The following is a 140000-nucleotide window of genomic DNA, read 5'->3' on the forward strand; positions in this document are numbered from 1 at the left end:
GGAAGGACATCCAGTGAACTGGTGACAGGCCTAGTCTGATGAATCATATTTTTTTACTTCATGAAGATGGCAGAGTGTGTGTGTATGTGTGTGTGTGTGTGTGTGTGTGTGTGTGTGTGTGTGTGTGTGTGTGTGTGTGTGTGTGTGTGTTGCTTACCTGGGGAAGAGATGGCACCAGGATGCACTATGGGAAGAAGGCAAGCCAGCGGAGGGAGTGTGATGCTCTGGGCAATGTTCTGCTGGGAATCCTTGGATACTAGCATTGATGTGGATGTTAATTTTGACACGTACCACCTACCTAAACATTGTTGCAAACCAAGTACACCCCTTCATGGCAACAGTACTCCCTAATGTCACTGGCCTCTTTCAGCAGGATAATGCACCATGCTACACTGCAAACATTGTTTAGGAATGCTTTGAGCAACATGACAAAGAGTTCAAGGTGTTGACCCGGCCTCCAAATTCCCCAGATCTCAATCCGATCGAGCATCTGTAGTATGTTCTGGACAAACAAGGCGGATCCATGGAGGCCCCACCTCGCAACTTAGATTTGCAAGATCAGAATGGAGATGCAATGTTAGCAAAGCAAATGATTCATCCACCAGGGCTCCTCCAGCTTGGTAAAAGTATACTAATAATAAAGGAATGTGCAAGCTTTTTATCAGTTATTAAATGTAAAGTAGTCGATGTTTACAAACGTCGCCGTTTCTTGCCTGATGAGTCACTCAGGTGCTGCACTGTTCATAGACAGGTCAAAAACAGAAGGTGTGTGTGACGAGTGTTTGGTGCTGCAGATAATTCTTAGTCATAGAGCAGCTGTGGTGCGAGCTCCGGATCTAAAATCCACCCAAATCACATGAGCATTCTTTCATGCGCTCATACCAGCACCACTCTCTCTCTCTCTCTCTCTCTCTCTCTCTCTAGCATGATGCCACTGCTGTGCTGAGATATAGCCGATAAAAAAAATCTACTCTGTAGTCATCTGTGTGGTAGGTGAATCTGAAAAAAAAATGACTAATGAGTGTGTGAATACATATTTCATACACATAAACACAGACCAGGAACATTAAACAATAATGTACTTGTAGAAGAAAACAAGCTTCAGAATACTACTTTTATCCCTCTCTATATTCAGCTTTATTGAGTACGTCTCGGGTTTTCATGTTAAAGCTGTAGTGCTGGATGACAGCGAGTGTGTGAGGAGAAAGGATTTCAGAAGGTAAAACACAGAGGGAGTGTGAAGCCTTTGTCTAATACACACACACACACACACACACACACACACACACACACACAGACGTAATGCTTGCGGTTGGGGAGCAGCCGAGTGAAGAAAGCTAATTACAAGCTCTAAATTTCAGTGCACTCAATTTCACACACACACACACACACACACACACACACACACACACACACACACACACACACACACACACACACACACACACACACAAAATGATCTCAGGTGATGTCATCAGCAATCTCGGTTGTGTGTCTCCCTTTGGGAGGTAGGTATGTGCAAATGTGAGTGTGAGAAATGAGGCTACACATTTACAGAGTAATATCATAGGTACCTGTTTGACCTTATCCCAGTGGAGAGAGAGAGAGAGAGAGAGAGAGAGAGAGAGAGAGAGAGAGAGAGAGAGAGAGAGAGAGAGAGAGAGAGAGAGAGAGAGAACAAAAGAGAGAGGCAGAGATATAGAGACAGACAGAAAGAGAATGAGAGACGGAGAGACACAGAAAGAAAGAGATGTATACAGAAACAGAAAGACAGAGACATAAATAGAGAGAGAAGGAGAGAGAAAGAACAGAAAGAGAGAAAAGGGGACACCAAGAGAAAGAGAGAGACAGACACCGGCAGAAAGACAGAACGAGAGAGCAAGAGAGAGAGAGAAGAAAGAAAGTGATAAAGATGCAGACAGAAAGACAGACAGAAATAGAGAGAGACAGCAAGACAGATAGAAAGACAGAGAGGCAGACAGACAGAAAGAGAGAGAGAGAGAGTTTGGAGAAGAAAAGGAGTTTTTCACAGGGTGAAGCAATATGGCAATGTACAGTAACATCTGCAATTTTGTCATTATTTCTACTGCAAATTAATAATAATAATAATAATAATAATAATAATAATAATACAATTTTGAACTTCTGCACTTGTGACATTGTAAATATTTACACTTCCCAAAAGTGTCATTGGTAGCTGTCATGGGATAGGGGGAGAGGTCGAGGGTAGACGTGACTTGGCAGTTGACCAAGTTGGGGAGGAGTGGAGGGAAAATAAACAATAAAATATAGAAGGTAAAAACAAGGTATTTGTGATTAGAACAAGGTAGTATTAAATTTATTTGCTGAATTCTGTTAATTGTCTTGCAAGGGTACTATGAGCACCAAACAGGGAAATGTTGGTGGAACTAGACATAGTGACCACTGATTGGTCAAATGTAATCTGCTGTATCATCATGAGTCATCACTAGCTAGCTAGAATGATTTTCCCTCTGTAGTGTCTGATAACGTTCCCACTAAATGTAATGGAAAGCCCAGAAAGGTCTGTTTGGTCAGCTGCTAAGGTATGAGTCCTCATCAGTGTGTGGTTGATGGACGGGATCTGACCAGTTCTGTAGATACAAAAAAATGTTGTCATTTCAGTGTTCCTGTAATAATAATAATAATAATAATAATAATAATAATAATAATAAAGAACCTGAAACAAGATTACTACTCCACAGGGTTTCCCAAACTAAGGGTTGTGACCTCAAATGGGGTCAGTTGATTTCCAAATTGACTCATGAGAGAAATCTCTCTCATGATTTTACTAATATTTTGTAAAAGATACTTCAAAATGTTACTTTTTTTAGACTGTTACTGAGTACTAACACTAGCCAGTTTTTCTTTTACAGACATTTTAAAAACCTCTCATGTTGCCTATGATCTGTTTTGCGTACCAGTCTTCTAGACTTTCGAGATGAGTAAATACTTTTGAATGTAAGGTCAGAGTTCTTGATTTGAGCCACAGCTCATGACAACAATCATGATGACAGCAGAAAGCTATAAGAGAGACAGAGCTCAACGGTGTGTTTAACATCGCTGTACATGAAATCACTAAACATTTTATAGTTCGATTTGGAAATCTGACGGACAGGGATGTTTTGGCTCTCATGTACCATTTAGTAATACCACTTTTAATTCTTCAGGATGTAAGTAAGTGAATGTATAAACAATGCCACTCTTTTTGCCACTGTTTTCTTTTTTTTTCTTCTTTTTTTTTGCCACAGCCACAAAATCATGTAACAAGTATAAACCAGGCTCCTCTGCTTCACATCTCACGACCCTGGCATGGATTATTTTCCTATAACAACAGAGCAGACCATCAGTGCAAGGAATATTATTTTGGTTTTAGTCACTTACGTTACACTTACAGTATATATGTTCCGAACATTACACGACACACACACACACACACACTATCACTCACTCATTCACACCTAGAGACAATTTATTATAGACAATCAACCTATTGGCATGTTTCTGGGAGGTGGGAGGAAACCAGAGAACCCTGAGGAAATCCACACAAATTTGGGAAGTATACACCACACAGACAGTAACCTGAGCTCAGGATTGAACCAGGGACCCTGGAGATGTCCATGATCATTTAAAAGAATGTGTGCATTTTGCTACTTCGTTGTTTTGCTTTGATTTTACAGGTCCCTGTGTATCATGTATGTTTGCCAGAAAGAATCGGATATTTGATGTTAAAACTTAACATCTGGCCACCATCCAATTTGTAATGAATTAAATCAAGCCTTTAGGACAGAAACAGATGAAAAATGTAAAACTATGTGTCACATTCGTAGCTGGTACAAAAGTGCAATGAAATTATATGTGGCATCGCTGAAGACTCTGTGTTTGTGTGTGCACGCATAAATGTAAGGAGCTAGACAGAGTTGGTGGTTATGAGGTCAGAGTTCTGATGGTTTGGGAGAAGAAGCTCCTCCTTGGCCTTTTAGTCCTGGCCATGTGGTTGCAGCCACCAGAACAGTCCGTACTGTACGGGATCCTTGATGATCTTTGTTGTTCCTGCCCTGCTTGGTGTATGAAGGAGTCATATGATTCATTCAGCAGACCTCAGCAGCCTCTGCAGCGCTTTGTGGTCCTCAGCACTGCAGTTCCCGTACCAGGTGGTGATATTTCCAGTGAGGATGCTCTGTAGAGTGGCAGTATAAAATGTTTTTTGAATAGCTGACAAGATGTGCAATTTCTTCCTCAGCTGTTGGAGATGGTACAGTCTCGCCTTTCACATTGCAGCTGAAGTGTGGCGTCCATGACAGGTCCTTGTTGATGTGTACACCGAGGTACCGGAAGATGTTCATGCTCTCCACCAGTGTCCCATTGATTGTGAGAGCTGTGCATGTCCTTTGCTGTTACCCTCTGAAGTAAACAACCAGTTCCTTTGTCTTGCTGATGTTTAGGAATAGGTTGTTGGCCTGGCATCACTGGGACTGACTCCACCAGCCTTTCCATTTCAACCACGTAGGCCATAATCATTCTGGTGACCAGTCAGCTAAAATTTCATGATAGTGTTGGATTCATGTTTGGATACACAGTGGTGTGTGTACAGAGAGTACAATAGAGGACTTAAAACACAGCCTTGGAATGTTCCAGTCTTGAGAGTGAAGGTGATGATTGTGAGCCACCTACTTGCTCCATCTGTGGCCAACCAGTTAAAGTCCAGAACTCAAGAGGCCAAGGCACAGCTTCCTGAGCTTACCAAACAGATGAGATATAGTGGAATGTGTAGGTCATGGGTTATGGCATCATCCATAGAGCTGTTAGATCAGTAAGTGAACTGGACTGATCTAGCGTGCTGGGTAGAGAGGAGCAAATGACGTCTTTGATAAGTCTATCAAAGCACTTCCACACCACAGAGGCCACTGAAATCTGATCTAAATCCCAAATTTTGCTATTTTTTGAAATGACAAAATATAATATAGCAGCACAAGTCATTTCACATCACAGAAAACATAATAGATCTTGGAACCTTTAAACCAAACAAAATATCTGTGTCCCATTTGAACTACAGAGTCACAGGGTATAAATGGAATTTGTTGTCACTGTATCTCTCATTTTTCTCCATAGATTTTCAACTTTTACTATGCAAATGACCGAGCCGTGGCATGTTTTTTTTTTCCAAGTGTGACTTGTGAATTCAGAAAGATCTGGCTTTCATTAATATCAACTCAAAGACATATTTTCACAGGATCGGCAACATTCCAAGAGGAATATTCACACGTTTTGTCATCGCAGTTAGATACAGGAAATTTAACAGCTTTATCAAAAAATAACTCCAGCGGATATTAGCCATGGCACGTCTCTCGCGTTTTCAGATAATCTCACACTCATTATGTTTGTATAATATAATTTCTTTATGTGGTGCTGAATCACATTTCAGTGATATTAATATTAAAAGCTCTTTATAATAGCACAAGAATCGTACCGTTCCCACATCCTTCAACTATAGCTGCCACTCCAAAACTTCTCATTCCTCCTGCTCTCACACGTATCATTATGAGATGGGAGAGAGAGAGAGAGAGAGAGAGAGAGAGAGAGAGAGAGAGAGAGAGAGAGAGAGAGAGAGAGAGAGAGATGGATGGAACAAGGAGCAGAGAAAGAGAGACTGAAGTGTAAGAAGTACAAGAAGAGAGACAGAACATGAATTAAGAGGAGCAGAGAGACAGACAGAGAGAGAAAGAAGGGGTAGACAGAGAAAAAAAAGAAAGGAAAGGGGGCTGAGAGGGGAAAAGAAAGGTGGAGGGGCTGAGAGAGAGAAAAAGAAAGAAAGGAGAAGGGGCTGAGAGAGAGAAAAAGAAAGAAAGGAGAAGGGGCTGAGAGAGAGAAAAAGAAAGAAAGAAGAAAGGGCTGAGAGAGAGAAAAAGAAAGGTGAAGGGGCTGAGAGAGAAAAAAGAAAGAAAGAAGAAGGGGCTGAGAGAGACAAAAAGAAAGAAAGAAGAAGGGGCTGAGAGAGAGAAAAAGAAAGAAAGAAGAAAGGGCTGAGAGAGAGAGAAAAGGAAAGGTGAAGGGGCTGCAAGAGAGAGAAGAAATGGAAAAGGGGCAGAGAGAAAGGAAAAGAAGCAGAAGCAAAGCGAGATAGAAAGAAAAGGGGAGCGAGAGACAGAAAATGAAAGAAAAGGGGAGACAGAGAGCGAGCGAGAGAGATACGTAGCAGGTGGAGAAGAAGAAGAGATGAACAGATAGAGATGCTCTTAGCAGGATTGTTATGTTAGATTAATGTGCTGAATAAATAAAGTGGCCTCATTCCTCTCTCTCTGTCTGACCGATGAGTGTTATCAATCTGTCCCCGCAGCCTAATGAAATAACCTCACTCTCATCATATTTCTGTCTCTCTCTCTTACACACACACACACACACACACACACACACACACACACACACACACACACACACACACACACACACACACACACTCATTCTCTCTCTCTCTCTCTCTCTCTCTCTCTCTCTCTCTCACAAACACACACACACACACTATCTGGTGTGTAAAGTGTGTGGGGGAAGTGTTGAGAGTGAATTTAAGTTTATGAGGGAAATCTATTAGAGGGCAGAAGGGATAGGGTCCATCACAAGTCAAATGATGCATACACACACACACACACACACACGTACATAGAAAATTCACTCCAGGCTTCCGAGATACAAGAAAGCACACACTAATGATCTCCATCCGTTTCATCCTCATAAACAAGAATATCATAATGAGGAAGTGACTTCCCTTAAGAGGAATATCATTTACTGTAAAACTTAAACTTATTTTCAAAATGAGATTAACATCAACAGGATGATGAAGCATAAACCAACAAACTGTTTGAGGAAATAATCTGGAACAGTGTGCAGTTTCTTTATTATAGCACAAAAATAAAAACACCCTAAATGACCATCTTGAACCAGTAGCTGTTTTAGCAGTTGCTCACAGAAAGTACAATTTATTAAAATGTCTCATAAAATCATTTCCAGTAGATGCTTATCGTATCGTTTCCGTCGATACAAGGCTCTTGCTTCGTATCGTCTGCGTATCAAACAATACATTCAACAAGCTGCATAATAAAGCAGTCTATTCATCATAAAATAGCACTTATATTACGTGAGGTGTAATAAATATTTTAACTTAATCATGCTCACACTCTTAGGTTTCTCTGAGTCTCTAATCAGGAGAGGCTGCAAGGATTTTAAAAATAACATGCTTCTCTTAAGCATGCTGTTTTTCACAAGACAAATACTACATTACTATATTATACATATACGATACTACAATACTAAAATCAGTAGCAAGCAGGAGCTGGACTTCGCTTAAATATACACAGATCATCCATAACATTAAAGGTGAAATGAATAACATTGATTATCTCATTATAGTGGCACCTGACAAGGGGTGGAATTATACTAGGCAGCAAGTGGACAGTCAGATCTCGACGTGTTGTTTTGAAAACAGGAAAAACGGGCCAAACTGTGATTGTTAGATGACTGGGTCAGAGCATCTCCAAAATGGCAGGTTTTGTGGATAGTTTCTGATATGCAGTGGTTAGTACCTATCAAAAGTGGTCTAAGGAAGTAAACCAGTGAAGTGGCAACAGGGTCATGGAGGCCCAAGGCTCTATGATGTGCGTGGGGAGCAAAGACTAGCCCACCCAGTCCGATCCAACAGAAGAGCTACCGTAGCACACATTGTTGTAAAAGTTAATGCTGGCTATGATAAACATGTGTCAGAACACACAGTGCATAACAGCCTGCTGTGTATGGGGCTGCGTAGTCACAGACGGGTCAGAGTGTCCATGCTGACCCGTGTCCACCGCTGAAAGCACCTACAATGGAGCAATGGAAGAAGGTGGCTTGGTCTGATGAATCATGTTTCTTTTACATCATGTGGTGAGCTGGGTGCATGTGCATTGCTTATCTGGGGAAGAGTTGGTACCAGGATGCACTATGAGAAGAAGGCAAGCCGACAGGGGCAGTGTGTTGCTCAGGGCAATGTTCTTCTGCGAAACTTTGTGTCCTGGTATTCATGTGGATGTTACTTTGACACATACCACCTACCTAAACATTGTTGCAGGGCAAAAACACCTGTTCATGGCAACAACAGTGGCCTCTTTCAACAGGATAATGCGCCCTGCCACACCGCAAAAATTGTTCAGGAGTGATTTGAGGAATATGACGAAGAGTTCACGGTGTTCACTTGGCCTCCAGATTCCCCAGATCTCAATCCAATCGAGCATCTGAAGAGCCATCTCTGCTCTTCAGGATTGTTTTGAGGACACTGACTGGCACATGTTCAGGCAGGCTGCACCCGACAGCAACTCCACCAACTTGGAGGAATACATGGCATCAGTTACCAGCTACATCAGCAAGTGCATTGATGACGTCAGGGTCTCCAAGACCATCACCACACACTCCAGAGAGCCAACTACAGGACAACACCATCCACCTGTGACAGTAATACCTCCTTTCCAGATGTGCTGAACAACCTCTACACACAGTTTGAGGCACAGAATGACATGATGCGAGGAAGACCTTCGTTGATATGAGGAAAACTCAGAGATGCAGAGGCAATCCACAGAAAGCTGCTGGACAACATTCCTGGCAGAGTGCTCAGAGGATGTGCAGACCAGCTTGCAGATCTTCTCACTGACATCTTCAACATGTCCCCGAGCAGCGCTGTCATACTTCAAAGCCACCTCCATTGCCCCCATGCCGAAGAAGTCTTCAGTGTCCTGCCTCAACGACTACCATCCCGTTGCACTCACAGTGATCATCATGAAGTGCCTCGAGAGGCTCATAATGAGGCACATCAAGACCCTGCTGCTTCCCTCACTGGACCCCCTGAAATTCACATATCGTCCCAACAGCTCAACAGACAATGCCATCACCACCACCCTACATCTGACCCTTACCCACCGGGAAAAAAAGGACACCTACATTTGAATGCTGTTCATAGACTTCAGCTCAGCATTGAACACAATCATTCCTCAGCACCTGATTGGAAAACTGAACCTGCTAGGCTTGAACACCTCCCTCTGCAATTGGATCCTGGACTTCCTGACTGGGAGACCTCAGTCAGTCCGGATCGGGAAAAGCATCTCCAACACTACCACACTGAGTACCTGGGCCTCCCAGGGATGTGTGCTCAGTCCACTGCTGTTCACTCTGCTCAGTCACAACTGTGCAGCAATACAGAGCTCCAATCATATCAAGTTCGGTGATGACACCACTGTGGTGGGTCTCATCAGCAAGAACGACGAATCAGCATAAAGAGTGAAAGTGCAGCAGCTCATGGACTGTTGCAGAGCCAACAAGTTGCCTCTGAATGTGGGAAAACAAAACAGATGGTTGTTGACTACAGAAGAGCACGGTGCAACCACCCTCCGCTGAACATCAATGGCTCCATGGAGATCATCAAGAGTTAACATCAAATTCCTTGATGTTCATCTGGCGGAGAACCTCACTTGGTACCTCAACGCCAGCTCAAAAACCAAGAAAGCCCAGCAGAATCTGTATTTTCTGAAAAGGCTGAAAAAACCCATCTACCACCCCTCATCCTCACAACATACTACAGAGGGTCTATTGAGGGCATCCTGAGCACCGTATCAGATCGCAATAGTGAGGACAGCTGAGAAGATCATCGGGGACTCTCTTCCCTCCATCACAGACTTCTACACCACACGCTGCCACCAGCATTGTGGATGACCGCACATACCCCTCAAACAAAATCTTCACCCTCCTGCCATTTGGCAAAAGGTACCGAAGCATTCGGGCCCGCGCAGCCAGACTGCTTAACAGCTTCTTTCCCCAAGCCATCAGACGCCACAATACTCAGAGACTGGACTGACAAGCACAAACACACAGACACAGACACACATATACACACACACACACACACACACACACACACACACACACACACACACACACACACACACTTATACTGATCTAAACTAAACACCATCCCAATCCCATTGCAAATTTTACTGACTAGTTGAATTTTTTATGTTAATGTACTTGTTTAATTTAAATTTTAAAAAATGATATTTAATTTCTTGTCATCACTATCCTCTTTACCTGGCTGCTACTGCAATAACTGCTATGTCCACATGTGGTATAAGCGTATCTGGTGAATACTATGTCATAGTTTGTTATGGCTATATTCACAGCATTTTTATTATCTTTTTGCACTACCTGTTATATCTGACACTTCCACACTAGAACTGTGTACTGCACTGTGTACTGCACAGTCGGCACTACACTGTCACTTACCCTGCTGTTGTCCTGTTTTAGTAGTTACTGTACTGTCTTGTGGTGTTTGCACACAATTGCATGAGTGCTTTATGTAGAAATACGTGGGTCTTACTTAGTTATGTGTCATCTCATGTGGTTAGTGTGTTGTTTTATGTGGCACCGTGGTCCTGGAGGAACGTCATTTCATTTTACTGTGAACTGTGCCAGCTGAATATGGTTGAAATGACAAAAAAAGCAACTTGACTTGACTTGATCTGTGGGATGTGCTAGACAAACAAGTCCAATCCACAAAGGCCCCACCTTGCAACTTACACGACTTAAAGGATCTGCTGCTAATGTCTTGGTGCCAGATACCACAGCACTCCTTTAGAGGTATTGTGGTCTATACTCAATGAGTCAGAGCTGTTTTTGTGGCGCAAAGGGGACCTACACAATATTAGTCAGGTGGTTTTAATGTTATGGCTGATGAGAGAACGTCTTCAGACAAATCCCCATCTCCATCATTACATTTTATAAAACTGTGAAATTACAATGTAATATTCACTAAGTAGATTGTTTTAAAGGGACAAAACATATCTCAAACTGTTCCTGGCAAATAAACTCTCAGTAATACTATCAGATGACATTTCGAAATTGGCCAGTGAAATATGCTGAGATTAGGATTGATGTCATCAAAAAAGACAGGATAAGGGGTGCCTTTCACCCATCTCTCTTTGCATTGTGTACTAATTTTTAGGCACTGCTTAATATTATAGACAATGATCAGTCGCTAATCACATTACCTACAGGACCGCCTGACTCACACTACATATGAATAAAGTGTGACATTTCTTCATTACTCACCAGCTGACATCATGTCCTCAGTTCTCAGTGTACTCCAGCAGACTCATTGGCACACACCCCATTTCGCCATAATAAAATGAATTACACTGCTGTAATGACAGATATTTTATACTCTGAAAAGTGCAATTTTCATGTGGACCAGTAGCAGAGAGTTGTGCAAACATTGATCTCCAGCAATACTGCATTACTAAATAGGTTTTAGTGACTCCACAATCATTTAAATGCTCCTGTAATTGACACGATATGATTTAAAGCTCATCATCATTAAACATATCAATCACGTTGGGCTTTCAATCACAGCAGATGCCTTGGAGTGGTTTTTATTTGGTCTTAGTGCCTTAGGAATACATTGGACAGCCTGTTTGATTTTGCAGGTTTTGGCCCAGCTTTTAGTTCTAAAATGCTTTGTGTTAGCTTTTAACAGAAAATATTAGGACTTTTAATATTACAATTAACACACCCATTTTGAGTTTTTTGGGTAGGAGCTATTTTGGGGATAGGACTCTTTGAGAATATGGTTCCAACTTGTAATGTTGGTGCATTAATTAAACCAAAACCACTTCCTCGTGGTGGATCTGGAGCCTATCCCATGAACACCAGGCAGAGATACACTGTAAATGGGGCACCAGTCACTTTTTGTACCTTAAGAGTCGCCAGTTCACCTACTAGGATGAGAAGGAAACTGGAGAACCCAGAGGAAACGCAAATGGACAGTAACCTAGCAGATAAATAAATACAAGGACTGGTGGCATCTTTGTCTCAACATCCACTATCAATTGAAACACCTACACCTTGGAGGGTTGTCATAAACGAGAGACAAATTAAAGCACCAGAAGATCACCCCTTGTGCTTGGGATCACCATAATGTCCCATATTGTGACTTTTTTAGAAGCAGTATTCACCTGTGTGTTCGACATTGGAAGCAGGTTGCATATACAGTATTATTGCATATGACCAGATGGTCTTTAATGTTCTGGTGCTGCTTTGCCGCTGGTGGTCCTGAGAGCCTTATGAAGATCAATGGCATTAATGAATTTATGAATCTCAAAAGCACTGGGATATTTTGGCCACAAAATATGTTCTTGCTGCCAAGCCCTGTCTTGGCTGGAAATGTATCTTTCAGCATGACAATAATCCAAAACAACTAAATATGATTGCCTAAAAGAAGGAAATGTCAGTGTTCTGACATGAGCAATATTGAGAGTCAGCGCTGCTGAGGTTTGTATATAATCACACACCTATAAACATCGAAGATATGGAAATGTTCTGGATGGTGAAATGGTCCAAAAATCCATCTTTACCACCAACCTGAAGTATTAAAGGAAACGACAAACTGCTTCATGCATGAAAATGGAGTTTCTGCCAATAACCAGAGGGATGATACACTGCCAATAACTGTCTTTCCTTCTGTGCTTAATGAACTTGATATTTGTTGTTCTTTATATTTAGGAATGGGCAGAAATCGTCCCGTGGTCAGCTGCATATGCTGATACAGATGGGTAACTAGTTGAAAGGGAAAACAGTATATAGTGTCTTAGGAAAGTGTTGGGCTGTAACAACCCACTAAAACAGTTTCACTGCACGTTGGCATGAATTCTACATGTTTCTGGAATTGTTCTGGTGGATGAACACTGTTCTTCCAAAAGATATTCCTTTGGTTGGTGTTTTGATGTTGATGGTGTCTAATCCATCACTCCAAAAAACCTGCCATAGGTGAACAGGGTTGAGATCTGGTGACTGCCAAGGCCATAACATAAGATTCATATAATTCTCATCAAATCATTCAGCCCTTGTGCCCTGTGGATGGGGGCAGAGTCATCCTTGAAGAGACCACTCACATCAGGATAGAAATGTTTCATCATAGGATAAAGGTGATCAATCAGAAGAACTTTCTAGGGATTTGCAGTGATTCTGGGCATATCTGGGGATGGGGCTCTTAATAATGAGTCTTTATTGGTCACATATACGGTAGAGCACAATGAAATTGTTTTCTTCACATACCCCTACCTGTCAGGAAGCTGGGGTCAGAGCGCAGGGTCAGCCATGATAGGGCACCCCTGGAGCAGAGAGAGTTAAGGGCCCAACAGTGGCAGCTTGGCAGCACTGGGGTTTGAACCCCCAACCTTCTGATCAGAACCCCAGCGCCTTAACCGCCAAGCCACCACTACCCCCGTTAATGGTTTGCTTTCACATTGAAGAATTCCTTCTGAACTGTGGATCAATTGCGCAATTCCATACATCACTTGTGCGCATGCATTTTTTAAAATGGTAGGCACAGGGTTCATCCGTTTGCAGTTAATTTGATTGTTGTAGTTCCAACACTCAGATAGTCAAGACCAGTGCTTTTTTGATGCATGGCATGTCATCACGCAGGAATACCTGCAAATAAGGAGCCATTCCTGTATAAAAAATGTTTTATCCATGTAGGTCAGCATGAGACGTGTTTGCTCTCACGTTGCACCCGCTTGAACCACAAAGGTGAGCTAATTACAGAGCTCCAGTGCGACGAAAGTATATATCAATAGCCATAATAACCCTTTATCCCTTATCACAACAGTAGAAGCAGGTAGTAATGTGAAAAGTTAAACCAATCAAGCTACTCAGGAAACAGCATCGAGTGTGAATAGCTTCCACACATGATGTTCAGTTGAAGTGATGTCCAGACAACCACTTTAAAGAGGACCAGGGATTTGTTTGTTGGGCTGCTTTTGGCCTCAGAAACCGTGTTCACACTTCACCAAACATTCCGAATTCTGGGCTCAACTGCCCCCAGTCTGAAACACAAGCGCTAATATGAAAAAGGACCTAAATGCCCTCACAGAATAACAGAGCCACTGCTTTTTGTTCTTTCATTAATACCTTTGTTTAAATGGAAATTCATTATTGTCACATGCGTTTACATAATGCCTGCGGAAGAATATCTGTAAATGTCAGTAAAACATGTCTATCCTTTTGCATAAATAAATGTCTGTCAGCAACTATGCCTTTAAGTAAAACCATAAATATATATGCTATATATATTTATATTCCTGAAGTGTGTCTGCAAATCATTGTTTCTGCGAATACTTTTATATGGCACCTTGCTGTTCTCCCTGCCTCTGTTTTTCTCCCCTAAAGTATTGGCAGTGGAGTAGTAATGACTCATCTGTATGAAGCTGTCTGGGCTGCTCTAGCAGCAGCAGTTTACCCAAGTTGTCTATTACAAAAGACAGAACAGGGAGGAAAAAACTTCTCGCAGGTCCACAGCTCAGCTCTCCCTGCCTCTCTTTGTAGTAAAGAAGACTCCTTCTGCAGCAAGTTTTTGTTCAGAGCCCAGGAATGGGCACACTCTGCTGAGCTTCACCCAGCCAAGTCTGAATCTAGCATAAAGCAAATGGTTTGGAATAAAAGTGTTTTGTTCTACATTGGAACTGTCTAACCCTTGTTCATGGGAACCAATAACCCTGCAGAGTCAAGCTTCAACACACCTGGCTCTGATATTCAAATGCTACTGAAGGCCTTCTGGCGTGTCAGAGTTTGTTCAGCGTGAAATGTGTTTTTTTTTCGGGGGTATCCAGCAATGAATAAGAAAAAATGACAAAACAGTGCAATCTGGCTTTTTCTTACTGGATTTAAAATCTAGTGGCTTATGGTGGATTTCTGCACATGCAAATCCTTTTGACCGCTCAACTCGGATTTTGTCCAGCTTGGACTGACCAGCTGTCAAAACACAGGTCGAGCTGGTCAAGCTGGTACCCATCAGTGCTGCTAGAAAGGAAACAGTTTCTGAACTACAGTGCCATTATTAATGCTACAGCATAGACAAGATATTTTTTACACAATATTAAACAGGAAATTAGAAAGTCTCAAACATTTATTGATCAGCTGGGAAAGGAAGTCTACAAGTTTGACCAGCTTGGCCTGTGTTTTGGAAGTTGGTACCTGTTTAGACCAAGCTGAATTTTTCTTGACATCAGAAAATGGTGACAAATATAAATGACAAGGACCAAACCCAATGCAAACTTTGGGGGGAAAAGTGGGCTTGTTTGATAGTTGTTGTTTAAAAGCTCTTTAGTTTTTATTGCTATTGTCTGAAAAAAAAAAAAAAAAAAAAAAAACCTTGTACCTGATTTATAAGGTTATCCACAACCAAATCTCCATGCTGTTAGCTGGTTCTTAGCTTAACTTTTGTTTCCATCATTACTACAACAACCAAAGTTGTGCAAGCAAAGTGCTTTCGAAGTAAGCATTTTAGCTAATGTGGTGGCTAATGCCAAATACACACTGCACCATTTTAGTCCCAATGTTGTTAATCTGCAACAAATCAGTGCATACCACCGTACCAACCACCTGTGTAGCATCTTTCTGCCTGTGAGCTGTCACGGATGCGCCGATATTTTCAAGCGTGTTTGATATCCTCAAAAATGGATCGTGTGATGTGAGTCAAAGCAAGTAAAGCAATTAACAACAGCTATGAGAGTCAACAGAACAACAGAATTCTATTCTGTCATCCATCTATTCATGTGTAACGGTGAGGACACAATTTATACACAATAGTAATGTTTCTATAAGAAATGATTAATGGTTGTGAGAAAAAAAAAAACATGATATGATTCTAGGCAATCGTAGGCAATGCGCAAAATAAACATATATGCATTTGCACTATACCTCCAGTTCTCTTTTCTGCCCATGTCTCCTTGACTAATCTTTCCGCCATATTTCCTCTTATTTCTTTATTTCTTTTTTTTCTTGTTTCTGTACAAAATTGTGTAGAAACAGCCACCACACTTAGTGGTTATCACATTTGCCTCGCACCTCCAGAGTTGGGGGTTCAATTTCACCCTGCATATGTAGAGTTTGAATGGTCTCCGGATGCTTTGGGGGTTTCCTCTGGGTACTCCAAGTACTCTGGGTACTCTGGGTTTCCCCCAGTCCAAAAACATGTGTTGTAGGCTGATTGGTAGTGTTGGGTCTGAGTCCACCTTTGGCGGGTTCGAGTTGAGACCAAGTCAGAGTACGAGTCTGAGTCAAAAAGGGGCCGAGTTGGACTCAAGTCCGAGTCCTTAATGGTCAAGTCCGAGTCCAGAAAGTAATTAAATTGAAAAAAAAATGTTTTAATTGCAATTGTAAACTCAACACTGAGCTGTTAATTAATATTTTAACCTTCACAAACCAATGGCAACATAAATGTAACAAAAAATACCACTATTACATCTTGCCATTGCCATATAATCAGCACCTCAGCTAGTTTCCTACCAAAAAATGGTTTCAAAGAAAAAAAAGTGATACAGAGGTATATGTAGAACATTTATTATATTACAAGTGTATGAAAATACAAATTAATCTGTATTGTTTTTTGTATCACACTATAGTGTGTCCTCCAGTTCGAGTTGACGTTTCAATTATTTGATGCCTCTCCCCCACAGTTATATAGTCTGAGAGAGAGAGTACAGAGTAGAGTTACATTCAGCAGCATGTCATAACGACAAGCTTCATGCTTTATTACTGCTTTTAATCTGTCTATAAATGTCTAACTCATTTCTGAACGCAGCTCTGTTCTTGTAACTTTTTTTTCCATTTTAATTCCTAAAATAAATGTTAAAAATCCCTATCAACAGAGTTTATAATATTTACTACATTAAGAAGTACATTTCATATTTTACGTCAAAAATTCAAGACCGGAATCACCAAATGCTAATGTTTAGAGGTAGGTGATATGACTACAGTCTTATTTCACAATAACGATCCTTTTTTTAGGTAGGTCTATCGGTAGTGTTCAAGTAAGAAAGACTGTGGAAACTGAATAAAGCAATAGAATGTGAAATAAAATAGACTCCACTAAATGACAGTGATTCTTACTAAACTTACTGAAGTTATTCAGTCAAATGAGTGAGTGAGTGACTTTCTCATTGTCGTTTGTTGTTTGATGAACATTAATGACACAGACAGCAGCAGGTTTATTAGACTGCTGTCACTTTAAGACCTAATGCACAGATCCGATATACTGTATTGACACACCTCCGATTTTTTCCCCGAACTGTTTACATTCACTGAAGACATAACTGACTGTGTTTGCATGAATACTCAGCCACGCCTGCATTTTGACATGACGTGTGTGTATTTATTTGACCGTCAAATCGTAATAAGCCTCTAAAGAGAACAGCTCTAAACATGGGGCAGCTTTCTATGCGCACAGAAAGCCCCTGGTCAGGCAAGGAGACATTCATTTATTTCTTGTTATCTTAATTTTATGTTGTTATTTATTTTTTATCTTTCTTTTCATGTTACACATGACACGGACTCGACTGTACTCTGAAAAATTGAAAAGTCCAAAATGTCCAAGTCCGTGTCAAATCTGTGTACAAATTTACCCGAGTGCGTGACAAGTCCGTGTTCATAATTGTACCCCAACTCTACTGATTGGCGTATCCAAATTGTCCTAAGAGCGTGAATGGGTGTGTGAATGTGTGTGCCACTGTGCGCTGCGATGGGGTGGCACCTCATCCAGGGTGTTCCCCTCCTTGTGCCCCTAGTCCCCTGGGGTAGGCTCCAGGCTCCTTGCGACCATGTGTAAGATAAGTGCTACAGAAAATGAATGGATGGACAGCCACCACATCCAGTTGCTCTTGACAAAGTCACACGATAGAGTGCTCTCAAATTAATTTTTTATTAGAAAGCCGGATTTAGGCATGATGAGATGTGCTTCATCTGGTATCTCTCCCAGTGAAGGATCATACAGTGTACACACAGCTACATTCACAAAAAAACAGAACACCTAATCACCATGTTGACAATTAACTACATTTTGCTTGTATGCATGCCTGCATTGTTACTCCAACAACCACTGTGAACAATCACGCATACACAACTACAGTTCAAAGAACTTAAACTTTTAGTTAGACACTAAGAAATAAATCTGATTTTCCCTACTCAGTGAACAAAGACTTAGATTAGGAATGATTAAGACTTTACAGGGCTGTAGAGCTCCAGGATGGGAGCTGAGCAGTCATGTTCTTGACTTGCACAGATTTGGGCTTGAGATAAGATAGGTTATTTAGGTATGCTAACTAACCTATCTTCACTCATAATCCAGCTATTTGTCTAGAACTGGATCAGGTGTGTTTGGAGCAGGGAAAGGCCAGTGGGTTCTCAGGACTGGAGTTGAGACATTTTTATCTGGAACACACTGGCTCTGCTCAAATATGCAGGTCCTGGACGTCATCGAGATGAGCCTGGAAGAGACTCCTGTACCTAGAGAGTGTGCTGTGTTAGGACAGCAGTAATTAGTTTTCAAATAGTGTCCAGGGTTTAACTTTAACTTTTTAATACTAGGGAAATTCCAGGAAGTAAACTTCAGTGCACTTCAGGAAAGGGCTAAATTTATAGGCTGGGAAAAATTCTGGAGTGGTGTGCAAAGTTTCATGAGATACAGAATGTTTCAGACATTGCTACAGTTTCTCACTGCAGCTTTCAAAGTACTTTGAGATGAAACAAGCTGATATTCAGGAATTGTCCAACTGTAGCATTTTAGCTAATGCATTGGCTAAGACTACTGGCGCTGGCTCAGTTGTGGAAAGCTTATTAAAATGGCAGTAAAACACAAATCAAAAGCAGAGCAGCATTAGACAATTGAGCACCATTAGTCAGCTTTTCAGAGAGAACACAAACAACCACAAAGCTGGATTCCTGGTGTTGGCAGGTGTAAGTTACGATAATAGTAGTCAGGTATTCGTACAATAATTTTGTCTATGTTTGATGTATATTCAATAGTCAAATAAAATGATTGTCTAACATTGTCAGGGGGAAAAAACTGTGCTGAGTAGCACCCTAGTGGTAAGCAGTTGTAATCCAGTTTAGCATTTATTTCTGATCAGTGATGTGGAATAGACAGAAAATTTCTTAATTGTTATAATTATTAGTCATGAACAAATTGTTCTATTGAATCAATTCATTCAAATGATTCAGGCGAATCGGTTCAGACCATATGGATTGAACTTCCTATGGCATCTTTGTGTTCTTAATTAGTTTTACTGCTGTAAGAATTCTAATACAATTCTAACAACTGATACACGTGATAAGCTGAAGGTCATTTTAATCAGCCATCTTCATATAATGGACCCCAAACCCACCAACTAAACGTACCAATTGCAAGATTGTTTGCAACAGTTGCTTGTGAACACGTCATGCCTTTAAACTCACTCACTAACCAGTGTGAACAGTTTAGTGAATTGGTCAATGTTCAACTCTAAATCACTGAGCCTGTAAACCACTGCAATGCTGGCCTAGTAGGGGAGGTTGTGTATAGAAGTGCTAGACTAACAGGATATAGCAGCTTACCATACCTACCAGCGTATACAGTATATCACTCCCTCCAGGATTTTGCGATCGAAGAAATTAAGTAGACTCTGCAATATTCTTAGGAGCTTGCATTTTTTTCATAGTTACCGTAGATTTGAGCCAAGACACATCATGTGATGTAATCACAACATGCCATGTGTGTCAACACAATGCGTATTCAGCCAAATCGATGATCGATTCGTACATGAGTACAGTTAAAAGGTTTCATTTTCCAACAAACATCACTACGAAAAACAAAACAATTTTGTGCAATCGCTATTTCGCCAATCGAAGTAGTTTCCCACAAAAAGACACAAAAAATTTGACAAATTGCAACACAGTTTTTTAAAACAGCCGCAGCAAAATCAAGCACTTTCGGCCGCAACAATCACACACACACACACACACACACAAACACACAAAAAAAAACCTCTGCAAAATCGCGTACGGACTGATGATGGGCATCAGAGTGAAAACGTTTAAGAGATATCACGCCCAATGTGTACGTGTGACTCTGAGTCGGCATGAGCTTGTTTTTCTCTGAGACAGAGAAAAAGAAAAAGCAAACAGGAAAGAGTGAGAGAAGGAAAGTGGTGTGATATGAGCAATGGTGGCCCTGCAGAGAAATTCACACGATCAATGGGCATGTTCACATAAAGTCAGGCACAGTCCTACAGTGAAAGATCTGTAATTACTTATAAAAAAATAAAAATAAAAATAAAAAAACGAGATACAGATCGCTTTCCAATACACTGATCGTCTTCCTTCTTCCACCGGGCTTTGACTATTGATTGCTCAGATTATTAGCTCGACATTTTTGGAAAAACATTGGCTTTATTTTCTCAGGCTGTCTGACCCTCAATCATATATTACATTTACTGCAGTATTAGTGAGCTGTGAGTAATGTACTGTGTGTGTGCATATGTGTGTGTGTGTGTGTGTGTTTAAATGGGGGTGCTGCTGTATCGCCAGGGGGTGTGAGTGAGAACAGGCCGCAGTAATTGAATCCCTTTCCCTGTCTATGTCTCAAATCTAGTCATTATACAAGCGCCTCTTTCTCTCTCCTGGACACACGCGTACAGAAATAAAGTAAAAGAGTGAGGAAGACAGATTCCGCCTAATTAAATTTTTACCACACACCAGTTGGTTTGGTTTCTTTTTTTCCCTCTTCAAACATTATTTTCCCTGGAGATGATAAAATAAGCATTAAATGCGGCTAAAGCTGGCAAAATCGCTGCTCTTTTCTGAGGGCCGTTTTGGGCTCGCTTGCAGAAGGAAATAAACACGGCAGGAGGGAAAAACAGATGAAGAGACAGACACAGCGGAGCGGAAGGTGCAGTGCGACATTTTTGATACTGAAAATTAAAAAAAAAGAAAGAGCGAAAAGATAAAGTACCATGTTGAGACGGAAACACACTTCGGTCTGAACTGGCACAGTTTTAAACCAACTTCTGTAAAGTTAGCATTTTTGGCTACCAAAGTAGTAGCAGTTTTGGCCACTCTTTTCAGTAGCCAAGGTATGCTTAAAAGAGTCCGTATAGGAGTTTGCTGAGTTTTTCTTGTGATGTTGCGTTTTTTTCTTCTCATCGATGAGGAGTTTATGAATCGAAGAGGGCTTTGGCTGAATGTGTGTTGTGATGACGTCACATGATGCGTCTTGGCCCAAATCTGCGGGAAATCTGCGCTAATTTCGAAAAATTGTAAGCTCCTCTGAATATTGAGGAGTTTCCTTGATTTTGCGTTTGCAAAATCGCAAAATCCTGGAGAGACTGCATCATGCTATGCATCTGGCTCTGTCTTTCTTTCTCTCTCTCTAGCTCTCTTTCATCTTTCCTATAACCTTTAACTTTACTGGCTTTTCCACATATTTTATTCACTCATAACTTCCATTGCATGTTCTATACAAGGGAACAACACCTTGAGAAATGAGAGTCTATTAGCTCCCACTTAGGCACACACACACACACACACACATACACACACCATTTAACCTCGTCCATCGGATGCAGTTTATCAATAACCATCCAGCTTGTCTGACAGCTCATCACACGGTCGTCTGTCAACCTGCTACTGCCCCTGATCACCCTCGCTGTGACTCACACACACACACACACACATGCACACACACACACACACACAAAGACTCACAAAGGGAGAGAGAGGCAGGTTGGGAACTCTTTCAAACCAAAGGTCAGCCTTGCCATTATTCTTGTTGCGGTGTCATTATCTGTCATTGTCACAATATTACTAATTCCTGTTCAGACTGAGTGTGTCTGCTCAGTTTGCCCTACACATTTTAAATGTGCTAAATACAGATGTGATGGTGGAAAGGAAATGGGAAAGAATCAGACCGAGCAAACAGTGTGACAACCAGATGGGAAAGAAAGTGAATGAGGAAAGCAGGAGAGAATAAAGCAATAAAAGATTAATATTGTTGCCACTTTATCAGCTATATCTCCCAGAAAGGTCATTTTGGAGTTATAAAATGGGCCCTTTTCATCAAAACCCAGAAGGAAGTAGATGCAGGGGGTAAAAAAAAAAGTTTCTGGTGAGCCTTACAGCTGATTTACCACAGAAACCTTCTCTAACAATGGAAAGATTGTTTGCTTTATCTTTGTCAGTGCTGCTGAGACTTTGAAGATGCGTCCAGAATTTTTGGAGAACTGATAGATAGATAGATAGATAGATAGATAGATAGATAGATAGATAGATAGATAGATAGATTCTTCATGGAAGAATTCATTCACAGCTCTCAGGGTAAGGCAACATTAATGGACACTGATGATGAGTAGCTAGATAACTTGTGAACTGATTTTTTCCATGTCCATCCATCCATCCATTTTCCATTCCATTTATCCTACACAAGGTTGCAGGGAGCCTATCCCAGGGAACTTGTAGCACAAAGTAGGGATACCCTGGAGAAGGTGCAACTGCCAACTGATCACAGGGCACAATCGCACACACATTCACACACTACAGACAATTTGGAAATGTCAGTCAGCCTACATTGCATGTCTTTGGACTGGGGGAGGAAACCAGTACCCAGATGAAACCCCTGAAGCATGGGGAGAAAATGCAAACTCGGTCCACATACAAACCCCCAACCCCAGAGGTGGGAGTCAAATGTGCTAACAACTAAGCCACCATGCCCCCATATTGTCCATGTATTATTGTCCATTTGTCAACCCCCATCCATCAGTGGAAATAAGACTACAATAAGACTAGTGATAACACTGACATGGTGGTGTGTGAGGTGCTGGTATGAATGAATCAGGGGTGGGTTTTTTTTTTTTTTTTTTTTTTTACACATTAGCACCACTGGTGAGTTCAGGATCAATCCACCAATCCAAAATCTCCAGCAAAAAGTGGTGCTGTGAGAAGAAACTGGCACTGATAAATTCTTGGACAATAATGCAATCCTGAAAGACAATGCTTAATAGATTTAAGTTTCTCAACAAGTGGATTCCAGCTGTCATGGACTTCAACAAGAACCCTCCAAGGTTGGTATCATTAATAAAGTGGTTAGTAAGTTTACCCAGCGGTTGAAATATATAAGAGTGGTCCACTAACGAGGAGTTTGCATGTTCTCCCCATGCTGCGGGGGTTTCCTCTGGGTGCTCCGGTTTCCTCCTCCTGTCCAAGGACATGCATGGTAGGCTGCTTGGCGTGTCTAAAGTGTCCATAATGTATGAATGCGTGTGTGAGTGTGTATGTGATTGTGGCCTGCGATGGACTGGCACCCTGTCCAGGGTGTACCCCGCCTTGTGCCCGATGCTTCCTGGGATAGGCTCCAGGTTCCCTGAGACCCTGAAAAGGAGTAAGCGGTTGAAGATGGATGGATGGATGGATGGTCCACTAACAAAAATAGATTTGGTGAGAAATGGTCCCTTGGACAGGGTAGAGGGGGGACAATCCTTACGTAGCAACAGAGGTACGGTTGTGTGTTTTCAATTGAACCTAAATAAAGTGGTGTCCCCTGTCTTGTGCCCCGAGTCCCCTGGGATAGGCTCCAGGCTCCCCTGTAACCCTATGTAGGATAAGCGATACAGAAGATGGATGGATTGTATAGATAAAGTGCTCCTAAAAGAAACAGATACAAATTGGAGGCGCACTATTATTATTTTTTTTTCTTTTGCCGAATTTGTCCACTGGTTGACAATTGACACGGAGTTCCAGACACAAAGCTTGAGCAGTGGATTTCTCCCAGCCTTGATCTTCCATATATGATGTGAGAGAAGTGGTGGCGAAGTGCATAAGCCTTTGAGCTGCAGATCAAATCTCAGCATTGCCAAGCTGCCATGGATTTTGTCCTTGAGCAAGACCCTTAACCTTCAACTTCTCGGTTGTATCCTGCCTCAATTGTAAGTCGCATTGGCTAAAAGCCTCAGCCAAATGCACAAATGCAAATGCGTGTCTGCTGGCTGTGGACCGAGTGCAGCATCATGTCTGTTGCTTTCGTCAAAGCCAGGGATAGTTTGTTCTGCTGTACTTCTCTAACTCTGTTCTGTCTGATGCCGCTGTTCCAATTGTTCTCGGAGCAGCCTGACCTTCTGTGTCACGATGTGCTTGTGCTCACGTTGTATGGCACTTGTGCAAATCCAATTTCAGTTTAAAATTTATTTTTTGAAAACATCGCTCTATCACTAGCCCATACCGACCACTCAATGTGCACAGGGCAGGATATCTTTGATAGGGTATTAAAAAAAATAAAGATATTTTAAGAACATTAAATCAGGTACATGTTCATCATTCTTCACTGTAAATTCAGAGGGCATGGGGTACAGCATGTAGTGGAAGCCTTGCAGCTCTTGAGCTTGATCCTGAGCTTGGTACAGAGTTCTTGTACATTCTGTCTGTAATGGTTTTCTCTGGGTTCTCTAGTTGCCTCCCAATTTCCCAAAACACAATGGTATGTGGATTGCCACTAGTTATGTAATTCCCCGCCATGAACTGACGTCTCAAATGGTGTTTTCATTCCTTGCACCCATTGTTCCTGGGATAGGCACTGGATCCACCACAACACTGACCAGGGCAAAGCGGTTACTAAAGATGAATGATGATGGTGTCCATGATTGATGTGATTGTCTATGAAGAGTTTAGAGGAGTCTGGACTAGATTAGAGTTTTCTGAGTTTCAGAAGGAATTTAGGCATTGAAATGAAATGATTGAGGAAAATGGAGAACCGTTTGAGCTGGGACTTGTTGAGAGAAAGAGCACTAGAAAGAGACAGAGAGAAAGAAATATTTAAGAGATAAACAAACTGAGACATTAAGTAAAGAGAAAGGCATGAGGTGTGCTTGAGGTTGGTGGTAAGGTCTAAACGAGGTAAAATCGTTCCTTATCTTGTTTGAGGTAGAAATAAGGGACAGATGCAAAATAAAATGAGTTTGGCTGCATTTGAAGAAGGTGAGAATTCAAACGGAGAGAAAGTCTGTAAGGAGGGTGAGATTTGATGTAGCAAACCCCATGAAGCAGGAGCCTGCTGGACATACAGAGACAAAACGAGGAGAGATAAAACAGAGTGATGTCCTTGAGTGAGAGGCCTTTATGAATTATTCACCAGAATTTGCTGTACGTCAGCTGGTATCGACTTCTTAATCCCCTATAACCCCGCACTATGCTCTCACAACTCAAACGCATTTGGAAAGTGTGTAGTGTTATGCCAGTGTAGTATTGTGTGTGTACGAGAGCGAGTGGATGATTGTTAGTGTATGTTAATGTGCCGTGACAGAGAGCTGAGAGTTCTGAGAGTGAGTGAATGATGTACTGTATGCGAGCACTAAAGTTGTGCAAGACCACTGACGTTTCAGATCAGGAGATGAGAAAGAGTCAGATGGAAGTAAAAAGAGAAAGTTATAGAGTATATAAGATCAGACAGACATGCACAGACAGATTGATGGGGCATATGAGGCCATGTGAGATATGGGATATGTAAGACATTTTATTCCAGCCTGTCTGATTGACACTCTGTTTTCTTCTGAAAGTGCTTCAGAGCGGTTTGTGTCTCCCACCGGCTCCTCCGAGAGCAGGTATGAGAGGAGAGCAGTGTTTCTCCAGTCACTCCACTAAATCATTTCCTTGTGCATGTCCTCCATCGCTGACTGAGAAAAACCCTGATGAAACTTGGCCTCCGCTCTGTTATTACCGTTAGCTGCGACGCAAGTCTAGGCAGCATGTTCGTCTTCGGAAGACATTTTTATTTTCAGTTTGGAAAATAGTCTACGTGAACCAAAAGCCCCCGTCCAAGCTGCATACTCCTCCATCATTTTCAGCAGATGGGTTAAGTCATTGTAAAGTAATAAATACAGCATGTCAGTATTATTTATATGACAAATACAATTGTATATGTTGTATATGATTCTAATTCTGACAATTGTGTAATAACTTGTGGAAATAAATATTCAATAATTTAAACATTATGAAGGCTACGTTTACTCTCTTACCCCCCCCCCCCCCCCCAGTTCAGTTCATATAATAATAATAATAATAATAATAATAATAATAATAATAATAATAATAATAATAAGTAGAAGAAGAAGAATTTGTATTCATGCATCATACACCAGATCAAATATTTCCAACGTCACCACAAGACAACTTTAGGCACAAAATAAGTCAGACTTTGCAGTGACAGGCAAAAGCTGACAGCCACTCAAGGCAGAGAGAGAGTGTGAGAGAGTATGCAGCCTTGAAATCTTTCTGAATGTGTAGTGACTGTTTATTCTCTCAGTGATTCTAATCACAGGTTTATACTACTGCACTCATTCTAATATGTTATTGGGTCTATAGCGAACAGTATATTCATGGACACAGGAGACATCTATTCATCATATATGGTATGAGTTGGTATGGTGAATATGTTTTCTACCAAGGGAGAGTCTTCAGGACAGAGGGCTTTACTAATAATAATAAGAAGAGGAAGAAGAAGAAGAGGCAGAAGAAGAAGTATTCATGAATCATACACCAGCTCAAATGTGTCCAGCATCATCACAACCCAACCTTAGGCACAAAATCAGTCAGACTTTGGAGTGACAGGCAAAAGCTGACAGCCACTCAGGGCAGAAAGAGAGTTAAAGAGAACGTGTGCAGCCTTGAATTCTTGTATACCTGAATGTGTACTGATTATGTATTCCATTAGTGATTCAAAGCACAGATTTATATTAATGCACTTATTCTAATATGTTATTGGTTCTATAGCAACAATATATTCACAGGCACAGGAGATGTCCATTTATCATTTATGGTAGGAGTCTTGTGTGTTGGAACAGTCAATATGTTTTCTGCCAAGAGAAAGTCTTCAGAACAATGGGCTTTTCTCACCAGTTTCTCCAGTACCAAGCTGCGCTTTTGTATTATTAAGTTCGAGAGAGCTAAAAAGAAAACAACTGCTTACAGTATGCTATGACATAAGGAACTAACTTGTCTGACCTTCACTGACATGTCACAACAACAAAAAATGGATAAAATTTTATCATGTTCTTCTTTAATAGCTTAAAGAAAAACATGTAATAAATAATAATAATAGTAATAATAATAATAAACTTATAATTGCTGACAAACTGCTGTAACACATGACCCCAATTGTTTTATTCTTTACTTTATTAACATTCTATATTGTATCTTTAATAACTCTCTGCTATATTATAGGCACAGTCCTGAAAAGGCTGAATTAGTCCGTTTTCTTCTTATTTCTCTTACTGATGTTATTGTTTTGCTACTATTCTTTCTTCAGAACTCTTCCACCTTTCATTTAGCGAACCCTGTGCAGCATCTGTCAGACAATAGCTCCTGTGGCTCGCTTCTGTCATCATCATTAAACGAGGTGTTATATCATAATTAATATTTCTCAAGTGCTAGCCTTAAAGTAGTTAATGCCTTTGTGAACATAGTTTTAGTGTAACTAGTTACTTTTTTCCTCTCCTTGTTTTTCTCTGTGCCTTAATTACCTTCAGCTGAATGGGTTCAGGAGCTCAGTTAAGTAGCTTTTTGGCTTGGCTTCCCCAACACTGATCACTTCTTATCAGTCATCACCCTTCGCTTGCAGGAAGAAGCATTCTGTAATTAGTTTGAAGTTGGGCTGTGTAAGATGATACCAGATGTATTAGGGTAACTGCAAAGAAGAGATACCAAATAACTCCAAGCACATTTGAGACTTGTTTAGCTAAACAGGAAATTTAACACTACTTTCATGTTAACTGAAAACGACCAAGAAATATTTTGCATCTGATGCTTGGAGCTACCATTTAAGCAGACTTTGTGCAGACTGGATGACTAAATCATCACACACTCATTTCAAAGTGCATTGTCACTCTCAGTGGAATACCATTTGTACATAAACAAATCAAATTGGACCTACATTTCCAATCAAAAGTTTTAAACAATTTAAGGTTTCATAATCTTTCGCTATAATTTTAATCACTACTATAAAATATGAAGTACAGAATGTAAATTAAATGAGGGAAAACAATTAAACACGTTCCACCAAAGACCTAAATCTTTGTATTTAAGGATTTATTAGCCGGCCGTCATAATTGGGCTCTAAATAAGTGTCATATTACAGGTAGGTGTACTTGGAGGGAAAAGTAATTTAGCTCAAATATATTCATTCATCTCCAGTGTCCGCGTTATCTGTTTTAAATGCATACATGTATAAACACAATTATACATTTATTTACAGCTAAAGCGATTTAGTATAGCCAACAGACCTGGGGTTGTATGAACAGTTAGATCTGAAATGTGTCATGAAATGAAATGGAAAAAAAAAAAAGAGAAAGAAATATGTTTCATCAAAGTGAAATGAATGAGGAAAAAAAAAGAAAAAAAAACAGTGTCAGAAACAATATAAATAAGACTCTCTGAGATGGTCTGACGTGAGTGTGTGTTGATTTAGACATGTAGTTTGTATGATGCTAAACTGGAGGTTGTAAACATTGCTAAACACCACTGACCTGAAAGATGCAAATTTCAGGGGATATTCAGAATAATTACATAAATGTATACAATTTAATTTTCAGTTCATTTGTAATCCAACAGTTTGCTCTTCACACTTGATTGCAGTTTTTGTTCTGATCGACACAGCTGGCTGCATGTGATACAGATGATATGAAATTAACTGATGCCCAAAACTATGCAACAAAACTCTGTTTGGATGTGTTGTTAAGAAGTCAACAGCACTGCCTGAGCCTAATCTTGAGAAATCCCACATTTGGCTGAAGGAGACAGGGCTGTTTTGGCATTCTCTCTCTCTCTCACAGCCTCAAGAGAACAACCCCCCCTCCCATCTTCCTGGCCCTGAGCTTAACGGCCTGTTCCCATCTCTCCGCAGTATGTATTCAGCCCCTTACCCTGCGCAAACGAGTGTAGGGTTGCATCCCGGCACCTGTCGTGGGATAAAAACATGTGGCGTGAGGCTGCTTTCAGCACCAGGCAAGAAGTCAAGGACTCCTTAACTGGAGAGAGACTTCTCACGCTTGGCACCATAGAGAGGGATAGACAAGGAGATGGAGAGAGCAACAAACGAATGGAACCTTGACAGAGGTGACCCCTCTGAGGAGAAAAAAGGGAACGAGGGTGGCGAGAAAGACAGCGCAATAGATAGGATGTCATACTGAATTAATGCTAAAAGAAGGTGAGAGCCGATAGAGAGGGGAAGAGCACAAACAAATGTGATGGATGGAAAAGAAAGGCCGATAAAAAGGCCGATATCCACATGATAGCGATAGAGGGTGGGTTGGTAGAGAAGAAAAAGATGAAATTAAACAGAGTGGGGAAAAACAGAGAAGGAGAAATGAATTTAGTGCCCCAGGCATGAGCATGAGTAAGTGCGAGAGAGGTAGATCGAGCGAGATATAGCGAGAGATAGAGAGAGGGAGGAGGAGGAGGAGTGACCAGGCTAGCGTGACCGTACGGCAGGTGTATTAAACATGCTGATGCCTTTAAAACAGACAACAGACCATAAATTACTGCAGCTTCTGTTATTAGTGCGGCACAGGAGCACTGGAGTATAGAGACACTTCAGTTACCAGCCCACTCTCATACTAATGCAAGGAGAGTGAAAGAGAGAAGGAGGGAGAGATAAGGTGAGTGTGTGTAGATATAGATACAGGAGAAAGAGAGAGAGAGAGAGAGCAGTAAAATGAGTGGTAAAACAAGTAATTAAAGTACCAAATGGAAAGAATGGTTGAAATCATAGAGACAAAATAGATGTAATGAAATGACTTGATGGATAGAGTGGAGAAAAAGCAAGAGAGAGAGAGTGAGAGTGCGAGAGAGAGAAGGATTAGGAGGAGTGATAAAGGGGTAATGAGGGGGACCGAATATGAGGCTGTGCAACCGGGAAGAGCTCGCTGCTCACCATTAAAAACACAGGCCCCATTAGACAGTAAACTACCCGTTTGTGTGAGAACAGAGTCTGAACTATTGCACACGTACGGAAAAAGCAGTCAGAAGTATATCTCCCTCACTCACAGACGGAGATAGAGAGAGGGGGGGGAGAAAATACAGCATGCGAAAAGTGCACATTCCATAGGCTTAGTGAGACACAAAGAAAAGACTAAAGTTGCCTACGCTGGGTCAAACACAAACACATGAGGAGAGAGAAAGAAAAATAAAGCACACACACACACACACACACACACACACACACACACACACACACACACACACACACACACACACACACACACACACACACACACACACACACACACACACACACACACACACAGAGACTTGAATAAAGAGGATAAGAAAGATAGAGACAGGCAGTGAGACGGACAGTGAGACAAAGAGAGAGGAAGACAACAAGCCATGAGGCTGGCCGGTAATTAGATGGACGCCGAGCAACAGAGACGGATGCAAGGACAACCAGAGCGATGGCAGTATCTGATGAGCACTGGCTACACACAGATGTAATGAAATAATGATGTGCTGGAATGATGCACAGACCTGTTCTGATACAACCACACACACACACACACACACACACACACACACACACAGAGAGAGAGAGACAATACATAAAAATAAGAATAAAAACTTAGGAGAATGCTTTTATAGGAAAATAATCAACAACATAGTGGGGTGATCCACCATTTCTGTCAGCACCCTTATATTTTTGCCAGAACACATCCTCAACAGAGTGAGCCAAGGGTTAGATGCATGATGAGGAATTATTACACTATCTTACAGTATGTAATATATTTCACTGAGCTTTCCTACTGTAAGTTGATTTGTTGACTGATTCACTAATCTGCCAACATTAACATTTTTTAATTTATTAAAGAATTACATACTTTCCATCTACTTGGCGGCTGTGGCTCACTTGGTAGAGTGGGTTGTCCCCTAATCCACTAATCGTAGGGTTGGCGGTTTGATTCCTGGCCCGCATGACTCCACATGCCGAAGTGTCCTTGAGCAAGACACTGAACCCCAAGTTGCTCCTGATGGCAAGTTAGTGCCTTGCATGGCAGCTCTGCTACCATTGGAGTGTGTGTGTGAATGGGTGAATGAGACACAGTGTAAAGCGCTTTGGATAAAAGCGCTATATAAGTGCGCCATTTACTTGAGGTAACACTTAATGTGGAACAAGTTCTTGTATTATAGCGGTTATAAATAATCATTCTCTCACCAATCTTTCTGTTCTTTCTCTCTCTTTAAGTTAATAAGACAAAAAAATATATATACATAGCTGAGATGTTACTCAGAAAAAGCAAAGCCCTCCTTTATGGAAGCTTATTTAAGCTATAGCTTTACCTCTGGTTTATTGCACAGTGCTGACACTTGAGACTCCTTCCAAAAATATTACATAAATATCTTCTCACAGAAAGTGTCACCATATCAACACATGCATGCGTCATATACAAAGATCAGCCATAACATTATGACATTAACACTGACGGGCGAAGTGGTTCGTACCAACCAAAAGTGGTCCAAGGAAGGACAACCAGTGAACTGGCGACAGGGTCATGGGTCATCTTGATGCCAGATACCACAGCACACCTTCTGAGGTCTTGTGGAGTCCATGTCTCGAAGGGTTCAGAACTGTTTGAGCGGTGCAAGAGGGACCTACATGATATTAGTCAGGTGGTTTTAATGTTATGGCTGATCCCTGTAAGGGTCTGTGTAAGTTGTTACTATTGAAACGGTAATGTAGTACAATGAGTATATTAGTATAAACCTGTGATTTGAATTACATCCGGAACTACAGTCAGAGCTGCAGTAAAGAAAATGAATGTGACTAGAGATTAGATTAGATTAGATTAGACATTTCAACATGGCATAAATAACATTATTCCATTTGATATCCTAGCTTTCTGAGAAAATGTTATCGTTCTAAGCCTTTAGATTTACATTGATGTGACCATAAAAGCCATTTGTTGTTTTCTTACTTGCCAGTGTATTTTGAGGGGATGTGATATGTGATGTTGGCTCCTACCCAAGTGACATAAAACAGACATCTTTGCTGCTGCAAATGGACAAAAGCAAAGGTTGTGCTTGTTTTGTGAAGCGTCATTATTTCTCTATCGACTGATCACAGTTATCTCAGCAAAGCTTGGGGATCTGAACTGTGCTCATCGTTTCTGTCGAGTGATACTTGCATTCTGATGAACACAAGAACAACGGTGCACATCATGACCCAGCTCTTTTCCAGGACGTTGAGAGGGTATTATAAAGAGAAGTAATTACAAAATGTCTCTTGCTTTTCCCGTTTACTTCCTCCCTCTCCCTCTCTCTCTCTCTCTCTCTCTCTGCAGTGCAGTAGTCAGCGACAGCCTTGCCTATCAGTGCACGCAGATCTATGAGCCATGGAAAGTGCTAGCACCAACCTAGTTTTAAAACAGTATGAGTGGTCCATATTCCCTTCCACTTGCCAGAGCACATCCTCGACTGGAAAGATAAACAGCTCAGAGGGAGCCAAGGGTTACGGAAATAAACTCATACGGTGCATGCTTTAGACCAAATGCAATGATGCTGAATTCTTACAGTAAGCAATATAGTTTACTGAACTTTCTTACAGTAAGCAAACAGGTAAGTTTGGCTGAATCTGAAGGTCGCCAGGAGGCATTTTTGCGCCCATTTTTGACCCCAATGAATTTGGGAGAATGCAGAACTAATTGAAGTAATTTTCTTGTAACAGCCTGATTCGGCTGGTTCATGGCTCAGCCTATTTACAGTCTGACCGTCCTGGATTCAGCTCATTCTATATATAATGCAGCAATTTGTAGACAAGGCCGTGAAGGTCATGCCTCAGGAAGCGAAACTGCATATTCAAGAAAAAAAAAAAAATGATGAGATCCAGGGTTACGCTTGTTATAAGCTCAAGTGGGCATTTAAATAGGCACAATGTGCTTATGACATGGCTATAGGTGTTGAGTGCCAGTCAGAGTTCTTTATGCTTGGGAAAAGATTGAATCCTTTAGAAAATACAGAAGAGTAATTATATATATATATATATATATATATATATATATATATATATATATATATATATATATATATAAAATCAGCTAGTCGAATAACACAGGTGGCACTTGGTGAATTTGTCAATAAATAACACACCTAGGATTGGGTGCGTTATTGGTCATTCCTTTGTGCATTCATAAAGTAAGCGACTGCATGGTGCTAAACTGACAAATCAATTGACAAATCAAGTTTGTGCCCATAAAGTAATATAATTCGTCAGCAAAAACTGACATCAGCAACATAAATGTTTAATAAGGGTACGAGCACTGGCTGTTCTTAAATGCTTAAACGAGACTTACTATCTCTCCATTAACAGATTAAAAGCTTTAAAATGTCTGTCCTTCTCTCCCCCCACTTCTCCAGCTCCATCTCCTTCAGTTGCTCTCCCTCACTAAGTGAGCATGAACAGAAAGGCAGTAAGCAGCTCCTGCAGGGACCCGGCAGGAAGGGGCGTCTTAAAACTAAACCTCTCCAGGGAGCAGATGAAGACAGAGCATGAGAGAGAGTGAGGGAGAGAGAGAGGGAGAGAGAGAGAGAGAGAGAGAGAGAGATGGGGAGGGGGGACTTCTGTTTTATATGACCTCTTTATTAAACGATAAAGCCGACGGACCTGCCTCCTGAGTAAGAAACGGAGACGCCTGGCAATTATGAAGAGATTGAAGAACAACAGAAGAAGAGAAAAGAGAGATCAGATTGAGAAAACAATAGACACGGGAGAAAGACAGACACACACACACACACACATACACGCACACATAAAGAATATAAATTTGAGAGTGAATTTTCTGTGTGTGTGTGTGTGTGCGTGTGTGTAAAATTCTTTCTAACTGCATTACCATTTGAAAAGGTGAGTCGTCTCAAAATGAGAGCAGCGTTCGTTTTCACCTCCAGCCCGAGGTGTGTTCAGTTGAACTCCACTAACTTTGCGTGGTCTTGCAGGAGAGAAGGTGGGGGTAGTAAGAAGAAGAAGATGGGGGGAGGGGGTAGTCACTCTGCGAGAGAGGAGAGGCCTGTAATCTCATCAGCCGTGTTGTGATTGAACACGGTGGGACAGAGAGCAATCTGATTAATAAATAAATGGGCTCTGTGTGGCTCCCATATGTCAGAGAGCGAGCGTGTGCGAGAGAGAGAGAGAGAGAGAGCAGGAGACTCCTCTGGCGTTGCCCTCATCAGAACTGATGCTTTGATTGGGCACGATGCAATTACAAACGCAGATACACCCTGGGGAATCGACAGTGCTCTCATGCCACACACACACTTGCTCGAACTTGCACAATGTCGAAGAGTTACTCTAACTTGCTTAGGGTGCATATACTTTCGAATTAAGGTGTTTACAAATGGAGGAAACCATCCGAACTGGAGAAAAACGATTAGAATATCAATTAAACCCACACACAATCACATGCATACAATGTTACTCTACAGTCGTAGCCTTGACATTACACTAGCTACGGGCGTATGTGCTTACTCAGACAGTGTATATGCTTAGAATATAAAGCAAACACACTCACACACACACACATACCATGTACTCTCTCAGAAAAACAAAACCAAACACCCAGACAGTCAAACTCAGACCGATCGTTTCTTCCTTTATTTCAGATGGAACATTGTTAATGGTACACAGCAACAGTGATTTCATCCTTTTAAAGTTTTTTTTTCTTTTCTTTTCTTAATACACTTGATAGGAAACAGGACACAGCGCAGAACCTGAATACCAAAAGGAGTGTGAAGCTGAGAAATGAGTTCCAGAGCCCATAAGGAACTCCCAGGCTGTGACTACTTGTGCTAATGTGACTAATTGTGAATTAGCGCTGATTGCCAGGCAACACCGCTGCATGGTCTGGATAAAGAGTCACAGCTCTGGGATCTGATCCATTTGGGGAAGAGGGCGTGTTTTGTGGCACCCATGACAGCTGAAAGTTGTCCAAACTGACTGTGAACTAAAGCCAGAGTTGCTGCTTAACCTTGGCAACATGAAACTTTAGTCCTCAGTTGCATTGTCGGCTTAAACTAGTCGCTTTGAAGAATCGTCAAAGGAGCCGATCTCAGAGGAACAGCTGAGAGTGTGTACACCAGGGATAAGGGGAGGACGAGGGGTGAGTTGGGGTATGGGGCGTGTTTAGAGCAGGGATGGTAGCCATATATATTTGTAAATAGGCATAAGGAGTGATTACAGTGAGCACAGTAAGGGTGTAGGGTGGGTTTGGAGCAAGACAAAAGAGGCATCAGATGCATGGGGCAGCACTTGAGCGACTAAAACTATTCCTCCATCTATTCAGAGTTTGCTCTCCAACATGAAAGTAAATATCAGCTAAGAAAGGAGACATCGAGCGTGTTTAGAGCGGTACAATAAAGGATACATGGTGATTTTAGGATTTAAGAGGGGATTCAGTAGGAGTGTATGTGAAGGGTTTAGAGTTGAGACCTTGTTTCTGCGAATGAAAAACCTCAAACTTTTTGCTCATTATTAGGTATCTAGGTAGATATCTCAGACATCGAGGTTGTGACTTCAGGAGCTGGACCAAATTACAAGTAACTACCAACTGGATTAGATATTGAGAGCGGAATTAACCAGTCAGGTAATAGGGACCGTTTTTTCCTGGTCAGAGTTGCAGTGGAGTCACTGGGAATGAAGTGGGAATACACCCTGGATGGGATGCCAGGCACCATACACACATACACACACACATTTGCACATTTATGCACAACTAGGGGTGATTTGGAGTAGCCCATCTGCCTACGAGCAACCATCCGTCAATTTTCTGTACCGCTTATCCTACACAGGGTCGCAGGGAACCTGGAGCTAATCCCAGGGGACTTGGAGCACAAGGTGGGGGATGCCCTGGATGGGGAGCCAACCCACCGCAGGGCACAATCACACCTACACACACTCACGCACCCATTCACACACTACAGACGATTTAGAGATGCCAATTAGCCTGTCAGAGCATGCCTTTGGACTTGGGGAGGAAACCCACATAGACAAGAGAAACTCCACACATTTAATAACCTGATGCTGGAGCCCTGATCATTTCACCAACATGATTTAACAACAAGGAGCAGCATTCAGGCTTTTTAATATTTTTGGTCTACCTGCTGACTTGGATTGTGCCCGCTCTCTCTCTCTCTCTCTTTTTTTTTTTTTTTTTTTATTTTGATTATGTTTGTGCATTAAGGCCTTGTAATACCGTATATGATGATCACTATGCAATCTACTGCAATTACAATTTTATAATTAGCACCATAAATTGTACGCAAGGATCTAAATGGATAGATCTCCAATGAGCAGCGTGGTTAGAGCGAGTACGGGACGGGTACAGTGTGTGGATGAGGCAACTTTGGCATGGATCACAGCAGCATCCTCACTTCCAAAATATTTCCTGTGCTATTATGGTTCTGTATTTTTCATTCTGTCTTGATGGAACATCTGCTGCCACACCATGACCTGATCGCGGTGAGTGATGATGTGCTGTGAACGGCCCTGTTCTGTAGCGTACATCTGTCCATGGTCTGCGGATGTGTGCACAGTCAACAGTGGAGCGTGAACTCTAAGGTCCAGTGTCAATACAGATACAGAAAGACAAACAACATAAAGAAATTCAGGAAAACACAGCACTAGTGTCATGCTGCTTTAAAGTCGCATACTAATGTGGAATTCAATGACCCAAAAAAATGGCGGCGTAAAGCCGTGAGGCGTCAATTAGTACAAAATAAAGCTTTCGTGTTCTGAATAAGTATTACACACGCTCGGCCAGCTTAAATACGGCCTTAGTGTTTTTGGTGATTTTTTTTTTCTTTTTCTTTTGAGAATGTTCTTCATTAGGAAAACATTAGCGGTGTTAATTATGGTCATGTAATTGGGGTTGGAGTGTAGGGTGGAACAGAGAGCGATACAGTCCACTGAGCACATGACTCCGCTGCAGGACAAAGACAGAGAGAGAGAAGAGAGAAAGAAAAAACAAGGGGAGGAAAAGACATAAGTGTTCGAAAGTGTCTATGAGAGCAATAGCAAAGCAAATGGAAAGCTCGATGTCTGAAAGCTGAAAGTAGTGTCTAAACGAGGTATAGTGTGTGTGTGTGTGTGTGTGTGTGTGTGTGTGTGTGTGTGTGTGTGTGTGAGAGGCAGGGAGAACCTGGTGTTAGTATTAATGATGTAGTCAGATGCTCCTGTTTCATTCACAGCATATAGCACTGACTAGTGAAGCTCATTTCAGTCCTGCTGCTATTCTCTCTCTCTCTCTCTCACACACTCTCTCTCTCTCTCTCTCTCTCTCTCTCTCTCTCTCCCTGACTTTCTCTCAATCTTCCATCCTCATGCAATCTTTCCCATTCTGAGAACTCCTAATCCTCTCACAAGCTTTCTGCCTCTACTCTGTTTATACCCTATATCTTTTTCACTCTCTTGCGCACTCATTCTGTTTTTCTTCTTCACCTTCTCTCTCTCTCTCTCTCTCTCTCTCTCTCTCTCTCTCTCTCTCTCTCTCTCTCCGTTATTGTTCTTAATCTCTTTCACTCTCCACAGTATCTCTATCCGTCTCACTCACACCAGCTTATATAGGCTCTCTTTTTATCTGTCTATTTTTCTGGCTGTTTGTCTCTGTGTCTCTTCCTCTCTCTCTCTTTCTCTCTGTCTGTCTGTCTCTCTCTCTCTCTCTCTCTCTCTCTCTCTCTCTCTCTCTCTCTCTCTTCCTGTCTGTCTGTTTCTCACTCTTTGTCTCTGCCTATCTGTCTGGTTTTTTTTCTGTCTATCTGTCTGTCTCTCTCTTGCTATCTGTCTACCTGTCTCTGTCTCTCTGGGTCGTTTTCTGTTTGCTTCTCTCACTCTCTCTGTCACGCTCTGTCTGTCTGTCTGTCTGTCTGTCACTGTCTCTCTTTCTGTCTATATCTCTGCTAATCTGTCTGTTTCTCACTCTGTTTATCTTGCTTTCTTTCAGTCTGTCTGTCTCTCTCTGCCTTTCTTTCTGACTGTCTATCTATCTATCTATCTATCTCTTTCTGTCACTCAGTCTTTCTTTCACTGTGTCTCTTGTTCTTTCTCTCTGTCTGTTTCTCTCACACTTTCTGTCTCTCTCGTTCTGTTTGTCTCTGTCTCTGCGTATCTCTGTTTCTCTCTCTGTCTATCTGTCTCTTTCTGTTACTCTGTCCTTCTTTCACTTTGTCTCTCTCATTCTTTCTCTGTCTCTCATTCTTTATCTGTTTCTCTTTCTCTCACACTCAGTCTGTATCTCTCTCGCTCACCCTCTCTCTCTGAGTCTCTCTCTCTCTCTCTCTCTCTTTCTCTCTCTCTCTGAATCTGTATATTAAAGCATTAAAGCTTGATGTGTTTACACTGTATAGTAATGGCTCACACGCACATAAACACAAAAAGGTCTAAAAATTCAGCCTACAATCACCTCTCTGCCTCAGTGCGTCTGATATCCTGCTATCTGCAGTCATTTAACGCATGGCTTGTTTGTTTGTTTCAGTAAAAAAAAAAAAACGTATTACTATAAGGCAGAGACATCACTCGTGCTGCCTCATGTCTTTATGCCATGGTATGATCTTTGCTCAGTGACAGCAATTAAAAAATTACACCGGCCATCACACGAGCTGAGTGGCTTCTGGACACACACGTCAATCTTCCCGTCTGAAATGTGCATGTTTGTAATTAAGGCCTCTGATTGGATGAGCGCTGTCTGCGTCAGTAGTGATATCCATGTCTCCATCCGAATATCCAATTCAATTTAAGAGATAAATTAAGTTGGTGCAAAAATATATAGGTAATAAATAGGCTTCGTGTTTCAGATCACATCACGTCTCTGGTCCTTCCGCAAAAATACTTTAATACCGGAGGCATGGACAGAGTCAATTAATAATATTGTGTCATTTTTTTTTTGTTTCACTGAATGTTCGTCGATGAAAGACACATCAACACTGTATTAGAAGGCTCTCTCTCTCTCTCTCTCTCTGACAATTCTGGGATTTAAACTCCCAAAGCAGATACAACTTTTCAAATGCATATACTTTTTTATACTTCTAAGCAATATTGAAGTGTAAAACTCACCAGCATTCAGTCGCAAATAAATAATATAATCCCAAGTAAACTCAGCCCTAGCACTCAATATATAGAGTTTATAATACAGTATATTTTATATATTTTTGCAATACGTAGAGATAAAGTGAAAAATAAAGTGTTTTATTAATTATATGCTTTGTAGAAATGGTAAATACCGAATAGATTATACTAAATTTATTAGTAGCCATTACTGTAAATACATTTAGGCTAGTAGATGAACCTGCTCCATCATTGATTCTGAACATTTTTCAGAACATTCAGTATAGCTTTTTTTAAAAAAAAGTACAGTATTTTACTTTTATACAATTGTGTAAAGTTTCCATTTCTGTTGATACCTGTCTAATATCTAATATCTAATATTGTTGGAGCAGCGTTGACCAATCCAATGATATAATATTAATAAGGTGTTTAATTATTATTCCCGGAAGGGAGGGGGGGGGGGGGGGGGGGTGCGCTTTTCCTGAGATACTGCAATGACCATCTCCATTGTTACTTAAAGAAATTGGCAAATAACTGACTGAATGTTAACTTTGCTATTTTTTTAATGTTATTTTTGTATCAGTTGTTTTCATTTCTGTGTTAAATCATTTATTTCCGGTGACACTGCATAAGTAAGGGATAATTCATGTCTAGGTGTGCGTTACAAAGAACATCCTGATTATCCCGCTTATACCATGGTCACTTGCCAGCATTGACAATTAAAGCGGTCATTGATGTTTGCAGTGCAAAATTATGAAAAAAAATAATAAATAACGGTTAATTTTCATTAGCAATTTTATATACGGGATCTAGAATTCTGTCTGCTCTAAATCATACACAGAGATAAAGTAATGCGATACGATTACGTTTATTTGAATGAATTATAGTAAATAGTAGAGAGAGAGAGAGAGAGAGAGAAGAGAAAGGGATTTGAATTGTGTGTGTCTGAATTACCTGCATCTGTGCTGCATCTTTACTAATAATGAAGCTACTGTATACAAATGTAACTGTATGTTACTATGATTCCGGTTGTGTATAGGCAGCGCATTCATTTAGCAAAGACCTGACCGGAACTACCTGTGTTGTAACACAGCTTTAACCTTCCAGCCAATCAGAATCGAGCATTCGGACAGACCATGGTATAAAAATATCATACTGCACCCCACATACCACATCTGTGATCCATATTTAAATATCATGTGACTTTTTTTTTACATATCATCCATCCCTGATTTGGAGTGTAAAAATAATAATATTAATAATAATAATAATAACATTTTAAAGGAGTCTTTCTGATACATAAGCAAAGACAAAACAGGAGACAAGACGAGATAAGCTCATGAACTCAATTTTTTTTTATATACCACCAGAAATCTGACTCTTATCTTTTCAGTCACTGAAAATTTGGTTCTGGATCAAAGAATGTATGTTAATTCATCTCTGCAATGGCCTTTTGCAGAGCCTATATCCTTTGCAGGCCATTTGTTTTCTTCATCTACAGACGACAAAAAGAAATGGCTGAATCATGACAGAAATGATTACTGGCCCAATATTATTAACTTGTCTCTATGTCCTGTAGCACTTTTTTTTTTTTTTTTTTTTTAATACAGAAGTAACGTGGAGACGTGATGGGTTTATTCACCTTAACTCCTCAACACCATTACATTTTTTTTCATTCGCTGACAATTTAATTTGTCGCTTAAATCGAATTCAATATTTTGAAATAAAAAACATAAAAGCACACACACACACACACACACACACACACACACACACAAGTGCTGACCTTTGCCTGGATGGCGGAACAGCAGTTCGATCAGTGCCCTGCCTATTCCATTCCTGCCGTATAATAGACCAATTTGGGGAGGTCGTTGTTAAGACATGTACGTGGTGTAATGTGAGGAGCTTTCTCTTATTAGGATAGCATACAAAGAAACAGAGCGACAGAGAGACATAGCAGCGTCCGACCTCTTTGCCTTGCGTTAGATCCCTGTGAACCGGCACAATGGAGGGGGTAAGACCAAAGCGGGGGCCTTTAATAACATTAAAGCCCCTCTGGAAGAGAAGGAAAGATTCTCTAGCGTGCTCAGACATACACGAGGAAAATGAAGGAGGGGGAACAAAGAAAAAAAACAAACAAACAAACATTAGTGTCAGCAATAGATTTATACGACAAAAAGAGCTGGAGGTGTTTGACTGTATGTTTGTGCTGGAGGGTCTCTCTTATTTCTTTTCTCTCTCCCCTATCGCTTTTTTTTCTTCATGCTCTATCAAAAGCAATTCTTCCCCCCACCAACACACAACAAGATAAACAGTTTGCGTTATAACCCATTATCTCCGGCTGGCAAATAACTTCCTCCCGGAGGTTCCAAACCCAGACTGGACCCCCAACACCTGCTGTGCACTCACGTCTTCACGCACTGATTTATTTATTTATTTACACGCTTATTTATTTCTTTAGATTTTATTAGTCGTATTGTTCCAAGATGTGTGTGTGTGTGTGTGTGTGTGGGTGTGTGTGTGTTTATTATTTATGCCCCTGGTTAGAGTCCACAGCCTGTGCTGACTCTAAAAATTAAAGCACAGTGCAGATAGAGCAATAAAGGAAAAGCGCTTGCATCTGCACCGATGGAGGGTCACGCCGTACGGATGTGTGAGTGTGTGTGTGTGTGTGTGTGTGTGTATGAGTAAGGGTATGAGTGTGTGTAAGTATGCCTGGAACTTCACTTAATACAAAAACCTCAGAATTTATACTCTAACAATACATATCTACTTGCATCTTCTGTCACCGCGTCTACCGTTTCTGTGCTCGTTGTCATGGCAATCAAGCAAATGTAAACAAACCTGACGAAATTTTACAAAACTGTCTTTAGAGTAGTTAAGCAATTAATTCAGTGTTATCTAGTTTTGTGTGTTTTATTTATTTCTCTCTTTTTTGTATTTAGTATCAAATTTTACACCGATAAAGAACAAACTGTAGATTTTTATTTATTTATTATTTTTCTTAGTTATCTTAGCATGCATTAGCTGTCCACTTTGCTAGCAAGGTTAATCCTCCAACTTCGTTTTTTATGTCTGTTTTTATTTTGTCCAACATCTACCCACGTAAAAACAGCTAAACACTGGTGTGGTCCAATCCTCCATCCAAATTCCGGTTTTATGCTAGCTAGATGTTCTCAAGTTATAAACGTAACATTTACACGCAAGCGCAGTCATGCCTCTTAGTCATTTTCTTTTATTCGGTGATACTAAGTAACTACCAAGCCGGCTATTAGCTAATTACATGTTTATTTAAATCACAGTGTAACCAGAAGTTAGCCAGCTAGTTATACTCATTATCTTTATTTATTTGGCTAGCTGTTTATGTTTAACTAACCTTGCATAATGACTAACCCCTTTTAACATTAAAAGCTTGTATAAAAGTAAACCAAGGCTAATTAGCTAGCTAGCAAACAGTTAATTACTTAATTGAAGAATTTGTTTACATCTTGCAAATACTCTCACCTGAGCAAAATCTGTAACCAGCTCTACTGTAACAGGTCAGAGTTACATTAGCCTTGTTAGATTTTCATGTTTAGCTAGTCATTTGCAAAGTTAGCTTACATATTAGACTAACTGGCTAGTTTTAGTGAATAGTTTCCCGTGTTTTTATTTAAAACGTTTGCAGTTTCTTTCAGTCTGGCACATCCCTGCTGAAAACAAACAAACAAAGCAGACAAAAACAATAGAAACCCTCATAGAATTTGAAATGAATTTAATGCTTAGAATGGGAATTGTATTGCTTTTAATGGAAACTGTAATGGTCCCTGTGGGTCTCTACTGGTAATATGTTGCCTTCTATTGGTGGTATGTTATGTCTAGTGGATACACTTAAGCACCAATAATGGTAATGTTTTTAATGGTTATCTAATGATTTGTAATGGTATTTGTAGTGGAAACCATTAGAATTTCTGTGATGGCTTCTATTGTTTTGTTTTTTCAGCACTTTTAGTGTAACCAGAGACGAGCAACATTAGCATTCCTTTATGGCACTATTAGCTAGCTAGATTCTAATGTGTAGTTAATGTAGTCCAATGACAGACTCCCTGTTAGCTTCATGCTAATCGATAGCCAGCTTTAGCAACGAGTATTCCATTTAAATTCATTCAAATACTTAGAAATAATTATAATTTGGCATGTACGTGAGATTAAACCGTATTCTAGCAAGAAGGACAATCATAGTCACCACACCATCGGAGCTGTTCACTGAAATAAATAGGATGCAGCCGGTGAACTTGCGAGTGGACACGTATTGTAAGAGGTTTTTTTCTGATGTTGACAAAGTGCAAACATTTTGTACACACACACACCCACACACACAAACACACACACACACACACACACACACACACACACACACACACACACACACACACACACACACACTGTTACAAAGCTTCAGAATGAGAAAACGCACAAGGTGTCTAAATGCAAAGTACAAAACTCATATGTAGCTGTGTCATTGGACGGAAGCAATATAGCAATTCCCAAACAGCGGCACAAGTTGACTGATGGTTAGCCAACATCAGCAAAGCAAAGGAGAATTATACAACAGATACATCACATTACTGATTCACTGATTCACTGATTCACTCAATGACAGTCAGGCGTTAAATATATCCGATTCGATTCAGTCCAATGAGTCATGAATCATGATTCCTGACAATTTTCCAAACAATTGGCACAGAATCAGATTCAGAGAGTGACTCCCTGGGGGACGAGCTGCGATCGGCAAGCTACACACAGCCCTCTTGTTGAGAAGGAGAAACAGAGTGAAAGGAAAGGTCAGTAGCGGGTAGGAGAGGACTTTCCTGTCCTCTGTCCTCTTCTTCTCTTTTCATTTCATTTCATTTCATCTTGCATTCTCTCCATCCCTCAGAATAAAGTCTTTGAGTCTTTAGAGTGGGTGTGAGTGATTATTTTGAGGAGGGTGTGTGCAGATGTAAGTGTATGTGTGTGAGTGTGGATGAGTGTGAATGGCGGTGGTTTCTACCCCCAGCTGAGGGTAGCGAGCAGCAGCAGAAGAATAAGATAAAGCGAGGCTGAAAAGGATGAAGCCCGGCCCTGAACTCTGCCTGTCTCTGAACCCAAATCAGTGACAGTGGCCTTCTCTGGGAATGGGGGGATGACGTTGAACTCATCCACCGGATCTATCTCTTCTTCGTGCTCGTTCTTTTCCTCCTCGCTCTCCTCCACCTGACACGAAAGAAAATGAAAACAATAAATAAATGACTGCATGTCTTAATAGAAAAAGAGACAGAGAGGAGGGAAAAGGGGCGTTAGGGATGACATGAAAGGAGTAACCTCTCCGACACCAACCTGTGCAATGTGAGGAAGCCTGAAGACAGAGAGAGAGAGAGAGAGAGACCATGAGAGTGTTACAGAGACAGGGATTAAGAAATAGCGATAACAGGGGAGAGTGAGAGAGCGAGAGTGACAGATGGGCATGAATAAATTAATACTAATAAAGTCTGATTGATGCACTGCCTCCCGCAAACACCTCTGACTAATCCTTTCACAGAGCGAGAGGGAGCGAAAGAGACGAACACGTGAAGAAGAATGGGGAAGACGGCGCGAGAGAGATCAAGAAAAGACGTTCAGTGAAGAGAGTGCAGTTTGGCTGAGAAAGAGAGGTAGAAGTGACAGCGGAAACAGAAATGAATCCTTTTTGTCTGGAAAGCCAGATTATCTCTAAGCCCCTGCACTCTGTGTATGCGCGCACGCACACACACACACGCACACCACTGAGGATGAACACGTGGTCCAGTGTGTAAACATATACACCCACATACCCACACAACAAAAGCGCTGCAAGTGCTCACCAATAAACAGTCTGTGAAGATGGATATGGATATATAGCAATAGACTTCCATTTAAAAAAAAAAAAAAGAAAAGAGACGAAAAGGAAAATAACTTATTCATATAACCAGCCATGCAGAAAAATCCATAATGTCATAAGAAGACAAATAAAATGGCAACTGCCTTTTAAATGTGTCTTGGCCTCCGACCTTTTATTGACCACTGTTTGAAAAAAAAAAAAAAATGACATGGTATGATTCTTAATTCAAATTCTAGGGTAATGTCCCATTCACAACACCTGACCCTTGTGGCCATGGAGATGATAAAAACAGTCCAAGAAAGACACAGGAGCAGTAAAGAGAAAAATTTGTCACAGCATCAGACACTCCACCAACACATAATCTTTTGTACACTTTTCTGTTCAACAGAAGGTTATAATCTGGATCTTTTCATTATTACAGTATATACCAGTTTCCAATGAGAAAGCTAACTTTTGAACACCATGAAAGAAAGTGTTTTTTTTGAAGAAATAGCTAATCACTGGATTTAAAAAAAAAAATCCAAAGTCTTTTTTTTTAGTGATGAGTAAATATAGTTTACAATTTTGCAATAATAACATCCTCTTCCTGTTCTTGGTCACTGTGCCTTTTCACAAAGGAGACCAGACGCTCTACTGAAAGTTAGATTCACTCTGAATCACGACATTAATGGGATGTCGGCCAGAATGAACATTTTTAATGTGTTTTCGAAAACTTAGAAAAGAGGACTATTGTGATCACAGACTTTTTATAGACCAAAAATGTTTATCTACTGGTTCAGTCAGGGTGGAGCAACAAAAATAAACACACTAGCCATGTCTTTTTATGGGCCATTTTAAATCAAGTTGGATTGTCCCAGTGATATAGATATACAAAGTCATGTGTTCATGGAAACCCGTGTTAATGTTCCTGCAATGAAAAGCACTATGTAAAAACATCTCTGACGAATTGAACGATCTAGGAACTAACGTTTCCTAAAGCATCCAAAAATTGTTCTTATAAATTTAGAGCTGATTTCCAATCAGTTTAGTAGCTTTCATAAAGAAAGGGGTTTTTGTTTACCTGCTTCCTAAACAGTAGTTCCTTAGTTTTAATTGAATTAAAATTAACTTAATAAATTAATATCGTGTTACCAAAAAAATTAATAAAAATTCATCTAAAAAGATTAAAAACACATCTAAAAGATGTGTTTTAAGCAAAAAAGTCAACATAAACGGAAATGAATTGTTTCAGTATAGGGTGAATTAAAATAAATAAACTTACATTGAGTTCAGACTTGATCTATCTCATAGTTGATTGGTTATGTGCATACCATAGTGCTGTATTTATGTAAAATGCCATAAATAATATATTTAAAAATATATATATAAAATCCCTACCCTCTGACCAAAAGACAAAAAATGTCAATAAAAAATAAGAGCACATATGTTTTATGGAGTATTTAAAATTAATGAAGAAAAAAAACAACAAAAAAAAACAGAATAAACTCTATTTTGATCCCCCAGCTGTAAACACTAATAAAGATGCAGGTCCATGAGCTGAGCCGTGCCCATGGACAGATGTTTGGTCACTCTACTCACACGAGTCAGTCTGTAAATTAAAACATTAGGCTGAGACACGAGTAAAGAGTCGACTGAAATGGATACAGATTGAGATTCTGAGGCAGTAAATGTTGCCACCGTGCTTTCGTCGCATTGATGAAACATTCGCATTTGGCCCTTATTCTGAGCCTCAATATAATCTGAGAACACAGCAAAGAGCGCACCAGATCAATATTGATTTAATTTCTTACAAGAGTCATTAGCTTGAGGGATGGAGTCCTTGGTAATTGGACGTGGCAGCGTAAGCTGTTTGAATGTGCGGTCCTACCTACCATGATCACAGTGCTGACTAAAAATGCGTTTCACTCAGACTCGCTGTCTTGTTTTTTAGGGCTTTATATCAATTACCATGAATTATAAACAGCAGCTCCGTTGAAAAATGAAACTACGGTAAGGCTAAAATGGATCACTTCAGCTACCTAAGGACGTTATCAGAATGTAATGTGTTCGACGGGTTATAAGAAGGTCAGGTTGTAACATTTGCTCGCAGTTCGCACTTAATCTAATGTTTAAAATCCTTACCATAGTATTTTAAATACGTGGAAAATATGTTTATTATAGTCACTTAGAAACATTAGACTCATTATGAACAACAATAACAAAAATTCACTACTTTAATCAGGCTTTGCTGGCCCAATGCTAGATTTCTATGGACATATTTGGTAAGGTGTTCATTGGGAACATTATAGAAACACATGGTCCAACAATGAGACATGTTGGCACAACTTTAGGAGAGTAAAATTGTTTAAAACGTTAGAACAAAAAAAAAAAAAAAAAACATTATTGAAAGCTTTAGGAAACAACATTTTCAAAAACATTTTGAAACCATTCTGCTAATCTAACAAGCTTTTAGATGTCTAGCTATAGCTAGAGTGTCTGACAGTTTCATTATTTGACATGACATGTTTACTCACCACTATCTGATTCATGCAATCATTTATTGAAAAACTAGACTGAGGCCAACTAAAAATACCATCCTGTTAACTTCATCCTGAAATTGATAAAGGCTCTGAGAATATTCTGTCTATTGTGGGCCTGCTAAAAACACAGATTTTATAGGTGTATTTTGTGTAGTGGTTTATGTAGTTGTATTATGTGTAGTGGTTTGTGTAGTTGTATTATGTATAGTGGTTTACTGTATTATGTGTAGTGGTTTGTGTAGTTGTTTTATTTGTAGTAGTTTTTATAATTGCATTATGTGAAGTAGTTTGTGTAGTTGTTTTATTTGTAGCAGTTTTTATAGTTGTATTATATGTAGTGGTTTGTGTAGTTGTATTATGTGTAGTAGATTGTGCTGTTGTATTATGTACTGGTTTAAATAGTTGTATAATGTGTAATAGTTTGTGTAGTTATATATTGTGTAGTGGTTTGTATAGCTGTATGATGTGTACTAGGTTGTGTAGTTGTATCATGTGTAGTAGTTTGTGTTGTATTATGTGTAGTGGTTTGTGTAGTTGTATTATGTGTAGTGGTTTGTATAGTTGTATGATTTGTACTAGTTTGTGTAGTTGTATCATGTGTAGTAGTTTGTATAGTCGTATTATGTATAGTAGTTTGTGTTGTATAATCTGTAGTAGTTTGTGTAGTTGTTTTATTTGTAACAGTTTTTATAGTTGTATTATATGTAGTGGTTTGTGTAGTTGTATTATGTGTAGTAGATTGTGCTGTTGTATTATGTGTAGTGGTTTGTATAGTTGTATTATGTGTAATGGTTTGTGTAGTTGTATGATGTGTAGTAGTTTCTATAGTTGTATAATGTGTAGTGGTTTGTGTAGTTGTATAATGTGTACTAATTTGTGTAGTTGTATTATGTGTAGTTGTGTTATGTGTAGCAGTTTGTGTAGTTATTTTATCTGTAGCAGTTTTTATAGTTGTGTATATGTGGTACTCATCACTATAACTTGTCTAAGAAGATGCCCCGGAAGGCTAACATTTCTGAATCTGAAGAAGTGATATCATTATAGCTTTGTTAATGAAGATCACATTTATGTTCCTAAGATGGAGCTTTCACTGTAACCATGTTAGCATTAATTGAAGTATACTCTTAAATCTATACTGTATAATAATGAAGCTGCTCTTGTCGTGTCTTCTATTGTATAGGATATTCAATTAACGCGGTCTGGTTCACACATAAAGCTCTTCCTGTTGGAGGTTTTCAGAGCACTGGGCTGTGACTTTGTCTTGGCTGTGCTCCTGATCAGCCATGCGTTCTGTAAAACACCCCATTCCAAAGCCAAAATTACTGCATTTAGATGAGCTGGCCCACAGTGGGGTTCTGCGTGTAAGCTGACAGTCACACTCTGCTGTGTGTTATTGTGTCAGCTAATAAGTCACGCGCGTGTTTAAAAACGTAAATTATGTACATTGGCTCGAGTATTCACTAGGATTTAATGTGTGCACAGTTCTGTTGTAAATTTTTGGTAAAATAATGTGTTCTATGGTACATTTTTTAAGTAATCAAATCAGTAGTGTGGTGTGCTCGGTGTTTTAGTTTTCAGTATGTAGGATATTGTGCACAATAGTTCAGTTTAGCAGTATAGTAAGTAGCTTAATTTCATAGTTCATTGTGTAGTGTGTTAGGTAGCATAGTTTTATAGTTTGATGAGTACTGTGTTCAATAGTATAGTCAGAGTAGTGGATTCAGGTGTGTTGAGAGTGTTAGTTTTTCAGAAGGTTTTGTACAGTAGTTTATAGTTCCAAAATACTGTGTTCAGTAGTTTCCTTTAATAGTTTGTTGAGTAGTGTGTTAAATAGTATCGTTTCAAAATAGTGAATACAGTAGTGTGTTCAAAGTTTTTTTTTTTCAGTAGCTTTTGTGTGTTATTCAGTAGTTTACTTCATAGTTCAATGAGTACTGTGTTCAGTAGTTTAGTTTTAGACTAATGAAATCAGTAGTGTGTTCTGTAGTATAGTTTTAGCGTAGTGAATTCAGTAGTGTGTTCAGGGTTAGTTTTTTAGTATGTTATGTATTTTGTACAGTAGTTCAGTTTAGCAGTATTGTATATTCAGTAGTTTAATTTAATAGTTTTTTGAGTGGTGTGTTCAGTAGTATAGTTTTAAAGCTCACTGTGTAGTGTGTTCAGTAGTATAGTTTTATAGTTTGTTGAGTATTGCGCTCAGTAGTATAGTTTTATAGTTTTTTGAGTCATGTGTTCAGTAGTAGAGTTTTAAAGCTCATTGTTTAGTGTGTTCAGTAGTATAGTTTTATAGTTCATTGAGTGTCATGTAGTCTTGTTTGCTGTGTCAGTGTAATTACCTACCAAGTTGAGGTCTTCGAACAAGTTGACGTTTAGCTCGTCATGTTGAATGTGGGGCGAGGGATGAGGGGGAGGGAGCAGCCTATCCTCCACAGGCCGAGGATTGGCACTCCCCATGTTCTCTATGGCATTACCTGTGACAACCAAAGAAACAAACCATTTTAATTCAGCTTTATTCAACTTAATAAAACAAATCAAATGCTAGATTTAATTCCACAATCTTACTAGAATGTCATTTGCTTCCATCAGTGTAAGAATCTGATAGGCCACGCATTGTTTTTGTTAACTAACTAGGTGATTGGCTCTTTATACTGGAGAGGTGGGATTTAAGTTATAGCCACCATGTTGAGTATTTTGTACTGACTCATTCATATTTTTTAAGGAATAGCCTGTCTCTGCTCATACTAGTTGCTGCTATTACCCATAATCCACTACTATTTTGACAGTTAGATTTGGGCGGCTGTGGCTCAGGTGGTAGAGCGGGTTGTCCACTAATCGTAGGGTTGGCGATTTGATTCCTGGCCCATATGACTCCACATGCCGAAGTGTCCTTGGGCAAGACACTGAACCCCAAGTTGCTCCTGATGGCAAGCTAGTGCCTGGCATCGCAGCTCTACTACCATTGGTGTGAATGGGTGAATGAGAAACACTGCAGACCATTTACCATTTAAATCCTTATTCCAGTATGACTGCATTAATGTAGGTTGCATAAGTCAATAATATTCTAAAACAGGAATAAACAGATCAATGTATTGTGGATTTGAATGACACTTAGCTTTATTGGAAGTTTTCTCTCCAGTCAACATCAGTAAATTCAACCATCATGGCCATTTGCCACTAATCTCGGCTGTACACTCTCATGCATTAATAAGTAAGACCATTTAAAGCAGTACATATTTCTCAAAGTTGACTGCTGCCAAATCTGTGAAATTAATATTGCACAATACTCGACATCATTGCCACAAACAGAATATTCACTTCGGCATTTAGGTGAGAATAATAATGGCTTGTTTGTTTTATGGACCATATAATAAGTGGATTCAAATATATAGATATAACCTAGGAGAAGTACACAAGCATGTATTAAAGTACCAAGTAATATGGTGTGAGATGTTGAAAAGTTCTGGATTATATCAAACTTGAGTGTCATATAAAACAAGGTTTGAATGGAAGACCAAGATAATAACATACAGTACTGCTATGTTTGCTTGAGCTTGTTAGGTTGAATTTCCCTTGCTAGGTTGCTCAGACTCAAGTCTGTTCAAGCGTGTAAATATTGGCATGTTGTACCTTCTCAGACTTTGTACTGCATATTGTGCCCAAGGCCAACTTTAACATCCACAGTGTTACAAATAAATTTGATCAGACACCAAAAATAGTTTAATGGAGGACAGATCAATCTTTTATATGGATTTTTATATGGAAGAAATAAAAATATATCTAGGATATATTAAAGAGTGGCCAAAATAATCCAGACAATAATTTTTTTTACCTACAATTTAAAAAATTTCCAAATTATTTTGCCAATTCCATTGTCACATACCCCCTATTGCATTTCACTTACCAATCTGTGATAGTGCAGACTAACACATGCATTCTTCTAGACATTGTGTCTCGGATTTCCCCTCGCGCTGAGTACTGGAGCATTCAGCATGCATTAACAGCATGCACTTCTGAGTTTTCACTAACTGTGTTTACTAGTGATGTGTGTTTGTTTAGTTTCTGTCCTGTCTCCGCCCCTGTTATTTTATTGGTTCTTTCCTTATGTCTCAGCTGTTCTGTGTTATGCCCTTTGATTAGTCTGATATTTAAACCCCCGTGTGTCTTTGTTCCATGCGAAGTATTGAGCTTAAGTATTTGCTGCCTGAGCCGTACCGAGCCTTTGTCCATTGTCCTGGTTTCTCATCTATGCCCTGTTTATGCCCATTTGTAGATCGCCTGACCCATGCCTGTTTTTGGATATTGATATTGCCTCACGATTTGGATTTGTCTGTCTGCAATCTCATTAAAGCTTTTAACTGTACTTGCATCCGTCTCCACCTTGTTTACATGACACATTGCATCTTTTCAAATTCTGCTCACAACATCAATATGCAGCTGAACGCATTTACAGGAGAGTGCTAATTGCTCCATTTTATCTACATGAGTCAACCAAAGCTGTGACTAGCTAGTCTCACACTAATAAACAAAGAGGAAAACAAAGCCATCCTTCCCACGCATAAAGTAGGTGCAAAGTGACAGCATCAGTATTTAAATGGACCAAAAATCTCCCCAAATCGGGGCAAAATTTTAAATCTATAGTCTGTTGTACATACACTGATTCTTTATGTATAGCACATTTTAAAAGGCTGATACTTTGGATTGTGTAGCTCTTTTAAACACACTCTTGGCTATGTGAACAAGTGGCGCAATAACACTCACGCAGGCATGTGTTGCTGTTGAACATGTGCAGGATACGCAGGCACTCCTGCAGCTGATTCCCGCTGCCTTCACAGTTACACCACTGAGACACCTCCATACTGCTATTACTCACATAGTTCGGTGTCATGATCGTACCTGCCAGCAAGGAGAGAGAGAGATATGAATGAGAAAGGTGAAATAAAGAAGGTATAGAATTTTTAAAAAAGACTAAAAAAAGACATTTGAAATGAAACACAGTGAGGGAAATGATGGGCTCATCAGTCAGACCTCCATCTGGGAGAATCTGCAGCTTGCTCAGCCCTCGACTTTAATCATGTTAACACATGCAGCCACATCGTCTCTCGTTTATGTGACACATCTCAGACTAATTTCGTTAAAATGCCTGATGTCCTGATAGTTCAGGTCCATGTCACACTGGGGATTCAGCACAAACCCTCGAGGCTGCTGGGACATTTTCCTAATTACTGAACCTGTGTAATGGCATCTTGTCCCAGAGGAAATGTATTCAGTAATCAGATATATTTCAGCTCAAGACAAACATATTCATTTCACTGAAATGAAATGTAGTGTACGGGAAATACTAGAGCTGGCAATAATTAAATATTTTATAGATGAACCAAAATTTTATCCACAGAAAATCTTTTGACATAAATCATGGGCAAAACTTTCAGATTATGGACAAAAGATTACAAATGCTGAAAATTTGCCCAAAGTTTCACCCCTGGATTTTTCCATCTCAGGTTTGAAAGATGCCTAAAAGCAAGGCATCTCTGTGAATATGAAGGGCATAAACAACAGTTTTATTTTCATTCATTTTCAGAACGTGCTTTGTACTGATCAGGCTTGTGATGGATCCAGAGTCCAGGGTCCTGGCAACACTCAATTGTTTTGCATGCATCAGACATTCACTTTTGTTATAAGGTTGCAGCTTCCTTTCTGATGACTCTGCCATGCAGATAATGTTTGTGCAAACAAGTAGAATGGTGCAATCAGCTAAAACTTACTGCATGTCCTTACTCTCTTTAGGGATTTGGTTTTGCCTTTGTGGCCAACATATTGGCAGTTTTATCTTAACATTTTCTTGGTCTTCCAGATCTTGCCTTGACTTACACACCCAGATTCAGAGTGGAATACACCCTGAATGTGATGCCAAGCCAACACAGGGCACTGTGCACACATACATCCACACCTAAAGACAATTTGGAGTAACCAGTGTACCTTGTGGAATGTTTTTAGGAGGTGAGAGGAAAATGGAGAACATGTGAAGCTCCACATAAACAGAGCACAGGGTTCAACCTGGGGATCCTGGAGCTGTGAGGTGGCAACACTACCTGCTTCACCAACATATTGCCCAACAGCTTACATTTTTATATAATTTTCCCTTGTTTATTGTCAGCTCAGTTTTGTAAAGTAATTGTCTATTAAAAAGGTCAAACTTGCCTTTTCATTGCCTTGTACTTTTTCAATTATGTTTTAATGAATAAGTTGAAATGTTTTTCAGTTTTCAAAATAAATCATTACAATTATTGCAGCAGAACATAAAGCTTTGTTCTGGGCTGGGTTGGTTTCATTTTTTCAGTCAATTCTTGGCTGAAATTCAGGGCCACTCTGGACTGGAAAATAAAACTGAAAACCATCTGGCTTTCCCTTAGATAAAATCAAGAAGAAAAAAAAACAATTATTTAAGAGCACTTGGATTCATTTATCTCGGTTCTGCTCTCCTCATGCTGTTATATCCTACAGCTGTATTGTGTACACCGTTGGCCCTGACTAAATCAGTGTTTGTATTTGTCATTTCTTTTATTTTATGTTGTTTTGGTTTAGTTCCGTGCAACCATCTAAAGGTGCACATAATCCAGGTGAAATTTGAATCCCTCCTATCTGTTTGTTTCTTTGATGTGAGCTTATTTAAAAGAGACTCAGGCAGGATTGTTGCATTTGAAGTTTGATTCCCTATGCTGAGTTTTGGTCAAATTTGACTTACAGTCTTGCAGTGTGTTATTGTCAGAACACACCTTGAGGAAGGATGGAAGGCTCACAGACATGATTACAGGAGCACCTATAAATAACACAATGTGCGTATGTTTCCTCTGCCAGGTATCACTACTGAATTTACATACTGGATTAACATATTTTTATGCAAATTTTTTTTACATATTTCTTTTAAATCTGTACTTCTAAAATTAATACATGTACACAAACCTCTTCACCAGGACAAATACCCTTACATGAGAATTTGATAAGTAAGCTTGGAGTCAATAAACATATTTAGCTGAATGCATAATCACATACTTTAAATGTTAGCGATATTTTCCTTAAATATTTTCTCTTCATATCACCCAACCTGAGAGAACACTGAGTGAAAGCTCATTTACAGTCCACTTCCTCCAATTCCTGTGTGCTCTGAAGTTTTAACTGTAATAAACATCTGCACACATACATGTCCACGTCAAACTGCTTTACTTGGAGCACAGTGACGCGGATCATCTGTGTTCAGTTCGTGTAAATGGGCATGGACCTGGGGCTGCGGTCTTCCAGTGGGCCGTCACAGGGCATTTATCAGCACATGATTGCTCACCGATCAGTCCAGCGTACGCCTTCAGGCAGACGGCTCCGCTCTCACGCAGACAGCCTGAAGGGGAGTAAGAGGACGGCTGGCAGTTCTGCTGGAAATCAGCCAGTCTGGACCTGAGAGAGAGCGAGAGATAAAGAGAGGGAGAGAGAGGGAGAGAGAGAGAGAGAGAGAGAGAGAGAGAGAGAGAGAGAGAGAGAGAGAAAGAAATACAGAATTTTGAAGTTTAAATATTAAAACATTGAAACCATCAAGTCATAAAATAATACAAAATAAACCCCCCAAAAAACGTAAGTCACTCTTAGAAAAATTAACTTAAACATAAAAAAAAAAATGGAAAAGGGACTCAATTTCTAGATAGAACAGTGGCAGGGCAGAGAAAGAGAGAGCGGAGGAGGGGGGTGGATCTGAAAGCTGCATTTTTGTTTTAAAATGCTCTCCGTCTACACTGGTGTTTTTAAACTTTAGCGTTTTCCCAAAAAACTCTATGAGGTGTTCCCTTTCAAAGGGAACGCCATGTTGCGTGAGCTTCATGCTGTGGGATGATGCACCCTCGTGCACGACCGATATCTGAAGCTTGTGTAACATCATGCCTAAGCATGTCATGTGATATGAAAATGGCACCTGTGAACAGTGCCATCAGCCTTATTATGTTCAGTGAGACTGCATGTTGGTCATTTGTGTAACGCTCACAAAAAGAATCTTCATTTCCTCAATTTCTTTTTTTTTTAAAAAAAGAAAGAAAATCTCTTTAATTTTCTGTCCCTTTAAAAAAGAGAGAAAACAGTATGAATGAGAGAGAATTCAGGAAGTGTGTCATGCCTTGCTCCCGTTTCATCACTGAGGGGGACAGACACACTTTCTACATGAAGTGTTTAGGGGTGGAGCATGCCAGGGCAGCCTTCAAGAGGTCTGACTGTGCTCATTGTGAATGCCTTACAAATAGGCAGCTCCGCTCGCGGCTCACCCTCTTCTTGGCCGAAGGTAGCTGGGTTTCAAAGCCTTGTGGATCAGATCCTGGCCATATTGTATGGATCTGGAAGAGGAGCCGGAGAAGAGCGCTGCTTTATCTCTTGCTGTGTCTTCCGGGACCGTCTTTCGGGCAGATTTTGGAGATCGTGTCGTGACTCCTTCTGCTATGCCAAGCCAAAAAAAAAAAACCTCTCTGACTCCAAGGAGCCAGAAGGGGGTGTCATTGCACGAAAAATGGAGAGCAACAGTATATACAGAGCTGCTTGAAGTGATTACTAAGGTAGTTGAAAAACTAAATCTGGGGATTTGAAAAACTAAATCTGGCCTGGTGAAGAGGAAGTGGCTTGTAGCAGGCTGGACAAGCGCTTGCTCCCCAGTGAAAATAAATCTCCCTCACACTGCAGAAAACTCCCCCTTTTTCCAGAAGTGCATGATGAAATATATCACGGTTCTGGGGAAAACTACACACTAGCCATATTTATAACCCTACGATGTCAGATTATTTGGCCATTGTGGGGAATGAACAGCATGCCTATTTAGCTATGCTGAAGGTGGAGGAGGCGCTTGCGAGCTACCTCTTTAGATCGATGGAAGGTAATTTAGGGGGTCGACTTTGCCATTCAAGCCACCTCGGCATTGGTGGGCAAGGCCTATGCAGCAGTGTGTCTCGCTTGTGGGTCACCGCATACAATGACAGTGTTTCAGGCCTACCAAGCATATCTGCAGCGTGAGCTCAACATACGGCGGCATTCAGCCAGTTCCTTCCCCATCGTGTTGAGTTCACCTAGTGCTAGTGTGAGGGAGGCACAGAAGGCAAGTGTGGTGGCCAGTCTCCCCCTGCGGAGAGCCAACGGACTGGGTGGCCACAGTCACAGCCTGCTAATAGGCTTGATCTGAGAATGATCATAAAGGCCAAGCAGACACAGAAGGAGGGGTCCTATGTGCCCATGGAGAGACGTATCAGGGGACAGGAAGTTCCTGAGGTTCACAGGAAGTTCCAGAGGTTTGCAATTGGGTAAGGGTTAGGGTCAGGGATTACCAATATCAGGTTCTTCCCTTTGGGCTAGCTTTATCCCCTCGCACATTCAAAAAGTGCATGTACTAAACAACCTGGATGACCTGTTAATTCTAGCACGATCAAAGGAACTGGTGATTCATCATTGAGATGGTGTTCTCGCCCACATGAAGGGCTTGGGCTCAGGTTGAACCTCAAGAAAAGTCTGCTTTCTTCAGTGCGGAGGACAACTTTTCTAGGGGTATATGGGATTCTATTATGATAAGGCGTTTCTATCCCCAACATGCGTAGGGTTAATCCTATCAACATTGAGCAAGATAAAGCTGGATCTGGGCATCCCCTCCAGTCTCTATGAGAGACTGTTGGGGCTTATGGCAGCAGCCAATGTCATACCATTGGGCCTATTGCACAAGTCCGTTGCCGTGGTGGCTGAATAGTCAAGGGTTTCATCCGAGGACGAAACATCTGAGAGTAATCAGTGTCATGCGGCTATGCCTACATGCGCTGAGAATTTGGAGGTGTCCCCAGTTTCTAGCCTCGGGTCACACTTTAGGGCCATCTCCTTATCGCAAGACGGTAATGACAGAAGCCTCCCTCACAGGCTGGGGTGTGGTCTTAGATGGCTGTCTAGCTCATGGTCTCTGGAGCTTCAGATGAGATCTGGAGTGGCATATAAATTGCCTAGAAATGTGGGCCATATTTCTAGCACTGAAATTCTTTCTACCTCAATTGAGAGATCACCATGTGTTAGTTGTGACAGACAAGACAGCGGTGGGCTCATATATCAACCACCGGGGAGGGTTACATTCATGCCCCCTGTTCAGGCAGGCGCAACTAATTCTTCTCTGGGCAGAGGGAAAGTTCTTGTCACTGAGTGCAATGTACATTCCGGGCAAGCAGAATGTGGGGGCAGACATCATATCAAGGCAGGTGTGAGGCCCAGGGATTAGAGGCGCCATCCACAAGTGGTGGAGTCCATATGGCAGAGGTTTGGCCAAGGAGACAACACACTGCCTGCTGTGGTTCGCACTCATTCCTCCCACACCATTGGGGCCAAACGCCATGGTCCACACGTAGCCAAGGTCACATCTGTACACTTTTCCCCTGATTGCTCTGCTCCCACAAGTTCTAGCGAGAGTTTGTCAGCACCGTCTACGTCTGCTGTTAGTAGCACCTTATTGGCCAGTAAGAATATGGTTCTCAGAGATAATATCCGATATCTATTGTCTCAAGCCGGTGGGCTGATTTATCACCCTTGGCCAGAACTAAGAAAACTGTGAGTCTGGCCCCTGAGGGGCACATGCTCATAGATTCTGGTCTCACAACTGAAGTTGTAAAGAACATGAAGGCTAGAGCAACATCCATGAGGAAATTGTATGTGCTTAAGTGGTGACTTTTTGTCTTGTGGTGTGAGGAACATCAGCTAGACCCAGTAAACTGCACAATAGCTACAGTCCTGGAGTTCTTACAAGGATGTTTCTCAGCAGGGTTGGCTCCTTCTACGATCAGGGTCTACGTGGCCATCATTTCAGCCAGCTACACCGCTATTGATGGAGACTCTCTGGGGCAATATTCTCTAACCTCAATGTTTATGCGTGGTGTCAGGCAGCTGAGGCCCATCTGCAAGCCATGCATACCTCCCTGGGACCTTTCTGTGGTCCTGGAAGGTCTATCAGGTCTATCAGGTCCCCATTTGAGCCCTTAGAGTCAGCCACAGAGAAGCTTCTGACTTTAATAGTTCTTCTGCTGGCCCTGACATCTCTCAAGCAAGTAGGAGATCTAGAAGCTCTCTCTGTTGCCCCTTCCTGCCTTGACTTTGCCCTTGGATTAGCCAGGGCCTTCCTATATCCTAGGCTGGATTATATTCCTAAAGTGCCTATGTCTGCTGCCCAGCTGGTAGTGTTGCAGGCTTTCTGCCCTCCTCCATTCCTTACACTGGAACAAGAGAAATTGCATCTATTGTGTCTAGTAAGGGCTCTCTGTACTTATGTCCACCACTCGGGTCAGTGGCATAAGTTGGCGCAGCTGCTGGTATGCTTTGGCGACGACAGTAGAGGTGATGCTTTGTTGAAGGAGTGCATCTCTAATTGGATAGTGGAAACAATCTCTCGCTACGCCTCTGGGCATAAGGGTTCATTCCACTAGGTGGGTCCCTCCTCGAAGGCTTTCTCCAAAGGGGTACCCATACAGGATGTGTGTGCTGCAGGGTTTGATCTATGCTGCACACATTCACTTGCAGTGACCCTCAGGCTCTGATCTTTTGAACAGGCCATGATGACATAGTGGGTATTCTCATTCCCACAGTGTGAAGTTATGAACTTTGAGTTCCTTTTGAAAGGGAACATCTGGGTTACGCATGTAGCCTTGTTCCCTGAGACGGGAACAAAACGTTGCGTAGCTGTGTTATACTGGGGCATGCCTGTGAATTGCATCTTCACTTCATGTAAAAGAGGCTGACAGCATGGTTCACAGGTGCCGTTTTTAAATCACAACATGCTTAATTGCCACATCACCTATAAATAGGCATGATGTTACACAAGCTTCAGATACTGGCCACACGTGAAAATGCTTCCCACAGCGTGAAGCACACGAACCACCTTGTTCCCTTCTCAGGGAACAGGGTTACATATGTAACCCATACGTTTTTATTTTGCTTTCCGTCTCTTTGAATTGATGTGTTACACCGACAAATAGGAATCACGAGTTAAACATTCTGTCCACGTCGAAAAAACGTAATATGTAGGTTGTACAAATTGACATTAATCTTAACAACACAATCAAACTTGATTTCAGGCACAACAATTGCAGTACAACGTTGTCCACCATCATGTTTGTTTTGTCTAAGGATATGTCTTTGTTTTTGAATATCTCTGTTTTCTCAATCCACACTAAACTGCAAAATCTGCATTTTCAAATTCATCCACTTGGGAGAGCGTTTTTGAAAAGCACCGTTTTCGCTGGACAAAAACACTGTCTCAGTGTGGACAGAAGGCCAAAATGTAGAGAAAAAGATGCATTCAAATTTATCCACATTAATGTGGACCCAGCCAATGAGGCGTGATGTGGAAGAAATGTGCCAATGTGGAAGAAATGGAAACATGATGTCTAATATAAAATGGAAGTGTGTGTGTGTGTGTCTGTGTGTGTGTGTGTGTGTGTGTGTGTGTGTGTGTGTGTGTGTGTGTGTGTGTGTGAGATAATAATAATCCATCCATCTTCTACCGCTTACTCCTTTTCAGGGTCACGGGGAACCTGGAGCCTATCCCAGGGAGCATTGGGCACAAGGCAGGGTACACCCTGGACAGGGTGCCAGTCCATCGCAGGGCAAAATCACATACACACTCACACACCCATTCATACACCACGGACACTTTAGACACGCCAATCAGCCTACTATGCATGTCTTTGGACTGGGGGAGGAAATCAGAGTACCCGGAGGAAACCCCCGCAGCACGGGGAGAACATGCAAACTCCGCACACACAGGGCCACGGTGGGAATCAAACCCCGGACCCTGGAGGTGTGAGGCGGACGAGCTATAATAATAATGAATCTAGCAAAACTGATCATCAGCATAGAAGTTAAAGCTTAGATGCTGTATATAAAGGATAACTAAAACAGAACCTTGTGGGACACCAGTTTATATAGGATTTCTGTATAATATACTCTATTTGTAAAAAATAATGAAATAGTAGGAAAATGTGTGTGCATTACTGTGTGAGTCCCTGTGTTTGTGTAGGTACACCCACCTGCACAGGTCATCACGGAGGCAATAGCTCTCCAGGTGCAGGCAGTTAGGTTGTGCATCTTTCTCCTCATAGGAACAGGAAGGGACAATGGTCTTCCTTCTTCTCTCTCCACATAATGGCTCAGTGCAGGAGCAGAAAAGCACACCAAAGCTGTACTCTTCAGGCACACGCTCCAGAAACCTGCGCAGTGCCCGGTGGCACTTCTGTCTGTTGCAGCGATCTGAGCCTGCCACTCGCTTGGTGCACGCCAGCACATACTCTGCACGTAGGGCACCACATTTCTCGAACAGCCCACAGTCCTGCGCTGCCTTTAAACACTGGTTCTGTCCATCTACTGGAAATGAGGACACTGAGAGAGGTAGAGAGGGAGAGATGAAGGTGTGAGGTGAGGTGTGAATTAGAGCACGTCAGCAGGGTGACTGGGTGCCAGCCACCTTTTCGGTCCAGTGCTGCAGAACACGAGGACCTGAAAATGATGTAATATAACACTTTTGCCTTTGGCCTTTAGGGTGTTTTATAAGATGAATTGGAATCAGATACAATGGTTCAGTGTTCCACAATCATTAAGAAAATTGTACACTGAGTTTCCATTTTATTAGGTATACCAATTTTGTACCTACACTTGCTAGCCCATGGCTTGAAATTGCCCTGAAATAAACCTTGAAAACTTCAAAACAAATACCAAATCCACCCCTGGCAAGAATAAGTCAAACCATGACAGCACAACACTTTAGGCTATTGACAATCATAATGTGCATAGCCATCACCAGCAAGTGGACTGACTAACATAATAGCTAGCTGACAGAAATCGTTTTATACTTCTGAGCGGTTGCTTGCATCATCCTCTCAGGTGGTGACGGCTCTCCGCAATTCTCTTTGAGTTTCTGCTCTTTTCACAGTAATAAATCTCAGCAGGGTCCCATCAGATATGAAGTAGGTAAGCCTATTTAAGGCCGTATTTTGAAATTCTACTATATTTTCCTTATGTTTTATAGATTCCACCAAGGAGATTTAGGGGCCAGATTTTCAGAACCCACTCAAACCATCATATCTTTCCAGGGGCAGCCATAACTAGTCATAGACTTCCCCAGACCACCACTATTCATAAACTACAGCACATTTTGGTGAGAGTGGTGACAGTCCGCCTTGTCATCTTGATGTCACAGCCCACTGATCCACTGGCTGAAATTAGCGATATGGTGAACAAAATGGTTTCACATGACTGCCATAATTATGTGCCAGATAAATTTTTAAGAATGTAATAATAAAAAAAAAAAAAACATGAAGCATGATGGTGCAACTGCAACCTCACAGCTTTGGGGTTTGATCCTGTGTTCCTAGGAATGAATAAACAAAAATGCAAAACAATTGAACAAAATGTAACCTGCTACTTTGACACTTAACTGTAATAATATTTAATAATATTTTCTTGACATGTTAATCTATAATTTATTCATTCATTTGTAATAAGAGCTTTATCTTGGTTAGCTCTTTGGAGCCAGAGCTCATCCCAGAATCACTGTGTGTGAGGTGAGGACACACCTAGAATTGGATGCCAGACCATTGCAGTGCCCTCGTTCACACCTAGGGGCAATCCGGAAGCCGGAGAACCCATAAAGACATGGAGAACATGTGAAATTCCATGTACAGTGCTGTGAAAAAGTATTCGCCTGTATTCTGTTTTCTGATTTCTTCTGTTTTTGTGCATATCTTATACTAAATAGTTTTATAGCTTCAAATGAAATACAACATAAAACAAAGACAACCTGACTAAACACGCAATACAGTTTGTATTTTTCTTTTTTATTGAAGCAAAAAATAGTTACCCAACACCCATGTAATAACCCCCATGTGTTATCCAACACTAATGTTATCCATCACCCATGTGAAAAACTAAGTGCCCCCTTAAACTTAAAATCTGGTTTGGAGATTGGAGGATCATCTACATGTGTTTTGGCAAAATTCAGACGAGCCTTAATGTATTTTTCTGATAGTGGAGTCATGAACAGTGACCTTTATTGATACAAGAGAGGCCTGTAGTTCCTTTGATGTTGGCCTTGGCTTTTTTGTGACTTGCTGGATGAGTAGTTGCTGTGCTCTTGGAGGAAATTTGGAAGGTTGGCCACTTCTGGGAAGGTTCAATACTGTGCCGAGTTTTTTCCATTCGGAGATAATGGTTCTCACTGTGGTTCTTTGGAGTTCCAGAGCCTTTGAAATAACTTTGTAACCCATCCCAGACTGATGTATTTCAATCACCTTCTTCCTCATCATTTCTGGAATTTCTTTGGCATAGTGTGTTACTGGGTAAGACCTTTTAACCAACTTCATGCTGTTGAAAAAGTTTCTATGTAAGTGTTGATTTAATTGAACAGGGTTTGCAGTAATCAGTCCTGGTTGCATCTAGTCTAGCTGAACCCCATTATGAATGCAGTTTCATAGATTGGAGAATTAGTAACTACAGGGGCAAATACATTTTCACACAGGTCCGGTTGGTATTGGATAACTATTTTTGCTTCATTAATTAGCATCATCTGTATATTGTGTTTATTCATGTTGCCTTTTTTTATCTTAGATTTTGTTTTAATTTCTGAAACTGTTTAGTTTCAGAGTATAAGTATTTGTATGTTATACATAAAAACAGAAGAAATCAAGATGGGGCAAAAACTTTTTCACAGCACTGCATACACCCATGCTCAGGATTAAAGCAGGAACACTGGAAGTATGAGACAGTAACGCTACCTACTGTGCCATCATGCTGCCTGTAGTATATTAGCTAACCATAAATAGCTAGTTGCTGAGAAAGACATTGTTAATGGTCATGTTTTTTCTTCCATCCCAAGCAAGAACTTGCAGCTGAAACACTCTATGTCAGCATCACCATTAAGAATAGTCCATCATCCGAGTAATATGTGGCCAGAGGTGAAGCTGTCAGTGATGAATGGGGTAAAGGAGGGCTAACACATTGCACATAGCAATAGACAGGCCTCCTGTCAGTAATTGTAGCTCTACAAAGTGCACTTATACGGTTGGTATACCTGACACTGAGTGTTGAAGATGTGAAGTACCTGCCACAATCGAGGCCAGTTTTGTTACTTCGCTATTTCTCGCAAGCTCCAGTTCGATGTCCTCGTACGGGGACGTCTCAATGTCATCATACCCTGCAACAGACACACAATCAGTCTTATCAGTGCAGCTACACACACTTGGAGCCAAACAAGTGGTGGAATATTCCAGCGTAATTAAGCCTGCTGAAGCGCACCATTACCTTATCGTTACAGCTAATTAAGTGAGCTGCTGTGCTTAATCAAATTACTGGGATTATATGATGGCTCTATGATGATGCATAACACATAATAACATAACTAATATTGCCTAGTTATCATCTAGACTTAGAAGACTCCTAGGGGGAAAGTGTACATGTGTGGGGGAGGTTATTTGCTTCGGCAGCATCGGTGAGAAAGCGTGATGAGTTCAAATCAGACAGACGAGTATTCCATGTGTGCGATATAATTCCGACGAGCCGCATTCCACGCTCAACATCGAAATTATAAAGCATCATTTTTCTTATCACGATCTCGCATGCAGAAAAGCACAATGCAAATGAGTGTTTTTGGCACGACGTGTATCACGGCGCAATCACGCAGCTGTGAGCCGCGGCCGGAGATACGATTCACAATTTGAAACGCAGGGCTGAACACTTGACATTTCCATTTGACAGTGGCGGAAAAGCGCTCGTTTCACAGGACTGCTCGTCTCTGCTCTGACAAACTCTATCCTGACTCTCCACACACTCGTATCACCACTCAGACACTAGCATATTAGGATACTTGAAACCATTTCAATGATACAGCGGTATGTATCTCATTTGTATTTTGTTTGAATAAATATTTAATGATCATTTATTTATATACCACTCTTTCATACTGTGTATGAAGGTCAACAAGGAAGATTACCTATACCGATATGACCTGGTTGCAGGAAGGGGAAATAGGCTAACGATAAACAGTAGAACCCTGCATTTTTTGTAATTTCACTAAACTCTAAAGCATGGTCCTCTTAATCTAATGTTATATTTACGAATACAAACAACGCCTAAACTAAATAAAATGATGACTGATTATGGGTCTGTTAAAAGTATGGAGAACTCAGAGGCTGTGAGCAATGAGTGAATTCTGCTTTGTACCAGAAAGCCAGACACTCCCACTGAAGACCTTTCGGGTAGGAGCTGTTAAACAGTAAGGTGTAGGGAGGTGGTGGGTGGGGAAACAACATCACTAATAAAGAAAGAGACAGATTGGAATTTACAGGAAGAACGTGGCACTTCCAGCATGACCTTTTTCCCAAACTTCATGTGGATCCTAACTCCATTTGTTGTAGAATATGATATCATCATATCGCCCAGCCCTAGATATTCACCAATACAGAATTTCCACTCGTGAACACACATGCCCAAATAAGCATTCATGTACATCCACTCTCCAACACACCCATAAACATATAAGTGCATGTAATGACACACATACAGGTTCCTCACCCTGTGGGAAGCGCACGGTCCAGTACACTCGGAGACAGAGAGTCTCTTTGCGTGATCCGCGCTGGCACTTGCACTCCTGCAGGGGCCGATGGTGCAGCAGGGCATTCTGGGCATCAGCGCAGGCTTGGCGGACTTCAGGAACGAGCGGCACAACGGCTTCTTCGTCCACGCAGTAGTCCAGCTGTCTGTACAGTTTTTCACACTCAGGTTGGGCCATACACTCCTGTACAGCCTGCCCGCAGTCCAGCGTGCCCGGGAACAGGGGCACCACCGAGGACAACCAGCCTGAGGGACGACATTACAGGACACTTGTAATCACTACTGACATTCAACTTGAGAATTTCGAGCAATATATGGGCTTCAAACACACTGTCGATCAGTAATCATTTCCAAAACCTGAACGCAACCAGAAGCAAAAGTGACGAATACTGTGGGAAATTTAAAAAAAAAAAAAGATTAAAAAAATGTCTATGGTACTATGAAGGCACACACTAACTCCTCCTCCTTTTATAGGGTGCCATTTATTTTAATCTAATTCAATAGTTAGTCTTGTTTGTCTCCATTTAGGGGCATTTTGGATTGCTTCCTTTCAAGTCATTAATAGGAAATAACTTCATGAACTGTGTGGGCCTCATTTATCAAAGTGGATACAAATAAATCCATACTTAGGAACATGTAAAGAGGAAATTTGGTATTCGTGAAAGTCCCGCAATCTCAGAACAACGTTCATAACCTACTCGAGTGTGTGTAAATTAACCCATAAGAAAACTAATGTAAAACCTCGACTGGACCAGCTTCAATTCATATCATTTACATGGATTACTGCACTTTTATTGCTTTAATATAAAGATTATTCTGTCAAGTCTTAATAGGTTATTTATTTCAATGAGAAATTTAATGAAAATGTGGTGAAATGTAGTCATTTCATATTAAGCACATTAATTAAAGAAATATTAAATATGAAAAGAAAAAAAAAAAGATGAAAGCAGACAACACAAATCCATTATTTAAAACAAATAAGACCAATCATTTAATTAAAACAAAATAAACGCACCTGTGGTCTGTTTATATCCATCAGCTATAAGCAAATGGCTCAGCTGAGGGGCGATTTAGAGCATACTGCATTTATGAGGGAATGGATATTTAGAGTCCGGTACGATTTTCTTTCCACGAGGACGAAAGCTGGCTTATAAATCGTTTCCGATTGCTATGCCGTCTTCTTTAAATGCCGTGCAACACTTTACAGCCGACACTGATTCGACCAACCTGTGCATGTCCAAGCTTTGTCAGTGCTTGAATTTCTTGTTACTGCCTCATTTCAAAAAGAGATAAGTGAGACGATTTGAGAGCGTGTTGGCATGAGAGACTTAAATCATTTAAAAATACCAGTTTCCATGTGTGATGCTTGGTGTCCATGATCACCTGGGAACAGTATAGACATATATTTCTTCTCCATTTGCCTGTCAAACCATTTTCTTTTCACCTCATTTAACTCACATCTAATTGACCCTTTCTGTAATTTGTCTCTAGATTCTGGCCTTTTCAAGTGCTGTTCCACTGCTAAAAAAAAAATAATAATGATGTAGACATAAAATACTTTAAAATAACTTCCACTCCTGCTTGTGAGAAATTCCTTTTCTTTCATCCTCATTTTGTTTTTTGAGCTCTCTCTCTCTCTGAGCATTTTCTTTTATAGAGTTAAGTGCACACAAGCTGTGTCAGGAATGCGCTTTGCACTTTAAATACACGTGCAAACTCCATTCAATTCATTTTCAGTTTCTCCTTAATGAGCAAGCCAAAGGCGACTACAGGAAGGAAGAACTCCCTGACACGACATAAGGAAGAAACTGTGAGAGGAACCAGACGCAAAAGGGAACCCATCCTCATCTGGGTGACACGGGACTGTGCGATTATAAATAATTTAACTTCTATATTGTAGCTGTATACTATATAGGCAAAAATTGCTAATTGTGCAAACAGGAACTTATGAGTGTATGACCAACTTACGAGTGAGCATCAGAGTAATTTCTGAATTCATTACAGTTTTAACTTAAAGTCTATTGCATCAAACCGCCCTGTAAACCCGGATAAGTTCATTTAACTCAAAAAATTTGAGGAAACTAATTACCTTAAGTTGATAACTCAATTTCTTTAAGTCAAACACACTTAAATATAACAACAATTTATTTTAAATGATAAAGTATGAGTTCATTATAAAGTATGACTAAATCAAACCTGCTCTATAAGATAGAATGTTAATTAATAATGCATAATTTATAACTACGTACACAAACGTCATTGGATGACATTGGATTCATTTAATAATTTACACTGATCCTCCTTATCGGATGTAGAAAGACGCACTAAAAAACAATCACCAATAATTTCATCCCAACGCCATCCAGTGATGTTTGTGTACGCAGTTGCATACGGCGAATTATATAAACAATTTGAAATGATGCAAATAGTGCATGGTTATTTAGTTTACCCCGACATGTTAATTTATACATTAACTAACAAAATATACTAACATATACTTAAGAGGGCAGTGATTAAGAGGGCTCTGGGTTACTGATCAGAAAGTCAGGAGTTCAAGCCCTAACACTGCCACGCTGCCACTTTTGGGCCCTTGAGTAAGACCCTTAACCGTCTGCTCCAGGGGCGCTGTATCATACCTGACCCTGTGCTCTGTCCCCAAGTTCTTATCAAGCTGGGATGTTCAAAGAAAAAGAATTTCACGGTGCTATAATGTAGATGTGACTGATCAAGGCTTCTTTTTAAGGTGGCTGTTATTCACACATGAATTCGTAAGACTCACGTCGTAGTTACGGTTAGTTAAGGCAAAGACAAAACATTCTAATGGACAGAAATATATCCTCATTATCTCAAACTCACTTTGAAGCATGTTTTTGTTTACGTGATGCCGGATTGTTTGGTTGATGACGTAAGCAAACTCGCAGTTTTGCTCGAATCCGAAGGTGTTGATAATAACAGATCTGAAAATATTTATGACCGTGACGTAAATTTTATTTTAATGTGCTCATACTAACACATTATCTTATAACAGCTCATTAACAGGGACTGGTATAAACATTATGAACTGTTTATAAACAGACTGGTATGACAAAACAAAGAAAGAAAGAAACAGTCCTAAATCATGAAGGGTCACAGCAGGGCTGTGTGTACGTCTGCTATCACCTCTTCTCTTCTGGACTTTATTATTATTTCATAATTGTTTTAAAAAAATAAATAAATAAATAAATAAAAATAGGGAATGACTTCACGGTCATGAACCCCACTCCCATGTGAGAGAATTAACATCCCCCTTTCTCGCCCTATTTTTTCTCCGGTCCTTCTTCTCTTTCTCTCTTTATCATTCTCTCGAACTTCGTTTCTCTCTTTCTCCTCTATTTATATTTAATTCTCTCTATCCTTCATTTCTCTCTTCCTCCGTGTTTCACTCTCTCTATCGACCATACACCTCTATTTCTGTTTCATTCTCTCAACCTACCATTACTCTTTCTCTCTCCTCCTCTCTTTCTGTTTCATTGTCTCTCCTATATCTCTCCGTTTCATTCCATCTGTTTCATTCTCTCTATCCTCCATCTCTCCTTCCTTCTCTTACATTCTCTCTCACTCCTCCATCTCTCTATTCCTCTGTTTCATTCACTTGATCTTCCTTATCTCTCTTTCTTCTTCCTCTTTCCCTCTGCTTCATTCTTTCATTCATTCTGCTTCAATCTCTCTCTTTCATTCTCTCTGTTTCAAGCTCATTCTCTCCCACTCTGTTTCATTCTCTCAAGCTTCCATGTCGCTCTCTTCCTCCTCTCTTTCTATGTATAGCAGACACAATCTAAGCCTAATAATAAACCGATTTAAAATATGATATAGTAGTAGTTTTAATAAGGAGACAAAATATTCTAATGGACAAAAAAATATCTTATCTCAAACTCACTTTGAAGCATGTTTTTGTTTATGTGATGCTGGGGCACTTTAATTGATGACGTAAGCAAAATCACAGTTCTATCGTTAGAACTAATTCTTCATCGTATTATCTGACATGGAGAATATAGTAGTAGTAGTTTTAGCAGTAGTTTTAGTAGTAGTCATAGTTTTAATAGTAGTAGTAGTTTTAGCAGTAGTTTTAGTAGTAGAAGTAGTTTTAGTAGTAGTAGTAGTTTTAGCAGTAGTTTTAGTAGTAGTAGTAGTTTTAGCAGTAGTTTTAGTAGTAGTAGTAGTTTTAATGGTAGTAGTAGTTTTAGCAGTAGTTTTAGTAGTAGTAGTAGTTTTAGCAGTAGTTTTAGTAGTAGTAGTAGTTTTAATGGTAGTAGTAGTTTTAGCAGTAGTTTTAGTAGTAGTAGTAGTTTTAGCAGTAGTTTTAGTAGTAGTAGTAGTTTTAGCAGTAGTTTTAATGGTAGTAGTAGTTTTAGTAGTAGTAGTAGTTTTAGCAGTAGTTTTAGTAGTAGTAGTAGTTTTAGCAGTAGTTTTAGTAGTAGTAGTAGTTTTAATAGTAGTAGTAGTTTTAGCAGTAGTTTTAGTAGTAGTAGTAGTTTTAGCAGTAGTTTTAGTAGTAGTAGTAGTTTTAATGGTAGTAGTAGTAGTAGTAGTATTTTAATAGTAGTAGTTGTTTTAGTAGTAGTAGTAGTCGTAGTTTTAATAGTAGTAGTTTTAGCAGTAGTTTAGTAGTAGTAGTCGTAGTTTTAATAGTAGTAGTAGTTTTAATAGTAGTTGGTTTTAATAGTAGTCATAGTTTTAGTATTTTTAATCGTAGTAGTAGCAGTAATAGATTTAATAGTAGTAGTATTTTTAGTAGTAGTTTTAATAGTAGTACTACCTTTAGCAGTAGTTTTAATAGTAGTACTACCTTTAGTAGTAGTTTTAGCAGTAGTTTTAATAGTAGTACTAGCTTTAGTAGTAGTTTTAGTAGTAGTTTTAATAGTAGTACTACCTTTAGCAGTAGTTTTAATAGTAGTACTACCTTTAGTAGTAGTTTTAGTAGTAGTAGTAGTTTTAGTAGTAGTTTTAATAGTAGTAGTAGTTTTAATAGTAGTACTACCTTTAGCAGTAGTTTTAATAGTAGTACTACCTTTAGTAGTAGTTTTAGCAGTAGTTTTAATAGTAGTACTACCTTTAGTAGTAGTTTTAGCAGTAGTTTTAATAGTAGTACTAGCTTTAGTAGTAGTTTTAGCAGTAGTTTTAATAGTAGTACTACCTTTAGCAGTAGTTTTAATAGTAGTACTACCTTTAGTAGTAGTTTTAGCAGTAGTTTTAATAGTAGTACTAGCTTTAGTAGTAGTTTTAGTAGTAGTTTTAATAGTAGAAGTAGTTTTAGCAGTAGTACTAGCTTTAGTAGTAGTTTTAGTAGTAGTTTTAATAGTAGTAGTAGTTTTAGAAGTATTTTAATAGTAGTACTAGCTTTAGTAGTAGTAGTAGTAGTTTTAATAGTTGTAGTTTTAGCATTTTTAATCATAGTAGTCGTCATAATTTTAATAGTAGTAGTAGTTTTAGTAGTAGTTGTTGTTTTAATAGTAGTTTTAATAGTAGTAGTAGTTTTAGTAGTAGTTTTAGTAATAGTTGTTGTTTTAATAGTAGTTTTAATAGAGGTAGTAGTTTTAATAGTAGTAGTAGTTTTAGTATTTTTAATAGCAGCAGTAGTAGTAGTAGTCGTCATAGTTTTAATAGTAGTAGTAGTAGTAGTAGTAGTAGTAGCAATAGTAGTAGTAGATGTCATAGCTTTAATTGTAGTAGTAGTAGTAGTAGTAGTAGTAGTAGTAGTAGTAGTAGAAGTAGATGTCATAGCTTTAATTGTAGTAGTAGTAGTAGTAGTAGAAGTAGTTGTCATAGTTTTAATTGTAGTAGTAGTATTATGTTAGCAGTTGCAGTTGCATGTGCGTGTACTTCCCACTTCCTAGTCTTGTAAAGTGTGAAATTGCAACATGTTGAAATTCTGGTCTGTGGTAATGATAATGGAAAATTGCTTTGTGTATGTGCGTGTGTGTGTGTGTGTGTGTGTTGTCATAATTGACCACGTATTCATGACTTGCAAGCTGGACTTCTACATTTCAACAAACACTTATCAGAGAGTGAGAGCAGATGGGGTTCATAGTGTGTCAGCACAGCTTTCAGGGTTAAAGGTTAAACACCACAGGTTCAAAAGTTAAAGCAGACGACTCACAATAGCAAACCCAGATGAACTCTGTCTGTCAGAGCGAGGTGAGGAGTCGCAGTGTGCTGTTGTTCAAACACTGTGAATATGATTTAGACTTTGTGCTTCCTCTCTTGTCAGGTCAAAATACGTTCAGCAGAAATGTTCAGTAACAAATCATGCTCAGAACAGAACTTTAATGTTTTTGTTGGGACATGTAATAACAACACATATTTATGATGAGAAACATTTTCCCTGTAAAAAAGAAAAAAGAAAAAAAAAGAAAAATCAATCTCCAATGTTCGTAAATTGAAAAAACAAAGAAAGAAAGAAACAGTACTAAATTGTGAAGGGTCACAGCAGGGCTGTGAATACGGCTGCCATCACCTACTCTCTTCTGGACTTTATTATTCTTTCATAATTGTTTTTTTTTTTTTTTTTTTTTTTTTTTTTAAAAAGAGGGAATGACTTCACGGTCATTTCCTGTTTCCCAGGCATCAACCCCACTTCTGTGTGAGAGAATGAAGATCCCCTTTCTCTCCCTACTTTTTCCTTCTACTCTTTCTCTCTTTTTCATTCTCTCGATCGCCATCTCTCTCTTTCTTTTTTTCTCCATTTCTATTTAATTCTCTCTATCCTCCATTTCTCTCTTCCTCCATGTTTCACACTCTCTATCGACCATACACCTCTACAGTGCATCCAGAAAGTATTCACAGCGCTTTACTTATTCCACATTTTTTAATTCATTATTTTCCTCAAAATTCTACAAACAATACCCCATAATGACAACATGAAAGAAAAAACGCACATGTACATAAGTATTCACATCCTCTGCCATGACACTCAAAATTGAGCTCAGGTGCATCCTGTTTCCACTGATCATCCTTGAGATGTTTCTACAACTCGATTGGAGTCCACCTGTGGTAAATTCAGTTGATTGGACATGATTTGGAAAGGCACACGCCTGTCTATATAAGGTCCCAAAGTTAACAATGCATGTCAGAGCCCAAACCAAGCCATGCAGTCCAAGGAATTGTCTGTAGACCTCCAAGACAGGATTGTATCAAGGCATAGATCTGGGGAAGGGTACAGAAACATTTCTGAAGCACTGAAGGTCCCAATGAGCACAGTGACCCCCTTCTAAGTTTGGAACCACCAGGACTCTTCCTAGAGCTGGCCACCCAGGCCAAACTGAGCGATCAGGGGAGAAGGGCCTTAGTCAGGGAGGTGACCAAAAGCCCGATGGTCACTCTGACAGAGCTCCAGCGTGTCTCTGTGGAGAGAGGAGAACCTTCCAGAAGAACAGCCATCTCTGCAGCACTCCACCAATCAGGCCTGTATGGTAGAGTGGCCAGAAGGAAGCCACTCCTCAGTAAAAGGCACATGACAGCCTACCTGGAGTTTGCCAAAGGGCACCTGAGGACTCTCAGACCAAAGATTGAACTCTTTGGCCTGAATGGCAAGAGTCATGTCTAGAGAAAACCAGGCACCACTCATCACCTGGCCAATACCATCCCTACAGTGAAGCATGGTGGTGGCAGCATCATGCTGTGGGGATGTTTTTCAGCAGCAGGAACTGGGAGACTAGTCAGGATCGAGGGAAAGATGAATGCAGCAATGTACAGAGACATCCTTGATGAAAACCTGCTCCAGAGCGCTCTGGACCTCAGACTAGGGCGAAGGTTCATCTTCCAACAGGACAACGACCCTAAGCACACAGCCAAGATAACAAAGGAGTAGCTACAGGACAACTCTCTGAATGTCTTTGAGTGGCCCAGCCAGAGCCCAGACTTGAACCCGATTGAATATCTCTGGAGAGATCTGAAAATGGCTGTGCACCGACGCTCCCCATCCAACCTGATGGCGCTTGAGAGGTCCTGCAAAGAAGAATGGGAGAAACTGCCCAGTAATAGGTGTGCCAAGCTTGTAGCATCATACTCAAAAAATCTTGAGGCTGTAATTGGTGCCAAAGGTGCTTCAACAAAGTATTGAGCAAAGGCTGTGAATACTTATGTACATATGTTTTTTTTTGGTTTGTTTGTTGTTGTTGTTTTATAAATTTGCAAAGATTTCAAATAAACTTCTTTCATGTTGTCATTATGGGGTATTGTTTGTAGAATTTTGAGGAATTTAATGAATTGAATCCATTTTGGAATAAGACTGTAATATAACAAAATGTGGAAAAAGTGAAGCGCTGTGAATACTTTCTGGATGTACTGTATTTCTGTTTCATTCTCTCAACCTTCCAGCTTTCTCTCTCCTTCTCCTCTTTTTATCTCTGTTTCATTGTCTCTCTTCCATAGCTCTCTCTATCTTTCCATCTGTTTCATTCTCTCTATCTTCAATCTCTCTCTTCCTCCACTCTTTTCCTCCATTTCATTCTGTCTGTTCTCCATATCTCTCCCTTTCTGTCCATGTTTCATTCTCTCTCTTCCATCCTTCTCTTCCAGTTTCATTCTCTCAATCCGCCATCTCCTTCCATCTCTTACATTCTCTCTCTCCTCCATCTCTCTATTCCTCTTTCATTCACTTGATCTTCCATATCTCGCTCTTCTTACTCTTTCTGTTACATTCTCTCTATTTTCCACCTCTTTCGATCTCTTTCTCTCTGCTTCATTCTTTCTATCCTCCCTCTCTCTCTTTCTCTCCCATCTCTCTCTTCCTGTTTACTTCTCTCAAGCTTCCATGTATCTCCTTTCCTCCTCTCTTTCTGTTTCACTCTCTATATCCCACGTCTCTCTCTTTCATTCTCTCTGTCCTCCCTCCATCTCCATCTCTTCCTCACTGTTTCATTTTTCTCTCACATCTACTTCTTTCTTCCTTATCTCTCTCTCCCTCTCTCACTTCAAGCCCATACCTCTCCCACTTTTCTTCTCTCGATATCCCCATCTCATAGCCGTACCCTCTCTCTGTCTTTCTCTTCTTCCCTTCTCTCTTTCCTCGTCTCTGTCTTTTTTTTCTGTCTGTTTCACCAATCTTTGCCTCAGTTGCCACCCCACACCCCCAACCCTCTCCCTCTCTACGTCTCTATCTTCCCCTTAAGGTAATGGCATAAATTTGTTTCGAAAAATGTAAATATTCAGTAAATATATAAATCATTCATTTTTCATCTTCAGTAAGCTCTTTATCCTGGTCAGGGTTGCAGTGGATCCGAAGTCTATCCAGGGAACACTAGGAGCGAGGCGGGAATACACTCTGGACTTGCCTTTGTTTCTTGCCATTCTTTCTGATGAGGTATTGTGTTCATTTGTATTCACCATGCAGTGTTTCATAACATTTCCGTTTAATGTGTTATGCATACAGCGTAATTAATTTTTCCCTAATAATAAGTATAATTGGTCTTATTAATGTCTTTCGCTCTACCTCTCATCACATCTTCTTTCCCATCCCTCTCCTGTTTTCTCTCTTTTTCTGTCTCCCCTCTCTGTTTTTTTTTTCTCTCAGTCTTGCCAGAACAGCAGGGTGTCCTAATTGCTGTAAGGATTCGTGTTAAACTATGTGCTGATTGAGTATTTGCGGCTGTGAGCTGTAAATTAAACTGCGGTGGAAGCTTTGACCTCGGCTTCTGAAAGAGGAAAAAAAACCCACCACAGATCTAATCACTTATACTACAAACACCACACATCTAATCACATCTTATACTACAAACACCACAGATCTAATCACTTCTTATACTACAAACACCACACATCTAATCACATCTTATACTACAAACACCACAGATCTAATCACTTCTTATACTACAAACACCACACATCTAATCACATCTTATACTACAAACACCACAGATCTAATCACATCTTATACTACAAACACCACACATCTAATCACTTCTTATACTACAAACACCACACATCTAATCACATCTTATACTACAAACACCACAGATCTAATCACTTTTTATACTACAAACACCACACATCTAATCACATCTTATACTTCAAACACCACACATCTAATCACATCTTATACTACAAACACCATACATCTAATCACATCTTATACTACAAACACCATACATCTAATCACATCTTATACTACAAACACCATACATCTAATCACATCTTATACAAACACCACACATCTAATCACTTCTTATACTACAAACACCATACATCTAATCACATCGTATACTACAAACACCACACATCTAATCACTTCTTATACTACAAACACCATACATCTAATCACATCGTATACTACAAACACCATACATCTAATCACATCTTATACAAACACCATACATCTAATCACTTCTTATACTACAAACACCACACATCTAATCACATCTTATACTACAAACACCACACATCTAATCACACCGTATACTACAAACACCATACATCTAATCACGTCTTATACAAACACCACACATCTAATCACATCTTATACTACAAACACCACACATCAAATCACTTCTTATACTACAAACACCACACATCTAATCACATCTTATACTACAAACACCACACATCTAATCACTTCTTATACTACAAACACCACACATCTAATCACATCTTATACTACAAACACCACACATCTAATCACTTCTTCTAGTAAAATAATAATAATAGTGGGCGGCTATGGTTCAGGTGGTAGAGCTGGTTGTCCACTAATCGTAGGGTTGGCGGTTTGATTCCCGGCCCACATGACACCATGTGCAGAAGTGTCCTTGGGCAAGACACTGAACCCCAAGTTGCTCCCAATGGCAAGTTAGTACCTTGCATGGCAGCTCTGCTACCATTGGTGTGAATGGGTGAATGAGACAGTGTAAAGTGCTTTGGAACTGCTAAGGTTAAAAAAGCGCTATCTAAGTGCAGACCATTTAAAAACACCGCACATCTAATCACTTCTTATGGTAATAACACCACATGTCCTATTTCAGATTTATGCAGGGAAAAAAACATGCATGTCCATTCACAAGTTATGCATAAAAAAACACATGTCCAATCATAGTTTATGCAAAAATGTCCACGTTTCCAATCACAATTTATGTTAAAAAAAAAAAAAAATACACCACATCCAAGAAAAGCCATGTCCAATCATAGGTTCTATTGAAAAACATGCATGTCTAATCATAGGCTATACTAAAAACACCAAATGTCCAATTGCAGCTTTGTCTAACACATATCCAGTCATGACTTAAAAAAAAAAAACATAAGGTGTCTACTCACATCAAAAAACACACATCTAAGGCCACTACAAAAAATAGCACATGCTCAATCTCAGCCTATAGTTAATACACCACAATTCTCATCAGAGTTTATACAAGATCAACACATGTCCAATCATAGCTTCTACTAAAAATATGACACATCTAACATGGCTTCTACCAAAACACAACGTATCTAATCATGGATTCTACTAAAAACACCAAATGTCTAATCATGGCTTCTACTAAAACACCACGTGTCTAATCATGGCTTCTAATAAAAACACCAAATGTCTAATCATGGATTCTACTACAAACATCACATGTCTAATCATGGCTTCTACTAAAAACACCACATGTCTAATCATAGCTTCCACTAAAAAACACCAAATGTCTAATCATGGCTTCTACTAAAAATACCAAAAGTCTAATCATGGCTTCTACTAAAAACACCAAATTTCTAATCATGGCTCTACTAAAAACACCACATGTCTAATCATAGCTTCCACTAAAAAACACCCAATCTGTAATCATGGATTCACAAATTACACATGAACCACCACACATCTAATCTGTTTGAATTAGGCTAGTGACTAGTTTTTATTTAGCTATCAGCTTGTGTGGATTCTTCACACTGAATGGTTTGCAAAATATATATTTTTATTTTTTTAATGACACATTAAAACTAGATGCTTTTCTATGCTAATGGATTTATTCTTGAGAAATAAAGGATAAACAGTAGACAGACCCACAACACAGCACTGATCTGGATGATGATGATGATGATGATGATGATGATGATGATGATGATGATGATGAAACTCTAACAAACAAATGAACAGAAAGCGGCACAGACACACGACATATGCTAGTGCTCTAAGGAGAGAACAAGAGGAAAGTCTGAAAGAAAGAGTAGGAGTAAGAAGATCGAGAGAGGGATAAAAATAAAAAAAAGAAAATGTGTGTGGGGGCGGTGGGGTTGTGGGTGGGGTTGTGGGGGGGGTAATAAACACGGAATGACAGACAGCGGAAGCAGCAAGCAAGGAAACGGTCTCAGTATGGAGGCCGATTGCAATCAGACACATGCTGGCCTAGGTATTATGGTATGTGTGTGTGTGTGTGCTTGTGTGTGTATTTGAGTGTGTGTGTGTGTGTGTCTACTGAAAATACATTTGGTACACAAGAGTGACACGCCACACTTACACACACAGACACCTTGAAGAACTTGCTTTTAGTTGCACCACACACACACAAACACAGACAGAGGTAGCGACAGAAACAGTTACCACCATTCTGAAAAATTGTACAGCAATATAGAAAAGTAATGGGAGGGTTTGTGTGCAGACCGGCATGTGTGTGTGTGTGCCAGATCCAGCAGTGTTAACTGATCAATACAGCCAGCCTGACGAGAAAAGAATGTTAATGAGGATTTTAGCAATCATAAACTCTAATCCACAGCCTTTGCTGGTCAGATTCTCTCACAGAAGTAAAGAGAAAAAGGAAGAAAACAATGTCGAGAGAAAGTGAGAGAAAAGTAAACAAGAAAAACACCACCTTTATCCACATTTTGCTCAGATTGCCTCAATTTCTAAAATAAGATTGTCAAACTAGAGGGACTAATGTGCCATCTTCCAAAAAAAAAAAAAAAGAAACCTGGCTTTCTGGCTGCAAAATTTGAGAAACAAATCCATTAACAGTAACTTCAGATGAGTTACTGGTACCAGACTAAATTCAAATGAGCATCTTAATGAACAGGAAATACTTTATTTTATTAATGTCAGTGCCATATAAACATAGACTAGCAAGATTAAGCAAAGTATGTGTGAACGTATATGAAATAAAATCTACAGAAATGTTCTTCTTCAAGGGTTCATTATATAATTAGGGCTTCTTCGCTTCCTAATAAGAGTTCTACTTGGAATAGTACCAGAGTACCTAGTACCTTTTAGGGTTTCCCCAGAATGACAAACCATTGGGGAAATCTTTACTTTGTTAGACCTATTTTCTCCAATTGTGAGAAAAATGGTTCTCCAAGGGTTCACTGGATAATTATTACCTCTTAGATTCCTAAAAGCTAAGTTCCACTCGGATCCATTTCTGATTGGAAAACACTACTGTAGAGTTCTACAAAGCTGGGTCAAATGAAAACAATCATATAGAACCCCTTTACTACTATTGTAGAACCCTTAAAACACAGGAAAACCATTTGAAGAACCTTGATTTCTAGTAAACGGGTTTACCTTTATTGTGAGTGTTAAAGTTCCAAGCTGGAGAAAGAAGTTTTTTTTTTGTTTTTTTTTTTTGCATTGTTTATTGCAAATAGGTGACACAAAAATTTCATAATTTTTACTACATAACCTCCATTTTGTCCAATGTAAGTGTTCTAGCGCTTAACGAGTCTCCGGATTCGTCTTGAAAAACAACGTCTTCTGAAAAAAAATGAAGGTTTTTCATTTGACTCATTCTCTTACGTCACACGTTTAAGGGTTCGTAGAGAGACGCAATCAAAGACGCATGGCAAATTAAAACGTTTTGCTTTTTTTTTTTTAAATGGAGCACACATCATACAATTGAAGCGCAAACAATGAGATACTGTAAACAAAACATTTCAAATGAGTCATTTCAAATGATTCATTGGTAGTATTTTAGTACACTAGTATTCACTGATACTTTTAGGATTCTCATTGCACTGATATGGTTCAGATAGATTGGGGGGAGGGGGGTTGGGTTGGTGTATTTGTTTTTCATGGTCTACAGTCAGAGAGAACTCAACAATACATGTAGAAAAGTACTATTAATTTCAGCACTAACCTATTCTCCTCATTCTGTTTTTTTAGGTTTTTTTGTTTTTTTTTTCAAACTAATTAAAACCCAGTTTACAGAAAATGACGACAGTCTAAACCCTCCTTTCGGCTGTGAAGTGTGTGTGAATTACAAGGCTGATAAAATCCGTTAATGAGCGTAAAACATTAAAACACAATACCTACAGAATGTTCACTCCCACCCGTTTAGTCGTTCAGTAAAGGGGAATGAAACGTGTGGAGGAATAAAAGCTGATGTCTAATTACGATGTGTTTGTGGCTCCATTTCCCTGAGTGTGTGCATCTGTGAGTAAGTTTATTTAACTATACTTTTTTATTATTATTTATTTATTTTTTATTTCTTGCCTAATTTCCTTTCTAGTTTATTTATTTTTTTTCTTGAGTCTGTTTTGATGTTTGTCTACACTTGTAACATAATCTGCAGTCCAAATATGTTTAATTAATCCGACAGTCTTTGAAAAATATCCCTCAAGGCCTCTTTACATGGTTAATGTTCGAGCTTCCCTTGCATTTCAGTTTGTGCTGCATTTGTTCCACATCTTTAAAAAACATGTTTATTCAGTGGTTCTTTAAGATTTTACTGGATAATTAAGGCTTCTTAGCTTCTAAAAAGGGTTTCTACTTGGATCTCTTTCTAATAGGAAAACGCTTGTTTTAGGGTTCTATATAAAACCATTAAGGGTTCCCTCAGAGTGACAAATCAAAGGTTGCTTTAGGTAGAACTTTTTCTCCAGCATTGAACTTCAAAGTTCTTAGAAATAGGGTTCTTCAACAGGGGTGTGGAATATTTTAAGGGTTCTAGCTCTCTAAAAATGATTCCATCCATTTCTAATAAGAAAAGTCTTTGTTGTTGGGTTTTGCCTTGAATATATAAGACTTTTCCCAAATTCACAAACCAAAGAACCCTTTATATTGTTAGAACTTTTTTCTCCTACTCTAAACTTCAACACTATTAGAAATGAGGGTTTTTAAAGACTTAAATGTTCTAGCACTCTAAACGGGTTCTACTTGGAGCCCTTTCTAATAGGAAATTCCCCAAAGTTGCAAATCAAAGAACTTGCCAGAACTTTGAATGCTGAACTTCAACATTCTTACAAAAAGGGTTCCTCAAAAGGGGGCTGTGGTACTATATATTTTAAGGGTTCTGGCTGTCTAAAAACAGTTGTACTAAGATCCATTGCTAATAGGAAAACTCTTTGCTGTTGAGTTTTGCATAGATCATTTTAGACCTTTCCTAAATTTATTTCTCCTGCATTGAGCTTCAACACTATTAGAAATAAGGGGTCTTCAAATGGTTTTTAAAGGTTTAATGGTTCTAGCTGTCTAAAGGGGTTCTACGTGGATCCCTTTTTGACAGGAAAACTCGTTGTTGTAGGATTCCTTTGAAGGTTTCCCCCAGTGAAACAACTAAGTAACTTTTAAAAGTCCCAAATCTTCAAAGAGTGCATGTATGTATGTATGTATGTATGTATGTATGTATCATGTAGCACAAGCAATCAATCATCAATCTGGAAGCATTGGTACTATAAGAGTGACTGATGGAGAAGTACAGCTGCAGTTTCCTTACACAATACCCTCTGGTACTTTGTGCAAAGAAACAGCAAAAAAAAAAAAAAAAAAAAAAAGGAAAAAAGGCAATGATCATTGCTCTTTAAAAAATCTTTTTATTATTATTATTATTCCTCATTTCAAGGGAGCCACTTATGAAAAATGTCTATTGAGCTGTTGAGATTGATCTGGGTCTCTGCACAGAACATGAAGGATAAGTTCTCTTCGAGCTCTAAAGAAGTAAAAGAGTGCCTGAGGGCTGCTGTTCTTTAAATCAGACAGTCAGAGGTTTTAGTGGAATGTGGGTCAGAGCTCCGTCCTGCTCGCTATCGGTGACACGTCACATCAGAGCATAGCGGCTGTATTAAAGCGAGCAGGCGGAGGAGGCTGAGAGTGATTGACAGCTCGGAGGAAAACGGAGCCGAGATTGAGGGAGGAAGTTCTCGCCGCAGCACATTAACGGGCCGCTAATTTAGAACGCTTAGCCGACACCATCCGTTTAATGATAATGAGCTGAAACATTATGCTAAAATCAGGACTGGGTGTGCGCGCATATGTATGCATACATACACACACACACACACACACACACACACACACACACATATATATATATATATATATATATATATATATATATATATATATATATATATATATATATACATACATACATACATACATACATACATACACTCTTACACAATTACACAATCTCTCTCACATACACATTCCCTTTCTTTCCCTCTAAAGCCTTCACTTGGCCACCTCTGTTTCACACAGTCATTGTCTCTCACACACATACACACGTACACTGACTTTCTAGCATACACATACATACGCTCTCTCCCTCTCTCTTGTTCTCTTTCTCTCTCACACACACACATTCAGTCACTCACAGATTCTGTCTCTTGGCTTGAGTCTTGGAGCCGAGGCACAGGACCAACACCATCTGCCATTTTCACAACTGCATTCCAAATCCTTGTTATCAACAAAACACACAAGCGACCCTGAAGGGCCTCAAAACTTCCCTGTCCTTCACCGTATGTCAAGATCAGGTGATTGGCAAAACAATCAACTTCGTTAATCCCTCGAACCCCTGCAGCCCGGCCCGTCTTTCTCTCCCTCTCTCCCTGTGTGTTTTCTTGCCACAGGTCTATTCTTTTACAATCCCTCAAAATTGCTTAAGCACGGATATTGTTTATGAATAACCCCAAGTCATTTCCTTCAAAATTCCAAGCAATTTTTTTTTCAGCAACAGACTTCACACAGGCTCTACCTCTAAGCACAAATTTCACGACCAACCATCCTGTCATGAATTTTTCATATTCAAACCCAGTTCGTCACTGCAGCATTCACACTTTTTATCGGCATTAATTCACTGCATGTCAGAAGGTTTTTTTTGTCTAGATCAAGAAATGTGCTTGATTTCAACTTTAACACGTCCCTAGGCAAACAGTCTCGAATAAAATCCAACGTAACATCGGTTAACCTTTTCAGAAAAAAACACGAATTTCACATAAGAGTGGATAAAAATCTCTCAATCATTGTTAAGCTGAAGAATAAAAGAGGTGAGAAAGAAAAAAAAATGAATAAAAATGAAAGGTAGGATCCACTTTGGTTGTTTGTTTTTTCAATACTGATGGAAAAACCTCTATTCATTAATATTCTCAGTCATTCTCATGAAATCACAACACTGTAAAAACACTGAAAATCTGCGAAATGTTATAATTTTGAGAAAAAATATCAGAAAATTGGGGCGGTTTCTAAAATAATATGTATCTAGGAGTTAAATAGGAGTTAAATACTCTAGTGTTAGACAATCTTTGTAAATTTAGGTTAGGATTTCCATCCATCCATCCATTTTCTGTACCACTTATCCTACACAGGGTCACGGGGAGCTTGGAGCCTATCCCAGGGGACTTAGGGCATGAGGCGGGGGACATCCTGGACCAGGTGCCAACCCATTGCTGGGCAAAATCACACACTCTTTCACACACTACGGACAATTTAGACATGCCAATCAGCCTACAGCGCATGTCTTTGGACTGGGGGAGGAAATCAGAGTAACTGGAGGAAACCCCTGAAGCACGGCGAGAACATCCAAACTCCACGCACACCACCCCTGGAGGTGAGAGTGAAGTCATTAAATACAAAGATTTAAATATCTGCAAGAACACATTTATTTAAGTCTGTTTGCGATTTCGACTCTGACTTGTGATCACACTTAAACACTTTCCCATTAATAATAATTAAATTCCATAAAAAATGAGAGGGGGCATGGTGTAAGACACACCTCCAGGGTTGAGGGTTTGATTTCCGCCACAGCCCTGTGTGTGCAGAGTTTGCATGTTCTTCCCGTGCTTCAGGGGTTTCATCCGAGTACTCCGGTTTCCCAGTCCAAAGACATGCATTGTAGGCTGACTGACTTGTCCAAATGTGTCCATAGTGTATGAACGTGTGTGTGATTGTGCCCTGCGATGGATTGGCACCCCGTCCAGGATGTCCCCCTCCTTGTGCCCTATGCTCCCTGGGATAGGCTCCAGGTTCCCTGTGACACAGTAAGGATAAGCAGTACAGAAAATGGATGGATGGATGGATGGATGGATGGAAAATAATAGAGGCTTTAGATCCTGTTAAAGTCTTTAGACATAATAGGTTTGATGGGTTTCAATATAAATGAAATAACACTGAGCTAAATGGATCTCAACAGGAGAGATTTATGTTGAATGCTGTGTGATATGTCAGGAGTAAAACCCTTCATGGAGTGCTGTTATAGGAAAATCATCAACGACAGGGTGGTGTGATGTGGCCCGACATGAAACAGAGTTGCCAACCTGAAGTTGGTTATATTCCTAAAACTGCAAGTCCTGAAGTGTTTTATTCCTCTTATACAATAGAAATTCACCAATGATTACAGTTTTTAATTTATTAATTGAATGGCAAGTCATACTTGTTATGTTTATAGTTCTATTGATGTTGAGGAATGTCTACAAAACCAAGACAGCTTTATGAGTTTATGTGGAGTGCCTGCCATACAAGTCCCTGTAAATGAGCTGTTACTATAGAAACGATTACGCATTAGGACGACAGTATTACCATAAACCTGTGATTTTACTTACTGTCAGAGCTGCTGTTATAGAAAATTAATCAACACCTTTTGACCAATCAAAATCGAGTATTCATCAGCGCTGCGGTATAAACATCAGATAGCTACAATCTCTCTTCTTTACAAGCCTGTAATTGACAGGCTCAATGTTAGAACAGGAAAATCGCTGGAAAAGGGAAGAACATTCTGCCATTAAAAGCACCAAAGTGGGTAAATCAAAGCACACTGGCTCTCCTGAAGAGAAGGACAGAGGAGAACAGAGGTAGTCATAGAGCAAAAGACAAACAATCTCAAATGAAATTCAGCATAACATCTGTTGGCTTTATCGGTAAACCTTGTATTTCACATGAAAGTGAAAGTGGATAAAAGTTTTTTCCATCACTGTTAGGCTGAAGATTAAATGCGGTGAGAAAAAAAATCAGAAATGAGAAGCAGGATCCACTTTGATTGTTTTTTTCTGCTATTCTGCGATTCTGAGTATGCATTCATTTGATACGTCATTCTCATGAATGTGTGCCGTCTATTTTTTGACCGGGTAATTATTTGGGTTTGCAATAAGCAATAATAGTTAATAAAAATACCAATTAATAATTTTTTGCATGTCTTTGCAATTTTTTCCGTACTTTTTTCACCGACGACTTCCCTAAAAACACTGTAATGGCCATGCTTTTGAATGATCAGTGTAAAATAATCTGTTTGTTATAGAAACTGGTGTGTGTGTGTGTGTGTGTGTGTGTGTGTGTGTGTGTGTGTGTGTGTGTGTGTTGATGTAAATATTTCATTTCATGGATTGTCTTGACGGTTTTGGAGTACCTATTTTATTTTATTTTCAGTTTCTGAAATGTGCTGCTTCTATATATGTGCATATATATATATACACAGTACTCACAAAAGTGAGTACACCCCTCACATTTTATAAATATTTGATTATATCTTTTAATGTGACGACTCTGAAGAAATGACACTTTGCTACAATGTAAAGTAGTGAGTGTACAGCTTGTGTAACAGTGTAAATTTGCTGTCCCCTCAAAATAACTCAACACACAGCCATTAATGTCTAAACCGCTGGCAACAAAAGTGAGTACATCCCTAAGTGAAAATGTCCAAATTGGGCCCAATTAGCCATTTTCCCTCCCCGGTGTCACGTGACTTGTTAGTGTTACAAGGTGTCAGGTGTGAATGGGGAGCAAGTGTGTTAAATTTGGTGTCATCGCTCTCACACTCCCTCATACTGGTCACTTGAAGTTCAACAGGGCACCTCATGGCAAAGAACTCTCTGAGGAGCTGAAAAAAATAATTGTTGCTCTACATAAAGATGGCCTAGGCTATAAGAAGATTGCCAAGACCCTGACACTGAGCTGCAGCACGGTGGCCAAGACCATACAGCGGTTTAACAGGACAGGTTCCACTCAGAACAGGCCTCGCCATGGTCGACCAAAGAAGTTGAGTGCACGTGCTCAGCGTCATATCCAGAGGTTGTCTTTGGGAAATAGCCGTATGAGTGCTGCCAGCATTGCTGCAGAGGTTGAAGGGGTGGGGGGTCAGCCTGTCAATGTTCAGACCATACGCCACACACTGCATCAAATTGGTCTGCATGGCTGTCGTCCCAGAAGGAAGCCTCTTCTAAAGATGATGCACAAGAAAGCCCGCAAACAGTTTGCTGAAGACAAGCAGACTAAGGACATGGATTACTGGAACCATGTCCTGTGGTCTGAGGAGAACAAGATAAACTTATTTGGTTCAGATGGTGTCAAGCGTGTGTGACGGCAACCAGGTGTGGAGTACAAACACAAGTGTGTCTTGCCTACAGTCAAGCATGGTGGTGGGAGTGTCATGGTCTGGGGCTGCATGAGTTCTGCCGGCACTGGGGAGCTACAGTTCATTGAGGGAACCATGAATGCCAACATGTACTGTGACATACTGAAGCAGAGCATGATCCCCTCCCTTCGGAGACTGGGCCGCAGGGCAGTATTGCAGCATGATAACGACCCCAAACACACCTCCAAGACGACCACTGCCTTGCTAAAGAAGCTGAGGGTGAAGGTGATGGACTGGCCAAGCATGTCTCCAGACCTAAACCCTATTGAGCATCTGTGGGGCATCCTCAAACGGAAGGTGGAGGAGCACAAGGTCTCTAACATCCACCAGCTCCGTGATATCGTCATGGAGGAGTGGAAGAGGACTCCAGTGGCAACCTGTGAAGCTCTGGTGAACTCCATGCCCAAGAGGGTTAAGGCAGTGCTGGAAAATAATGGTGACCTCAAAAATATTGACACTTTGGGCTCAATTTGGACATTTTCACTTAGGGGTGTACTCACTTTTGTTGCCAGCGGTTTAGACATTAATGGCTGTGTGTTGTGTTATTTTGAGGGCACAGCAAATTTACACTGTGACACAAGCTGTACACTCACTACTTTACATTGTAGCAAAGTGTCATTTCTTCAGAGTCGTCACATTAAAAGATATAATATTAATATATAATATAATATATATATATATATATAAAACTGGGGAATATCTAATGTTATCTATGTGACACAAACATTATTAACGGGTCTGAAATCACACAGCTGCTTGATTAACACATGCTTTACTTTTCCATGGTGAGGTTACAATGAACTGGCCGCCTATATTAAAAATGGATGTGTAATTACCTGTCTCTGGATACGGCATGTCCAGTCTGTCCTTGGGCATGTATCTATCTGAGACAGCGATAGAGCTCTGGCTTGACACAAGCGGCCAATTAGTCCGGGTTTATACTTGGCACATGAGGTAGCGGAGACACACACACAAAGCACCGAGCTACATAAAAATCAGGAGCGGTGTACAGACACACCCAGAAGCTCTGTACTTCCTTACACACTGTTTATTTGAGATATATCACCGATAATATAACATCCAGTAAGAAAGCAAGACAATGTTCCATTAGCTAATAAACACTGCGACTGCTTTAAAAGATACATCAACCCAAATGTAGCCGATCATCCAGGACTTTATATGTGTTATAAGCTCATAGCCTCCAGTTTAGCATTACACAAATTGCATGTCTAAATCATTACACACTCTTGACTCTAAAACTGTTTTGTTCAGTATCTCAAACAGACTTGTTTATGTGGTTTGTAACATTGCAAGATACACTGTTGACTATAAAAATGGACAAAAGGATGTCACAAACAGTTGTAGCTTCCCCTCGAGGCTGAATCACTCATAGTTTGGTATCAATCAGGCAGGAGGCGTGGCCTAAAGTACGTAGGTGAAGTTGTACATCGACATCATTCGGATGATGGCGAAGTTGTACATCGACATCATTCGGATGATAACATAATTACAAATTCATTTGTGCATTTTAATACAGATCTATTCTTATGTTATTAAACTGTTGATGTCTAAATTTTGTTACTGACCCAAACAATGTCACTGGACGTGAATGTATGAATGTTTAGTGTTACACTCATAGCTATTAACTTCCAATTATAGCTATTAACTTCCTTTACTTCTAAGCCCCATTAGATTTGAAGCTTCATTACTAAACTAAAGAATAAAACATCACACCAAAATTGTGTCTTATTGCCATGAATGAGGGGGGAAAAAATGATATCTATATTATTATTATTATTATTATCGTGACACAGAATAATAACGGTGCCAGATTCACTGAATCCTGAACAGCCGCTACACACAATGAAAAACTGTTTGTTTAGTCTTTTGTAGGATTGATTCGCCACACCTGCTAACATCTGTCACCTAGAGGCAGAGCTCAGATAGAGGCCTCCTGCCTGCTCTATCTCTAAAACACACACCCGCACTTACGTACACACCTGGTCTCACACACACGCTCATTTTTCTATCTTTGTGAGGACCATGCTCTGACATAGTGATAGCTAATTAAAGTTGTGTTAATGATAAGATTTAGGTTTTCATAGAAAAGCTGAAAAAAACAAATAAACATAATTTTGTGAGGACCAGGTGATTGTGAGGACATGTGACACTATACTATCATTGTGGGGACATTTGGAACATTTTGGTTCTTAAAAAGTGGTAAGAACACACACACACACACACACACACACACACACACACACACACACACACGTCTGTGTACATTAAATGGCGTCTGTTAGACTTTCTGACTTTTGCACACCCACAATGAGGCAATAGCACTCTCCTCGTATAACATTTACAGGTTTTCCATTTATATACTAATTAACAACCAGCTTCCACAAATGAAAGGCTCCATTTATAACCCGAGATAAACTTCAAACAAATTGGCCAGCTGTTTAACCTTGTATAAACCCGGTTTACATGTTTAATCTTTAACCTAGTGATGTGTATTACATAAACAGCCAAATCATTTCAGATAAATCTTTGGTATGTATCTCTTGTCAGTCCAGTACTGACTATACTGACTCTTTAATTAAAAACAAAAAGAAATACATTTGCAAATGTGCTCATTTTAGATTTATCTTTAAACCTCATAAACCACATAAATTCAGTCCTTCCCATACAGACTCATTTGGCACAGCTGTCCATAAGGGTTCAAATTTCAGCACTTAATTTAAGCTAAATAATCATATCACCCCGACTGAATATGAAACAATAAAGCAGCAAAATGGCAAATACAAAATGAATTGCGAGAGAACTTTTTAAACTTAATCGGTGTTTAATTTGGTATATAAAAGACTGCTGCACATGATTTGTATGCATTAATATACACTTACTGTATAATCAAGGCAGATTTTACACAAAAGCTTGACTACCTCAAAAACCAGTCTATTTTCTTTCAACCTCAGAAAAATGACAGAATTGTCCTTTTCAGTCATCAGACTACTGCTAGAAAAATATCAAATTTTATTTCATGTGACACTAAATACCATCAGTGTGTCAAATGTGTCTGAAAGAAGCAGTGCTGTTTTTGAGAGCAATGGAACAAACACTTGGATAATAAACCTTCAAAATAAAATGAAATAGTCGGCTGCAAAGAGATGTAGTTTAAAAACCAGCCTTAAAAAAAATAAAAATTGAATATCGCTGAAAAGTTCGTTTTATTCTGTAATTTAATTTAAAAAGTGGAACTTTCATATATTCTAGATTCATTAAACATAAAGTGAAATGTTTTAAACCTCTTTTTTTTATCTTGATGATGGCTTACAGCTCATGGAAGTCAAAAATCCAGTATCTCAAAATATTAGAATATAGAATTTATAATATAATATAAAAAGTGTCGACCTCCTGAAAAATATGTTCATTTAAGAACTCAATACTTGGTCAAGGCTTTAATCCTTTTGTATGAATTACTGCATCAGTGCGGCGTGGCATGGAGGCAATCAGCCTGAGGCACTGCTGAGGTGTTAATGAAGTCCAGGTTGCTTTGATAGCGGCCTTCAGCTCGTCTGTATTGTTGGGTCTGGTGTCTCTCGTAGATTCTCTATGGGGTTCAGGTCAGGCGAGTCGGCCAGCCAATCAAGCACAGTAATGCCATGCTCAGAAAACCAGTTACTAGAAGTTTTGGCACTGTGGGCAGGTGCAGAGTCCTGCTGGAAAAGGAAATCAGCATCTCCATAAAGCTCGTCAGCAGATGGAAGCATGAAGTGCTCTAAAATCTCCTGGTAAACGCTGTATCGACTCTCGACTTGAGAAAACACAGTGGACCAACAGCAGCAGATGACATGGCAACCCAAATCATCACTGACTGTGGAAACTTCACACTGGACTTCAAGCAACTTGGATTCTGTGCCTCTCCACTCTTCCTCCAGACTCTGGGACCTTGATTTCTGAATGAAATGCAACATTTACTTTCATCTTCCCCAAGATTGTGATTGTGTATACTGAACCAGACTGAGATGAAAGGCTCAGGAAACCTTTGCAGGTTTTTTGAGTTAATTCACTGATTAGAGTCTTCTCAGGTCGACATTTCTGTATTATAAATTCTTCATTCGAATATTCTGAGATGCTGGATTTTTGATTTCTACGAGCTGTAAGCCGTAATCATCACGATTAAAACAAAAAAAAGGCTTGAAATATTTCACGTTATGTGTAATGAATCTAGATTATATGAAATATCTTTGTATGCTGTTACATTACACTTTCCCTTCACAGGCGACCCAAACCTGTTCCAGCATGACAATGTCCCTGTGCACAAGGCGAGCTCCATGAAGACACGGTTTACCAAAGTTGGAGTAGAAGAACTTGACTGTCCTGCATGGAGCCCTGATCCCAACCCCACTGAACACCTTTATTACACTGTTTAAAAAAAAAAAAAAAAAAAAATTACTGTAAATTTTACATTACTTTACTGTCAACCCTAAATTGGAATTATTATTATTATTATTACTATGCAGCATTACACCCCAAACCTGAACGAATTTGTGACTAAAAGATTCGAATCATTTTAGTGTACCGAATTAAATGATTCGAATCACTTTTTTTTTAAAGACCGTTTTGCACATCACGTGACTTGCGCGTGGCCCTCCCCGAGTGGAGTGGAGTGGGCAAAATGCGCGCGCATCAAATGTGCAATTATTTAAAGCGCCTCGTAAATAAACGCCGTCGCTCAGCGCGCACATTACAGCGTGTCTCAGCTGCAGCGGGGTGCGACGTGAAAAACACCACTCCGGATGATGGATGCACGCATGCACACACAGACACACACACACACACATGCACACACACAGACTCACACAGACACACATGCACGCACGCACGCAGCTCAGGTAAGCAGGAGTGTACTGTGCCAAACCAACTCGAGCAACAAACTGTTCCGGATCCTTACAAAAGTTCTTCATGCATCTCCGATCTTAAGTGGTTTTATTTTGTGTTCATGCGCACTCAGAAAAAAAGGGGGTCTAAACTGCGCCTTCCCTTATCGCTGGGGTGGTACCTTTATCTTTTGTGAATAGTGTACTTTTATAAAACATTAATTAACATAATTGGATATAGTCACATATCCACAGTTATATATACCTTATAAGGTAAACTATATGCCTATATACCTTAGGCAAAAGATACATATTAAAGGTACAAAATGTGTTTGCTCTAATGCATAGTAGAAAATATCCAATGTGTTCATGAAAACCCACAATGCACTTCAAAAGATCCAGAAACACCAAACGACTGAACAAAATACACTGTGTGTGTGTGTGTGTGTGTGTGTGTGTGTGTGTGTGTGTGTGTGTGTGTGTTTATATCTTGGTGTGGATCCTATCTCCCCATTCACAAAGATAACAATATCTAGGTACGTTTTGACCTTGTGGGGACATTTGGCTGGTCCCTATATGAAAAACTGTTTTTATGACTAGAAATATAGCTTTTATTTAAAAAAATAAATAAATAAATAAATAAATAAAAATAAATAAATAAATAAAAACATAATAGTATAAATAAATATATCAATGAGAGTTATGGTTTTGCCTTGGTTACTGGCGTTAAATGAGTTTAAAATTGCTGTTAGGTTTAGGCTGCATTCGTGATTATGTGAATGGAAAGTCCTCACAAAGATAGTAAGACAAGGGTGTGTGTGTGTGTGTGTGTGTGTGTGTGTGTGAGAGAGAGAGAGAGAGAGAGAGAGAGAGAGAGAGAGATCTTCACAGACTAACTCGCGATATATTGTCACTGACAGGGGTCTCTTATCATATCTGTAATATGTCGGAGGAATCATATTTTTAGACATGGATCATCTCTCAATAAATCAGACAAATAACCAAGCCAAGAGGGGAAGTAACAATCTGTCTCTGTCTCTCTCTGTCTGTTTCTCTCTCTCTCTCTCTCTCTCTCTCTCTATATATATATATATATATATATATATATATATATATATATATATATATATATATATATATATATATGACCACTGCAATAAATATAAATGACGCGTAAAATAAGAGACCAGTGTATAAAAAAATAACCAGCGACTTCAATTTAGAGAAACACAACATAATTAAGCTACATAATTGGACCTTAAGGACCACTGGTGTGCCTATGATGATACATTTCTAAGCTATAATGTGTACATAGGAGAACAAAATGTACCGGCAGGTAAATGCAAATAAGATGCATTACATTCATTAACTATCTGATGCGTTCAATAACATCCACATCTCCAGAAGTCCCAGTGTGATCCGATTTTTCTTTGCGCTCGTGATAACTCCAGGAACGACTGCTCCTGAAGTTTACTTATTTAGATTTCGCTCCAAAACAAGAAATGAACACACCGGAAATTCTCCAGTGTTGGGTATGGAGAAAAGATGTGATGCGCTGACAGTCCAGCTGCGCGAGACCTCCAACAAAATCATCATCTGCAGAATTAAAAGTAAGAGACTCTCTGTCTGATTCCTGTCCTGCTCTCTGTGCTCGGTAGAACTCTGGTTAAGCGTGCTGCACTGCACTGCTCTGTTCTCATGCAACAGCAATAATAATATTAATAGTGGTGAAAACATGGAATAGACACTTGGATCGGGTGAGGATCAAATTATGTGCACGCACGCACGCAAAATAAATAAATAAATAAATGCAAAATGGCAGAAATATAGAGAAAGCAGAGTATATTAGCTGATGTTTTTCTAAACGTGAACTTTTTTCTGGATTTATGCACCATTTGTATTAAACTATATAATGTATAATGATGATAATAAACGTTATAATGCAATAGGCACGCGCTCGCGAGCTGATCTCCTAGCACGAGGAGACAAATGCACTGGAGACCCGCGCGCGCCGGGTCCTTACCTCTGATGAAGAGCAGGTTCAGGAGGATTCCCAGTCGGAACATTTCCTTAGAGGATGGAGACACTGTTGTTGTTGGTGGTGGTGGTGGTGGTGTTGGTATATCCGGAGCTCGCGACACTCGTGGAGACACGCGCGGTCCTATTTACCTTCACAGGTTGGAGACTTTTTGTTTTGTTTGTTTTTTTACTTAAATGCGCGCGTGCTGTCCTTCACACCGACACACGGCCGCCCACTACATACAACAGAGGTCCATGCACGCGGGCGCAATTCTTACACGCACAGGCACGCGCACAAAATGATACCTCAAACTTCCCAAACGTCATCCGGTGCCGTCTGTGCCGTTTAGCAAAGCATTGCAAATCGGTTAGAGTGGTAATGTCTCTGTAGCGGTTCTTAAACTAGAACAACAACCGGTAAAGTTCAAAAACGTTGAACGCGTGCGTTGCGCGCGCCAACCTAAAATACCCGATTCCAACCCGTTAATTATCTCAGGAGCAATTCAGGAGCGCTGTAGAGATTCTCATCCACATTCACAAGGTGGTTTAAGTAAACAGAGCGCGTCGGCACAGCTGGACGGAGTACAGGGTCTCCGGGAAGTCTCGGTTAAGTCCAGAAAGCGTTTCCGGTCCCGCTCGCGCCAGCAGTCCGCTATAACCGAGCGCTCAAACTCCAGACGCGCGGCGGCTGCGTCCTGATTGGCTCGGATACACGTCCACGCGCCTGGCCACGCCCCACAGGCGTGATTCCGAACACAAAAGCAGAGACCACCAGACCAGACCACACCGAACACAGGACAAGCAGGAGACTAAAGGAGCTCTGGTGATGCTCACTCTCAAAGGAATGTGCCCTGGATAAGTCCTGTTTTTCAGAGTGTAGAAGAAGCATTAATCAATAAATATCCCTGTAAAAATGATACAAGAACCTCCCATCATTGGGGTGCATTTGTGCTTTGGACTGCTTTAAGCATTTACTGTTGGTGCAACCAAGAACTGTAAAAAGGATTCATTCCCATCATGAAGAAGGTTCCACATCATGTGGTCACCAACCCTATTCCTGGAGATCCACCTTCCTGAAGACTTTAGCTCCACCATTAACTGTGCCCACATGACCATCTAGTCATTGCCTTAAGAGGTTCTTGATCAACTAAAAAAAAAGAGATTTTGGTTGGAGATGAAACCTGCAGGAAGGTAGATCTCCGGGAAGAGGTTTGGTGACCACTGATGTAAACAGTTATGTTGATTATGAAATATTTCATGGATTTCAGTCTTTGTAGAATCGCCAAAAAAAAAAACAGTGAAGAGGTTCACCACAGTTCTGTGGCACTGCTGTAGGGTTAAAGACCATTTTGTGTTAAATGATTCAAGTCATCAGTTGAGCAGCACATGTGTGTGTGTGTGTGTGTGTGTGTGTGTGTGTGTGTGTGTGTGTGTGTGTGTGTGTGTGTGTGTGTGTGTGTGTGTGTGTGTGTGTGTGTGTGTGTGTGGTGTAGGGAAATTACCTCACCATACTACAACACAGCTGGAGTCACTTTCCCACACTCTAACAAAAAGAACCTTCATGCGTTCTTCCATGTTTTTTGTTTGTTTGTTGTGTTTAGTTTTGTTTGACAGTTTGGGCTTCTTCACTTGATTGACACACACTCAAGCTCAACAGACAACCTTAAAAGGTTCCTCAAGAGGATAGAGATCTTTCTTTCTTTTTTTTTTTTTTTGCTAACAGTGTATCATCCAGAGTAGAATCATCTCTCTGATTAGACCCATGGTTCTGCTTGCATGTACAGTACCCGGCGTCCTGCATATTTCCCCCGATTCTCAAACATCTAATTAAAACGCCATTTCAGAGTTAACATGGGTGTGTTAGAACGGGGAAAATAATCAAACCTGCAGGGCAGGGGAACTCCAGGACCGGGGAAACACTAGAACAGTAGAAGTGCTTTTGGTTTTGTAAATAATATTATGAAAGATGATAGTTTTAGATACTGGAGCTAGCAGGAAAAAAAAAAAAACAGGAATGATTTCCCAAAACAAAACGTTTAAGCGTGGATTTATTAAATAATTCTTCGGTTCTTTTGTAGCACCAACAAAAAAATGGTTCTTCATCAAAAAGCTGATCAGGGGAACCAAGAACGGTTCTTTTATGGTTTTGTGTTAAAATCCTTTTCTAGCCAACATGGTCTTGTCTTTGCAAATTTTATACAAATTTATTCATCTTAATTTATAGGAAATCCAACGACATCATTTTTACTTGTTCAAATTTGTGCCTCATGTGATCAGATTCTTCTGCTTATTAACTGATGAGTCAAATCCGGTGTGTTAGAGCAGGAATTTCTGATATAACTCATCAGTTAATGAGCTGTGTGTGTGTGTGTGTGTGTGTGTGTGTGTGTGTGAGTGAGTGAGTGAGAGAGAGCAGGGAAATCATACTGTGCTACAACACAGCTGGAGTCCTTTTCAATTTATTAAGTTCTTCTACTGTCCAACGTGCAGTTCTCTAATTAACTTGAAGAAAAATTATCCGCAGAACCAGAACACATCCGCTCTGTGTCGTGTTCTCTGAAGTCGCTGCTGATTTTCGAGCTTACACAACTGTCTGAGGTGTTCACTGTGAGAAATGTACAGTGGAAAGAGGAAGACTGATGGGGTGCGTTTACCTTCCCATCATGCATCACACAACCCCGAATTTAGGAGCTTGTATCAGAAAACACACAGAACCAACACGACTAATGATGAGCGATGCGAAGAAGAAAAACTCTGAAGCGTACACAGGCATGTATAATACACAAAGTACATCACTGTTTAAGTAGGAAAAGTAATGTGAGTGTGAGTAGGAAAAGTAACTGAACACAGTGTGATACTGAAAACAGTCTGATACTGAACACAGTCCATCACGGAACACAGTCTGATACTGAACACAGTCCATCACTGAACACAGTCTGATACTGAACACAGTCCATCACTGAATGCAGTCTGATACTGAACACAGTCCATCACAGAACACAGTCTGATACTGAACACAAACTGATACTGAACACAGTCCATCATTGAACACAGTCTGATACTGAACACAGTCCATCACAGAACACAGTCTGATACTGAACACAAACTGATACTGAACACAGTCCATCATTGAACACAGTCTGATACTGAACACAGTCCATCACTGAACACAGTCTGATACTGAACACAGTCCACCACTGAATGCAGTCTGATACTGAACACAAACTGATACTGAACACAGTCAATCACTGAGCACAGTCCATCACAGAACACAGTCTGATACTGAACACAGTCCATCACAGAACACAGTCTGATACTGAACACAGTCCATCACAGAACACAGTCTAATGCTGAACACACTTTGATACTGAACACAGTCAATCACTGAGCACAGTCTGATACTGAACACAGTCCATCACAGAACACAGTCCATCACTGAACACAGTCTGATACTGAACACAGTCCATCACAGAACACAGTCTAATACTGAACACACTCTGATACTGAACACAGTCAATCACTGAGCACAGTCTGATACTGAACACAGTCCATCACAGAACACAGTCTGATACTGAACACAGTCTGATACTGAACACAGTCAATCACTGAACATACTCTGATACTGAACACAGTCTGATACTGAACACAGTCCACCACTCAACACAGTCTGATACTCAACACAGTCCATCACAGAACACAGTCTGATACTGAACACAGTCCACCACTCAACACAGTCTGATACTGAACACAGTCAGTCACAGAACACAGTCCATCACAGAACACAGTCTGATACTGAACACAGTCTGATACTGAACACAGCCTGATACTGAACACAGTCCACCACTGAACATCGTCTGATACTGAACACACTCCATCACTAAACATAGTCTGATACTGAACACAATCCGTCACTGAACACAGTCTGATACTGAACACAGTCCACCACTGAATATCGTCTGATACTGAACACAGTCCATCACTGAACACAGTCCAACAGTGAATACTGTCCATCACTGAACACAGTCTAGCACTGAATGCAGTCTGGTTCTGAGCACAGTCTCTCACTGAATGCTGTCCAACATTAAAGACAGTTCTTCATTGAGCAGAGTCCAGAACTGAATGCAATCTTTCACTGAACACTTGTCGGCACTGAACACAGTCTGGTTCTGAACACCAAACATAATCCTGCACAGAACAGAGTACAGAACTGAACACACTCTGACACTGAACACTGTTCAGCACTGTTGTTTATATCACTTGCATAACAGTGAGAATTCGAATTTAAAACAAACCTCTCAAACCTGATCTCATAAAAAAAAAAAATTCAGACTAATTAGACTGAATAAAGCTGATATGGTTGCATTGCATTCAATTTAATATAGATTTAATATGAATGTTAATTCCACCCAATTCTAATTTTAATTCTAATTTATTTAGATTTAATAAATGCCCTGCTCCTGATTATATTTCTGATTGTAGAATTGCCCCAAAGTCTAACCCTACTTCTAATTCGACTTTTATTTGATTGAATATAAACTTAGCATGAAAGCTAAACCTGTCTAAATCTACCTTCATAACTGGCGGACTTGGTAACTTTTTAAAGTTTTAAAAACTCAACACAGTGATTGTGTTAAATGTGTAAAATCGTGACCCTTTTTTTTTGTATGTTGTTTTTCAAAGAAAGAAATAAACAGCATTTCGTTCTTTCATAATGTGTTTTGTTTTTTGTTTTTTTGTATACAATTTTATGACTCATCAGAGACAAAGGAGTTTCATAAAGGACAGGAAGCTTGGGGTGACTCCAAGTGCTAAAGGGGTCTCAAGGAAACATAAATTGCCCATGAAAATGAAAATGATCCGGCACAGGCATCTAATGCGTTTCCCTGTCAGAGGCTTAAATGTTTTATGTAACATTATGTCTGAGACGTCAGAGTGGAAAGAACATCTGTGCACACGAATGAATTTGTGTAAAATGTAGAATTATTTGATGCAAAAAGATTACAGATTTGATGCACAAACATATAGTATGTAGTCTACAATATAATCTACAGTACAATCTATTTATCAATTACTGTTATTGCAGCCTGTAGTTTTCTCTTTCACATTTTTCTGAGCCTTTAATCTGCTCTATCGGACAGTTTTGACAAAGGAACAATAAGGAGACATTTCTATTAAATTTGATCCAATGTTATGAGAAAAGGATATTGCTCTGTGATGCCAAAACCTGTGTGTGTGAGAGAGAGAGAATTGAGGCAGTGAAAACTGACGTGAGAAGTGAGTTGGTCAGCTGTAGGTATGTCCCTACTTTTTGCTGAAGTGTGCAAAATCGAGCAGGTTATTTCCTGGTCTTAGATTGCGTCCTGTAACATGACCGGCCCTGTTATCAACAGCAAGCCTAAAATGTGACTCGCAAAACAACAAGACAAGCGTTATAAAAAATAAAATTTTAAAAACACCCAACTTGTCATGGCTACTTTATCAGGTTCATATGGGCACACTGCTATTAAAGTGTTTAGCGTGAGGGCGGAGATCCCGCTTATATTGTTGGCTCACAGCATATTAGTTTTCAACTTGTTTACATACAGGTCCACTTTAGGAAATTCCACTTTGGAGAAGAGCCCGGAAGGATGGATGATGGATGTGTGCTGCAATATTAAAGCTCAAAGTTCAGCTGACGGGGTAAAAACGGAGATGGCAAGGCTTTAAATCTTCTGAATGTGGAGGTGTAAGGTTCAAACTCTTAACAAAGAGCTACAGCACTTACAACAGGAGCCATTATGTTAACACAACAACACGCATACATTACACTGATTGACACCAGAAGGCAGGAGCCTGGTCATCTGTGCGTGTGCATGCGTGTGTGGTGGGGGGTTGACACTAGGCACTAGGTGTCATTCACCTAATCAGCTGAAGTGCTATTGAGCTTCTCTCGTCCATCTGCTTGGACATTTTCAGACAACACAGAGTCAAATCCTCCCCAAACTCATCAATTTATCCTTTTATATATCCTCCATTTCCTTTATACACACACACACACACACACACACACACACACACACACACATATACACTGCTGCACAGGTTTCTAGTGGAAGTCTGAAACATTCAGAATGCGTTCTGTAATTATACACCCACATCTTCATATGATTGCTTGAAATCACATTGTTAAGCTTCATAATCTGGGTTGGGTATATAAAAAAAAATCGGGTAAGATACAGTAGACATCTGTTCATTCTATTAGTAATTAGCTCTGGTGCAAAATTAAGATGTCAGACGTTGAATAATCATTGTCTTATCTACTATTCTGTGGCTAAGCTGGAAAATGATCTGATTATAATTGATTATTTACCAAACTATCCCTTTACTGTATTCACTGAATTTCAGTAACTAAGACCACCTAGAAGGAAAAAAAAAATAAAAATCACAATTCCCATTTGGACTAAATCCAAATCAGTCTTCTTCTTGTAACATGCTTTAAAATCCAGTCGATCTTATATTTGTTCATTTCAGTGATGATGAATGTAAACATTTCAAATGGACCCCAAAAAACATTTCTTTCTGTTGAGCCTTTTACTGGAACCCTTTGCAGAAACGTATTTTTAAAAAATAATAATAAACTCTACACGGAACTGTTGTAGGTTTCCCCAAAAAACAAACTGATGGCTGTTTTTCTAACAGTGTTGTACAAAACAAATAGACAGATCCAACAATAGCAATAGTGTCTTTTTATACAATGTCAGTAGGTTGTGCGCCTGGATGCATGCAATTTAGCTTAAAAGCAGATGGTCCGTTTGTTGTCCAGACTCCGAGGTTTGTTTTTGTCCAAGCACAACACAACACTCACCTGTTCCAGGATGAGGACTGTAGGGTACATAAGCAGTCTGGAACACTTTAACAGACCTCAACCTCATAGAAAACTTATTTGGAACAGCAGGTGGAATACCAAAATAGCCCTGAAAATACATTTTAACTCTTGTCAGTGGAAAGCCAGCTTCCTGGAGAAAATAAATAGTCTTATATGTCATTTTTTCCCCTAATGCTTGGTTATGCCCTCATACCCTTTAATAGCCTCAGATCCTGTCATGGGAAAACGCCACCGGTGTCTTCCAAAAAAATAACACCACACTAATCACGCTAGATATTTACCATCTGTCTACTGTTTTATAAAAAAGATCTAACTATTAAACAAAATATGGGATCCGTGGTTTGCTTATGTTTTATACTGTCCATCCATTTAGCCATCCATCCATCCATCCATCCATAGACACCCCCATCAACCCTTCCATCCATATAAACAGCCTGTTTATCATCCAGCCATCCAACCATCTGTCCATCTACAGTGAGGGAAAAAAGTATTTGATCCCCTGCTGATTTTGTACGTTTGCCCACTGACAAAGAAATGATCAGTCTATAATTTTAATGGTAGATTTATTTGAACAGTGAGAGACAGAATAACAACAAGAAAATCCAGAAAAACGCATGTCAAAAATGTTATCAATTGATTTGCATTTTAATGAGGGAAATAAGTATTTGACCCCCTCTCAATCAGAAAGATTTCTGGCTCCCAGGTGTCTTTTATCCAGGTAACGAGCTGAGATTAGGAGCACACTCTTAAAGGGAGTGTATAAAAGACACCTGTATAAAAGACACCTGTCCACAGAAGCAATCAATCAATCAGATTCCAAACTCTCCACCATGGCCAAGACCAAAGAGCTCTCCAAGGATGTCAGGGACAAGATTGTAGACCTACACAAGTCTGGAATGGGCTACAAGACCATTGCCAAGCAGCTTGGTGAGAAGGTGACAACAGTTGGTGCGATTATTCGCAAATGGAAGAAACACAAAAGAACTGTCAGTCTCCCTCGGCCTGGGGCTCCATGCAAGATCTCACCTCGTGGAGTTGCAATGATCATGAGAACAGTGAGGAATCAGCCCAGAACTACACGGGAGGATCTTGTCAATGATCTCAAGGCAGCTGGGACCATAGTCACCAAGAACACAATTGGTGACACACTACGCCGTGAAGGACTGAAATCCTGCAGCACGCGCAAGGTCCCCCTGCTCAAGAAAGCACATATACATGCCCGCTGAAGTTTGCCAATGAACATCTGAATGATTCAGAGGACAACTGGGTGAAAGTGTTGTGGTCAGATGAGACCAAAATGGAGCTCTTTGGCATCAACTCAACTCGCCGTGTTTGGAGGAGGAGGAATGCTGCCTATGACCCCAAGAACACCGTCCCCACCGTCAAACATGGAGGTGGAAACATTATGCTTTGGGGGTGTTTTTCTGCTAAGGGGACAGGACAACTTCACCGCATCAAAGGGACGATAGACGGGGCCATGTACTGTCAAATCTTGGGTGAGAACCTCCTTCCCTCAGCCAGGGCATTGAAAATGGGTCGTGGATGGATATTCCAGCATGACAATGACCCAAAACACACGGCCAAGGCAACAAAGGAGTGGCTCAAGAAGAAGCACATTAAGGTCCTGGAGTGGCCTAGCCAGTCTCCAGACCTTAATCCCATAGAAAATCTATGGAGGGAGCTGCAGGTTCGAGTTGCCAAACGTCAGCCTCGAAACCTTAATGACTTGGAGAAGATCTGCAAAGAGGAGTGGGACAAAACCCTCCTGAGGTGTGTGCAAACCTGGTGGCCAACTACAAGAAACGTCTGACCTCTGTGATTGCCAACAAGGGTTTTGCCACCAAGTACTAAGTCATGTTCTGCAGAGGGGTCAAATACTTATTTCCCTCATTAAAATGCAAATCAATTTATAACATTTTTGACATGCGTTTTTCTGGATTTTCTTGTTGTTATTCTGTCTCTCACTGTTCAAATAAATCTACCATTAAAATTATTGACTGATCATTTCTTTGTCAGTGGGCAAACGTACAAAATCAGCAGGGGATCAAATACTTTTTTCCCTCACTGTATACTAACCTGATTGCTACTCATTTATCCATGTATCCATCCATCCATACATCTCTACCAGTATGATTACTATACATCCATCCATCTTTACCAGACTGCTTCCCTACCATCCATCCATCTATTTTTACCAGACTGTTTCCATCCATCCTTCCTCCCATCCTTCCATCCATCCATCTCAGTCTGCTTTCCTACCATCCATCCATCCATCCATCTATTTTTATCAGTCTGCTTTCCTACCATCCATTCATCTCTACTGGCCTGATTACTATTCATCCATCCATTCATTCATCCATCCATCCATTTCTATTGGTCTGACTACCATCCATTTCTTCATCCAGCCATCTACCTATCCATCCATCTATCTCTTCCAGCCTGCCTAACATCCATACATCAACAGTGCTGTGAAAAAGTATTTGCTCTCATCCTGATGTCTTCTGTTTTTGTGTGTACTGTATACAATATGAAATAGTTTTATATCTTTAAACGAAATGCAACATAAAACAAAGGCGACCTGAGTAAACACACAATACATTTATTATTATTATTATTATTATTATTATTATTATTATTATTATTATTATTATTATTATTATTATTATTATTATTTTAATTAAAGCAATAAAAAAGTTATCCAATCATCAATGTGAAAAACGAATTGCCGCCTTAAACTTAAAATTTGGTTATGCCACCTTTAGCAGCAACACTATGTGGGAGCCATATCTCCCTGCAGTTCTCACCTGGTTTCCCACTGAAGCTAAGCAGAGTTAAACCTGGCCAGGATATGGATGGGAGACCACATGTGAAGCGGTAATAGTGAGAGCCTTAAAAATCCTAGGACATTTATGGTAACCCCAGTGTGGAAATTCCCTCCATTTGCCCTTCTCTATCATGCCCCCTAATAATCCCCATCTCTGGATTGGTTACATCACTCTCTCCTCTCCACTAATAGCTGGTGTGTGGTAGGTGTTCTGGCACACTATGGTGGATGCTACACACTAGTGGTGAATCATGGGAGATGTGCCCCCTCATACCTTGTAAAGCACTTTGAGTGTCTAGAAAAGTGCTATATAAATGTAAAAACATACATTAATCTCTACTGGATTGATTATTATTCATCCATCTATCTGTGAGAAAGAGCTCTGTGTGCATTAGGAGATTATGCTTTAGTGTTTGAGACTCTAAAGTCTATTGTTATAGTCTGTTGTTTAATCCCATGCCTTCAGAGATCTGCTGTAGATCCCTTGAGCGAGATCCTGAACCCTGAACCATTCACTTCTGAGTGCGGATTAGATTCTGTCTCACTTGTAAATTCTCCTAATGATGAGCTGAGATGAACTGAGACACTGTTTTCCTTAATGGCCTCTCCGAGGGTACTGTCATTTTATTGATACTGTCATTATATTAACAAACAACGAAGAACAGTATTCTAATAGTATTTAAAAAAAAAAAAAAAAACTCAATTACTGGCTCTGTTGTTTTCATCCCCATGTTTCTATGTCGCTGTCAATCATTAGGTTTTTATTTCAGCGGATGTTAATCCCTCATAACTTTCTTTGTCTCAGTTCTTTCTCCCTCTGTTCTCTCTCTCTCTCTCTCTCTCTCTCTCTCCCCCATCATTGCTTTACGATGGCCGTGACCTTTTTCAGTGACACTCCACTATCAGCCTCTTATCTCATCCCAAGCTCAACGAAGCGGCCCTTCATGAGGTCACTTCATAGAAGTGGACATTAGAGATAATGTACTTCCTAGTGACTCAGGTGTCCTTTGAACGTTTTCACAGGAAGCACACACACACACCCACACCCACACACACACATACACACACAGATCTGCGTCAATGCAATAATCTAGCTTTCAGTGTGTGCCATAGAGACGTGGCCATCGTAACAGATGAATATGTGCGTAGGTGGAAAGATTTGTGACAAGACGGAGGCAGGAAGGGTAACAAAAGTGGGGATATATTTTTTTTTTACTCTCTCTCTCTTGTGCTGTTATCACGAGCTCACACACACACACAATTTCTCAATCCCACTTGCGCTGTATGCTTGTTAGTTCCACTCGAAATGGCAAATGACAAACAATCAGAGGCAGTGGAGCAGTGGCTTAGCAGCCCACAGAACCAGCAAAACAAAAACAAACAAGGCAATTACTGTAATTCACACTACACCAGTCCTCTATGTTACACACACACACACACACACACACACACACACACACTCCATATTAAACATGCATGCAGACCCACACTGTGTTAAACACACATTTAGTCCACAGACACTCCATGTTAACACACATGCGCACACTGGGGATACTGTCTGTTAAACACCATCATATCTATTCTTATCTCCCAGTGTTTTTTTTTTTTTAAAGAAGGAAAATTAATTGTAAATCATTTGAAATAGTGCAGGTTATTAGTGTATAGTTATATCGTTGTACAATTTTCAGGTGGAAATCAGAACAAAAGTTTGCATCCCCAAAGTTTCTGGGTGAAAAGTATGTGTGTGTATCCTATAACAAGCCGTCAATCCCAAACACGGGGCAAAATTAGCAAAAAATATTCTAAAAGTAAGTAAATAAATAAAGTTTTGCCATCACCGTCTGTTTTCAGATTTCTGATATAACAGCTGTGTGAGGAAGAAGGAATGGAGAAGGAAGGGAGATGGAAAGGGAGAAGGAAGGGAGAAGGAAGGGAGATGGAAAGGGAGAAGGAAGGGAGATGGAAAGGGAGAAGGAAGGGAGATGGAAAGGGAGAAGGAAGGGAGAAGGAAAGGGAGAAGGAAGGGGGATGGAAAGGGAGAAGGAAGTGAGATGGAAAGGGAGAAGGAAGGGAGATGGAAAGGGAGAAGGAAGGGAGATGGAAAGGGAGAAGGAAGGGAGAAGGAAAGGGAGAAGGAAGGGGGATGGAAAGGGAGAAGGAAGGGAGAAGGAAATGGAGAAGGAAAGGGAGAAGGAAGGGAGATGGAAAGGGAGAAGGAAGGGAGAAGGAAAGGAGAAGGAAAGGGAGAAGGAAGGGAGAAGGAAGTGAGATGGAAGTGAGATGGAAAGGGAGAAGGAAGTGAGATGGAATTGAGAAGGAAGTGAGATGGAAAGGGAGAAGGAAGTGAGATGGAATTGAGAAGGAAGGGAGAAGGAAAGGAAGAAGGAAGGGAGAAGGAAAGGAGAAGGAAAGGGAGAAGGAAGGGAGATGGAAAGGGAGAAGGAAGTGAGATGGAAAGGGAGAAGGAAGGGAGAAGGAAGGGAGAAGGAAATGGAGAAGGAAGTGAGAAGGAATGGTAGAAGGAAGGGAGAAGGAAGGGAGAAGGAAGGGAGAAGGAATGGTAGAAGGAAGGGAGAAGGAAGTCAGCATTTCTGTAACACTCACTGACTACAATTAGTTCCTCACAGACTTTGAAATTCAGTAAATAAAAATGACATCAAATCCTTAGTCCTTCACATGTTAAAAAAAAATTATAAACATTTTGGTGTCCACAATCATGAGTCGTTAAAACTTTAAAATATTAAACAAAAGATTTAATAGTAAGTAAAGTTTAAGTAAAGGAACATACAATTTATGTTAATTAACAAATTGCCTACAGTGTACAGTATGAAAATGACTATAAATCATCAAAAAGAAATATTTAAAACGTATAGCAATACAAAAGCACCATTAACCCAATGGATTTTAATAAACCTATAGCACCAATACAGCTATAGAATATTTCCAGTGTTCTCTTCTCACTATTCCAAAATTTAGGGATCGTACAAGATAAAATATCTACTACAATCTGAGCGCTATGAGATCTTTTATTAATAAACCTCTTTTTCTTTGATTATTCTGGTCAAATTATCTAAAAATTTATCTCCTGAACAGAAACAATGATGTTCCTCACAGACGTCAAAGCATTGTTTGTCTACTCATTGTTTCCAAGTCTGTCTTAAACCATTTCTTTTTTAAAGCTGATAGCACAAATAACGTTTTTTCCCATGTTCACGGGAACCCTATTCAAAAGATTATGGAGGAAATATGAAAAATATCTTCTACCGACTGAGCTGTGAGATCTTTTATTAATTAAACTATCGTGACATGAGATTTTGATCATATATCTTTATGTAGCAAAGAAAGATTCCACGAAAATCCAGCTAAACCAAATGCATGTAAAAAAAAATATATATATATATATATATATATATATATATATATATATATATATATAGTATTTCATTTTTATCGTTATTTCCATGCTCGAATGTTCTGCTTGGCTTTCTGAAATGAAGGCACTGCAGCTGAAATGAGTAGTATTTGTTTTTTTTTTTTTTTAATCGGTTGCTCAGTGTGGCTCTGATAACCTGCGGCTGAAAGGGGAAGTTGGCAGATGTGTTTAGTTTACTGTCTCTGTGACTGCTTGCTTTTGCCCAAGAGCCAAACACACACTCACACACACACACACACACTCACACACACACATTTACTTAGGAGAGAACATCAGATCCATACGCAGCTGCATTGCTCGTTAATGGCAGTGTTGTACCTGCAACTAAATGGTTTTTGAAATGAAAGTAAAGAACATAAAATAGTAGTGGGAGCCTGAGAAAATCCAAATGATTTAATCTCTACAGAAACACTAACAGAGTGGGAGGGAGAGTGAGAGAGAGCGACAAGGAGAGAGAGGGAGGGAGAGAGGGTTGAGGAAAGACAAACAAAGGCCCTTTGAAAAAGTGGTTAGTACCAATATTGACCATCGTGGTTCAGAAAACACACACGCCGAACTTGGCCTCGGCAATGACAGCGATACAAAGAGCCATCAACACGTTTTATCAGCAAGCTGAATTAGCAACGTCTGCTCGGCTGATTGCTAATGCTCACAACAAGGTGCGACACAACAGACTCCCAAACACACCTACGCACACCTACACACACTCACACGTAACCGCATATACAGTGCTGTGAAAAAGTATCCATCCATCCATCCATCCATTTCTATTGGTCTGATTAACATCCATAAATTCATCCATCCATCTATCTCTACCAGCCAGGCTAACATCCATCCATCTACAGTGCTGTGGAAAAGGATTTGCCTATATAACTGGAGATCAGTCTTTCACTTACTTCTAGGACTAGGACTTACTCCTATGCTTTGGATCATTGTCTTGCTGCATAATTCAGTTGCACTTGAGTCATGAACAGTGACCGTTATTGATGCAAGAGAGGCCTGTAGGTGCTTTGATGTTGTCTTTGACTCTTTTGTGACTTGCTGGATGAGTAGTTGCTGTGTTCTTGGAGGAATTTTGGAAGGTCGTCCACTTCTGGGAAGGTTCACTACTGTACCAAGTTTTTCCATTTGGAGATAACGGCTCTCACTGTGGTTCTTTGGAGTCACAGAACCTTTGAAATAGCTTTGTAACCCTTCCCAGACTGATGTATTTCAATCACCTTCGTCCTCATCATTTCTGGGATTTCTTTCAACTTTATCATAGTGTGTTACGGGGTAAGACCTTTTAACCAACTTTAAGCTGTTGAAAAAGTTCTATTTAAGTGTTGATGTGATTGAACAGGGTTTGCAGTAATCAGGCCTGGTTGCGTCTAGTCCAGCTGAACCCTATTATGAATACAGTTTCATAGATTTGGGGAATTAGTAACAACAGTGGGCAAATACATTTTCACACAGGCCTGGTTGGTATAGGATAACTTTTTTGCTTCAATAAATAACATTATCATTTAAAAAAAAAAAAAAAAAATTATTTTGTGTTTACCCAGGTAGCCTTTGTTTTAATTTCTGAATCAATTTAGTATGAGATATACACAAAAACAGAAGAAATCAAGATGGGGGCAAATACATTTTGTACAGCAATGTACTGTAAATTGGTGCATGCGATTCTAGTCACATATCGGCCTGATTTCACACAAGTATATGAACAAAACTAAATATCAATAACATTGGATTCATCAGAAAAGTATAATTCATCATAATTATAGAGTGACTTTCTCAGATGTAAGATTGCTTACTGAAAAAAGACCCTAACAGGCATTATACAAGTGAGAAGCACATAAACCACCGTATAAGATGAATGAATAAAACATGACAGAGCATGCTGTGATATGAAAATACCTGATAAGAAAATGATGCATTGTCCTGATGCGACCCAGTGTGAAGCAACGTGAGTTACTGTTATCACCCTGAAGTTGATTATTTTCTTGTGACAGCACAACCAGAAATTTAACAATGCTTTTTTATTTATTAAAGAATGACAAAGCAAACTTTGTATCTGTTTATATTAACATTTAATCTGGTCAGAAGGGGGTTGATTTCTTTTCCATAAAAGCAGCTTTGACCGTTGTTATTATTGTTTCTATAGTAACAATTGTTTCTCTCTCTCTCTCTCTCTCTCTCTCTCTCTGTCATGTAAATAGCGGGAAAATGACTAAAACTACGATTCCCATCAGCCACTGCACCTAGTCACGTCTGGTTCACCTGATTCACATTTGTCTCATTAGCACGTACGTATAAATAGTCTCGTTCTGCATTGCACCAGTTGTCTTGCATTGTTTTGGTTTATCCTTCTGTCTCACGTCATTCTAGTCCTGGTTCTTGTAAGTCTTTTTTTTTTTTATGTTTTGTTTGTACTTCAAATATTTGAAGTTACAGTAGGGGAAATAAGTCTTGAGCACGTCAACATTTTGTTTCAGTAAGTATATTTCCAGTGAGGTTGTTCAAATGAAATTTATACCAGACATCATTATTTACTCAAGAAATCCGCAAATATAAAGTCCATAAATAAAGTCATGTGTAATAAAGTGGAGTGACACAGGGCAAAAGTATTGAACACGCTAAGAAAAAGCAGTTTTCAAGGAACCAGCTGAAATCCGTAAGTAGTTAGAATGTAATTATACCTCCTATCTGTGAAAAGTAATATCAGCTGGGTTAGTAAATTGATGGGTTGTGCAAAGGCTTTTCATTACCGAGGTGTCACACAAGAAATATCTCATGATGGGTAAAATCAAAGAGCTCTCCCAAGACCTTCACAACTTTATTGTTGCGAAACATATTGATGGAATCAGATACAGACGTATTTCAAAGCTTCTGAATCCTCCAGTAAGCACAACTGGAGCCATTATCCACAAGTGGAAGTAACATCACTCCGTCATCAACCGTCCACGCACAGAAGCTCCTTGCAAAATTTCTGTCCAGGGAGTCAGAAGAATAGTCAGAAGAGTATCCCAAGAGCCAAGGACCACTCGGAAAGAGCTCCAGAAACACTTGGAGGCAGCAGGTGCCATCGTCACAGAGAAAACAATAGGACATGCACTCCACTGCTCACGCTCACCCGCAAGACTCCATTACTAAAGAAAAGGCATGTCGAAGCTCATTTAAAGTTTTCTACAACTCATTTGGACAAGCCTATGAAATACTGGGAGAGTGTAGTCTGGTCAGACGAGAGCAAAATTGAACTCTTTGGCTTTCATACTACACACCATGTTTGCAGAAGAAATGGCACTGCACATCGCCTTAAAAACACTACACCAACAGTGAAGTTTGGAGGTGGAAGCATCATGGTGTGGGGCTGTTTTTCATCACATGGTACTGGCAGACTTCATATAATTGAAGGAACGATGAATGGAGCCCTTTACCGGGAGATTCTTGAGAAGAATCTGCTGCCATCCACCAGGATGATGAAGATGAGACGTGGGTGGACCTTCCAGCAGGACAACGATCCAAAGCATACAGCAAAGGAAACTCTCAGTTGGTTTCAGAGAAAAAAAATCAAGGTGTTAGAATGGCCCAGTCAATCACCTGACTTAAATCCAGTTAAACAAGATTTAAAGACCTGAACACTGGGGCTGATTAATTTCTTCATACAGGAAGCGTCTTGAAGCTGTCATTACAATACTTATTACCCCCACTATATATTCTGCATTTGCATCTGTCCTTACCTCTGTGACATGACTCTCTCTCTCTCTCTCTCTCTCTCTCTCTCTCTCTCTCTCTCTCTCTCTCTCTCTCTCTCTCTCTCTCTGTATATACATACATATATACAAACACACGTATAGATGCTGAATATACACCGATCAGCCATAACATTAAAACCACAGACAGGTGAAGTGAATAACATTGATTATCTCATTAAAATAGCACATAACAAGGGGTGGGATGTATTAGGCAACAAGTTAACGGACACTTCTCAAAGTTGATGTGTTGGAAGCAGGAAAAATGGGCAAGCGTAGGATCTGAGCAAAATTGTGACAGTTAGATGACTGGGTCAGAACATCTCAAAACGGCAGGTCTTATGGGGTGTTCCCGGTACGCAGTGGTTAATACCTATCAAAAGTGGTCCCAGGAAGGAGCACTGTCAGTGGTTTTAAAGTTATGGCTGATCGGCATCTATACATGTGTTTGTATATGTGTGTATATGTACATATGTGTGCGTATATATGTGTGTATATGTATATACCCAAACCCAAGGCTCAATGATGCGCATGGTGAGCAAAGGCAAGTCCAACTGGTGTAATCCCAAGGAACAGCTACTGTCACACAAATTGCTGAAAAAGTTCATGCTGACTATGATATAAAGGTGTCAGAACACACAGTGCATTGAAGCGTACTGCAAATGGGGTTGTGTAGCCACAGACCAGTCAAAGTGTCCATGCTGACCCCTGTACACCACCGAAACCTCTTACAATGGGCACGTGAGCATCAGAATTGGACCATGGAGAAATGGAAGAAGAAGGTCTGATAAATCATCTTTTCTTTTACGTCATGTGGACGGCCGGGTGCATGCGTGTCGCTTACCTGGGGAACAGATGTCACCAGGATGCACTATGAGAAGAAGGAAAGTTGGTGGAGGCAGTGTGATGCTCTGGGCAATGTTCTGCTGGGAAACCTTGGGTCCTGGCATTCATGTGGATGTTATGTATTATGATATGTATTACCTAAACATTGTTGCAGACCAAGTACACCCCTTCATGGCAATGGTATTCCCTAATAGCACTGGCATTTGTCAACAGGATAGTACACCCTGAAACTCTGCAAAAATTGTTGGTTTGAGGAACATGACAGAGAGTTTAAGGTGTTGCCTCGGCCTCCAAATTCCCCAGATCTCAATCCACTTGAGCATCTGTGAGGTGTACTGGACAAACAAGTCCAATCCATGGAGGACCCACCTCCCAACTTACAAGACTTAAAGGACCTGCTGCTAACATCTTGGTGCCAGATACCATAGCACACCTTCAGAGGTCCTGTGGATTCCATGCCTCGATGGATCAGAGCTCTTTTAATGGTACAAGTGAGACCTGGTTTCAAAGTTCTTTATTAATAAAAAATTTAAAAAAATAAAAAAGTATTCTCTGGCAAGTTATAGAAAAGTTATTAGAATATAATCAACTTCACATTGGTAACAGTAGTAACACAGCATTACGCCACTCCATTGTTAATTATTTTCTTGTGACAGTATTGATTTCATATATCAAAGGCTTCCAGTGAGCTATGACTTCATTAATCACAAATCTGATTGCGTTCATGTGTACTCTGTCAAACGCTCGGGTTTTCTCATAATTGAATCATGTAGCATTATTGTAGTATATCCGTTTAGTATACCCAAGTTATAAACAAACACACACACACACACACCTGCATCACAGTTCAGTTACAGCCTCCAGTGTGTGTTTTTGTTCTAAATCAGACTGGTGCATAATGTTAATGAGTCTATTTTCAATCAGTGTGCATCATAATCGGGATGCACTGCAGAAATCACAGGTCTATTACAAAGAAGCCGGGGAGGACAACTTCGCTCGTGCGTACAGCTGGAGGAAGGCCTGCAGCTACATTAGCTGGGCACTTACTTTTTTATTGTATAACTGAGTAGCTATGAGCAGGGAAAAAAAAGCTCACTGTTTCCCAGCGTAGGCAGTTAAATTGCCATCCTGTTTTCTCTCCCCTGCAGACATCACGTTAGCAGCTCATGAATGAAGAATAGAGGGGAGAAAATTAATAATGAGACAGAAAACAGAAACACAAGGAGCCTTTTTGCTTCAACAATTAATCTATTTCACCTTTACTGTTATCAAACAGGCAACTGTCAAACCTGGGAGTTAGAGCAAAGCTGTCTGTCATTCATACGTTTCTCTGAAAGTGAGTTTGAAAGTCTGGGCTGAAAAGTTAGCTGCGGGTGACAGCTGAAGATGGGAGATTTAAGAGTGGACAGATTGCAGGAGCCTGTGGCGAGCCTTCCAGTGGAAATTAAGATCCTCCTCGTCTCAAGATGAGGTTGTGTATTCGTGTGCATGTGTGTACGTGTGTGTGTTTGTGGTTTAGGGCTCACAGATGTGCAAATGTGCCAACCCTACGGCAGCGGAACTCCTGTCACTGTGCAGCTGACTCCTCACAGGAATGTGACCGATGCTCATAGATGAGAAAGGTCATGAATTAATCAGACAGGAGACAGGGAATAAACGATAAACAAACTCATATGTGCAGCAGTGTAGCGAATGCTCTTTAAAAGTCGAAGTTCTTTAAAGCGGTACCATAAGAGAACCAAACCTGTTTTATGGAAAATAAACTGTGTGATTTTTGCTTGTTTCACTGTACAAGATGATCCCGATTCAATTTTGGTTGAATGCGGTAACAGATAGTTGGGCCTCATTTATCATTTGAGCAAAGTTGTGTGTGAATGTTTACGTAAGCCAAACCAAACCAAAAATGAACAACAGATCTTCAAATGTTTCTTGAGTGTTTATGTTGAGAGATGTCAATCACTCGTAATTACCGGGTGCTTGCAAGCCACAGCTGATTTGCATTTAGTGACGCCTGCAAAAATTCAATAAAAAGGCCAAGATCACAAAGTTGAAATCGCAAAGCTTGGCTACTAAACGGCCAAAAAAAATATTTCTCTGAGGCAGAAACTGAAGTATGTTGTGTTATACTTTAGAAATTAAAAGTATATTTTACGTTAAATTATCCATGTGAAAATAACTGGGGATAATAATTGTTTTGGTTGAATAAAGGCTTATTGGGTAACCTCTGATCCCTGTACTGATTCGTGGATGTGCCCTAGTTAAAAAGGGATAATTACAGTACAGTTTTGACTGAACTCGGAACGTCATGTGGTTATTCGGTAAGCAATAAAGAAGTTATTAAAAGAACAGTTCATTGTATTTGGCCTAATTGAATGGCTACACGACAAAGTACTTTTTACTCATGTCTATGAGAAGAAAAAAAACTTTTTTAGTAACTGTAGCTGTCTAATTAGTTTTGCGTCATCCTATGCCGTCCTCCTATTGGTGGCTTTTAGACAAGCATCATAGCAGCATTCACATTCAGTAAAAAAAAATGCCTGACATTGGCAGAACTTTGTTGTCAGCTGTCTTTTGTCTCATTGAACTCATGACCAAAGAATTCTTTTTTTTACGATGTGTGAACACAAAATTGGGCGAAAATCTTGTGGATAAGTGGAAACCTGGATTAAAGCAGTTGTTCTCAAGTGAGACTTGAGACAGTCCATGTTTTTACTCTATCCCTGTACTGTGCAAGTTGGGATGGAGCAAAACTCTGAAACACAGGGAAACACACTGTGACACATTTTGGTCCATGATTCTTTGACCAATTTTTGTTGTTGTGACCATAAACTGAATAATAATTTTCCAAAACTTGTGTGTGGTGGTTTGGGAAAGCCCATCAGGAGGAATTCTGGCAAACAGACAAAAAGACAGAAAATCTGTTTTTCTACCTGTAGCATACTTTGACACTTTATGAACTTTTGACAACATTATGAAAACATCTGGGTTACGCATGTAACCCTGTTCCCCGAGAAGGGAACGTCTGGGCATGTAACCCTGTTCCCCGAGAAGGGAACGTCTGGGTTACACATGTAACCCTGTTCCCCAAGAAGGGAACGTCTGGGTTATGCACGTAACCCTGTTCCCCGAGAAGGGAACGAGACATTGCGTTTAGCATAACACTATGGGAGCGCCCCTCCCATAGTGTTATGCTAAATGCAACGTGGAGTTCCCTTTGAAAGGGAGCATGTATTTCACCAAAACAATGCGAAATTACATTTTTTAAACCCTTGTCTATGCTCTCTTCCTCCAAAGACCACATTCTATAAGGAACCGATTTAACAAATAAGCTGGTAGGAGCAGTCAGTTTAACCAAAGATGTCTAAAAACCTGTGAGCTAACTGTGATTTCCTCACACAGTGAATGTCACACTTTGATCAAGTTGTAGTGAAGCAGATTAGACCTTAATCAATTTACTTTGAAATCAGACACTGATTGTCAAAATGTCAACGACTCGTCTGCTGAAGTCGAACAGAAATCTTCGGATGTAATTTTCGCTCTTTTTAAAATGCTAGTACTTTACATGTCCACTTCAGTCAAAGTTGTTTCAGAACTACGTATATAGTAGAAAATGTCACAACTTACCATGTGAAAGGTTTTCCCATCATCTTCCAACATAATGGTTGAACACTGTTCTCTGTGGCTCAGGTAAGCTTAAATATCCATCAATCAAAAGTTTTCAATCAAAACAAACTGCCAGAGAACCTTAAACAAGGTTCATAACTCACATTAGCTCAGCTCCATGGTCTAAGCACAGTCTCACAAAGGGTTTTTAGGCTTCAGTTTTTTTTTTTGTCTCTTTTTCTGTGAAAACCATGCAGAGAGTCTGTGGTTCTGGCAGTCAGGGGCTCCTTTTCTGCAGTCTGAAAAGAACAAAGGATAAAATTTGAAAGACACCCGAGTTAAAGATGTGCCATGGGGGCATCACAATGACCTGGAGCTCATAAATAGCAAAAAGAAAAAGGCAGTAGAGTGAGAAAGCATCATAAAAATGAACCCTAATTAGTTGCGTTTTGTATTTTTGTCCGTTTTCTTGTGCACAGTGTTTTTGATGATGCAATACATTGTACTTTTAGAAGAAGAAAAAAACAGGTTCTCAGGTGTTCTTTAGATGGTTAGTGGATGTAAAAACGCCCCTAAAAACAGGTTTACTGTGTATTTACATCACATTCTTGACCGTCTTATAATGAGAACATGCTAATGCTGCATGAAAATGTCTTTGGGTTCTGAATGATCAGTAGTAGTATCTGTGATGGACTGACTTTCCATCCAGGTCATATTCCCACCGCAAGGCACCAGATCCAACGTGAGCCTCACGAGGATAAAGCAATATACTGAACGAATGAGCACGTTGATTTAGAAAGGAACCATGCTACCAACTCACTATTTTCTCATTAATTAAACTAGCAGCTTTTTGAGATGCTATCAACACCATGGCTCAAACCTGAAGCGTTTTCAGGAATCATTTACACATTCCAACATAAGCACTCGTGTAAAGTTCATTTTCAATTACAATACAGCTCATTGAGCTGAAGGATGAAGCTACTAAATTAACTCAGGTGCTAGAGTTGGAACCATTTTATCTAAGAGTGGACTTTTATTGGTAGGAGTTAATCGCGTCCTGATTTTTAGTGTCCCCGAATTCAAAATTGCTGTTTCAGAGCTTTAGCGTTTTAGTGTTATAGACATCAATATGATAGTATATCTGAAGAATAAAATCACGAAAAATTCGTTTTAGAGATTGAATTTGATAGTTTATCACTTCCAGGAAAACAATAGAAAGGATTTTGATTATTCATAACAGTTTAAGACAACGTCACTCTGACTTTTAGAAGGAAATACAGCAACATATGGAATCAAATCACAGCTGAAGAAGTTGTTTCATGGGGACTTTAGAAGTGCAGAATGGTGGCTCAGTGGGTCGCTTTGCCATGTCACGGCTCTCAGGTTCAATCCTGAGCTCAAGTTGTTATCTGTGTAATGTTTTGGATGCTGTCCCAATGTCTGAGAAGGTTTCCTCCATGTTCTGAAAATTGCACCTAGGTGTGTGTGTGTGAGAGAGTGAGTGTGTGTGTGTGTGTGTGTGTGTGTGTGTGTGTGTGTGTGTGTGTGTGTGTGTGTGTGTGTGTGTGTGTGTGTGTGTGTGTGTGTGTGTGTAGTGCCATGCGAAGGCCTGGCATCATATCCTGCATGTATTCCCACATCACACTCAGTGTTCCTGGGATATACTCCACATCCACCATGACCCTGACTAGGACAAAGCAATAAGTCAGCTGAGTTGCTAGCATGCTCTCGTATTTAGTCTGATGTCTGAGTTCTCCAGGTAGTGATCCCCGATTGCTCAAATTTCTCCTTGGTCAGTTTTATCCTTGAACTGGATTCAGCCTCATTTTGCAAGCCACTTCCATAAAAGCATCTGTCAGATGAATAAATGTGATGGTCAGCACTATTTGGCCACGCTTAATTAATCCTGCTGATTGTCTATTTATCCCTGCCTCCATGTTTCTAACATTTCCATTATTGTCTGGGTATTTACTTCCTGTCCACCGATGCCTTACACCCAGTGAGGACTGGATAATACAGTCAGGAGAATCAATAGGCGAAGCTGTACAAGTGGGAAATGCATAACCACATAGCCAAGGTCGCTACCGGACGCTTTAATATGCTTATCAGCGCGCCTGCTATGCGTGTGTGATTGAGTGTTATGCATTTGCCATAGTGACCTTCTCTGCATTAAGAGGTGTTGATGAGCATGCAGTCCGTCATAAACAAACAGCACCTACACACGCCGTCCCATCATTCAACACAGCCAGTGATGAAAATGAGTGTGTGTGTGTGTGTGTGTGTGTGTGTGAGAGAGAGAGAGAGAGCGGAAGAGAGTGAGACTAGCATAAAAGATCATACATTAAAAGGTGAGAACAGCATTTTATCCCGAGCACAAAGACAAATCAGAAAATTGCTTGAATATCCTTAAAACTTTTCATATGCAACAGAATGATAGAAAGATTTCACAAAAGGAAGCAGGGCAGAGATAGGACGCGGAGCGATGGAACCTGGAATGAACTCAGCAGGCTAAGTGCTGTCCTTTCTTTTCCTCTCTCAAAAGTGAAAAGGCCTTTGTATCAGCTGCTCTGCTGAAAGCTTTTTAAATAACTCTCATGCAAGAACGAGGGATGTGGCTCACAATGCGATCTGAGCCAATGGGCACGACTCTCAGCACGCCACAGTGCGCTGATGCAGCCATATGCTGCACTGAAGACATCAGCACCAGCCCTGGAGTTTTTACTGTTTTCGTTAAACGTTCATTAACAAAGCTCATTTCCCCCCAGTGTCTTAATCAGAGAGAGAAGACCATGAGCTACAGAACATACTCATTCTGTTTAAATCACCTTTATGGTGTGAACGCATTTACTCTTACAGACGGCTCATTCTCGACACCCCCAGAGCTGAGAACAACTGTCCTGCTCGACCAGGACCCTCTGAATCGAACAATTACAAAGTAAACAAAGGAATTAGAGACGTAAAGCATTTCTTGAAAGGCTATTAGCGACTGGGTCTTGCATCAAGAGCTCTGGCGATAAGAAGAAAACATGTTCTCAAGCCTATTCAAACGGCTACACTCTCACTTTGTTGTTCTAAACTTGTAGCACTTACCTTTATTGAGTGGTAAGTCCATCCATCCATCCATCCATTTTCTGTATCGATTATCCTAGACAGTGTTGTAGGAAGCCTGGAGTCTATCACAGGGAACTTGGGGCGCAAGGCGGGGAACACCTTAGATAGGGGTCCAACCTATCACAGGGCACAATCTCACACACACTCACACACTATGGACAATTTATAAGTGCCAATCAGTCTACTACACGTCTTTGGACTGGAGGAGGAAACCGGAGTACCTGGAGAAAACCCCCGAAGCATGGGGAGAACATGCAAACTCTATGTCCACAGGGTGGAGGTGGGATTCGAACCCCCACCCCAGTAGATGCGATGCAAACATGCTGTCCACCTCCTTGGTGGAAACTATGCCTTTTGTGCTGCTTTCACACCTATTTAGTCTGTTTTGCGAATCCAAATCAGAGCAAAATATGTTACTTTTGGTTTGTTTGCAATTTAGTTTGATTTGTTTTCACACTGCACGTTCACACTTTAATAAATAAAAAAACTTTACCTAAGGAGCTGGAGACATACTCGTAAAACTCTTTTCTTCATTGGTTACCTGTGTGTTGGTCCAAATATCCAGAGCACATTGCATTTCTGCAGTCCTACATCTTTATCCTTTGGCTCAATGTGTGACTCACAGCTCAGTTTAGCAGCTCTCACTTATAAGAAAATGCTGCAAGCCAAAATACACAGCATGTTTGTTTCACTCAGAGTCGAATCGCTTTCTCATTGCAGTCAAACTGCGCTAGAGTTTGACCGGAAGCGAAATCAGACCACCTCACTCAGACTCTCTTGGGATGCTTATTTTGGACTTAGTATAACTGCCGTGTTTTCACCTGCCTAAACAAAACCAGAGAGGTAACTGCACCATGGTTCAATTCAAATGGACTGAACACTTCATATGTGAAAGCACTCTAAGAAAAAAGAGGCAGTGCTAAACAGCACTGTTCTAGCTATGGGCGGAGCCTACTTCAGAGCTAGAAACATGTACACAGAAGCCTACCTTCATATTTCCTTTTTATTTTCTATGGAGTCCTGAGGAGATCCTGCATTAAGGATTAAGAAAGAAAGTTTTGCAAAGCAGGTAATGATAACAAAAAAAAAAAAAAAAAAAAAAAAAAAAACAACTGGGAATTTTATGCAAAGTAGAGGCAAATATCACTGGAGGCGGCAAATCAGATTATTGAATGTGACAAGGTCAGGGTTTTCATAATATTGTTACATGTTGAACTCATTGCCTGTACCAATTGCAAGCAAAATTAATAATAGCCATATCAGGTTTTCTTGGACTTTGACACGTCTCTGTATAACAACATGCTGAGAGAGACGTGTTGGAAAAGAATGAAACATTAAGGAAGATATTGTTGGTGCTTTTGTAGGTTTTGACATGGAATTCCTTTACATTTAATTTTTTTTAAAATGTAGGAATATATCAAATGTATGACTAGGATTCAGCATATAGATATATTCTACACATCACGGCTCAAGGAAATTTGGTTTAAAGTACGTTTAATCTGTTGTTTTGGGGGGATTTTCATGTAATAGCCATGTATTTAGATGTAGAAACATTAACATTAATATTACCATGAAGTAAGTAGGAACGCTGTGAAAGAAACATTCTGATAACATTTGGAAGCAATTTATCATCACAGCAAATGTTTTTTCTTTGGCCAACTTTGCAGGAACATTATTTCCTTTGAACCTTTTAAATACCCACTGAATGTTCTAATCATGTTCTTTAAACCAGATGACTATAGAATTCTCAAATCTGATTGGTGTTGATTAAGGTGCTGATTAATTCCAGGTCCAGCTGCAAATCACAGGTTTACAACTGACGCTGGTATAGTTGGCACTCCTTATAAAATGAGGGGAGAAAGTATTTGGACGCTTTAATTTTTATTTCATATACTTGTCTTAGGGCGCAATGGTTTCCTCCACCAGTCCAAAGACATGCATGGTAGGCTGATTGGTGTGTCCGTATGTGTGAATAGGTGTGTGAATGTATAGGTGATTGTACCCTGCGACGGATTGGCACCCTGTCCAGGGTGTACCCCACCTTGTGCCCGATGCTCCCTGGGATAGGCTCCAGGATCCCCGTGACCCTGAAAAGGATAAGCAGTATAGAAGATGGATGGATTTATACTTGTCTTATTGAAACATCCATCTTCACCCTAGATATAATTTTTTGGCCAGTGAGATTAAATTCTGGTACATTGCTCCATTCACGTTTCCTTGGATGACATGTAATGCTCCAGTACCCTTTGCAGAGAAGCAGGCCCATATCATGACGCTCCCACCCTTGTGCTTCACTGTAGGTATGCTGTTCTTTGGATCATACATATAACTCTTCTTTCTCCAAAAATGACAAGCTGAATTATTGCCAAAGAGTTTTATTATTATTTTGTCTAACTAGAGCTTCAAAAGAACTCTGAGTTGTCGAGATGTTTTCAGACACACATCTCTGTGTAGAAACTGAGATGATTGCAGTTCAGTTTAAAGCTTATTGTTCTCTGTGTAATTGTTGTTCCTGCTGCTTTCAGGGTCGTCCTGCAACTCTTTCCAAGTGACTGCTGGATTCTGTCTTACCTTCCTTACCATAAGTCTGAGAGTGCATTGTGCAATCTTGCACGATTCACCTGCCCGGAAAGTTCCATGGAATTTCCACCTGCATATTATTCAACCAATTGTACTGACAGGGATGTTTATGGTTTTTGCTATGGCTCTGTAGATTTTTCCATTGCAGTGTTGTTTAATAATGTCATCTCTGAGAACTTCAACTTCACCATTATTGCAACTTGTTGAGTAAAATCCTACATATTTATATTCACTATAGTGTCCAAATACTTTTTTTTTTCCTATCAATTTCATTTTTTTACACATATCTTTGTTTATGAATACATACATTTTTGTTCATATTTTACATCATAGTTTTTATAACATATCTTCCAACTTAATTATTATTACTGGTCGAGAAACATGTTTAAAAAATTACAACCTGTACCTTTAAATATGTTTTAAATATACTCCTGATATGTAAATGTCTACTCTTCCTGATTCTTGCAGGAGCGAGTCTGACTTAAAATTCCAAGTAGCCAATACAAATAGCCATTGGCCATGTTGTACAAGCAGACCTAAGCCATCTTATCTCACCACATGTACACTTTATCCTGAATAAAACATTCGAAGAGCATGTCGAGATGAGAATACTTTAACGAATGAAAAATACATGCTAGTGAACATGGCTCTTGATGTGCAAATAGCAGCAGCATGAAGTCGGAGTAGGATTATTTCAACTTTAAAGCTCACGGTGAGGTGCTAGCTCCTTCGTATGCTCTACAATTCACAGCTCAGAAAGTGAGAAATTAGATTTTTGTAAAGTGCGCCATCTGGAATGTCACTAGGTCCAAATCTCTGTCATAACCCATGACTAAAATCAAGAACTTTCAATGGAAGTGTGGTAAAAATAAACCTGATCTTCATGTGAACTCACCTTCTGAGCTGTGAAGTGCAGAAGTCTGAAAAAGGTGACAGAATTTTTCTTGTGTAAGTATGTATCAGAAGTAGAAGTTTCTGATATACTCTGATGTCTGCCCAGTGGAAACATCCGTTCGAAGGCTGGGTTGATTAATTAATTGACCAATGTGGGAAAATAATTCATTTAACTTATTTATAAATATAGAAATGATATCCTGGGACTCTAAGCCTTGATTGAGTATTCGTGTGATTGAATAGTAAAAGGTAAATCATTTAAGCATGACTTTATATGGTCTATACCACAGCGCTATTGAATTCTCAATTCTGATTGGTCAAAACATGTTGATTAATACACAGTAGTATGCGCTGTACGGTAAAATCACAGATTTATATTAATATTCTTATTCTAATGATGGTATCGCTTCACAGTCCTAACTACAAATGGATAAAATGTATGATGTCAATCTTTCATTAATTTAACATTTTTATTCTTTGGCAAATATCTGTAGTGAAATATAACAAAAACAGGGTGTGCTGTTAGATTTTTATGTAACATTCACAACATAAAATCTATTTAAAATAGATTTTAACAGCTAGTCATCTAGGTATTATTGTGCCTGACAAAGGAGATGGTTACTGTTATAAAGGTACTGATGATTATTATGATATTAATGTTGTATCTGACTGACTGTACACATTTCTGTCTTTGGTATACAGTGACTGTTTACATACACATCATTATTCAGATATTAATTGGAATTTATTCTAATTAGTACTGAGTCACGTAAACGCCGCAATCCGATTGCAAGATTCGGATTAAGACAATATTCTGATAAACCTAATTCTGATTCCCACCTCTGGAATATGGAAATTTGTTGCATGTAAACATTCAGAAAATCCACTGATGGAGATATATATATATATATATATGCACATGCTCAGCAAGGAATTGTGGGTAGCAGCACCAGCATCTTGAATCTCCAGTGAAATAACAGCGAGGAAGAAAAAGCGCATGTGTAGAGCGGCATACTTATGACAACCATGTATACAGGAAGAATTCATATGCCTGTATGCATATAAACATTTGAAATATGGCTGCAACCCGAATACAGACCTTAAAGAAGATTTAATGTGCATGTAAACGTCGTCAGTGTTATCTAAATGACTTAAAATTGAGGCAGAACAGAACCCAAGACGCCGAGGGTCTTGATTCATCAGTGGCTGACTGTCAGTTCAGGGATTTAAACTCACTAGGCACTTTTCTAACCAGTGACTGTTTGAAATTTGGTCAAACATGAATGAATAGACAGAAGACTGGTGTTTGATCTTCAAATTCGCTGTATTTCTTGATTGTCATGCTTGGAAGGGGGAAATGAGAAAAGCATGCCAGGCCAGACAATGTGTCACCTTTTTGTCCTATACAGAGACACGGGGAATGAAAAATGCGACATATTCAGCATATTTAACAAAAAGCACCATGGATGAAGCTAAAACTCTAGGAAATGGATCCATGTCATCAGCTGTGTTGGGAGTAATGAAACTGATTTGAATCTTTGAATGAAAAGAAATCCACCTGTAGTTCATTCTTCTCTAATGCACTGCAAAAAAAAAAAAAAAAAAAAAAAAAAAAAAGGCTATCCGGGAACAAATAAGATACACTTAAATCTAGTTAAAGTGTACTAAAATCAAGGAAAATAGCACAAATAAAGAAAACCTAGACAAAATTGCCATGAAAACTTAAGATATTTTAAGACAGACTTATTTAAAATGAATATTTTGGTCTATTGATTGAACTGACTTATCCCTTAATCTAAGATTAATAATTAGCCCCCAAAAAACTTACAATAAGACACAATTTCTTACAAACACAAATTTGACAATTTCTTCAAACAGCATAATAAAAAATAAGTGACTTTGTCTTAAATTAAGGCACCAGAAGCTTTGTTATTGTTAGCATTTTTACTGAAACATCGAAAAATTCTGCAACATAACATTAGGGATTGTAGATGGTGGCAGATGCAAGCGGAGATTTTTATTGAATAAAGTGCAAAGCAAACAAACCAAAACTGTGAAAACAAGAACCGTAAACATAACAATGGACACAAGGCAAAAACATACAGACTGAGAGCAGCTGTGGCACACATGATTACACATGAACACAACAACAGCAACAACAACAACAGCTTGACAATTAGGTGCTCAGAAACTAGAACTTCTATTGGGGTGCTTATTAGGGGTAACACAGAACAGGTGTGAGTGATCAGTAGGATGTGGTCATGTGACATGCTGGGACTGATGGGTAATGTATTTAAGTGTGGATTTCAGCATAAGCACGTCACATACTGTAGCTGCTTCATTGGCAAATAGTCTTAAATGAAGGGAAATCATCTTGGTATATTATGCAAACATTGTTGGAGCTTGTTACTGGTTAAATTTTACTCAATATTCGCTGGAATATCTTATTAAGGCAAAGTTAAATATATATATTCTTAAAATTGGATTACTTTTCTAATGCAAAACATGCTTGACAAGATTATTTATCTTTTTTACACAAAAAATAAGACCCATTTCCCAGAAACAAGGCTTTTTTTTTTCTTGAAATTTCTTTCTTGCAGTGTGTCACTCTCCCCATTCTTACAGCCACAAGATTGCTGAGTTTATCTCATTTTATCCCCCCCCCCCCCCCCCCAATGATTTCTTTATTTTTCACATACACTTACTGTCCACTTTATTAGAAACACCTGCAATCACGTGGCAGCAGAGTAATGCATAAGATCATGCAGATGCAGGTCATGCGCTTCAGCTCATGTTCACATCAAATATTTGATTGGAAAAAACATTGCATGGTCAACTGTTCAGTTTCGGTGCCCACTGTAGCCTCATATCCCTGATCATAATTCAGAGATGCTTTTCTGCTCAGCCAGGTTCTGAAGCATGTGTATTTGAGTTATTGTAGCCTTCATGATGCCACATGTGTTTGCTGGAGTTCACAATTCCAGGGTATTTGTTGAAGGTGAAGTTCCTATCTTTTTAACATGTTCTTACTGTGTATATTATTCACTTAATCAATCATGTCTGAAAAGCTTATGACGAGCGTACGATGATGATTATGAACTAATGATGTGAAATATGTCATTTTTCCATAAGGGAAAGGCTGCGGTCCATTCTGAAGGGATCATGACAACACTCTACGACACCTTTCACAGTAAGAACTCATGAAGGGTCCCTCCGTAGGGCCATTTGGAAAATACACGAACATCATTTTCTAAAATAGAAGTTGGTGTTTTAATATTGCACAATCATTGATACTTATGTAAACAAGAACAATAATGAACAGATGGTTGAAGCAACAAAAACTTCCCCACAGTGCAACCAGTTATATTTAGGAGCTGCTGATATATGGGAACAAATAGTCAATTGAATCCCATGCTTATTTGCATAGCACTTTTAACAATAGACAAAGCAGGTTTACAGAAAGCAGGATCCCTAATGAGCAAGTCAGACACGAGAGTGGTGAAGGAAATCTCTCTGAGACGACACGAGGAAGAAACCAAATGAACCAGACTCAAAAGGGAACTCATCCTCTATAAATGGCACTAGATAATGTAATCATCACAGTATAGAGGTGTAGAAGAGTAAAGACAGACAGTACTGAGTGTGTTCAGGATGATCACAAGACAGTGTTTATGATCACAGCAGCAGTTCTCACGTACAAATCTACAGTATCCTGGTGAGATCCACTGAAGCGATTGTGAGACTCTGGCATAAATTGTATCAACACAGGATGTTATCTGGGCTAATGAGAAAAACATGAAACTTATATCAAAGGACTTTCATTCTGCAGCACAAATTTGAGCTGTTCATGTTACTGAATTCATTATTTCACAATGGTTGCATCAGTCCAAGTATCAATTTATTGTTCCCTTATGTTAAAGGTTTTTGGATTGTTGTTGGGGTTTTTTTAAGTAAATGATCCTCATCACTTCAGTTTGGAGTAAAATCTTCAATGGTCGTGTCCCCTCTTCTAAGTCCCCTTCAGGATGGACAGCAGTGTTAAGTGAAACCGAATGAACACATGTAACACATGCCTGACATCTTGTGGTGGACAGTAGAATGATTCACATCAGTGTCCAGTTACATACCTCACGCCTGCATTTGGTGGAACAATGGTTAAAAAAAAAAAAAAAAAAAATTGTACCTAGGGACTCCTTTAACTCTAAACCTGTAAACTAAATTCCACAGACCCCCCTCAGTACACATTTAATGCATGCACATTAATTAACTGTGTACAGCATCTTACTCGTTATCTATCCATTATCATTCCATATTCATAGATCATACAGTATATATTATGTAGCATAGAATGTCATTATGCACTACAGCACAATATACACGTTACTCTTACACTTTAACATACAGGATATGTTCAGTTTGGACAATTACTTCTATGCTGCTAGGTTTAGTGATAAAACTTTACCCATCGTACACTATTCCAGTCACTGTGTTGCTGTTTACTGTATGTATGGCCATTACTATTTAAGAGGACACTGAGGTCTGGATCTCTGAAGCTTCATAAACTGTGTGCATTGCAAGAATATTGCTATATTTTTTAAAAGTCTTGTCATCAATGTTAAATATTGTAGACCTGAATGTGAATTTAACGCTTTTTATCCAGGCATAAATTTGTAATTTTTTACTGATATCTGATATGCACAGTATTCGTATACATTCGCTTCATTTGAACCCTTTCACGTACAGTGTGCAGACTTGTAGACTGTCAAATGTAAGCCTGTTTTTTTACATTACACGATTAGCCTGATTTTTATTACTCCATTAAGTGTTGCTCCTCCCAGTCCAACTGTCCAACATGGCTGACGGTGACAGAAGTAGCATTTCTTGGACATTTCTGTCTAAAATTCTACACAAAAACGTATAATCTATATATATACACACATATATATATGTGTATATGTATATGTATGTATACATATATATGTATGTGTGTGTATATATATATATATATATATATATATATATATATATATATATATATATATATATATATATATATATATAAAATTACAAATGTATTTTACTTGATGACTTCTAACTTACTCTTTAATGCTATTTATTTATTTATGAACATCTGTAAAGCCTACATGTATTTTTGGCTATAATACCCGTCAACATCCAACATAATCTTAACTTTATCCTGAGGGTATGCAAACAGCTGCACTCAACTGCTGCATGCACCAGCAACTATTGGGATGTTATTTGACTAAAGCAATGTCTCCTGCGTCTGGATTTTCCCTACACTGCCCTAGCATACATTTTGTGTTTCAAATAAATTGACTCAGAGTTAGAACAGGTTAAACATCAATACATTCAGTGCATTTTCAGTTCTTCTACGTATTACTATAGTTTTTAGAGGTATTACGCCTATTGTAACTGACTGGTCACTACTGACTGGGTACCGAATGGGTTCGTACTAAACTTATGAATGATGGTAAAAACATTTATGTCAAAATGCAATTTTAATAAAAGTAGTTAATTAAACTTACATTAATATGAGGCAAACGGTATCATACTGTACTTTTGCGATGAATCTACATTTTAATGCAGTGTAACTGGTTTGGGTTTCAGAGGTTTAGGAATAAAAAGCTCTAATGACACCAATAAATAAGTTGTGGCACATAATGGATTGGTAAGATGGGTTAATGGTAGCATTGATTTAGTTTAGCAGTTTTGTACTATTTATTTTTTTCTTAGCGCACACGGTGTATTCTAGCCTTGTGCCCAGTGTTCACGGGATAGGCTTCGGATCCACCTCACCAAAACAATGAATTAATCAATACATTAAAATACGGTATTTGCCTTATATACAGTTGTGCTCATGAATTTACATATCCATTGCAGAATCTGCTAAATGTTAATAATTTTTTAAAAAAATAACAAATAAGAGGAATCATTAAAATTGCATTTTGTTGTTTTTTAAAAATTATTATTTAGTACTGCCCTGAATATGCTGCTTCATAGATGTTTGGGCGCATGGTGGTTTAGTGGTTAGCATGTTTGCCTCACACCTTCAAGGTTGGAGGTTTGATTCCTGACCCGGCCCTGTGTGTGTGGAGTATGTATGTTCTCCTTGTGTTGTGGGGGCTTCCTCTGGGTACTCCAGTTTCCTCCCCTAGTCCAAAGACATGCATGGAATGGTATAGGTTGTGTCTACCAAAGTGTCCTTAGCACGTGTATGTGATTGTGCCCACGCTTCCTAGGATAGGCTCCAGGTTCCTCAAGATCCAGTAGGATAAGAGGTATAGAATATGGATGGATTGACATAAGAGATGTTTACATATGGTCCACAAGACACAATAATAACTGAATTTACACAAATGAACCAGTTCAAAAGTTTGCATACACTTGATTATTAATCCTGTGTGTTGTTACCTGGAGGATCTACGACTGTGTTTATGTTTTGGGATTGTTGTTCATGAGTCCCTTGTTTGTCTTGAGCAGTTAAACTGTCCACTGTTCTTCAGAAAAATCCTCCAGGTCCTGCACAATCTTTACTTTTCCAGCATCTTCTGCATATTTGAGCCCTTTCCAATAGTCTCTATATGATGTTAAGATCCTTCTTTCCACACTATGGACAACTGAGGGACTCGTACACGACTATTACAACAGGTGCAAACATTCACTGATGCTCAAGAAGGCAACAAGGGGGATGTAAACTTTTGAACAGGATGATTGATGTACAGTAAATTGTTATGTTGTCTTCTGGGACACATGTAAATATCTTATGTAGCATCTGAAGAGCAGTACATGGAAAAAAAGATCTTTAAACATAATAATAACAATTTACACCAATCATCCTGTTCTGGCTCTTAATGTATCGTGCTGCCTTCTAGAGCATCAGTGAATGTTTGTTGTTTTGTGCTTTTTTGCAGAAAGCTTCTTGGATCGGCAAAATTGCATGAAATTGTTTTGAAATTGTGATGCTTGTTGGTAAATGAGAGAAACCTTTTAGCTGTAGTCATATTCACCGCACGTGAATAGAAGACAGCTGTGGCACGATGTAATAATGACATGCACACATACAGTATATATATATATATATATATATATATATATATATATATATATATATATATATATATATATATATATATATATACACATATATATGAATTTAGTTTATTTATTTTATTGAAGAAGAAGGAAAAAAAAGTAATCCAACACCTATCACCCTTGTGAAAAACTAATTGCCCCCTTAAATATAAAATCTGGTTGTGCCAGCAGTAACTGCAACCAAACACTTCTGATAACTGGAGATCAGTGTTTCACAGCACGGTGATACAATTTTGGCCCACTCTTCTTTGCAGAATTGCTTTAGTTCAGCCACACTAGAGGGATTTGAGCATGAACTGCCCGTTTAACGTCCTGCCACAGCATCTCAATTGGGTTCAAGTCAGGACTTTGACTAGGCCACTACAAAACTTGAATTTTTTTTTTTTTTTTTTTTTTTTAAGGCCATTCAGAGGTGGATTTACTCCTATTCTTTGGATTATTGTCTTGCTGCATAATCCAGTTGCACTGGAGTTTCAACTTACGAACTGAAAACCGGACATTCTCAGAATTCATGTTTCCGTCAATTATTGCAAGTTGCCCAGGCCCTGAAGCAGCAAAGCATCCCCACACCATCACACTTCCACCACCATGCTTGGTGAATTCCCATCTGGGGAATTAGTAACTACGGTGGAAAATAGTCAGTATTGGATAACTTTTTTTTTGCTTCAATAAATAACATCCTAATTTAAAAACTACACTTTCATTTTACTCAGGTTTCCGTCGGTTTATCTGAATTTTTGTGTTAATTTCTGAAACAATTTAGTGAGCGATATACACAAAAACAGAAGAAATCAGAACGGGGCAAATACTTTTTTCATATTTGGATTATACTTATATTTTGAAGTCAATTTAAGATTTTTGTTTTTTAAGATGTTATTCAATGTAAAAGGCTCGTGAGTCAGGTGATACAGAGTAGATTAAACACTGATGTACTGTAGTTGTAATTAATGATGATTTCTTTTAACACATTATTTTGTCTTCAGGGTCAAAATGACAACCCAAAACCTTACCAGAGTGATGTACCCCAGGTAAAAGGATCAGAGTCAATATAGCTAAAAGTTACCTGACTAACCAATAAATTCTGGATTGGTGACACAGGCCGCTTCTCATTTGAGTGAGAAATTTGAGCTCTCTTGTAAGCCACGCCCATCTTCCGCCTGTTTTTTTTTTTTTTTTGGGAGGGGGGGTCGCATGGAGCTAAAGAGAGAGAGAGAGAGAGAGAAATTTTTAAAACCATTTTACCAAACGTTAGTCTTACTGCAACTTGTCTTGTCTGTTGGAAAATTGGAACCAGTTATGTTCAAGGTAATTGCAGAAAGAAGTTTGTTTACACCTGGCTGTCATTGGATGCATCATAAATTTGGAGTGTTTGTTTGTTTGTTTATTTCTGAGATGCAGTATTAATGTTCTGGAAACATTACAGAAAGGTTGTACTCGAAGGCTTTTAATTCTAAATATCTCGAGCAAGGATAAATCTGTCTTTTTTTGTGACTTTTTTTTGTGCTATTATTATTCATTTTTATTGCTCCAAAAATCATTACGCGCGCGTTGAGCATGCGCCCTTGGTTTGTAAGGGTGTATTTATTAATGCACAGTGCTAATGGGTGTGTGGGATTGTAACTTTAGGTGCAAATGAAAGGGCTCTGGTTTGATTTATGTTTGCAGGTGTTGAATCCACAGAGACAGAAGTCTCTGGAGAAGTGGCTTAAGGAAACCAACACCATGTTAACGCAGGTGAACGGGCAGCGCAGATATGGTGCTCCTCCTCTGGGTATGTGTGAGACCAGAAACTAATGCGCGTTAGGGTATTGGGCAACCCTTTTTAAAAAGTTGCACCCCTCTTCCATTAAATAGAAAATGCCATTATTCTAGGGAGTGAATGAAGTACCTTAACCATGTCTAACATTCCACTCAGCTCCTTCATAGCTGCAAATAATTAGCCGTTTATTAACACGCACTCCCATTGGCTGATCAATTAACCCAGCTAATTAAGAAGAGAAGTCCATTTTCTCCAAATCTGTGTTCTGCAGTTCTTCTTCACTGCACAAGAGCTGCTTCTTCCTTATTAACACAACTGATTCAACTCATTAGCTGATTAACAAAGCTTATTGGTACTTCTAAACTCCTCAGAAGCCCCATAATGAGGTTAAAGTCTGTGTGCTAGAGGAGTGAGGATACTATAATAAACAGTGTGGTTTGAGAAGTAAAGCAGAAAAACACCAAGGTTAGACTTGTATCTAAATCTGGATGGTTTCAGGAAGAACCATCACACAAACAGTAAAATCTGTCTTTATATCTGATGTCTAACATATTTTTAACAGGATTGTATAAGTCTTTTATAGTAGTCCAGGCTTTAGTGCAACTCCTATTTCACCTTACATGGCCCGCCCCCTTTTTTTTCTTTAAATTGACTGTCTTTTTGTGTTTGTGCTTATCAATCCTGGAATTGTGAACCTACTTCTAAACTTCCATCACATTCAGGGCTGCTTTAAAAATGTTGACTTTCAAACTTGTGTGTGTATATGTATGTATGTGTGTGTGTGTGTGTGTGTATGTGTATATATATATATATATATATAAGTATTTGCCTCATCCTGATTTTTTTTTTGTATCTCATAATAAATAGTTTAAGATCTTCAAACAAAATACAACATAAAGGAAACTTGAGTAAACAACAGTTATTTATTTATTTTTATTGAAGCCAAAAAATAAAAACTTAACATGTGCAAAGCTAATTGCCCCTTAAACTTAAAATCTGGTTGTGCCACCTTTTAGCAGCAATAGCTGCAACAATTCCGATAACTGGAGATCAGTCTTTCACTCACTTCTAGGACTTACTCCTATGCTTTTGAATCATTCAGTACGTTTACATGGACAACAATAATCCGATATTAACCCGATTAAGATGATACTCTGATTAAGAAACTACCGTGTAAACGGCAATTTTTAATTACCTTAATCCGATTAAGGTCATACTCGAAGTAAACACAAACTGAATTAAGACATGTGGAGTAGGGATGTGACGATACCAAAAATCTAGTAGTCGGTACCGATACCACCAAAAGTACACGATACTCGATAAGAAAGTCGATACCACGTTGTGGTATGAAATTATTAAATTTTTTTTTTTTTTTTTTTTTTTTAATAATAAACTCTCCTGGAGGACATCCTCCTCTGGCTGATACTGGCGGGGGGGGGGGTATTTTAGTTATCAAACACTGTCTGACAATTAGTGGAGGTGCACTCCACACACACACCTTATACTCTGAATGCAAGCATTAGTTTAAATTCACTGATATGGTGGCAGGACACAGATTTATTAAAAGCATGAACATTTGAATAATTATTAGTGACATTAGGCTACATTTAGCTGACAGGACACGGGCTGAATGGAGATACATGGTGGCCCATTTGGAGATAGTTTATAACACTGCAATGCGTTAGCGTCGTTAACAAATAACTGGCTATCGCTAACATTACATGGAGCATAACGTTAGCTGGGTTCGGCAACAATGCCAGCTGCCTCAAACAAATATAAGACCGTCTTTCAGGTGCTTTGTCAAATTCCGGGTGTTTCCTCGCTTTGTTTGAAATGAACGATAGCATCGGTTGCACACTGGAAACCGATACTAGCTTTCTTCTCTTTTCCTCTCAACGAGTCCGGGCGGAGCTAAACTTGTTAAGCCAAGCTAATCTTCTGTAGTTTTTCCCATGTGCTTGTAGGCGTTCCTCTTCTTCTTCACCACTTGTGGACCGACTAAAACACTTGCGCGTATTTGCTGCCCCCATCAGGTCCGGAAGAATCGCAACCTCGACACCTCCATTAGAATCGGTTCCACGCTAGTACAGAAAAACAAGCACCGTCACGTTTTAAGAATTTTGGTACCGAAGTATCGGTTCTCCTGACATCCCTATTGTGGAGTATTCCTGTTTTAGTCGCATTATCGACGTGTATTACAGACACGTAAACACCTTAATCACACTCTTAACGTCGTGTGGGAGTTTTCACTGCATTCTGTGACAGGACACATACACACACGGCAGTGATCAACCCTTTAACGGCAAATGAGAGAAGCCACGTACTTACCTACAATATAGTAGGATAAATACATGTATATCAGCTACTATATAGTAGGCAAGTACGCGGTTTGGGACGCAGCCCACGCCTTCAAGCAGTCGTCTATTAGCACATACAACATGACGAATAATTAACTGCACTTGAAGCTTTCGTAAAATTAAGAATGAAACACCCAAAACTGTATACGGTCCCATAACGAAGACCAACTGTATGATGATACGTGAAATTCTATGTTTTATAACATGTAAAACGGGAACATAGAAGGAATATTATAAAAGCGACTCATGTAAACACCTTAATCAGAATATTGTCTTATTCAGAATAAGGTCAATAATTAGATTACTGCTGTCCATGTAAATGTAGTCATTGAGTCAACGGCTGTTACCATAGAAACAAACTCTGGACTAGTTGTATGTCGAGTTGCATTAAGAGCTAAGTTTTATCACCTCTTTTAAAGTTGGTCTTTGATTAACGACCGGAGATTCCCTTCTAAAAGTCTTTTGTTAATCTAATTTAAGATAAAGCTTGAAGCAACCTTATGTGTTTACTTGAATGCTTTGTATATTCATCATGCTGCTTAACAGTGAGCTTGTTGTGAAAATAATGAATAATCCTGTCACGTTACCGTTTTTCTCAATTGCTTGCACACATTTCTGGAAACCGTCTTATTGTCTCGATTGCGCGAACACATTTTCTTAATCTGTAATCTGTTTTTCACACTGCACAGATGACTTGCGAACGCAGCTTTCGCTCGGTGCGCGCGTGTGTGCTGGTTATCACAGTTACATATCAGCTAGATAAATATTGCATTGAAATGCACTGAATTTGTTACTTGTGTATTTATTTACGTTGTACTTTTTTAATGTTTGCAAGTAGAACCAAAAAAAAAAAAAAACAGAAAACTTAGAGGTGAGCTTTGGTTATTGAGAAACGTTTATCCAGGTGCAACAGCAGTGTGTGAGCGACCGTGAAAAACTGTAATGTTACTGGCAATATGTCTCATGATTCCATGCTGGGTGAAGAGGGTAGCACTGCTTCCACACAGCTCCTGGTTCTGGTCCTGAGCTTGGGGTATTGTCTTTCGCGTGTCCTTGTGGGTTTTCTTCGGGTTTTCCCGATTATTTCCCCCTCCTCCCAAAAACGCACCATAGGTGAACGATACTCTAAATTGCTAATAGGTGTGAATGAGTGTGTGAATGTGTGTGTGCGTATGGGGCCCTGTGAATCCTGTGCGTATTCCTGCCTCACGCCGGATCCACAGTGACCCTGACGACGGATTTTGTCTTTCACCTACTTTTACCCGTTCCTCATTGTTACTTTTCTCAGGACTTCCCTCTATTTCTCTTGTCTAACTCCTTTTTTTTTCTATTACTCCTCTCTTCTTCCTTATCTTCCAGGATGGACCGGTCCGACACCAGGTCCAGGCTGCGAGGTCTTCATAAGTCAGATCCCGCGGGACGTGTTCGAAGACCGGTTGATCCCGCTGTTCCAGAGCGTAGCGCCGCTCTACGAGTTCCGCCTCATGATGAACTTCAGCGGGCAGAACCGAGGCTTCGCCTACGCCAAATATGGAGACACGGCTAGCGCAGCCACTGCCATCCGGGCTCTAAACCTGTACCCGCTCCAGAGTGGTGTCAGGCTCACCGTCAGGAGGAGCACGGAGAAGAGGCAGCTGTGTCTCAGCGATCTGCCTCCCACCATGGAGCGCAACGATCTGCTGACAGTGCTGCGGCAAATCGCTGACGGAGTGGAGGGCGTCAACATAAGGACGACTGGGCCTAAGGAGAAGGACGTCAGTGCGCTCGTGTACTACTCCTCCCATTATGCTGCCTCCATGGCCAAGAAGGTGTTGGTGCAAGGTATGCTGGGATAGAACAGGGAGGCATCCTAATTCTCTTCTAATCGATGCCTCGGTTGCTTTTCGTTTCTTCAACTGCGCCTCCGTGCTTTCTTTCCTCACTTCATAGTTCCTCTTTCAGAGGAAGTGAGGAAAGGAAACAAGGACGGAAGCAATCAAGGACAAGTGCATTTACCAAATGAAACGTCCTTGTTCACTGAAATGTCACTTTAAAGCAAATTCGCTTATTGATGGTTTCCCCATGTGGTATCTTTGTTTCAGCTTTGCCTGTACAGCACACTAAATTATCTGTCATTAAAAAATTTTCATGTAGGGCTGCAACTAACAATTGTTTTGATAATCAACTGTTTTTCCGTTATTACACATTCTGCGCAGTGTTGTCCTTCAAACATTGTGCAAATTGAAGGCTGTGAAAAAAGGTATTAAATGGATCTATGTGGGCTATGCTATACATTTGTACAAAGGATTTTTTAAAATATTAACATTATATTTTGAAAACCAAAAAAAACCAACCGATTGTCCACAAGCTTTAAAGCGGAAGTTAAATCACTATATTTAAAAATGCCAAAAAAAGAAAATAAAAATAAAAGCACATACTATGTGTTAAATGGTAAGAGGTTTAATGTTCTGCAGTAACACACATTCACACATCCGAACACAGTAACAATACTTTATTCTTTAAATGACTACGTTTACATGGACAGCAGTAATCTAATTATTGACCTTACTCTGAGTAAGATAATAATGTGATTAAGGTGTGTACATGAGCCGCTTTTAGAATACTCCTGTCATGTTCCCGTTTTACATGTTATAGAACATAATTAGATTAACGGCACACGTCATTAGGTCTCTGCGCCACGCCGTCCGACGTCCCTCCAGAATTTCACGTATCAACAAACAGTCCGTCTTCGTTATGGTACCGAATACAGTTTTGGGTGTTTTTATTTAATTTTTTTACGAACGCTTTAAGTGCGGTTAATTATTTGTCATGCTGTACGTGCTAATGGACGACTGCCTGAAGCCGTGGGCTGCGTCCCAAACCGCGTACTTACCGTCTATATAGTAGCCGAGATACATTTTTCCCCACTACAGGCCTATAGTAGGCAAGTATGCGGTTTGGGACGCAGCCGAACTCTCTTGTTCGCTGTAAAACGTTGAGCACTGCCGTGTGTGATCGTGTCCTGTCGCAAAATGTGGTGAAAACTCTCACACGACGTTAATAATACGATTAAGGTGTGTACGTGTCTGTAATACATGTCCATAATGCGACTAAAACAGGAATACTCCACATGTCTTAATTCGATTAGTGTTTACTTCGAGTATGACTTTAATCAGATTAAGTTAATTAAAAATTGCTGTTTACATGGTAGTTTCTTAATCAGAGTATCATCTTAATCGGGTTAAGAGTGGATTATTGTTGTCCATGTAAACGCACTGATTGTATCATACTGCTTATATGGGTACGTGGCTCAGTGGTTAAAGGCTCTGGGTTACTGATCAGAAGGTCAAGAGTTCAAGCACTGCCAAGTTACCACTGTTGGGCCCTTGGGCAAGGCCCTTAACCCTCAACTGTTCAGTTGTATTAGATGAGATAAATGCAAGTCGCTCTGGATAAGGGCGTCTGCCACATGCCTTAAATGTAATCTAAATGTAATTTATATACAGTGACATCTTCTAACCCCGATACGGTTACCGCTCTCATTAAAAAAACAAAAACAAAAAAACTTTTGTTTATAAATATCACTAAATATAGCAAACAACATATTTGATCAGAATGAATGTTTTAGTCTGAGTTATTGCGCTTCTTTTCTATCGCGCACTGTTTGATTGACGTGTGGACTCGCGTTCGTTCAGTGATGTTTAACGGAGACTTGCTCGCTGTCAGGACGAGGCTTTATGTAAAACGGAAACACTGGCGTGAATTTCTAACATTTACAGATTAGGGATGTCGCCATACCAAAAATCTAGTAGTCGGTACTGATACACCAAAAGTACATGATACTCGATACCAAAGTCGATACCACGGTGTGGTATAAAAATTAAAAAACTCTCCTGGAGGACATCCTCCTCTGGTTGATACTGGCCGAGTGGGGGGGGGCATTTTAGTTATCAAACACTGTCTGACAATGAGTCCCTGTAGGTGCACGCCTAAACACGCTCGCACGCACACACACACACCCCTTATACTCTGAATGCATGTGATGTACATATATACATATATTCACATATACATGTGAATAATTATTAGTGACATTAGGCCACATTTACCTGACAGGACACGGGCTGAATGGCGATGCATGGTTACCTGCATTTCAGTGCACGCCAAATTTGACGTACGTGTCAAATCTATGGACTTTTGGCTATTAAGTAAGCAGGCTTCGAGGCAGTTAGGTTTCTCCTCTCATGCCGTGTCCCAATCCGCCTACTTGTACTATGCACTACAAGTATGTACTCTTTTTGTGAAGAAAAAGTACATATTTTTGAGCGTGTAGCAAACATGTAGCCATGTTTGCAGACTGAATTCGGCGAAGCAAACGGTCACTAAGCTCCGCCTCCTCCGCACAAGGAGTTGTGGGCAATATTAGCTGAAAAAGTGTCCGTGGATCCACACTTCGAAAATCTACCAGGAACAGTAGACCATCCTGGTACTTTTGGGATTCTCATTTCAACATACTATGATTTGGGACACACTCATTCTAATCTCGGATACGATTTAGGACGGAGAGTAGGCGAATTCTGACACATCATCCAACTTCATGCTCTGTATGCTACTACATCTGGTGCTGCCACCTAGTGTGTAAGAAGAGGTAGAGCTCAGAATGAATATTAAACCGAAACACGCGATACACATTATGAACAGCAAATCCGTCTCGCAGGTATTTTGAATCAGGATATTCGAGACAGCGATGTTTTTTCTCGTGCCTAGCATCAAGCCGATACACGGACCGAATGAGAAAATGGACTCTTGTGTTTCTCTGCTCTGTAATTCAGTCTGTACAGGATTACAGAGGGTTTTTTTTGTTGTTGTTGTAATTGTTGAGGCCAAAATGCTTGATTTTGCTGTGGTTTTTTTTTTTTTTTAATTTAGATGCAACTTGCAGAGTTTTTTGTGTGGACTGAGCGCGTTGTGATGTCACGTGATGCATCACGGCTCAAATCTGTCGAAAATGTGCGGTAATTGTGAAAATGTTCATTTCTGTGAGGATGGATGTTCCAGATGAAATCTAAGTAACAGTCTGTAAATGTGATCATTATAAACGCAATACTAAAGTTCACGCAGCACAATTTTACATATGCTATGCATCAAACAAGCCATTTGAGACCACCTGCAGTTTGATTACGGATGTGTTTCAAACTACAGGAAGTGAACCAAATATGCTGTGTATTATGGGATGTATGCAGTGAGATTTTTTTTTTTTCCTTTGTTTTTTTTTTTTGGATGCACTAGCTGCTAAACTGACGTGTGAGATTGGTGGTGAATGACGGAGGACAGAGCTGCGATGTCGTGTGAAGTGTTCTGGATATCTGGGGCAAAGAACATGGAAAGTAAATTATGGATCCAGTTCACAGAATGCTAATGCCTTTTAACTAATCATTGGTATTATTTAATTATTTATTTTCTACCGAGCTCGTCCTGTTCAGTCATTTCAGCTCACGTTTGCGAAACGTTTTTCCGTGGTTTTACTCCTAACCAGTGAACGAAAGACTTTTTTGCAAGGACCGTTTTTAGCCCCGCCCCTTCCGACACAACTTGCAGATTTTTCTGATCTTCTTGCAGTCTGATAACGAGCTTATGCACATGATTTATATAAACACTTCACAATCAAAGTTTAACGAAGAAGAGACCACATTCCTCATTCTTGAAGCTTGGAAGTTTTCAGCCCGTTTGAGCTGGGGTCTGAGTCACGCATCGGTTTACAACTCAAATATACATCAGCGGCTGGTGTGCGGCGCAGTCAGCGAGCACCGTGCGAAACGCAGGAGGTTTTCATGGCTGCATCAGGCTGATGGTTTGGCTCGCCGTGGAGAGCAGGGTGCCTGCAGCGCACGTCTCTCAAACGCCACGCTGAGCAGATCCTCCACTGACGAGCTTAATGCTAATTTATGCTAATCTGATGCAAATCAAGAAAGCTGCTGTTCCACATCATGACACAGCAGAGGTGGGAAAATAATTAAGGCCTAGCAAAGAGCAATCAAAATCCGAACATAAATCACTGAATAGTATAACAGGATGACAGGAATTATTCAGATTCATATTGACTTTAATTGGTTTTGCTTGCGATACTTTGATGTGTGGCTTTAGCCTAGTTTGTAACAGTTACAGCAAAGATTAGACAGAGATGAAACTTTTGTAGGAGGAGTTATCACGGCATACGTGAAGCTGCAGCCTGAATACCGAGGCTTAAAGATGCACAGTTTGAAAACATCAGCAGAGTACTGGCTAATGAAGTGTGCGCCATCAGTCAACATCACGTACGTGCTCACTATATAGGAGCATTTTGTGTATTTTTATATAAATATTCCTCCTACTGAGGTTGATTTGGATTGTAGCGTTGTATAAATATTACTTTATTAATATACATTAGTACTGGAAGTTCATAAATTCTTTCCAGCTATTTGCTCTTACCAATTTGGCCTGTCCACCCCCCCCGGGAAAAATAATAAACTCTTAATTATCATTAAAGAGTACTAATCACCCAGTGCACAGGAATAATACCAAAATCAGGCCCACCGACAGAGATGGAGCAGCGGGCGGCTTCGACCCAGAGAAATGAAGGTTAAATAAAAGAAGAACGTTTAGGTTGCAAAATGTGTGACCTGAATATTGTGGTGCAATATTTATACCATTTGTAAACAGACTTTTTTTTTTTTTTTTTTTTTTTTTTTTTTTTTTTAACTACAGAAAGAAAAATGAATGTAGCGTGTAGGCATTTGCAGTATAACGATTGAATCATCTCTACATGATATTACACTGTCACTGTGTCCAGCGATGCCTTCTCTGATTACACCGATCAGCCATAACATTGATTATCTTATTACAGTGGCACCTGTTAAGGGGTGGGATATAAGTGAACAGTCAGTTGAAGTTAATGTGTTGGAAACAGGAAAAATGGGCAAGCGTTAGGATCTGAGCGACTTTGACGAGGGCCAAATTGTGATTACTAGACGACTGGGTCAGGGTTCAAGGGGTTGACTCGGCCTCCAAATTCCCCAGATCTCAATCGGATCGAGCGTCAGTAGTCCGATCCATGAAGGCCCCACCTCACAACTTAGAGGATTTAACGTCTTGGTGCGAGATACCACAAAACACCTTCAGAGGTCTTGTGGAGTCTGTGCTGAACAGTAACATGCCTTTAGATTGGGCTTAGTTGTAGGCTCCACTTGCTACTTCAGTGTAAATTCAGCCATGTTTGAACAATATGTTGCCCGTCCTTACTGTTTATTTTGTTTATCTGTAGTTCACAATGATTATATACCGCACTGGGTTGGATCAGAAAAATCTGAAGGCATTATTCCACAGAGGCTTGACCCACTTTTAAAGTTACAGGAGTGAATTCTCTCCAGTATTTCCTTCAGTATCATAGCTAAAAATAGAACCAGGTTTCCTAGTCCTCTCATTCCTCATTCTTTTCTCCTTTCCTCAGCCTTCAGGAATCTGTACGGCGTGTCCATTTCCGTCCAATGGCTGTCCGGAAGCGGAAAATCCAGACACGAGGAGCATGACGAAGAGAGTCCTCTCGCCCCTCCCGGTCTGAAATCCATGGGCGTGAAATCTTTAACGTCTCCACGCTTCCAGCTCTGCCGAGATCCCAAGCGTCCTCCACCTCTTCCTACTCCACCCTCTCCCCTTCAACCGCAGGTCTTCCCGCGGGAAGTAGGGGGTCCAACCCTGCAGGTGACGAATGTGATGTTACCCCTGAAGTCCAGCAGCGTGGAGGAGCCACTGCATGACTCGGTGCATGAGCTGCATTGGCTGTGTGAGCTGCATGGGCTCGGCGAGCCGCTCTACAACATGCGGTACGACCACACGGGCCCTGACGGCTTCCTGTATTTTGCCTATAGGGTGATGGTGCCAGGGTTGGACATGCCGTTCTGCGGCGTTGTCCATGTCTTGCCTAGCACCTGCGCCAACAACATGAAGGCCGAGGTTCAACGAGCCGCTGCCAAGCAGCTCCTCGAAGCCATATGGCAGGCAAGAAATCATTAAGGTTTGACGTCAGATGCCGTTTTGTGTGAGAATGTGATTTCCTAAAGTAGAACATGGTCCTGGATCAGCTTTCCTGTGTTTAATTTGTTGTCAGTACAAATCTCAAAGATGTCACAGTCACAGATGGAGCTTGTAGATGTATTGGAGCAGTTTCACCTCCAAGCTTGTTTCGTTAGAGAGAACTAGATGACAGGAACCTGGATTGGCAATGTCTAAACTAATTTTTTAAAAAAACTAAGTAAGATCCAAACATAAATAAGTAACTAACAATGAAATAAATAAAATCTCTTTCACATTGCAAAGCTACGCTAACTTTCCTGTCTAGAAACTTCCAGAGGTGGTCCTTCTTCCACTGATGACATCCCAGAGCAACGATTGGCTATGTAATTACAGAAACAACGAAATGATGAAAGAT

The 140000-nt window shown here is 39.9% G+C and overlaps 3 protein-coding genes across 4 annotated transcripts in view; 2 read left to right on the forward strand and 1 right to left on the reverse strand.

Annotated features, from left to right (window-relative positions):
* Positions 1-34490: 34490 nt before the first annotated feature.
* Positions 34491-93087, reverse strand: gfra3 (GDNF family receptor alpha 3). Of its 2 annotated transcripts, none has more exons than XM_017486129.3 (8): positions 92446-93087; positions 64952-65236; positions 63483-63575; positions 60418-60766; positions 54690-54799; positions 52112-52246; positions 49694-49824; positions 34491-44191 (listed from the first exon to the last, which is right to left on the reverse strand). In XM_017486129.3, the coding sequence occupies exons 1-8, from the start codon at positions 92486-92488 to the stop codon at positions 43985-43987; spliced, it is 1353 nt and encodes a 450-aa protein (XP_017341618.1). In that variant the 5' UTR covers positions 92489-93087; the 3' UTR covers positions 34491-43984. The 2 variants fall into 2 exon arrangements, with proteins under 2 accessions (XP_017341618.1, XP_017341617.1); XM_017486128.3 differs by having other exon boundaries at positions 63453-63575.
* A 10945-nt stretch (positions 93088-104032) lies between these two features.
* Positions 104033-104398, forward strand: LOC128634946 (sperm protamine P1-like). The gene has a single exon (XM_053685919.1). It carries the CDS (start codon positions 104033-104035, stop codon positions 104396-104398), a length of 366 nt encoding a protein of 121 aa, XP_053541894.1.
* Positions 104399-128615: 24217 nt separating this feature from the next.
* The window catches only part of dnd1 (DND microRNA-mediated repression inhibitor 1), an 11429-nt gene continuing 44 nt past the window's right edge, over positions 128616-140000 (forward strand). Inside the window, exons 1-4 of the mRNA XM_017484732.3 lie at positions 128616-128746; positions 129107-129212; positions 132917-133378; positions 139023-140000. The exon at positions 139023-140000 is cut by the window's right edge and continues 44 nt beyond it. Of these exons, the coding sequence (XP_017340221.1) occupies positions 128633-128746; positions 129107-129212; positions 132917-133378; positions 139023-139585 (1245 nt within the window). The 5' untranslated portion in view covers positions 128616-128632 and the 3' untranslated portion in view covers positions 139586-140000. The remainder of the gene's footprint in view (positions 128747-129106; positions 129213-132916; positions 133379-139022) is intronic.

This window comes from Ictalurus punctatus, chromosome 14 (genome assembly GCF_001660625.3).
Source record: "Ictalurus punctatus breed USDA103 chromosome 14, Coco_2.0, whole genome shotgun sequence".
Classification (NCBI taxonomy): domain Eukaryota; kingdom Metazoa; phylum Chordata; class Actinopteri; order Siluriformes; family Ictaluridae; genus Ictalurus; species Ictalurus punctatus.

Excerpts from the sequence above, each read along its gene's own strand:
- gfra3 (XM_017486128.3), bottom strand. The coding sequence starts at position 92,488 with ATGTTCCGACTGGGAATCCTCCTGAACCTGCTCTTCATCAGAG. Across the intron at positions 65,237-92,445 it reads GAACCTGCTCTTCATCAGAG|GCTGGTTGTCCTCGGTGGTG; the intron begins GTAAGGACCCGG and ends GTCGTCCCTCAG. Across the intron at positions 54,800-60,417 it reads CTCCGTGATGACCTGTGCAG|GTCCAGACTGGCTGATTTCC; the intron begins GTGGGTGTACCT and ends GCTCTCTCTCAG.
- LOC128634946 (XM_053685919.1), top strand. The coding sequence starts at position 104,033 with ATGGAAAGGGAGAAGGAAGGGAGAAGGAAGGGAGATGGAAAGGGAGAA.